Source organism: Lontra canadensis, unplaced genomic scaffold (genome assembly GCF_010015895.1).
Source record: "Lontra canadensis isolate GAN:19392208 unplaced genomic scaffold, GSC_riverotter_1.0 scaffold125, whole genome shotgun sequence".
Classification (NCBI taxonomy): Eukaryota; Metazoa; Chordata; class Mammalia; order Carnivora; family Mustelidae; genus Lontra; species Lontra canadensis.
In genome coordinates this window covers 5,759,746-5,895,765 of record NW_022631119.1, presented here as the reverse complement: position 1 = coordinate 5,895,765, position 136,020 = coordinate 5,759,746, and the positions used below count along the sequence as shown (strand labels likewise).

General features: G+C 53.1%; 10 protein-coding genes and 2 long non-coding RNA genes across 25 annotated transcripts; 5 read left to right on the top strand and 7 right to left on the bottom strand.

Moving 5' to 3' along the window:
- Positions 1–2,167: 2,167 nt before the first annotated feature.
- On the bottom strand, positions 2,168–5,822 carry LOC116857638. Its single transcript, XR_004380780.1, has 3 exons — positions 5,779–5,822; positions 3,735–3,814; positions 2,168–2,209 (listed from the first exon to the last, which is right to left on the bottom strand). It is a non-coding gene; the product is annotated as an uncharacterized LOC116857638 (long non-coding RNA).
- A 9,917-nt stretch (positions 5,823–15,739) lies between these two features.
- Positions 15,740–25,377, top strand: LOC116857636 (cytochrome P450 2F5). Its single transcript, XM_032841902.1, has 10 exons — positions 15,740–15,835; positions 16,859–17,050; positions 17,146–17,308; positions 19,397–19,546; positions 20,422–20,582; positions 20,935–21,111; positions 21,537–21,678; positions 22,549–22,736; positions 23,313–23,454; positions 24,914–25,377. The coding sequence occupies exons 2-10, from the start codon at positions 16,880–16,882 to the stop codon at positions 25,093–25,095; spliced, it is 1,476 nt and encodes a 491-aa protein (XP_032697793.1). The 5' UTR covers positions 15,740–15,835; positions 16,859–16,879; the 3' UTR covers positions 25,096–25,377.
- Positions 19,456–22,523, bottom strand: LOC116857637. Its single transcript, XR_004380779.1, has 3 exons — positions 22,390–22,523; positions 20,528–20,630; positions 19,456–19,530 (listed from the first exon to the last, which is right to left on the bottom strand). It is a non-coding gene; the product is annotated as an uncharacterized LOC116857637 (long non-coding RNA).
- A 3,057-nt stretch (positions 25,378–28,434) lies between the features above and the next one.
- LOC116857601 (cytochrome P450 2F2-like) lies at positions 28,435–32,055 on the top strand. The gene is given in 9 exon segments (XM_032841846.1): positions 28,435–28,617; positions 29,230–29,392; positions 29,805–29,954; positions 30,222–30,382; positions 30,547–30,946; positions 31,042–31,078; positions 31,080–31,227; positions 31,422–31,815; positions 32,045–32,055. Coding segments are annotated over 9 exon segments (1,647 nt in total).
- Positions 32,056–32,198: 143 nt separating this feature from the next.
- On the bottom strand, positions 32,199–40,642 carry EGLN2 (egl-9 family hypoxia inducible factor 2). Of its 3 annotated transcripts, none has more exons than XM_032841738.1 (6): positions 40,552–40,642; positions 38,427–39,499; positions 33,694–33,813; positions 33,152–33,288; positions 32,866–32,933; positions 32,440–32,608 (listed from the first exon to the last, which is right to left on the bottom strand). In XM_032841738.1, exons 2-6 carry the CDS (start codon positions 39,261–39,263, stop codon positions 32,553–32,555), a joined length of 1,218 nt encoding a protein of 405 aa, XP_032697629.1. In that variant the 5' UTR covers positions 39,264–39,499; positions 40,552–40,642; the 3' UTR covers positions 32,440–32,552. The 3 variants fall into 3 exon arrangements, with proteins under 3 accessions (XP_032697631.1, XP_032697629.1, XP_032697630.1); XM_032841739.1 differs by lacking the exon at positions 40,552–40,642 and adding an exon at positions 40,200–40,239; XM_032841740.1 differs by lacking the exons at positions 32,866–32,933; positions 33,152–33,288; positions 33,694–33,813 and having other exon boundaries at positions 32,199–32,608.
- Positions 40,643–42,098: 1,456 nt separating this feature from the next.
- Positions 42,099–50,639, bottom strand: RAB4B (RAB4B, member RAS oncogene family). 4 transcript variants are annotated; one of them, XM_032842186.1, is made up of 8 exons: positions 50,453–50,639; positions 49,193–49,273; positions 48,836–48,950; positions 47,431–47,493; positions 47,190–47,344; positions 46,078–46,173; positions 45,843–45,975; positions 42,099–42,468 (listed from the first exon to the last, which is right to left on the bottom strand). In XM_032842186.1, exons 1-7 carry the CDS (start codon positions 50,466–50,468, stop codon positions 45,860–45,862), a joined length of 642 nt encoding a protein of 213 aa, XP_032698077.1. In that variant the 5' UTR covers positions 50,469–50,639; the 3' UTR covers positions 42,099–42,468; positions 45,843–45,859. The 4 variants fall into 4 exon arrangements, with proteins under 4 accessions (XP_032698077.1, XP_032698075.1, XP_032698074.1 ...); XM_032842184.1 differs by lacking the exon at positions 50,453–50,639 and adding an exon at positions 50,052–50,377 and having other exon boundaries at positions 45,843–45,970; positions 46,073–46,173; XM_032842183.1 differs by lacking the exon at positions 50,453–50,639 and adding an exon at positions 50,052–50,362.
- A 761-nt stretch (positions 50,640–51,400) lies between these two features.
- MIA (MIA SH3 domain containing) lies at positions 51,401–52,943 on the bottom strand. The gene is made up of 4 exons (XM_032842188.1): positions 52,620–52,943; positions 52,409–52,542; positions 51,814–51,924; positions 51,401–51,481 (listed from the first exon to the last, which is right to left on the bottom strand). The coding sequence occupies exons 1-4, from the start codon at positions 52,747–52,749 to the stop codon at positions 51,458–51,460; spliced, it is 399 nt and encodes a 132-aa protein (XP_032698079.1). The 5' UTR covers positions 52,750–52,943; the 3' UTR covers positions 51,401–51,457.
- Positions 52,944–55,536: 2,593 nt separating this feature from the next.
- Positions 55,537–65,933, bottom strand: SNRPA (small nuclear ribonucleoprotein polypeptide A). 2 transcript variants are annotated; one of them, XM_032842181.1, is made up of 7 exons: positions 65,725–65,933; positions 65,172–65,264; positions 62,375–62,547; positions 59,898–60,077; positions 58,065–58,238; positions 57,634–57,722; positions 55,537–55,918 (listed from the first exon to the last, which is right to left on the bottom strand). In XM_032842181.1, the coding sequence occupies exons 2-7, from the start codon at positions 65,242–65,244 to the stop codon at positions 55,759–55,761; spliced, it is 849 nt and encodes a 282-aa protein (XP_032698072.1). In that variant the 5' UTR covers positions 65,245–65,264; positions 65,725–65,933; the 3' UTR covers positions 55,537–55,758. The 2 variants fall into 2 exon arrangements, with proteins under 2 accessions (XP_032698072.1, XP_032698073.1); XM_032842182.1 differs by lacking the exon at positions 65,725–65,933 and adding an exon at positions 65,355–65,452.
- A 207-nt stretch (positions 65,934–66,140) lies between these two features.
- Positions 66,141–71,062, top strand: CUNH19orf54 (chromosome unknown C19orf54 homolog). Of its 5 annotated transcripts, none has more exons than XM_032841990.1 (6): positions 66,149–67,093; positions 68,736–68,804; positions 69,234–69,358; positions 69,669–69,798; positions 69,891–69,961; positions 70,707–71,062. In XM_032841990.1, exons 1-6 carry the CDS (start codon positions 66,780–66,782, stop codon positions 71,042–71,044), a joined length of 1,047 nt encoding a protein of 348 aa, XP_032697881.1. In that variant the 5' UTR covers positions 66,149–66,779; the 3' UTR covers positions 71,045–71,062. The 5 variants fall into 5 exon arrangements, with proteins under 5 accessions (XP_032697885.1, XP_032697882.1, XP_032697881.1 ...); XM_032841992.1 differs by having other exon boundaries at positions 66,151–66,352; XM_032841994.1 differs by lacking the exon at positions 69,669–69,798 and having other exon boundaries at positions 66,141–66,352.
- A 2,165-nt stretch (positions 71,063–73,227) lies between these two features.
- On the bottom strand, positions 73,228–88,056 carry ITPKC (inositol-trisphosphate 3-kinase C). The gene is made up of 7 exons (XM_032841983.1): positions 86,803–88,056; positions 82,932–83,031; positions 79,846–80,059; positions 79,067–79,271; positions 76,096–76,197; positions 75,389–75,460; positions 73,228–73,865 (listed from the first exon to the last, which is right to left on the bottom strand). Exons 1-7 carry the CDS (start codon positions 87,907–87,909, stop codon positions 73,662–73,664), a joined length of 2,004 nt encoding a protein of 667 aa, XP_032697874.1. The 5' UTR covers positions 87,910–88,056; the 3' UTR covers positions 73,228–73,661.
- A 3,457-nt stretch (positions 88,057–91,513) lies between these two features.
- On the top strand, positions 91,514–110,293 carry COQ8B (coenzyme Q8B). The gene is given in 17 exon segments (XM_032841988.1): positions 91,514–91,562; positions 91,980–92,084; positions 92,221–92,340; positions 92,486–92,552; positions 94,430–94,507; positions 97,394–97,476; positions 97,478–97,517; positions 97,666–97,751; positions 98,917–99,057; positions 99,151–99,232; positions 99,970–100,063; positions 102,554–102,695; positions 102,842–102,949; positions 105,805–105,870; positions 108,935–109,021; positions 109,440–109,716; positions 109,719–110,293. Coding segments are annotated over 16 exon segments (1,626 nt in total). The 5' UTR covers positions 91,514–91,562; positions 91,980–91,982; the 3' UTR covers positions 109,772–110,293.
- A 102-nt stretch (positions 110,294–110,395) lies between these two features.
- NUMBL (NUMB like endocytic adaptor protein) lies at positions 110,396–132,603 on the top strand. 4 transcript variants are annotated; one of them, XM_032841985.1, is made up of 10 exons: positions 110,396–110,955; positions 114,919–115,003; positions 116,566–116,705; positions 117,740–117,814; positions 117,916–117,990; positions 118,946–119,086; positions 126,088–126,277; positions 127,841–128,143; positions 130,193–130,315; positions 131,155–132,603. In XM_032841985.1, exons 1-10 carry the CDS (start codon positions 110,842–110,844, stop codon positions 131,787–131,789), a joined length of 1,881 nt encoding a protein of 626 aa, XP_032697876.1. In that variant the 5' UTR covers positions 110,396–110,841; the 3' UTR covers positions 131,790–132,603. The 4 variants fall into 4 exon arrangements, with proteins under 4 accessions (XP_032697876.1, XP_032697875.1, XP_032697878.1 ...); XM_032841984.1 differs by having other exon boundaries at positions 110,692–110,955; positions 127,838–128,143; XM_032841987.1 differs by lacking the exon at positions 110,396–110,955 and adding an exon at positions 111,171–111,406.
- Positions 132,604–136,020: the final 3,417 nt, after the last annotated feature.

Genomic DNA, 136,020 nt, shown 5'->3' with positions numbered 1-136,020 from the left:
GTGGGGCGGATGTTCTGACTGCTAGCTGATTTCAAGCTATCAACTCAACATCCAGTCACCACCCAGTGGAATTGTGAAGAGATGCACAGTGGCTCCCATGAGCTGGTATTGGCCCATTCCAGCACACCACGAGTTCACGCTCATTTTATAAAGAGAAAAGATAAGACTTCAGCAGGTGAAATGATTTGCTTAAACTTGCAGAACAAGTAAATAGTGAATTGTGTATTTGAGCCAAAGCCATCTAGATGCAAAGCCAAGACTCTTTATCACTGTCCTGTACAGTCTCTCTAGGCTGGGCTCTTCCTTGGACCAGAGACAATCCATAAAGTTTATCCACCAGGAGGAATAAGCAGATTTATTCCCTGGAGAAACAGTTGTTCACTTGCTAGTGACCCCTAGCAGAGACTGAAGACCTGATGATGGAACGTTAGTGGAAAATTATAACAACTGCAAAACCAATCAAGCTATTGGAGATTTAGATAATCCAGATACAAAGTTTTGGGTCCCATCACCCGTAAATGACCCAAACCAGCTAAGGTCCTGGTTGAGAGAAAAAGCACCATGAAATTTGGTCGTGGTAGAAAGAAATATACATATGAGGGCTGGGAGGAAATGGTGGCAAGGATGATTTGCCGAGACACCATGGTTTCCATGCATGGGGGAAGGGTTGAATTTTAATAAATTTGGGTGGGATGTTTCTGAGATGGCAGGAGTGCCATACTGGGGAGACCTAGTTGGGATAGCAAAATATATCATGGTGGGACAGGAAATTGATGACTTTAGAGCCCTTGATCCCTAATGACTATTATTCTCATTTTGCTGGTGAGGAAATGGAGTCTGAAGGGATTGAATGACATAGCCACGATGACACAGCTAAAAAGTAGCCATACCCAGACTTGAATCAGATCTTTCTGATGCTTTCTTGCCCTTTCTCATTCTACACACAGGCAACAGAAAAGTCAAGTATGATGTAACTTAACCTCCAGAGCCCTGTGTGTTTCATAATACACCCTAGTTATCCAGTTCCAAACATTTTCAGATTTGTGTGAACAGCTTAGGTTCCATTTTCAGATGCTTTCCATGGGGGAGGGATGGGCGGGTAATGAGGAAACCCCAGATGCACGGTGTCTTGTTTCATAACAAGCACACTAGTAACAATGCCTCTTCAGACTATAACCATCCGCGTGCACCGTCTCTTGGGAAGAAGCTGGGAAACCTGTGACTCACACAATCTTCGAGGTACAGCACAAAGATCCATGAGACCTGGGAACCACAGTCTCAGTACCAGAGACTTGAAAAATTATAATCACTGTACACAGAATCATAGTCCCTTAAAAATAAAAACGTTCTAAGACGAACCTTCAGTAATTTCTCTTGGGGCGCCTGGGTGGCTCAGTGGGTTAAGCCTCTGCCTTCAGCTCAGCTCATGATCTCAGGGTCCTAGGATCGAGTCCCGCATTGGGCTCTCTGCTCAGTGGGGAGCCTGCTTCCCGCTCTCTCTCTGCCTTCCTCTCTGCCTACTTGTGATTTCTGTCAAATAAATAAAATCTTAAAAAAAAAAATTTCTCTTAACTACTGTGATTGGAGATTCCAAGATGGGAAACAAATACATTCACACACCCCCTTTATTCAATTTGTTATTCCAGATACCTGCCTATTATTAACTAGAAATTTGGTAGCCCTATCTTGGTAATCCTTAATATCCTCCAAGACAGGCATCCAAACATTTCGGATTATGAATTTAGTCTAAAAAACAACCCTCATTCTCATCCTCTGCTAATGGATTGGTTCAAGCGCTCAGCGTGACTTAACAATATCAGCTAAAATTATAAATATGCATTATCTGACTCAGCAATTCCTTATCTAATAGTTTATCCTACAGGTTTACCCAAATGTGTGCAAAATGACCTATGGGCAGGTTTATGTGTTGCCGCTTTGGGTTACGGTGAAAGATTGGAAATAACTGTGGTCCGATGACCGACCACACAAACTATGGAGCAACCATGCAATGGAGAGCTGTGTTGGGACCCCAGCAGAAAAGGTGAGTCACACACAAATGGATTATTTCAAGTTTAATGAAAGGACTATTTCCAAAACTGAGGGAGAGCCAGCCCAGCGTGGTAGAATACCTGTAAACTAGCTACAATGGGGCTGACCTTCATCATTGCAGGTACAAAGGGAGGGGGCAGTTGCTGGAGCCCAACAAGACCTGTAGGAACAAAGAGGGCCAACAGAGGGGCGCCTGGGTGGCTCAGTGGGTTAAAGCCTCTGCCTTCAGCTCAGGTCATGATCTCAAGATCCTGGAATCGAGTTCCGAGTTGGGCTCTCTGCTCAGCAGGGATCCTGCTTCCCCCCTCCCTCTGTCTGCCTCTCTGCCTACTTGTGATCTCTGTCTGTCAAATAAATAAATAAAATATTTTTTAAAAAAGAGGGCCAACAGGAGGCATGGCCAAAGCGAGTTACATGACCAAGCGTGCCAGTGGGGACAGGAATGTATAATATCCTAAGGAAACAACCAGTGGGAGGGAAGAAGTCATTTCAAAAATAGAGCAATCCACCACAAAGTAAGTCTCAGACTTCCAGTAGCTCTCCTCCCATCACCAGGATAATGCCTCTCAGACAGTAAAGTCAGAGAGAGGCAGGGTACCTGGGTGATGAGTTCAAGCCCCACACTGGGCTCCCTGCTGGGTGTGGAGCCTACTTAATAAAAGTAACTTGATAGATAGACAGATGGACAGGGAGACCAAGGAGTGCAAAGAGATTGAGAAAACCAGAGTCCTTCGAGACATCATATAAAGCCTGAATCCAGCCTATCTGCCTCTTCTTGGTTTGCCCCATAGCTCCCCAAAATAGATGCCCATTTTTGTTTAAACTAGTTTGAGTTAGATTTCTGCCACTTGTAACAGAAGCCCGAATCCCGGATCTTTGGGGGGAAAGATTTTGTCAAGCTGCTATATGCTTCCAGCAGTCTTGAGTGCTAACTCAACCCCCCTTGAAAATCTCAGTTGATGAGGGACACCTGGATGGTTCAGTCAGTTAAGTGTTTACCTTCAGCTCAGGTCCTGATCCCAGTGTCCTGGGATCGAGTCCTGCATCTGTCTCCTTGCTCATTGGAGAGTCTGCTTCTCTCTCTGCCTGCTGGCCCCCAGCTGTGCATGTGCTCTCTCTGATAAATAAATAAAATCTTCAAAAAAAAAAGAGAGAGAGAGAAATCTCAACTCTTCCAAGGGAATCAGCTGTCTCCACTAAGAGACAGAAGTGAATGGCATCATATTCTCCTAACATTTTCCATAGTTTGGAGATATACAGAAAGGTTGAAAGAATCATACAGTGAACCACTACCTAGATGCTATGGTCAGCATTACTCCACTTGCTTTATTACTCCATCTATCCGTCTGTACATTCTCTGATCCTTCCTCCGATTCATCTGGCTTTTGATACATTTCAAAATAGGTGGTAGACATCAGCGCACTTCCACTCATGAACTGTCATCATTTTGTAATTCTTCAAGATGAGACTTCCTTTGACACTTAGAAACAAATTTTAGTACTAGAATAAGCATCTGAGAATCTGACTCCCCAAATCTTAGCATCAGGGACATCCAAAATTCCAGATTCCAAGATTCTTCTTCATTCATCTTTACAGAGGACATCTATAGCTTCTCCTTGGTAGCAAGTCTCTTCTAAGAAAACGAGGTTTCTTTCCAACAGTCATCAGAAATCCTCCCTACTCACCGCTTGTGAGGAAAGGGATGCTTGGAACCAGCTTGGTTTGCTAATGCAGAGCTCTTGCAGAAGGGTTTGAGGCTGGCTGACTGCCACACATAGGGAGAGACAACAGAGAAGAAGGAATGAAGTTTAATCCCCCAAATCCCAAAGCTAACAGAGAACATGGTGTGACTACAAATAGTACCAGAGCAATGACCTCCATCCACCAAATTTCCAGACCTTCCTTGTCTGAACCCAGCCCATCCCTGCTGCACACTTTGGAAGGGCCACTCCCCACATAGCAGATAAACCCAGCTTAGCTCTCCGCTGAAATCCCAGGCATCTCTGGGGTTTAGGGGAGGGAAGAGTCAGGGAAGGCGGAAGTTGTAGGGATCTTTCCCAGGCTTTGCCATAAGTTCCTGTGTAATCTTGGTATGATGATGGCCATCGTTCCCTCCTTTGAAAGTCTTCCATAAAACCCAAAGTATAACCAGATGGCCAAGAACTTGGAAACCGTCAATGGTTCCAGTAATCCTTAAGCATGTGCTCAATGTTCCCTACATGTCAAGCACTGTTCTAACTGCTTTTAAATTTTCAGTTGATTGAATCCTTACAACAACCCCAAGTTAGCTGCTGCTGTTATCTTCATTGTACAGATGAGTAAACAGAGGCACAAAGAAATTCAATAACTCCCCCAAGGTAGCCTGGCTCTAGAGTCCACACTCTCATTCACCACAATGTCCTTGGATAATACTGAGCCAAAGAAATCAGGTATAAGGTACATTCTGCACGAACCCCTTTATAGAAAGAGTAAAAGTCGTGCCTGGGAGGCTCGGTTGGTTAAGCATCTGACACTTGATTTGCGATCAGGTCGTGATCTCAGGATCCTGAGGTTGAACTCCAGGGCAGGCTCCGTGCTCATTGGGGAGTAAACTTGAGAGAGTCTCTCTCCCTCTGCCCCTCCCCCTGCTTACATTCTAAATAAATAAATAAATAAATAGATAAATAAAATCAATCTTTAAAATAAATAAAAGCTAGTATCTTTTAAAAAATAAAAAAATAAGGGGCGCCTGGGTGGCTCAGTGGGTTAAAGCCTCTGCCTTCGGCTCAGGTCATGATCTCAGGATCCTGGGATTGAGCCCCACATAGGGCTCCCTGCTCAGTGGAGAGCCTGCTTCCCCCTCTCTCTCTGCCTGTCTCTCTGCCTACTTGTGATCTCTGTCAAATAAATAAATAAAATCTTTTTTTTAAAAGTTTAAAAAAGTAAATAAAAATAAAAAAATAGATCTCACAGGTCACAGAAGGGATAAATATCAAAGAATGGGAAAAGACATACCAGCCTAACATCCCCTGAAAGAAGCATGGCTATGCTTCTACAGTCTAAAGTTGACATTATGGCAAAAGGAAATGTCAAAAGTGCAGAGATAAAAGAAATAAAACCAATGAATTGTTTAAGTAGCAGTTAGTAGAAATTTATTGTGCACACACCAGAAAGAGTTTGCAAACCAAGCGCATCCAAACTAAAACATAGAATGAGGCTCGGGGGTGTTATTGCTTCTATAAACCAGCTTATATAGTGAGAAAGCAGTGACTGTTTATTCTTCATGGTGATTGGTTATAATATTGGAGATTTCTTAGACGACTGAAAATTTTCTCTTTTTTTAAGATTTTACTCATTTAGGGGCACCTGGGTGGCTCAGTGGGTTAAGCCTCTGCCTTCGGCTCAGCTCATGATCTCAGGGCCCTGGGATCGAGCCCCAAGTCTGGCTCTCTGCTCAGCAGGGAGCCTGCTTCCCTTCCTCTATCTCTGCCTGCCTCTGTGCCTACTTGTGATCTCTGTCTGTCAAATAAATAAATAAAATCTTTTTTTAAAAATATTTTATTTATTTATTTGAGAGGGAAAGAGCACAAGTGGGGGGAGGGACAGAGGGAGAGAGAAAAGCAGAAACCGCACCCCCCACCCTGACTCCCCGAGCAGGGGGCCCGATGTGGGGCTCGATCCCAGAACACTGAGCCAAAGTCAGATGCTCAACTGACTGAACCACCCAGATGCCCATAAAGATTTTCTTACCTTATATCAACCTCAGGAAACAGGTCAAGTTTTGCACATCGTTTCCAGAAGCATAAGCAAGAAATGACCCAGGTCTAGTTAATCTTCCAAAATAAGCTACATGATATTTAGTTTTTAATAACTGCATTGGTTTTGTCTGGTTAGGGTGTTTTCAAGGCTGGTCTCCGTTTGTTTTTATTTTAACAAAGTTATTAGGAACAACAGGAACATTGTGATAAAGGGAACAAGTGACCAAGAAAATACACAAATCCTGACACATGACAATATAGCTCTAAATTACAAGATTTTAACTTACCCCAGCAGTAAGTTTGATAAATCAAACAGATAAAAAATTAATAAAGATATAGAATATTTGAAAAAGATGATAGGTTGATCAAATTAACAACTGAGGATCCCTAAACTCTTCATTTGTGACTCCTCATTCCTTTCAATCCCACGTGAGGTTTTATAAATATTAGCCACAAACCAGGCCAAGGCATAAATGCTGAAAAATGTTGAGGAAATAATATCATAGACAATACAGCCATTCGCAATGCAGAAAGAAAGAGAATGAGAGAGAGAGAGAAATCATCAACAATAAAGAGAAGATCAGGGGTGCCTGGGTGGCTCAATGGGTTAAAGCCTCTGCCTTTAGCTCAGGTCATGATCCTCAGGTCCTGGGATTGAGCCCTGAATCAGGCTCTCTGCTCAGAAGGGAGCTTGCTTCCCCCACCCTTCTCTCTCTGCCTACTTCTCTGTCAAATAAATAAATAAAATATTTTTTAAAAAATCAGCAGCTCTAATACTGACAATCACCCACTAGGTTCTGGCACAGTTGTACCTACTATCAAAGGCTGCTGATCAGTGCTCATGCCAAGCAGTTGCAAAAACTTTTCCCACTGAAACTTTTAGTCCTGTTTTTTACCCCTCCTCTGTCTGCCCTTCAGTCTCCTTTCTCTCCAGTTCATGACTTTGCAAAGTTCACAAGTAGGCAGAAAGGCAGGCAGAGAGAGAGGAGGAAGCAGGCTCCCCGCTGAGCAGAGAGCCCGATGTAGGGCTCCAATCCCAGGACCCTGAGATCATGACCTGAGCAGAAGGCAGAGGCTAAACCCAATGAGCCACCCAGACGCCCCCAGAGCAATGTGTTCTAAAAGGGAAAGGGAAAGAAATAATAAACATAATAACAGCAATGAATGAAGCATTAAAACAACAAGAACTGTAGAGAGAATCTGTGAAATCAAACGTTACCCCTTTAAGAAGAAAAAAATGGTTTAACTTCTTGGAATAAGTGTGGTAAGCAGAATTCTAAAAATGATCCCGCAAGGACCAACACCTTCCTATAATCTCCTTCCCTTGAGTGTGGGTGGGACGTGTGAATAGGATAGAATGTCAATCCCATGACTATGTTACATTATATGACAAAAGGGATTTTCCAGATGTAATTAAAGTACCAAATCCATTGATCTTGAGGTTAATCATAAAGTAAGATTATCCCAGGAGGGCCTGACCCAGCCAGGGGCTGAGACCTCCAAAGGGGCTGGGGCCTTCCCACCAAGAATTAGGGATCAGACTAAACAAACTCTTATAAACCAATTAAAAAATAAAAAGATTCAGAGACCGTCCTCAGCGCAGGAAACTGAATGGCCAACACACATGCTCAACTCAGCATCCAGCCAATTAGAGAAAAGTAAATGAAAGCGAGATAGAATTTCACACTCATTGGATTAGCAAAATGTTATAACTCACGGGATCGGGGATTGAATGACAACACAGGGATCTTTCTTTACATACTGTCGTGAGAGTATAAGCTAATTCAATTTCGCAGTGCCAAGTCCAAGCCAACAACTCCAGCTCTAGCCATCGACCCTAGAGAAATACAGCGGTGCGTGGGAGGTAACCCAGCCAAAATGCTAACTCCGTGAGAGTAGAGTGTGTTCGTCTGCTTTATTCTTTGCTCTATCTCCAGTGCCTAAGCTTAGTTGGTGTTCAATTAATATTTGTTGATTCATTTAATGAATGAACTAAAGACCTGGTGATACTGAGAAAGCTCGCTCTGGCTCCATAGAGAAGGAGAGGACAGATTAGAGGCAGGATGTACAGTAATACAGGTAGAAAGTGACACTGTAATCTATCACGGAGACCAGTTCAGGAGGAGTGACTGTCCCAGTGGTACCACTCAGTTCTTACCTGGTAAGCTCATCTCCTTCCTCCTCTGATCACGGACGGTCTGAGGGTCTCTGCCTCAGCACTCACCCAGGAGGTCCTTAAGCTCCTCTTTAGTAAACCGAGTGAAGCACTGTGTGCAGTGGAACTCATCACTCAGCAACCGTGTTCCAGGACCTAGGAAAAAAAGTCCAAGCTCCTCAGTCTGGCATTCAATGCCCTTTAATATGTACCGTCCCCTACACTCAAATACCGACCACCCCCAGGCCACCAGCAAGAGATTTGGGCTGGGAGGGGACTGGGGGCTGAGAGCGGGTGCCCCCTCTCAGCTGGTTGACAGCCACCAATGGCCCAGCAGACAATAGGACAGTCCTCCCGACCTGCTCTGACTCTCTGCGACTCTCTCCTCTGAGATCTCCCGCCCCTGGGAGTATGTCTTCACCTGCCCCTCCGCACCCCATGCCATGTGAGAACTCCCCTCCCGGCACCTTCCAGCTGTGCCTCTCTGACTCTTGCCCCTTGTTCCCAGCCAGCTCGTCTCTGGAATTCTGGGGCTTGCAGCTTCTCAGTGTTTTCTCCCTATAAAGCCAAGCCCCTCCTCGAAGTCCTTCAAGTGTTTTCCCCCGTGTTAGCTATCCCCTGCAATATCTGTGGTTGTTTGATTCTGCCTGTAACTTTCTTCCACATGCTTCTCCTTGGCTTTTTCTCCCCTAGTTGCTCTTTCTAGGGGAACTGGTTAGTGCTGTGTTCTCGTCTGCATTGATGTGCTTTCGGGAGGACAGAGGGTTCACCCCCTTCTGCTCCACTCAAATCCACAGTTCCTTAAGTCTGTCTTTACTTCCTCAGCTCCCCCATCTCTGCTTCGAACCCCATGTCAACCCCATGTCAACCCCAGGTCAACTCTCCAGGTGTAGGACTGAATAAGGAAGCCACGTTCCCACTGCCTTTTACCCTTTGCTTGCCAGAGGGAGGCTGAAGGGATAATGAAGGGCAGTGTCTGTGAGTCCCCAAGGTTGGAATGCAGAAGGCTCTGGATGGATGTGACTGTTCTTTTCTGCAGGGAGCTCCTTGTGCCCAGGAACAGAGGAGGGGGAGAGGGTACCACCGAGCATTCCACCATGCAGAAGGACAGGAAATAGTCAAGTGAAGGATTTGGGGGAAGTAGGAGCAATTTCCTCTTTTTCTGCAGGAATCCAGATACTCATGTTAATAGAGAGGGCTTGGGATTTTCAGGTTCTAGAATGCAAAGATGCAAACCCCTTCTTAACCTTTCCTGGGATGGCAGTGGGCTCTCAGAGCTGGATTGACCCTTGGTAGAACAGGAGGTTTCATTTTGCTCCGTTGCTTCCCCTGCCCTCCCCTGCCACAAACTCAGGGAAGGGTCAGGACCGGGGCACAACCCAGCTGTAAGCTGACATTGCTGCAAACCACCCCAACCTCTTGTTTGGGATTCTCCCCCCTTCTTCCTTTCATCAGCGCCCCACCTGGGAAGAAGATACCTGTGCACCTTTACCTGGGCTTTGGGAGGTCCAGGAAGGACATTAAGAACAGCTCTCAGATACCAGGTTTTTATACCGTCAGGGGCTCTGCCAAGTATGTGACAAACTTGAGTTCACAGCACTCTCTCAACACCCCGATGGTGCAGAGAGACCCATACCCTCACTTGTTAGAGGAGGTCACTGGGGCTCACGGATCCAGGACCCATGGAAGGGACAAGGCAGAGCCGGGATTTATGCCCAGGTCTATCTGATTCCAGAGTCCATGCCTCTATAACGTCTGTTGGTTCACTAAACATTCCTTGAGCACCTACTATGAGCTAAGCCCCATGGACACAGCAGCAAGCTGACAGCTCAGGTCCTGCTCTCTTGTTACTTTCCAAGAGGGCAGAGGCTGTATACAGGTAAACACACATATATCCTGACATCAGGGAGCAGTGGGCACCTCAAGAAGATACAGCAATTCATGGCCGCAGAGGGATGGAGGTGCCTGTTTCCCATAAGGTGATCAGAAAGGCTTCTGTGAGGAGGAGAATTTGATGAGCAATCTGAACGAAGGAGTGAGCCATGCAGATGAGTTTGAAGAAGGGAGATGGCAGTCTGTGGAGCTAAACCCAGCATGCAGATTATTGTTTTTAATGGAAATATAGTTGGCACACAATGTGACACTAGTTCAGGGGTACCACAGAGTGGTGAACACAGCATGTTTTTATGCTATCGTGACTCCACTGCCCCTGCTGTACCTTTCATCCCCATGACTTATACCTGGAAGGCTGTACCTCCAACTCCCCTTCACCCATTAACCCTTCCCCCTCCCTTCTCTGGGAACAATCCCTTCCCTGTGTTTATGGGTCTGTTTTTGCTTTTGTTTTGTTTTGTGTTTTATTTATTTAAGTAATCTCTACACCCAACATGGGGCTCGAACTCATGACCTTGAGAGGAAGAGTCACATGTTCTTCCAACCGAGCCAGTTGGGCCCCCCGCCGCCGTTGTGGTTTTCATTTTCATTTCCCTGATGATGAGTAACGTTGAGCATCTTTTCATGGGTCTATTGGCCACCTGGATGTCTTCCTTGGAGATATGTCTGTTTTGGTCCTCTGTCCATTTTTTATCAGATTGTTGGCTTTTTTGATGTTCAGTTGTATAAGTACTTTATATGCTTTGGATATTAACCCCTTATCAGATATATAATTTGCAAATATCTTTTCCTATACAGTAGGTTGCCTTTTTGCTTTGTTGATTTTCTTTGTTGTTTTGTTGGTTTTCTTCACTGTGCAAAAGCTTTTTATTTTGGTATAATCTCAATAGTTTATTTTGGCTTTTGTTGCCTTTGTCTTAGGAGATATACCTCGAAAAATATTGCTAAAGCAGATATCAAAGAGATTACTGCCTATGTTTCCTTCTAGGAGTTTTATGAGGAGTCTTAAGTTGGGGTCCTAATCCATTTTGAATTTATTTTTGTGTATGGTTTTGGAAAGTGGCCCAGTTTCATTCTTTTGCATGTAGCTGCCCAGTATTCCCAACACCACTTATGGAAGAGACTGTCTTTTCACCATTGTATATTCTTAGAATGTAAGTTTTTAAAAATCTTGTTTCACCTGACATTAGACAAGTCTTATCTCATAACCACATCCTCCCACCTTCTGATTCCTGTGAAAATCCAGAGCTGTGTCCTTTGGTGTCCCCCATCCTCACTCCCCCAAAAATGGCATCCAGTATGGCTTCTGTGCAGAGCAGCCCACTCAGTTTCCAACACTGAATGGTGCTGTCCAGGTGAGAGGTTCTGAAAAAAAGTCTCATCGACCATCCAGAGGAGCTTGGGGCCTGTAAGGAGTTCCTTTCCACCACAGGATGATGAAGCCTGTGCCGGGACATCTCTCCCCAAACTCTCTCTATTCCTTAACCTCCAAGCTAAAGGTACTTAGAAAGCATGTGACAGGAAACTCATTTCATTCGTTTAATCAATCAGCAGCTCTAGGGATGCCTGGGTGGCTCAGCCTGTTAAGTGTCTGCCTTCAACTCGGGTCATGATCCCAGGATCCTGGGATTGAGCCCCGCATAGGGCTCTCTGCTCATCAGGGAGCCTGCTTCCTCCTCTCTCTCTCTCTCTGCCTGCCTGTCTGCCTACTTGTCTGTCAAATAAATAAATAAAATCTTTTTTTTAAAAATGAGCAGCTCTAACACTTGACAATCACCCACTAGGTTCTGGCACAGTCGTACTACTATCAAAGGCTGCTGATCAGTACCCATGCCAAGCAGTTGCAAAAACTTTTCCTACTGAAACTTTTAGTCCTGTTTTTTACCCTTCCTCTGTCTGCCCTTCAGTCTCCTTTCCCTCTAGTTCATGACTTTGTAGATTTGAGGCTGCCCAACATTTCCCCCAGTTCTTCCTAAAAGAACGGGTGGCACGTTCAGCAAATTAATTGACTGGCACCTTTTTAAAGTTTCAGGGTTCATGAAAAGTTGAGGAATTGACATGAATGCCATTCAATATGTCATCCATACTGAATGCTGTGTGTTACGGAGTGGGGATGGAGGACCCCCAAAGGACACAGCTCTGGATTTTCAAAGGAAGTTGGGAGGATTTAGTTATAAGATAAACACTTGGTTGACTCAAAGCTCTCTTCTAAAACCATGTGAACCAAAAATTTCAACAGGGGCTTGAACCCACAACCTTGAGATCAAGACCTGGGAATAAGAGTTGGACGATTAACAGAAGGAGCCACCCAGGCACCCCAGAACAAAAATCTTTTTTAATCTGCATTCTAAAACTTTCCTGTCTGGCTCAGTCAGGGGAGGGGAGTTGTAGCCTGTGACTCTTGATCTCTGGGTCATGAGTACAAGAGCCCCACATGGGGTATAGAGATTACTTAAATAAATAGATTTTTTTAAAATCCATTCTAGGGGTGCCTGGGTGGCTCAGTGGGTTAAGCCTCTGCCTTTGGCTCAGGTCATGATCTCAGGGTCCTGGGATGGAGCCCCACATTGGGTTTTCTGCTCAGCAGGGAGCCTGCTTCCCCCTCTCTCTCTGCCTGCCTCTTTGCCTACTTGTGATTTCTGCCTGTCAAATAAATAAACAAAATCTTTAAAAAATAAAATAAAATAAAAATTAAAATATCCATTCTAGGAACACCTGGGTGGCTCAGTGGGTTAAAGCCTCTGCCTTCGGCCTGGGTCATGATCTCAGGGTCCTGGGATTGAGCCCCATATCGGGCTCTCTGCACCGCGGGGAGCCTGCTTCCCCCCGCCCCTCTCTGCCTGCCTCTCTGCCTACTTGTGATCTCTGTCTGTAAATAAATAAATAAAATCTTTAAAAAATATATCCATTCTAAGAATACACAGTGGGGAATTTATAGATAATCATAATTTGGAGGAGCCTCAGAAGACACAAATACTAAACACAAATGAGATTCTAGATGGCATCTTGGAATAGAAAAAGGACATTCATAGAAGAACAAATACACCTAAATGAAGTCTCCAGCCCGTAGTGTTGTACCAATGCTGATTTCTTAGTTTGGCTCATCATCCCATGATTTTGCAAGATGTTCTCATGCGAGAAACCTAGGTGAAGGGTAAGCAACTTCTCTGAACTTCTGAACGTATTTCAAAATCTGTAATTTTTTAAAAGACTCTTCAGCTAACCTGCCATTTTTTTTTAAGATTTTATTTATTTATTTGACAGAGATTACAAGTAGGCAGAGAGGTAGACAGAGAGAGAGGGAGGAAGCAGGCTCCCTGCTGAGCAGAGAGCCCAATGCGGGGCTCAATCTTCCTTGGTATCTTTCCACCGCAGGAGAGCTTTTAGTCAGATAATAAAAGGGGCTTCTGAAACTCTTTAACATCATTTCCCTCATTAATTACCCTAAACCACAGCTCTTTGGTGTTGTAATTATGGACCACTCCTTTGTAACCTTGCCCTGAGACCCCTTCATAGTAGAATGGCTTATAGGCAAAAAGCAAGGCCACTCCTGGAACCTCTTAGAACCATCTAGCTTGCATCTAGGTCAAACTCTAATTTCAGTTTAGGCATCAGAGAGAGGGGTAGAGACCAGACATATGACTAAACATCCTACCATGCACAGGATAGCCCCCCCCACACACAAAGAATTATCCAGCCAAGGTTGAGAAACCCTACAACACAGCCCTCTCTACCCCATATTTTCTCTCTAGCAGGAGAGCAAGTCAGACTACAAGAAAAACTCAAAGCCCCTTAAAACCGTTTCTCATGCAGTGCCTGGGTGGCTCAGGGGGTTAAAGCCTCTGCCTTCGGCTCAGGTCATGATCTCAGGGTCCTGGGATGGAGCCTGCTCCTGCCTGCCTCTCTGCCTACTTGTGGTCTCTGTCTGTCAAATAAATAAATAAAATATTTTTTAAAAAATCAAAAATATAGCTTTTCATGAATGCCAGTTTCCCAGTGAGGCAGTCCCATCAGGACCCTCTCAACCCAGTTCTAGGGTCAGGGAAAAGTAACTTACAGGCTTCAGATGGGTTCAGTCCTGCCCCTCCCCCAGAAGTAGGAGTAGATGCCAAGGGAAACTGGAGCTATCTAATCCCATAATCAAGCCTTCACCCCTCTTCCAGGTCCCGCCCTAACCAGTCTCTCTGGGACTTAAACAAGAACTTGGGCCCCACCTCCATCCTATCACGTGCCTGGGACCTGGAGTGTCAAGTTCCCCTGGACCTTCAAGCACTTCCTCCCACACCTCCATGGGAAAGATGGACACGGTGTATACCCACGGACCTGTGGGGGCACCCACGCTTCCACCTAGCTTCCCAGAACCTTGACCTCAGGGGCTCTCTCCCCTACCCTAACTCCTAGGACTGAAGTCCTAGTCTATATCCAGACTTTTACAACCTATCCTTCTGACCTGGCCAGTGTCTGGGGCAGGAACCTGGAGCGGACACAGCTGGTGGTCTGAGCAGAGCAGGGGAAGTCTGTGTAGGCAGAAGGCAGCAGGGGAGTCATTCAGATCTGAGGTCCAGGGGTGCTGGCTGGTTTGATCAGGAAAGCATGAGACTCTTGACTTCAGGGTTATGAGTTCGAGTCCCACATTGAGCATAGAGATGACCTAAAAATAAAATCTTTTGGGGCATCTGGGTAGCTCAGTCACAAAAGCGTCGGACTCTTGATTTTGGCTCAGATCATGATCTCAGCGTCATGAGATCGAGCCCCACATCAGGCTCCACAGTGAGTGTGGAGCCTGCTTGGGATTATTTTTCTCCCTTTCCCTCTGCCCCTCCCTGCCCCACTCACATTCTCTCTGCTCTCTCTCTCTCTCTCTCTAAAATAAAATAAAATCTTAAAAAAAAAAACCCTAATCTGAGGTCCATTCTCCACTTCCCCCAAATCCTCCCTCAGCCTCAGCCCCCTTCAGTCCTACCCACTGTAGTGTGACTCGTGGAGGCGTGCGACATAGAATGAAAGAGAGTCCCAGAGAGCCAAGAAGAGACAGTGTCTGAGAAAGACTTACAGGGAGAGGGAACCAGAAAGAAAGAGAAAAAGCACAGCGATAATTAGAGACAGAACAGAAGTTAGAGACCCAGAAAGGCAGAGGGTGAGAGAACAAGAGAGACAGAGACATAGATACCAAAAGATCCAGAGGCAGAAGCAAAGTGGGACACACAGAATTTCAGAGACAAACCGCAAGAGACAGAGAATGGGAGAACTCCAGCCCAGAACAGAAAGGACCTTGCCTGGGGTCACATGACCCGTCAGGGGCAGAAATGAACTTGAACCCAGAGAAATAGAGCGAGTGCCCCAAACACCGAAAAGACCCTGCCCCAATCCCTGGCTCATTTTGCCGAGCCCCAAAACCCCAGATCAGACCCAAAACCAGACCCAAATGGCAAAAAAAAAAAAAAGGAAAAAATTTGGGGTGCCTGGATGGCTCAGTCAGGCAAGCCTCTAACTCTTGATTTCGGCTCAGGTCATGATCTCAGGGTCATGAGATGGAGGCCAGCATCAAGGTCACGCTGGGGGTGGAACCTGCTCAGATACTCCCTCTCTCTCTCTCTCCCTTTCTCCACGCTCCCACACCACCCCACCCCCGTGAATAAATAAATACAATCTTTAAAGAAAAGAATGGAAAAGATTTTGTCCTACTCCAGGGCAAATGGCCACCATCGACCACAGTAAGGAGAGCTGGGGTCAGCCTCAAAGAGGCCACTGGGGGGCTCCCAAGGGGTAACCACTCCAGGCATCACTCCAGCTGGCTGCGAGCCCTGAGCCACCACCCCGCAAGGTAAAGCAAGCAAATGGAAGGGATTAAAAGTCATTGGGAAAACTCGAGGCGGGGGATGGGGGCAAGGGGTGTGGGCAGAGATGATTTAAGGGCAGCCCCCACCCCCCCAGGCATCCGCAGAGCTGCAGGGCACTGACCTGGAGCAGATCACACTTCTGCTGCCCGGAAGCTCAGCAGGTAAAGGGCCAGGTGCAGGTCACAGAGGAGGATGGCTCTCACGACAGGGCTCATCGGCTTCATCTCCCTTCAGTCTCTAGACTGCCTGGGATCTCCCTTGTCATCTCCTCCGACGGTCCTTGAGGTCCGTGGGCTTGTCTTTCTGGGGCTTTCTCTGTCTCTGTGTTCGTTCATTCACCCAGATTTTAGAGCCCTGAGCGGGGCTGGGCACCGGCTAGTACCAGCGTTTACCCAGCAGGGGGCACCTCTCTCTGCACTGAGCCCCTGGGTTCAGAACCCCTGATTCTTTTCCCTCTGCTTCTGCTTCTGCCCTCTCTCTCTCAGTCTGTCTTGGTCCCTGTCTCTGCGCATCTCTGTGTAATGTTCCATGTGTGTGTCTGTGTGTCTGTCTCTGTGCATCTCTCCTTTGTGTCTGTCACTCTCTCTTTCCCTCAGTCTCTGTTTAGCTCTTTATTTCCTGCCCTTTCTCTTTCAGTGTCTGTCTGTATGTCTCTCAGGAAGCATGTGTCTCTCTGTCTCTCTAACTCTCTCTTCTGCCTTTCTCTAGTTCTCTGTCTTCATTTGTCTGTCTCTGGCCCTGTGTGTCTCTATCTCTGATCACTGTCCCTGTGTGAGATTTAGTCTATGAGAGCTGATGACTGACAGACAGACAGATAGATAGGTGATAGGCGTACATTTATAGATACTTAGATAGCTCGCTTGGTTTTTTCCGTATCCCTCATTATCTCCACGTGTCTCTCTCTCTGTCTCTGTTTGTTGCTGTCTCTCTTACTGTCGATCTCTCTGCATTTTGACTGTCTCTGCCTCTGCTGTCTGCCTCTCTCCGTGTGTGTCCTCTCTCTCTCTCCCTCTCCTCCTCCTCCTTTCTCTTCTCTCATTCTTTGGCCTTCCCCTCGCCCTGTCTCCTCTCTTCTCTTCACCTGCCCTCACTTCTAAGGTCTGGGGAAGGCAAGTCCCAGAAGATGCAGAGTGAAGGGATCCCACTCCATTCCCAGTCCTGCCCTTTCCCACTCTGCCCCCCAGATACCTGCGGCTGCTTTCACCATGGACAGTCTGAGCATAGCCATCTTGCTCGGGCTCCTGGCTCTCACCAGTCTGTTCCTGATCCTCAGTTCAAGGGGCAAGGACCGGTTGCCCCCAGGCCCCAGGCCCCTCCCATTCCTAGGAAACCTGCTGCAGCTTCGCTCCCAAGACATGCTGACCTCTCTCACCAAGGTGCAGGGACCTAGGCTTGGAGGAGGGGGGAAGAACTGGGGGAGGGGGTCTCAGGGCCCCAGATGCCCCTGTGACGTCTGTCTTCCTACCCCCAGCTGAGCAAGGAGTATGGCTGTGTGTACACGGTGCACCTGGGGCCCAGGCGAGTGGTGGTCCTCAGCGGGTACCAAGCTGTGAAGGAGGCCCTTGTTGACCAAGGGGAGGATTTTAGTGGTCGTGGTGACTACCCTGTCTTTTTCAACTTCACTAAGGGCAATGGTAAGCCTGTCCGCCATCTTCTCCATCCCAACACATTCCACACTGAGGGAGGGGATAAGGGTAGGAGACTGTCCTCCCAGTTTTAGTGACACTCAGGGCTGCTGATCTTACCAATGACACTAGGTAGGATGGACCCAGACAGTGTTAGTCTAGGTAGAGTCTGGTCCACCTTCCCCATCCCCACATCCCACCACCATCTTGAAATGCACTTCCACACCAATATCCGCTTCCATCCAATTCCAACCCCATTCTCATCCCAATCCCTACCTCTAGCCTAACCACATCACCAAATTTCCATCTCTGTCAAGTGGCCAAATTATCTGGCCCAGCCCACGTTACCCACCTCAACCTAGTCCTCGTCAACCCTACCTCCGTGTTCCCCATTCCAACCTCAACTTCATCTTTATCTGCAACACTGATTCCTCTCCCTCCCTCCCTCCCTCCCTCCATTCCCATTATGAACCCCCTCCCAGTTCCCACGTTAAAATCTGTTATCAACCTCATCCTAACCCTTCGGTCAAACTGAACTCCACCATCATTCCCCTCCCCTGCCCCCATCTTCCATCTCAATCACCTATTGAGGTCTTCAGTCCCTGGTTCCATTTTCAACCCTAACCATCAACAAAACCAACCTTGACATATATCTACCCAAGCCCAAACTCAACCGTAATCTACCAGTCCTTCCCATTCTACACAATTCCATTCCCATCAGTGACCTCAAACGCAATTTATCATGAGTCCCATAATCCCCCCTCATCCTCTGTCATCATCCCCATCCCAATCCAAACCCAGATCCACCCATCCAGCAACTCACATCAACTCCAAACCTCTTCTGTCTCAATATCCTGTCCCCCTTACAGTTGGAAATCACCTAGTCTTGTGGGTTTTCTTTTTTTTTTTTTAACATTAATCTTTTATTCAAAGGAAGCCATATGACAAGTCTCAGTAAATGACAAAGGAGAGAAAGAGTAAGCTGGCAGAAAGTTGCAGAGATCCTGAAGACTTGCTCCTTGGACTACTCTTCTCCCCCTAAAAAAAGCCCTAGGGTTCTCCCCTGTCCCCTTGATTAGATGGGTCCCAGCTGCTCCAGAATTTGGAAGTAAAGAGCTTTGGCTAAAAGCAAAAACCCACCTATTGTGTATTAAAGATACTTTCCACCTTCATGTCCCCTTCCTGGGCTTGATCTTATGACCTCACCTGTCCAGGTACAGGTGGCTTGGACAAGTGGCTTCCTCTCTCTGACCATGAGTTGGCTAGCATGAGAAAGTTGTTACAAGTCAATGAGATAATGCAGACAATAAAAGGCAATCACTAAGTTTTTTTTTCTTCTTTAGCATCTAGTTCTCTGCTTGCTCCAGGGAAATCAGAGATAAACACACCAGAGACCTTAGCCTACTGTAGTCCCATCAACAGACTATGACCACCTACAGTGGTCAGGGCTGGGTGGGGGATGCTAGGGAAACTGTGGGAGCCCAGAGGAAACACCTGAGGCAGGGAGGGAGGGAGAGCCAGCAAGGGCTTCCTGGAGGAAAGGAGCTCTAAGTTGAGACCTAAAAGATGAAGGTCACCAGTCAGGAGCAGACAGAAGGTGAAGAGTGTTCTGGAAGAAGGACCAGCCTATGCAAAGACACTGAGAACAGGGAAAGAAGAGAACAGAGTCTTGTTCCTGAATGAGGTCCCAATGTCTCAGTGTTTATTTTTCTTGCTTTTCTTCCTTATTTGAGTTTTCATTAATTAATAAGGAATCATCAGCACCTCCCATGGGGTAAGCTCTGTGCTGGACAATGCTAGAACACAATGATGACCAAGATAGCCCCTCCCTCCCTTCCTCCACTCCCACCTTCACAGCCTAACCATCAGGCTATGATAATCCAGAGTGATCAGATCTGTGAGAGGGAAACTGAGGCAGAGTGATCAGGACTATGGTGACAAAGCCCAGGGCCCTGTGGAAGCTCAGAGATGGCACCTGACCCAGCCTGGAGGGTTGGGTAGAACTTCCCAGGAAGGGGAGATTCCAAATTCTCAGTCTCTCTTCCAGCAGTCTTGGGGACAAGTCATCAGTTAAGCTGTCCCCTCCCCTCTCTCCAGGCATCGCCTTCTCCAACGGGGACCGGTGGAAGGTCCTGAGGAGGTTCTCTGTCCAGATTCTGCGGAACTTCGGGATGGGGAAGAGGAGCATTGAGGAGCGGATCCTGGAGGAAGGCAGTTTCCTGCTGGCAGAGCTAAGGAAAACTGAAGGTTGGGGTCCCGGAACGTTAGTTGATACCCCTAACTCACACCCATCCTACCTAGTGGTCAGGACTGCCTTATAGTGTAGACACGAACTCAAAACCCTTGGAGGCTCCCCACTTGGCCCAAAGTGAGAGTGGCGCCCCCTGGAGGTGGATCGGCTTCCCGTGGGCGTTCCTGGAGGTTCGGCGACTGGATAGGGTGCGTGGTGGCCGCTCTCTTGCGCTGTCTCTGTGCGGTATTTTTAAAAAGGATTTATTTATCAGAGAGAGAGAGAGAGAGAGAGTGGGCAGGAAGGGGCAGAAGGAGAAACTCTTCAAGCCGACTCCCTGCTGAGGGCGGGGACCCACATGGGGCTCGATCTCCTAACCCTGAGATCAAGACCTAAGTGGAAACCCAAATTACGTCCATCTAACTCCAGACTCAGTTTCCTGGGCCATGCTGTTGTGGTGGTGGCTAATGTGTTATTTTCTGCCGTCTGTTCGGTCATCGGATCATTGGATATCAGATGTTGTGCTGCGTGCCATTGCTGGGTGAGGTCCTAGTGTTTTCAGGAGCCGATGCGATATCATACTGGGCTGCATATTGTATACATGTTGTTTTGTGTGGTGTGTGCTGTGTGTTGTATCATGAAGAATAGCCTGTTCCGTTGTTGGGTGGTGGTGTTATTGTGCGGAAGGATGTTGTGGGCTCTGTCCTGCCTGGTGTGTTGCCAAGGACTCGCGGGGAGCTACGCTCACTGCAGGTCAGGTGGCCAAGGACATTTCTTCTGTGCTGCGAGTCACCCTGGCATGGTTGGGTTGGATGTTGTGCGCTCTGGCGCCTCTCGGGGTCTGGGGTGTTGCACGATGCACCCCCTGACCCACTCCGCCCCTCATTCTCAGGCAAGCCCTTCGACCCCACGTTTGTGCTCAGCCGCTCCGTGTCCAACATCATCTGCTCTGTGATCTTCGGCAGGCGCTTTGACTACGACGATGAGCGTCTGCTCACCATTATCCGCCTCATCAATGACAACTTCCAAATCATGAGCGGCCCCTGGGGAGAGGTCAGGACGCCGAGATCGGGCGGGACAGCGTGGGGGGTTCTTCCAGTCCTCGGAAAAGGGAAACCGCGGGTGGGAAGAGAAAGGATGTGATGGACTCTGTGTGGTCCCGCCCCTTCCCTCTGGCTCCTCCCCCGCGTCGCACCACGCGGTCCAGCCAAGGTCGATCTCCCCACCTAGTTGCCACCGACACCCAGAGCCCCCGCCCCACCTCGGTCTCTCCAGAACCCAGCTGACCCACAAGACCCCAGCCTACCAGCTCCACCCCGACCTCACTGGCAAACCATCCCCACACACACCCAGACACACATTCTACCTGATCCTCCAAACCCCTCTCGCTCTCCCTCATCCCCAGTTGTACAACATCTTTCCGAGCCTCCTGGACTGGGTACCCGGGCCGCACCAACGCCTTTTCCAGAACTACGGGTGCATGAAGGACCTCATCGCCCGCAGCGTCCGCGACCACCAGGACTCCCTCGACCCCAACTCTCCCCGGGACTTCATTGATTGCTTCCTCAACAAGATGGCACAAGTAAGCCTGGGCTGGAAGTCTCATCTCTGGTCTGACTTGCCGCCCCCGCCGGAAACCAACAAGGATCCCGGTTGCAGCGGGTTTGAGAATGATCTTCCTACAACTGGCGGGTGAAGTTGGAACACCTGGCTCGGCTCGGAACCCAGAGCCACTCGGGACCCACCGCCAATTAACAGCTCGTTAAGAAGCCCTTAAGGATCTGTTAACTGTGGGCGCTGGGCAGAGATTTTCTCTACCCAGTCCTTCCACGCTCCCCAGCTTCCCCGGGGAAAGAAAGTTAAACAGAGGAAGGACTGAACGGACACACCCAGCAGGAGTCGCGCCCATCTGTGGGGAGCGGGTCGCACAGACTCCGAGCCCGTGGTCAGTGTCCGGGCGGGATCTCCCTGCCCCGGGCTCATTTCCCCACCCCTCAACCCCCGCAGGAGAAGCAGGACCCGCACAGCCACTTCCACATGGATACCCTGCTGATGACCACACATAACCTGCTCTTTGGCGGCACCGAGACTGTGGGCACTACGCTGCGCCACGCCTTCCTTGTGCTCATGAAGTATCCAAAAGTGCAAGGTGCGCGCGCCCCAAGCCTGGCCCGGGGATCCTGCACACAGGGCCGCGGGGCACAACCGCTGCGCACTCGTGCCCCACAAGCCTCAACTCGCCTATGTCTCAGCCCCACCCACAACCATGGGCACGGCTCCGCCCAGCATGCCAAATAGCCCAGGCCTGCAGTTTACGCCCGAGACGCCCCACCCTCTAGCCAAGTCCACAAACCCACACTGAGGCCGACGCCATCCCCATGGCTCCCGCGGTCCACCAAGTCCGCCGGAACCTGGACCTCGTCCTCGTGGTCTTGCTTTGCGATCCACCCCAACCCTGACCACATAGCGAGTCCCCATCTCACAGTAGGCTAGAGCCTGGCCCCGAGGCTCACCAGCAGGGCCAGCCAGAAATCACCCGTCTGACCCTCACAGTCTGACCACCCGCCCACACAGCACAGTCTGGGACCCCACCTCTCCAAACCCCGCCTCTGGGCGGATCCCGGAACCCTGGACTCCAAGCACTGCCCCATCCCGTATCTCTCCAGGCTTTCGCACTACCCACCCACTCGACCTAAAACTCCATGCGGCCTAGTCTTCGAACGCCGACCGCAGTCCCATCCGGGGCCTGGATCCCAGGCAGCCCTTAAAGCCCCGCCCGCACAACCCCGCACAACCCCAAAATTTGGTTGCCCCTTACACCAACCAAATTTTTGTCCTCAGCTACGTCTCCCAAACCAACCCTTCCCTTTGAGACTCCTGCTAACCATCACAGTCATCTCTGTAACCGCGTCCCTACTGGGAAACGTTGGTTGGACCCCGCCCACACATGCACACGCCTCTGCCCAGCCCAGTTGAGGCCGCCGGGACCCTTGACTAACGCTTCAGGCCCCACCTCCAGCCCGCGTACAGGAGGAGATCGACCGCGTAGTGGGTCGCGCGCGGCTGCCGGCGCTGGAGGACCGCGCGGCCATGCCTTATACAGATGCGGTGATCCACGAGGTGCAGCGCTTCGCAGACGTCATCCCCATGAACTTGCCGCACCGCGTCACTCGGGACACAGCCTTTCGCGGCTTCCTGATACCCAAGGTGTGCTGGGCACCTGGCAATGGAGGTCTGGCACACTAGGAAGAGGCATCCCCGACTTGCCAATGGCATCCGGGTCTCTAGCGAGGAGGATCCCAGTACCTGGAGCCTTAGTGACTGGCATCCCAAGCCCTAGCAACAGATATCTGAGGCTCTTAAATCCAGAACCTCAGAACCCTTCCCAGGACCCATTCAGTACTATAATGGACTGAACCTCAGACCCTTCCCCATGACAGTTCCCCTTCCTGGGACCCCTGTCCAGCATCCCCAGGGTCTAAGACTTCATCCTAGGGACGCCCTGTGCCTAAGCACGGTTCTGAAAGAACTCTCCCTATTCCTAGAAATCCCATATCTGCTCTGACAAGGGGCGATATCCCCCATCCCTGTCAACACAGATTCCAGCACCCATCACTTGGAACCCCAAATAGTGACACACATTTCCTGAATCCCTGTTGGAGTCCTAGGCTCCACGCCCCTTTGTCAAGTCCCTGGGACCTCCAGTCCTGTGGAGTGGAAATTTCAGCTAAAGAATCTCCCAGATCTTCTACCACCACTGATTCTGCCTCCCCACTCACACAGGGCACAGATATCATCACCCTTCTTAACACAGTCCACTATGACCCCAGCCAGTTCATGACGCCCCAGGAATTCAACCCTGAGCATTTTCTGGATGCCAATCAGTCCTTCAAGAAGAACCCTGCCTTCATGCCTTTCTCAGCAGGTGAGAGCCATGCGGACAAGAGTCAGGGTCTTTGGGGTCCCATATTCCTACCTACCTTCCTCATTGCACTCTTTAAACCCTCTCGTTTCTTCATCCCACCGCATCCTCAACTTTGGGTGTGCGGAGACATTTGTTCTCCCTCCCAGCTCTCTTCCTATGGGCAGATAATGGCTAAAAATCCTTGCGGAGGGAAGTGGGGAGGCAGGATATTACTTCAACTTGGAAGTGGTCACCTTCAGTATCTCCACTGTGTGGCGCAGGCGAGCAGTTCTCCTTTTCTTGGCTTTGGTCTTTATCCTGCTGAAAAAAAATCTTTCCTGTTTAACCCAGTAGCAGAAATAAAAAGGGGGAGGGAGGAATAATAATAAGTCATTTACCATATTGCCTACCGCGTACCAAGCTCTACTCTTAAGAAGACTTATTCGAGTGGTGGCTAAGAGTTTGGTTTTCCAGCCGGACCCCAGATCTGTCATTTCCTAGCTATAACAGTCTTGAATACCTTACTTCACCTCTCTGTGCCTCCACTTCCACATCTATAAAATGGAGAATGGAACATCTATAAAATGGAGAATGATAGAATTCCAAGGCCCGTCTCTTGGAATTGTTAGGATTAAATTATATTATCAGTATAGGGCTTAGAGTAACATTTGACAGGCAATATGAACTACATGGCACTATATTCATATATTTTTTAAAGATTTTATTTATTTGACAGACAGAGATCACAAGTAGGCAGAGAGGCAGGCAGAGAGAGGAGGAAACAGGCTCCCCGCTGAGCAGAGTCAGATGTGGGGCTCGATCCCAGGACTCTGGGATCATAACCTGAGCTGAAGGGAGAGGCTTTAACCCACTGAGCCACCCAGGCGCCCCATATTCTCATTTTTTTACCAGCACGTAGCATTCACAACAATCTAATGAGGCACTACTATCATCCCTACTCTTATTTTATTTTTATTTTATTTTAATCATCCCAATTTTATTTTTTTATTTTTTTAAGATTTTATTTATTTATTTGACACAGAGAGATCACAAGTAGGCAGAGAGGCAGGCAGGGGCCGGGGGGGAGGGGGGAAGCAGGCTCCCCGCCGAGCAGAGAGCCCGATGCCGGGCTTGATCCCAAGATGCTGGGATCATGACCTGAGCCGAAGGCAGAGGCTTAACCCACTGAGCCACCCAGGCGCCCCAATCATCCCCATTTGAAATACCCAGAAACTGACTTGCCCAAGATCGCAGAACTAGTAACAGCAAAGTGGAATTCGAATCCATGAACTTGTCCTTGTATCACCCGATCCTTTTTGGCCTCAGATTTACTTAAAACATTTTTCCCAGACCTTTTGACAGGCAGGCTCTGTGGCGTCTCCAATCATTAGCTTCGTATTGCTTTTATCTGAGAATTTGCGACTGGACCCCCTCACCCCATCTTACCTCAACGCTGCTCCGCATCCTCCCCCCCACGCAGGTCGCCGACTGTGCCTGGGCGAGTCTCTGGCACGCATGGAGCTCTTCCTCTACCTCGCCGCCATCCTGCAGAGCTTCTCGCTGCAGCCGCTGGGGGCGCCCGAGGACATCGACCTGACGCCGCTCAGCTCCGGGCTCGGCAACTTACCGCGGCCTTTCCAGCTGTGCCTGCGCCCGCGCTGACGCCGCGCCCTTGCGGATTTCGCCAGTGAGCCGAGAGGCAGACTTTGGAGCTGGCTCCGTCCCCCTGGTCGTTCCGCTGTGCAGCCCATCCCTCTCGCTCTCATGCTTGCTTCCCCGCACCTGTGCCTGCCGCCTGCCCATCCTCCGGTCCCCATCTTGACCTGGTCTGCGCCCTCAGAGGCAGAGAAACGCAAGGGGAAGGGGAAGAGCTTGCCTCTTCTATTGTGCACCCTTTTGGGGGGCTGTTTTTACCTTTTTCTAATAAAGTATCTTTATAAAAGATTCAAACCTCCCTGGACTGAATTACAGGGAGGAGGGCAGCCCCCTAGGACGGGGAGAAGGAATGTCGGGCTGTAAAGGAGAGACGGAACTGACTAGTTCTACCCTCGCCCTTAGAGTGGCTAGAAGCTGGGAGAAATTATTTCCTGGGGTAAGAGCTGGAGGACAGCTTGACGACAGAGAGGCAGAGAAACCAAGGCAGAGAAAAAGACAGAAAGCCCCAAGGTACACAGAACGAGTCTGCTAGAGATGTGGGTGCTGTACAGAGACGGAGATGGAAGCAGGGAGAACGGGACAGACCGGGAGACAGACAAAGAGACTGAAAAATGACACTGACACACAGTGCTTCCTATTCACTCTAAATGCCCCCATTTAAAACTCCCTATAGGACAAAAAAGCATTATATACTTTTTAAAAAAACATTTTATTTATTGGACAGACAGAGATCACAAGAAGGCAGAGAGGCAGGTGGGAGGGGGCGGGAAGCAGGCTCCCCACTGAGCAGGGAGCCCGATGCGGGGATCCATCCCAGGACCCGGATATCATGACCTGAGCTGAAGGCAGAGGCTTAACCCACTGAACCACCCAGGTGCCCCATTATATACTTTATAAAAAAAAATGTTATCTATTTATTTAAGAGAGAGAGACAGCGAGAGAAAACATGAGCGGGGAAAAGGAGAAGCAGACTCCCCACTGAGCAGGGAGCCCAGCGTGAGGCTCTATCCCAGAACTCTGGGATCATGACCTGAGCAGAAGACAGATGGTCAACGGACTGAGCCACCCAAGCATCCCACATTATACACTTTTAGAGACTTGGAGAGCTGAAATGACTTGGCCAAGATCACACAGTCGGAAGTGGGCAGGGCTGGGAACAGAACTCAGACTCCAACACTGTTCCCTTCCACGTCACAAGTCAGAGACACGGAAGAAAGCAGAGGGTACAGGCATGGAGAAATGGGGAGACAGCAAGAAGAGGAGAGACAAAGAAGGAAACAGAAATGGCCAGAGAAGGCCAGAGAGGAAGAGCAATGAAGAGTATCCCTTTGTCTTGCAGTTCTTCCCTTTGGGGTGGGGATAGCAGTCTGGGGCATGGGGCCTCCCAACCTGGGATTGGCTTTGTCAGCCTGACATCCTGCTGACAGAAGCTTTTCTCAATGAACTGGGCATCTTCAGCTCCATGGAGCCAGGGCCAGAGGCAGGCAGAGCGGTGGTGGCCCCCCAGCCATGGGTGGAGGTGGCCCTGGCGAGCCTACCCTACCCTAAACGGGGTCTCCCCAAGGCCATCCAGAAGCTGGGACATGCTCTGCTGAGAATTATAGGCAGCCCCCACACCAGGCGTCAGCTCCTTAATCCCTAAACTGTTGCCAGCACAAGCCAACCACAGAGTCTGCCCCAAGGGCCCAGGCAGGGATAAGGAGGTGGAGAGAGAGAGGGAGAGACTCCGAGGTCCTAAGAAAGAAATAGCAAAGAGCAAAGAGACATAGCAAAGAAAGAGCAAAGAGACAGCAAAGAGGAACACATGGAAGTACTAAAAAAAGAGATGGAGAGAGATAGGAGAGATGGAGAGATGCAGAGAAACAGATGGGAGAGATCCTGAAAACCAAGACTGGGAGTGAGACAGAGAGACAGGGACGCATTGACAGGAAGGCAGAGACAGCTGCCCGGAGAGAAGGAAGACAAGGAGATTCTAAAGCAGAGCTAGAAATTGAGAGGAACAGAGATGAAGAGAGAAGGAGATCTGAGAATAGAAGGGAAAGGGAGCTAGAGAGACAGGAGCCTTAAAAAATGAGACACAAAGACAGACAAGGAGAGAGACAGTCACAAGGATTCAGCAAAAGAGAGCCGGAGGAAAACAGTCTGAGATAAAGACAGAAACAGAAATCAGGATAAAGAGAGTCATGCATTCGCTCTACAAATGTTTGCTGAGCACCCATTGTGTGCCGAGCACTGTTTTAGTGCTGGGGATACTGAAGCGAGCAGGACAAATGCCAGCTCTTGAAGAGACCCAGAGAGAGCGGCTCATCAGAGAGTCTGACAAAATGGGCTGGGTAGGACCCAGGGAGGGCACCCCCCACCAACCCCCCACTGTCTTGTGGAGTCAGCGCCCTGGAAGCAGGGGCCCTGCCCTGAACCCACTGCCTGTCACCTGGGTTCCCAGACAAAGAAAGCCTAACAGATCCGGAGACCCAGGGCAGAGCCAGAGGGCAGAGCCAGAGGGCAAGGAAACAGGGAAGTGGGAGATGAAGGGAAAGAGAAACTGCGAGGGATACAGAAAAGAACAAAAGCAGGAAGAGTAAAACAGAGGTGGAAAGAGAGAGATGAACAAAGAAACACGGAGGAAGATGCTGAGAGATGAAACAAAGATAAAACAAAGACAGAGACCCTGAGAGACACTCCCAGAAACAAGGTCAGTCCCAAAAGCTGTGCCGCCCCCACGCTCTCCCCAGGTCTGGGCCCTGTGCCAGGCACCTGGCGGAAGGCTGGATCCGGCCAGGCAGGGGTCCATGGGAGGGTGAGCCGCCTTCCTGAACAGTGTACGGGTACAGCATACACCATTTCAAGAGCAAGGGCATGGAAGTGACAAGGGCTCAGGCGCCTGTCCCTGGGAATCACAAGCACAGGGCACAGGAGGGCCAGGCTAATGGGTGTATCACCAGGGGTGTTTTTAGAAGTGTATTTGGAAGTCAGGAATGTATTTAGGAATCCGAAGTTATAGGGTATGGCTTTCAGGGGGTCATGGGCCCCAAGGCGGCCAGGGGATTCAGAAATGCACACCTCTGGGCCAAGGAAGATGGACCCTAAGGGCCCAAGGGCTCAGTAGGGTGCACCTGTCGGGCAGGTGTATTGACGTGGAAACGCTAGTGCAACAAAGCTGCCAAATGGGGCTGGCTGCGCCTGGCACGACAGCGACAGAGCTGGGGGGCTGGGTGGAGACCTTGGGTGGGGGAATCTGCAAAATAAGCGGCCATACCCACTCCTGGTATCCGCCCAGCTCCACCCAAGACCCAAAGGGAATCAAATAAAGGCAAAGGGGGGCAGGCATGGACGATAGAGGGCACGATGGTCACGGGAGTCACAGCGTTGCTGTTGCTGCTGGTCCTGCCGCTGGCCCTAGCCAGGCGGGTTTGGGGTGCCCAGGGCACTCAGACTCGGGGGGCCCTACCCCCGGGGCCAACGCCACTCACACTGCTGGGGAACCTGCTGCAGCTGGAGTCTGGACGCCTGGACGGAGCGCTCATGGAGGTAGCGCCCGACCGTGGGCTCGGGGGCTGGAAGTCCTGGTGCTCTGATTGAAGACAGCCGCGGGCTCCGACCCCTGAGTCCTGAGGAGGGTTGAGGGACCTGGAGCCCTGTGTTCCAGGAAAGGAGGAGACTACGGGGAAGCTGGGAGCCTGGATATCTGCTTGAGAGAGGAGAGGGCCAATGGGCCTGACTTCCTGGCAGAGTCGACCGGGATCCCTCCCTCCCCACCCCACCCCTACTCCCCCCAGTCTGGGGTCCTCAGGGAGGAGGAGCCTAGAGTGAGAAGTTAGGTCGCGGGCAGCGGGGAAGGGGTGCCGAGAGGTCTGCTCTCCGGGTTCAAGGTGGGGAGGAGACCACCGACGGTCCAGACGCCTACTTCTGTGGGTGCAGAGGGCTCGGGCCCTGGTCTTGCAGATCCCGAAGGAAGAGGAAGGTGGGGGGCTGGACTCCTGCGGAGGAAGGAGGTGGGGATCTGAACTCCTCCGTCAGTAATGAGGGGATGACATGGGGACTCTGGGTCGGAAAGAAGAGGGAGCTGGGGGCGGGGGCTCTAGGGTGGAGGAGGGGGTCAGGAGCCCCGACCAGGACCCGCTGAGCACCCGCTCCGCGTAGCTCTCTGGCCGCTGGGGCCCAGTGTTCACAGTGCGGCTGGGCCGGCGTCCTGCAGTGGTGCTGTGCGGCTACTCAGCGCTGCGGGACGCATTAGTGCTGCAGGCGGATGCCTTCTCCGGCCGCGGGGCCATGGCTGTTTTCCAGCGCTTCACTCGCGGAAACCGTGAGTCCCAGGCGGCGGAAGTGCTGGCCGGACCACCCAGTTTGAGCGATAAGGGGCGGGGTCGGGAGGTGGGGCGGGGCCGAACGAGAAGGCCAGTGAAGGCAAAGAGCGAGAAGGTAGGGCGGAGCTAAAACGTAGAGGCCGAATTGGAGGGGCTGGTTCCTGGTGCAGCCAATAGAAGGAAGAGAAGAGCCCAAGAGCTCAAGCCAAAGCGAGCAAGCACTGGTCAGGGATGGAGACCAGCAGTGGTGGGGCCAACGCGTGGATAGGGCCGAGAAGGCTGGGGTTGCAGCCAAGAGCAACAGAAAGCAGCAGAATTGAAAGGTTGCGAGGAAGCCAGCTCCAAAACCCGACAGGGCCGGGATGGGGCGTGGCCAACTCCCCGGCCCGCCCCTTCTCTGCTCTCCCCTAGGCATCGTGTTTTCCAACGGGCCGCGCTGGTGGACGCTGCGCAATTTTGCATTGGGAACACTGAAGGAGTTCGGGCTGGGAACGCGGACCATTGAGGAGCGCATCCTGGAGGAGGCAGCTTGTCTGCTTGGCAAATTTCAAGCCACCATTGGTGCGGCCTGGGAAAGGAGAGGGGCTTCTTGCGGCTGTGGCCAAAGATCAAGAAGGGGCAGGGCAGGGCGCCTGGCTAGCTCAGTAGGCAGAGCCAGCGACTGTCCATCGGGGTTGTAGGTTCCAGCCCCAGGTTTGGTGTAGAGATAACTTAAAAATAAAATATTTAAAAAGCGGGGTGGGGGGGGGGGTTGGAAGGCATTTGTAGTGGAAAGAAGCCAGTAGGCCTAGCCACCACGAAAAGACCCCGTCCCGTTCCCCCTCCCAGGAGCGCCGTTCGACCCCCGACGGCTACTGGATAATGCTGTATCTAACGTTATTTGTTCGGTGGTCTTCGGGAACCGCTATGGCTATGAGGACCCAGAGTTCCTGAGGCTCCTGGACCTCTTCCATGACAACTTCCGCATCATAAGTTCCAGATGGGGCGAGGTGAGAGGGCCAGACTCAGTCCCTCCCTCCTATGCCAAACCTAGAGTACACAGACCTACCAACCTTGGATCAGTCTTGGAAGGAAAGAGTTCTAGAACTTAGAACATCAAAGTCCTGGTGCGGTCTCCCTGCACCAAGGTCCTGCTGCGGTCTTGTCCCCTTAGATGTACATTTTCCTCTCCCTCCTCGACTGGCTCCCAGGCCCGCACCACCGAATCTTTCGAAACTTCACGAAGCTTCGGGTCTTCATCTCTGAGCAAATCAAGCGGCACGAGCAGACGCGGCAGCCTGGGGAGCCCCGCGATTTCATCGATTGCTTCCTGGATCAGATGAGTAAGGTGCGAGTCCCTACTACCCTAAACCCCCCCCATGCCACCCACCAGGAGGTGCCAGGCAGCCACAACACCCATCTCTGTCCGCAGGAACAGGAAGACCCAGAGAGCCATTTCCAGGAAGAGACGTTGGTGATGACAACGCACAACCTCTTCTACGGGGGCACTGAGACCACAAGCACCACTCTGCGCTATGGGCTCCTCATTCTGCTTAAGTACCCAGAGGTGGCAGGTCCGGGAGCTGGAAAGCCTGGAATGAGGCAGCTTGGGTGTGGGGATGGCTAGGGGCCTGGGAATGCACAGCTCACGGCCTCTGCCCGCCCCCAGCCAAAGTGCAGGCCGAGGTGGATGCAGTGGTAGGGCGGACGCACCCCAAGGCTGGAGGACTGCGAGCGCCTGCCCTACACCAACGCCATGCTGCACGAGATCCAGCGCTTCATCAGCGTGCTGCCACTGGGGCTTCCCCGTGCCCTCACCCGGGACACCCACCTGCGCAGCTACTTTTTGCCCAAGGTGCCCACGCATGGGGATTCTGTGCAGGCCTGGGAACACCTTCAGCCGAAATCATCAGCCCTGAGCGCGTGCAATGCTGAGTCACACAGCCCTGGGAGTAGGGAAAATAGGCCCACCTTCCCACTGGCTTTTAAATGGGGTCTTGGATGACTAACCAAGTCCACGGGGTAACCCCTGTGCACCCCCACCCCCAGGGTACCTTTGTGATTCCTCTGCTCATGTCTTCACACCGGGACGCCACCCAGTTCAAAGACCCAGAATGCTTCAACCCCACCAACTTCCTGGACGACAAGGGCAAGTTCCAGAGCAACGATGCCTTCACGCCCTTTGCCCCAGGTCTGGGCCAGGAAGGGAGGGGACAAGGCTGGGCAGGCCTGGGAGGGGCGTGGTTCCCACCCTGCATCCCCGTGTCCTCAGGAAAGCGGATGTGTCTGGGTGCAGGCCTGGCGCGATCAGAGATCTTCCTCTTCTTCACCGCCATCCTCCAGCGGTTCTGCCTGCTCCCTGTGGGCAGCCGCACCGACATCAACCTCACCCCGCAGTGCACAGGCCTGAGCAACATCCCCCCCAGCCTTCCAGCTCTGGCTGGTAGCCGGCTGAGTCAGGCTCAGCGGCCCCCTGCTCACTGGCTCCCAGACCTCCCTACCCCCTTTGGTCAATAAAGGCCCCGAACCGCAGACAGACAGGTCTCCTTACCAGTAAGAGGGAGCAGGAGAATCACGTTTGCAGCTCTGAGGTAAACTTTTATTTCTTTCTTGGCTGACAGGACTCTTCACGCCCGTGCTCCCCCCTTGCACCTTTTCTCCTGCCCACGCAGCGGCGGCCTAGTCCACAAGGTGCCACGGCCATAGGGGCTGGGGAGTCACTTCACATTCCAGGCTGGGGAAGTGGGGGGGCTTGGGAATACCATCCCCCCAACAAACCTTTGCCAGTAAGAGGCCATGACATCCCCAACCCTCAATCCTGGATCCTGGTGGGAGGTGGCAATACCTCCTTCCAACTCTCCACGTCTAACAGGAGCACAGCCAGACAGGGTGAGCCACAGGGCCCCAGCTCCAGCGATGGCAGCTCCCGATACTGGCTCCAGCCCAGGTCACAAGCCCAGCCCCCATCCCAGGGCAGCAGACGTCTCTCCTCCTCCTTGGTCCTCAGCGTCAGAGGGAGCCCTCCACACCAGGCAGGACAGAGGCAAAGCTGGAAGCAGCAGCGCTGGCCTAAAGGGCGCAGGCACCGAGGGTGGTGGGCTGCTGGGCCGGCAGCAGGGGGCCGGAGGCTCTCCCGAAGTCAGGGCAAGCTGTCTGTCCATGCAGCTCTGGGACTGGCCACTAGGTGGGCGTGGTTGGCTGTGACACAGGTACTTGGACACCTTTCTGTCCAGATGCTAGGGGTGAGATGAGAGGAGACAGGAGTCATCAGGGAAGGGACCCAGAGGCCAAGAAAAACACGGGAAGGAGGAGGAGAGGACCGCATGCTGGGGGTGCCAAGAGAGAGGACTGTCTAGGGAAGAGGACAGAGGAGAGAAAAAAGGAGTTGCAAAATTTAGGAAGAGACTGAGGTGGGTAAGGGGACTTGAGGCCTTGTAAAGTACATGGAATAGGAAGGGCTCGACAGAGGGGGTGCCATTTGGGAAGCAGGTACCTAGCTGATACTTGTCTTTGGCTGCTGCCCGCTCCTTAGCATCAAAATACCAGACAGTGATGGCGTACCTGGGGACCAGAGCAGCCCCGAAGGGCAGTTAGCGACACTTGTCTTCAATTCCAGCCACCACATCCACAGTGACACCACAGTTCACCCTTCTGAGCCTGGTTCTGTCCCACCTCGGCCCCTCTCAGCGCTTCACTTCCTAGCCACTCCTGGGGTCGGACAAGACTTTGCTGGCACAGAGCAGGAGACCTGAGCTCGTCCCCCCAAATACCGGTCATACCTGGTGGCATAGGCTGGTTTCACCTCGTGGGGGTTCCGCCGATCAGACCAGAAAATGAGCAACCGATCGAAGAGGGGCTCAATGTTGGCAACCACAGGCCGGCCCTCAGGGAAGATCTGCAGCAGGCCGCCATGCACCTGAGGGCAGGCCAGAGGATGAGGCAAAAGATGGCGGATGCAAGGCCTGCAGCCGCTGCCTTGCACCCCCTGCCCCCTGGAGCCTACTCTCTGGCGGCCACACACATCCCTCCCTCCCACCACTCAGGCCCCCCCGAGTGATGACAGCCAGAGTCTGCATCACCATGGAGGCGGGCAGGAAGCTCCTGGAGACAGGAAATGGGATGGGGGGTGCTGCCACCACCAGGTCAGCTGGAGACAAGGTCGTGCCATTGCCCAGGAAGAGGGAGCCAGCCAGCAGGCGGCACTGCACTGCCAGACTGTGGGCCCATATGAGGAACCGGAGAATGCCAGAAGCGCAAAATGGAGTGGATGCAGCCACCTCATCCTCCCTCCCACCCCAACCCTCACTCCCCCACGCCCTACCTTTACGTCCCAGTTCTGATTCAGGTAATAGATACAGGTGACGCAGCGCCCGTCGCCGTGGGGATTGTCGACATGCCTCACGTACCCCAGTCCGTTGCCTGGGTAACACGCCACCATGGCCTGACAGAGACAGACAGGAGGGGACTTAGAGGGCAAGGCAGGGATATTTGGGGAGGCAGCCATTACCTCCTCTTTCTCACCCTCCCAGCCCCTCGTCTTTCCCCAGACTCCTCCAAGGACTCTCGTCCAGACTTCCTTTTTTGTCAGCCAAGGAACCATCTACCAGAAACCTTAGCTCTTGGGGCGCGATAGCCCCCTCCCCACACACGGCCAGAGCCTGGCATCCAGACAACGCTCGATGAGTAACTGAGAGTTTAACTTTTTAAAGATAACCTGACTCCCTGCCCCAACCAGACCTTTCAGAATAAAACCAATTTACATGTTTCTGGTATGGAGGGATGTGGCTGCACAGCCCTGCACCTGGGGTTCTTGACCTTGGCTTCAGCATGGAATCACATGGGATGCTGATGCCCAGGCCGATCTCAACGGTTCAGAAATACTTGGTCTAAGGTGGAGCATGGAATTTTTAGTTTCCCCAAATAACCGTAATATTGAGAACAGCAAAGCTGAGAACTGCTGCCCCTGACTACAAAAAAACCCACTAGATAAATAGTGTTTCCTACACATATAAACAAGTATCAAAACCCCCACTGCGACTAGAATCTGAGCTCAAGGACAACCTGCTGGGTAGCCCCTGACAGTCCCATGACCTGAACGAGCCTCAATGGCCTCACCCGTTCAACAAGCTAATGAACGCCTCCTCTGCTTACAGACCTGGCGACTCCTGAACCCCCTGCAGACCGTGGCTTGTGTGTGTACAGGTCTAGCCCCAGGTTCTCACCTCCTCTCCCTGCTTGACCACGTGGAGGCCTCGGCTGTTTCTCATCAGGGAGCCACCAGAAAAGTGGATGTGGAGGGAGGGAAAGGGCCCACAAATTCCTTCAGACCTAACTCCCAGGTTCAAGGCCCAGTGCTGCCACACCAGCAGTAACCTCGGGTGGGAGACTATGCTTCCTGTCTCAGGTTCCTCATCCGTGAAATGGAGCTGATAAACTACTTCACAGGCAGTTGTGGGAATTCAGTAAGACAAATGTTTGGGAGGACACCAAGCACAGTGCCTGTCACATGATGGAAAGTCAAAGGACAGGCTGAAATGACATTTTAAAAAAGAGTCCCCATCCTACCCTCAGCTACTCAGGAGGGCTGTATAAGGCAAATAGGGGAGTACTGGCGTGCACTCTCTCCAGCGTGTGGACCATTCTGTCTTGACACCTTGGCCCGCACTTATTCCAGGCTCGAAACTGTCACCTGCTGCTCCCCACTAACACTCAGCTACACCTGTGGGCCACAGCCCGGAAAAACAGCCCTAGGATGAACATCCCTGATCAAAAAGATGGGCATCTGCTGCCCAAACAGGAGGCTGGCCTAGCGCTCCCGAGCAGGCCAGGCTGACTCAATCCTCAGCCTTTTTCCAACATGGTACTCCCAAGGCTCTCCCCAGCATGAGCAGTCCACAGCTCTGCATTAAACGTGTGTGGACCCGAAGCACCCCAGCTCCCGCCCTGGGAAAGAGGCCAGGAGGCTTGCAGCTGGGTAAGGCTACCCAGCAGTGGAGAGCCTTGGAGGCACCGGGGCAAGACCTTGGCTCACAACCCCCAGGTTCAGGAGAACCTTCTCTATACTGTTCACTCCCTGCAAATGGGTCAGTGCTCTGAGCAACCACCTCACTGGGAGGGAAAAAAGTAGCCATGCCCAGGGGGCCTGCAGTGACTCACTGCCCTCCCCAGAGAGAATCCAAGCAGAGACTGCTGGGTCTGCACAAGGGTGGGGACAGGGTCCAGGGCTGCAGCCTCTTGCCCACAGTCCACCTCCACACAGCGGCCAGAGACACTTTCCTCCAGCTCTTCACTGCTCAATCCCTTCAAGAACCCCCACCACGTCCCACAGTCTCAGCCTCCAAGGCCACCAATCTCTGCTACCACTGCTTTACTCCGTTATAGCCTCTCAGGCCTCCTAACTGCTCTCTGACCAGGCCACGCTCATCCACAAGGCCTCTGCTCCTGCCTGGGACACACCTCCCCTGGTACTCCTTGTTATTCACATCTCAGATCAAAGGGCACCATGAGTACTTCGGCTGAAGGCATCTCTGCTGATTTTTCCATATCCACGCCCCCCCCCCCTCAGATGTGAGATCAGTCCGGATGCTTGTTTACCTAGTACTGGCCCAACAGGCAGTCCCGTGGAAGCCCCTGGGGCCAGGCGTGTCTCCCTAGTGCCCAGGTAGTAGCTGCTTACAGAAGCACTCTGGGTCTCCGGGCCTCCACTGCGTCCTGCCCTGCACACCCTCACACAGGGTTTCCCACCGTGCAGGCAGGGACAGTGTCTGTATTCTGGTGTGGAAGGGGACTCATGCATGAAGCCTAGGCAGAGAAAGAGGCCCTTTAAACTCCCACCAATCCCTCCACATACACACCTTGGTGGGGAAGGCGGGGTATCCTCTGGCCCCAGAGAAGCACCTACTTCCTACACCCACAAGAGAAAGGGACAACAAGCAGAATGACATAAAAGCCTGCTCCTCACCCTCCCATCTCAGAGAAGGGGCAGCTAGCATCACAGCCAGGAGACTAAAGAATTAAAGGCTATTAGTGACAATGTGCCAAAAGCCCCAACACCCACACCCATACACACACACACACACACACACACACACACACAGTTCAGCAGAACTGGGGACTGAGCCAATGACAGCAGGCCCCACCTCCAAGCTGCTCTTAAAGGGGCAACCAAGCCAGCCAGGCTCTCCCTGTGATCCCCTATGGTTGTCCTTGATGCCAGTGGAGCCAACCCTCTCCCACCTGCAGGTCAGCAAAGCAGAGAGACTAGAGACAGCTGCGAGAACAGAACATAGGAGCTCCATTCCGGAGTGACCAACAGGCAGGTTGTGGCTGACTCCAGCTACACTGGTGATGTGTGCCCCGACCACCTCTGTGACCACCCACCTCGGTACCCCACACTCTTATTTCAGAGCCTGGGGAGGGAGTCCAGAGGTTGCCTGTTGAAGGTGGGGAAGTCTGGAGCAGGTGTCTCATGGGTTTGGTGGGGGTGTCCAAGAGAACTCCAGTGAGTGGGCTGTCTCCCCTGCCAGTCCTGACCTCCCAGGTCAACAGAAGTCACCCAGAGCTAAAGTAGTCCCAACCACCCCCTCCAACCCCCAATCTTAGCCAAGGCCCTGGCCCAAACCACATCCAACGCACCAAGGGGGAAACATCTGCTCAATCTACTTTGCCCTCCCCGCCTAAAACGGCCGAACACTAGCTGGGGACTTAACTGATTTTCCTCTCCTGTGGATAAGCAAACTGAGGCTGAGGAAAGTGTGCCGCCATGGGCCATTCAGCTCTCCCACTCTCCCCTCACACTTCCTTCTGCGAGGATGCGTGACCTGGGGTGAAGATGCTGAGCCCCTTGAGGCCAGGGAGGCTCCCTCTTACCACTCCTGCCTGCACAGGAACAGAGCACAGGGAAGGCCTCCTCTGACTCTCCAGCTATCAAGTAACAGAAGGCAGGGAGAGGTAGGACAAGCCTCACCTGGATGGGGAGGATGCTGGCCTTGGCCTGAGGGAGCGTGGGTCCCTGAGCCAGTTCCAGCCGGAGACAGAAGCTGTACAGAGGCAGAACCCAAGATGGGATCGGAGGGAGGAGGGAGGAGACATCAGGAGCGCAGCCACATGCCCCGAGCGAAGCAAACAGCCCTGCCATCAGCCAGTCACTGGTGTGCAGCAGGCACTCCCTGCGGGGGCCTTGGCCAAATGACACTTGTCCTGGACTCAAGGCCAGAGCCCTTTCACCCCTCTATGAAGAGAATTATTGTGTCAGAAGGCCAAAAAGCCCCAAAAGACCACTGCCTTGTGGAGAGCTCCTGACCTAGGTTCTCGAACGGGCAGCTAAAGGCTCAAGAGACACTGATGATTGCCCATAAACTAGACAAACGAGCATTATTCTTAAAAAAGGATTTGTGGTTTCAGCAAATTCTCAAAAAAGCCCATGTCCCCCCCCCCCACAAAAATTGGTTAACAACTACTGTAAAGCAAGAAAAAAAGAAACCAAGAAGAGACACAAAACAGAGAGAGAACAGGTCAGAATGGACAAAAACGCAGTGACGGACAGACAGGAAGGATACAGGACAAGCATCAGAAGCATACGAAAGATGAAGGACAGGACACCCCCACCCCCAGGGCAGCACACAGGCACCCAGGAAGCTGTCCAGGCCACGGATGTCACAGTATGGCACAGGGCAAAAAGCGGTCCAGCCCCAAGCCCGTGGGCAGCACCTCTTCCCTCAGCCTGGCACAGGTCTCACCACTACCACCCTCCCCACTATGCTTCTCCTGCCTGGGAGACCGAACGGACAGAAGAGAGACAAGCCACTGAAAGGACAAGATGGAGAGATGAAAAGAAAGGCAAATGGGGAAAAAGAAAGCATACAGACCCCCAAAGTGCCCACCGTAAGGGAGAGCCCAAACCCAACTCTAGCACCAATACTTACTCCACCGGTGCTGCCTGCAACTTTCTGTGACCCCACAAGCCTACCTCCAAGGGCACTGATACTCAGAGCACCAGGTACCCCGAAGGCAGGCACTGGGGGGCCCCTTCACTCAAGGCCCTTGCGGCCTTACCTTGGTGCGCCCGTTGATGACGTAGCCACCCAGACGTCCAGCGCAATGGCGGATCACAGCGTCCACGTGGGCCATGAGGACCCCGATGCTTCGGCAGCCAGGCTCATGACCTTCCACCCAGGCAATCTGGTCCCCACGAATGCTGCGCGGCGGGATAGCCCGCTGGCTCACCAGCTGCCCGTCGCGCAGGCGCCCACTCCGCTTCAGGGCCTCCACCTCAGCCAGCACACAGCCACCCAGTGCTGCCCCAAGAAAGCTGTCCTTGACACAGATGCCGTAGTACCGCATGCAGGGCACGATATAGTCCAGGGCCAGGCGCTCGGGTGCAGTGGGAAGCACCTCCTCCCTCGGCCCCACGCTGGCCTCGCTGTTGCCACTGCAGCAGCCCATGCTGCCCTCCCCTTCAGCCTCTGCCTCCTGGTTCTCTTGCCTGGCCCAGGACCGCTTGCTGGGTGCTGGGGCATCCCCACCATCCTCTGCCCACTTCCGTTTGGGGGCCTCCGGCCGGGCCCCCTGGGCCGCCAGTCGCTGGCACCCCTTGGTGACCAGTGCTGCAGCGCCCTCACTCTGCAGCGGGCGCAGTTCACCACCATCCTGCCCGCCGAAGCCCTCACGCAGAGGGCTAGCTGTCGTGGAGGTGGCTGTAGCCCTGGGGGTCCCACTCCCCGCCGAGGCCTCACCAGGTGCTCCTGGACGGTGGTAGGAAGGTAGCAGGGGACAGGGTAGGTAACTCTCCACCCCCATCCTGGCCCGACCAGGCTCCAAGGGCTCTGACGCAGAACCCGGCAACTGAGGGAGAGCCTGACTCAGGGGCTGCGGCTGGCACGGGCTGTCCATGGCAGCAGCGTCTTCATCCCCCGGGCATGGAGGGCACGGCCCGGGCCCATGGTGCCACCCTCCTCCGCCTCTGCCTCCTCCACTTGATGCAGCCCGGGGCCGGGGTGGCTGAGCCTGGCGTAGGGCAGGGTGAGGCAGGGCAGGCAGCAGAGGCTCTTCTCGTGCCCTGGGGGTGCTCACTGGTCCCCAAGTCCTCTGCTGCCCTTAGGGGCTTGGGAAAGGACCCGTCAGGGTGGCTGAAGGGGGAGAGAGGAAAAAAAGGGAAGGTGAGAAGAGCCAGAGGCACTCCGAGTGATGTGGGGTGAGGGGCAGCAGGGCAATAGGGAGGAAGACAGATTTGGCTACACAGTCCCCCAAAACCTGAGGCCACGTTAGGGAGAAGATCATGGGAACTGTGGGGGGGTGGTGCAATCAAGGAGCGAAGAGGCAGCGAGGGAAGCAGCAGTAGGAGTGAAGCTGGGGAGATGACCCAAAGACACAGAAGCGCGGTGGGGGCTGGGGGAGGGCATCCTCAGACAGACACATAGCAAACAGAAAGGACGCAGGAGAACTGAAGTAGGAAAGGAATGCCAGAGCAGTGGGGAGCGGGAGATCTACCTGGGGATTCCAGAGACACACGGCGGGAACGGGGTGCTCCACAGAGCAAACCAGAGAGCCCAGAGACAAAGAGAATGGGGGGGCCCAAAGACGGAAACGCCGACCGGGGAGAAGCTGGGAGGGCGGGCCTGAGACAGCCGGACAGAACGGGGCGGAAGGGTCAACCTAAGCCCAACGGGAGGAAGCCTGCCGGTGGCTGACACACACCCAGACGGAAAGGAGGGCCTAAGACAGACAGACAGACGGAAGGCAGCCGCGGGAGGAGGGTCCACGGCGACGGGGGGAGGGGGGGAGGGGGGAAGGGGGGGAGGGGGGAAGGGCGGGGGAGGGTTCACGCACTCGGGGACAGGACGGGAGAAGGCGGCCCCTCCCAAGCCCCTTGAGTGCGGGCCTCGCCGCTCGCGGCGCTGTAAGCGACGGAGACCGGGCCTACGGACCGCTCGCACCCAGCGCCCCCTTCCTCCCCTCCTCCTCCGCCGGCGCGCGCTCTCCGCCCCCACCCCCCTCAAACGGCCAGCACTCAACGTGCCCGGCGCGTTCCCTCCCCCACGCCCTACCCCCACCCTTCCCTTCCTGGGGTCGCCGCGTTCGGCCACGCCGGCCGGCGCGCGCCCCCATACTACGCCCGGCTCGCGCCGGTGCCCCGGCTCGAGTGCCTTCTTCGCCCCTTTCCTCCCCGAGCTCTCCTCACCGAGCTTTTTCCTCCGGCCTCGCCGCCGCCGTTTGTGCCAGCCGCCCTGCGCCGCACAGCGCGCCATACCCCGCCCCCACCTCCCGCGACGCTCCGCCCCCGCCTCGCCCGGTGGGCACGTGACCGCGCCTGCGGAGGAGACCGTGCGTGCGCAGGCGCGAGGCGCGCGGGGCGGAGCAAGGAAGTTCAGAACATCCCCCCCACCTCCAGATAGAGGAAATGGGTCTGTCATTTGCATACTGCACTCCGCCCCTTATGGGCGAGGGGAAGAAGGGTGTTAGAAAGGGCTGGATCCGGGAAGGGTTGGGGGGGGTAGTTCCGCGGTTAGGCCAAGCGACGTGGGAGGGGTATGCAAATAGGGTTATTTGCATAGGCCGGCCCACCCCATCAGAGTCCGGAGCGCCGGAGAATGACGTGTAGCCGGACCGGACAGTGGCATGCAAATCATGTTATTTACATGGTCAGCCCCTCCTCGCAGCCCCAGAATAGAGCTGTGATAGGCCAATGTCTGCGCAGTTAGTTTAAAAATGTATGTAAATACACATATTAGCAAGTAATTTACGTAAGTACTTCCTATAACGGAGGGAAAAAAGTGCGGAACATCCCTGATAGAGGAAGAGACTGAAAGGGATGCCACAGTATGACCCGTTCCACCCTGTCCTTTCGGGAAAAATTGTGGGAATCTGAATAAAGCAACCTAGGAAAGCCACGCCCGGTAAGCAAAGAAGACTTTTGTCTAACAGCCTCGGGTCTAAAACATTTTGGGCGACCCAGCCTGGAAGAACTATGCAGATGAGGTTATTTAAATGCCGCGCTCCCTCCACCACGGCCAGGTTTGGGGGAGGGGGTCAGGGGCTCAGGCCTACCCTGTGGGTGGGCTAGTGCGGACTTGGGGATGGCAAAGAAGTTGGGGATGTCCTGAAGGGGTTGCACCTGTCCCTGGCAGGGCACTTGCGACTATCAGTTCACCAGGACACAAAGATAGACACTGGTCTGAAGTATGCACAAGTCAGGGTTGCCCAAAGGCCTACCCTACTTAGGGTTCACGGTCACACACAGCTGTATCACGGGGGCCAAATTCACACAAGACAAACACAGACCTCAGGGCATAAACGCACAGTCACACGCAACAATCAGACACAGTCTGGGAACTTCCAGCATCAAACATGCATGGAGATCACCTAGAGGCCTGAATTTCCATTCCCTGGCCTTGGTCCCAAACAACACCAGCCTCATGGATACAGTCACCAAGGGCACAAAGTAGTCATGAGCAACGGTGTCACACACACAATCAGCACATATGCCTACAGACGCTGTCACACACACGTCACAGGACACCAGTGCTACACAGGTGGGCCTCCAGCATGCCTTAGCACAACACGGGCAGTTACAGATTCCCTCCACAGCACCACCTGAGTCACAGTGTCCCAACGCCACATCCAATCCAGAAACATGACCCCCACACACCATGACTCGTGGTTCTTCCATCAGGGATCTCTTCTGTTTCCTCTCCCTCCCCATCACCCCAAAATAAGAGAGGCCAAGACACAGGTGTAAACAATGCTTTATGGGGTGGTGGGGACTGGACAGGCCTCCAGGCAATAAATAACACGTACTCGCAATGGCGGGGAGCTGGGGCCAAATGCCCGGGTCTCAGGCTTTGGGAACTCTTCGAGTATGGTTAGGGGTTCTGGGGGGACGGGGATTAGCCAAGACAGAGGAAGCAGCAGCAGGTACGGATTCCCCCTTCCCCCGTGGCTCAGTCTTGCCCCTCAGCCAGGCCCCACCAGGCCAGGGAAGGGGGACAGGTGGCGGGGCAGCTTCTCTGGGGCCAGGACAGGTGAGGGGCTCGGCCTCCCAGGGCCTGGGTCTGGGCCCCGGCCCGAAGGGCAGGGCTGGTCCTGGAGAACGGATGAGCTGAAAAAAAAGCGTGTGGTGAACTAAAGGGACCCTGGGTCTACCTGGCTAGTGTCTCTGTCTCATTTCTGGGTATCTTCCTGCCTTCCTATCTGTGTCCGTCTGTCCATACCTTTCTCTCTCTTCCAGAGTTTCTGCACTGTCCGATTTTGTGTTTCTCATCTGCTGGTAATTTGGGGCTGTCACTCTGAGGGTACCTGCATCTCCCTGTTTGTCTCAGAGAGCTGACCCCTGGAGTCTGCAGAGGGGTATCTCAGTATCTAAATTTCACGCCCCCCTCCCTTGTATCTCTGTGTCCCTCTGTGTTTCTGGACTGCCTGGCTCATGCCAGTGTCTTCCAAACTGAGCGGACACCTTCGGTTAGTGCTTGCTGCTTCAGCTACAGATAGCATTACCTGGGAGCTTCTAGAAATCCGGAAAGCACTTCAGAATCTCTGGGGTGAGGCCCAGGCATCAGACTTTTTTTAAGCTCTCCAGGTGATTTCAATGTGCAGCACCGCATTAGTGGGCTGGGAAATCAGTGTGATGGGCCTTGGCCAATGTTTCAATGAAACAGAATAAAACAGAAGATATCAGAGGGGCATCATATATAATACTATTTGGTCCCTAGAGACACCAAGCAGTGGTGGGTGTGAGAGGCTGGGGGGAATGCTTAATGAGTACGGGGTTTCCTTAGGGCAACGAAAATGTTTTGGAACGTTTTTTTGGAACGTTTTCATGGCTAACGTATGCCATGTGAATTTCACCTCGACTAAAAACAAAAACAAAGAATATTAGTGCTAGAAAAACATGTTTCAGCTTTGATGTGTGTGGAACTGTATCAGATCAAGACGTCTAAAATGTATCTTCTCTTGCAGAGTGCAGTCAAAAACGTTTGAAAAAGCACGGTCTTATTACATTTGATTCACTGAGAGCAAACCCTTAAAAGCACGCCATTCTGAGCTCGCAGGTGAAGAATACACACCCATCCATTCCTACAAAGCCCCAGCCCTCATTTCTCAAGTCTTTAGGAAGCATCAGGCCCTGTGCTAAGGACTTTACATGAATTGATGTAATTAATCTTCTCAACACCCAAAGGAGGTAGGTACTATTATTAGCGCCATTCTGGGATTGAACCTTGCATCAGGCTCCCTGCTCAGTGGGGAGCCTGCTTCTCCCTCTGCCTGATGCTCTGCTTACTTGTGCTCTCTGTCAAATAAATAAATAAAAATATTTAAATTAAAAATAAATAAATAAATTAATAAAGAATTTGCCCAGAGTTGTGCAGGTAGGAAGCGACAGAGTCAGAGTTGAAAACCCAGGCACCCTGGTCTGGGATCTCTCACCTGTCACCTCCTTCCCTTCTCAGATGGGGAAGACAAACACAATAATGACTGAGTGTTCAGAGCTGAATGCTTTAAAACATAGGGAGCACCTGTGAGACCAGCCAGCTAGAGGTAGTGGCCCTGGGTGGGAAGGTTACAAGGGTCTGGCAAAGACTAGACGACAAGGGGCAGTTGGTGCAAGAAAGGAGGTTGGAGGGGCACCTCCAACTCAGTGGGTTAAAGCCTCTGCCTTCGGCTCAGGTCACAGTCTCAGGGTCCTGGGATCGAGTCCTGCATCGGACTCTCTGTTCAGCGGAGAGCCTGCTTCCTCCTCTCTCCTTGCCTGCCTCTCTGACTACTTGTAATCTCTATCAAATAAATAAATAAAGTCTTTAAGGAAAAAAAAGGAAGAAAAAAGAAAGGAGGTTGGAGGACTGATACGCCCCAGCGGAGCCACAGCGGGTGCAGGGGTGTGGAAGGAAACAGGGCTGCCCAAAACACTCACCCTTGACTTCTCTCTCTCAAATGCCACATCCATTCATCAGGAAATCATGTTGGCTCTGCCTTCAAAGTATATCCAAGGTCTGAGCACTTTTCCCCACAGCCACCCTGGAGCCGCCAATGGCTGGAAGCAGGGGAGGCGGTGGGGGGGAGGGGCTTGGGGGATTGTGAAGCACAGGGCGAATTGGCAGGACATACACACTCTCCAAGAGGTGGGGATGGGACCTTATCCTGTAGGGCCTTGCAAGCCCAGCAAGGAGTGTGGACCAAGCATAGGGGAAGCATGGCTTCCTGGAGGAGGGGAATGAGGGAGGAGGGAAGAGAGGGAAGGAACAGTTTCTGACAGAGGAACAGCATGAACGAAGACCCAGAGAAACGGGAAGAACTTCAGGGTGTCTGCAGCGGCCTGAGCGGTGGGGAGAGGTGTGAGTTGAGGCAGGTGAGGCTGGCAGGGCAAACACCAGGCTATGAGCTTCGGCTCTGTGGACCCTGGGAGCCATGGGTGGTTTTAAACAGGGGAGGGACAGGATCAGATTTGTGCTTTAGAAAGACCCAGTGGCTACATCAAGAGGGGGCAAGACTACAGAGACCAGGGAGGAAACAAACCTAGCCATGTCTCAGTCCCTCCTCTGCCTGTCCCCCCATCCTGTCCACCTCTGTCTCTCAGCTTGACTCTACAGTAGTCTCTCACTGGTCTCTCAGGAACCACTCCTGTCCACCCCCTCCTCTCCTCTATATGTGGCCAGAGGGATCCTGGGAACACCTGAATCAGGTTCTGTCCCTTCTCTGCTCAGAGCCCTCCCATGGCTCCCATCCAGCCCAGGGTACAACCCAGAACCTCCTCATAGACAACAAGGCCCTATCCGATCTGTTTCCCCCTATACCTAACTTCATCTTCTCCCTCCCTCCCCCCCCACCCCAAACACACACACATACTCTGCTCCAGCCACACTGGCCTCCATGGACTTCCTGATCCAGGCCAGGCATGCCCCTACCTCAGGCCCTTTGCAATGGCTGTTCTCTATGCCTAGAACACTCATCCCCCAGGGACCCATATGAACCCCCCCAGCTCCATTCCCCTCCTTAAGGTCTTTGGTCAAATGTCACCTTTTCAGTGAGGGTTTCCCTCATCATGGAATATCTCCACTGCTCACCTCTTACCTACCCTGACTTTCCCTTTATTTTTCTCCACAGCTCTTATCTTCTTACCTACCACGTCATTTTCTCATGTGTCTCGCTTATTGCCTGTCTCCTCCCAAGAGCATGTTGGCTCCACAGGGGCAGGGACTGTCTGTTTGGCCCACTGCTTGAACAGAGCCTGGCACACAGCGGACACTCAATAAATATTTGCTGAATTAGGCATGGGTGGGTCAGAGATCCCAGGCAGAGAGCTGGTGGCAAGATGGAAAGGACATCCCCAAGGCCAGGACAATGGCTCCTTTCACTCTACTGTTTTTGCCTCTTTCTCACTTTCTCTCATGGCCTCTCCTTTTCTGTGTCTCTGTCTCTGTTCAGTATTCCCCCCTGCCAGGACCCTACCCCTGCCGTCCCAGGGCCCCAGGCTCCCACCTGGCTCCGTGCACGTCTCAGCAGCCACATGGCTGAGGGGTGACGGCCTGGGCGCTCCGAGGCTGCCGCAGCTGGCGGAGGGAGGCATCCCCGTACTGAATGCCCGAGCCCATCCTCTCGGGGTCAAGCTCGCCTGGGAGGTGGGGGGCAGGGGAAAGGTCAGGACTGGTCCCCTGGAGACCTCTGGGCCCTGCCTTTCGCTCCCACTCCCACTCTGGGCAGTCAGGGGCCTCACCTGAGTCGATCTTGTTCAGGATGGTACGGGCACACTTCAGGAAAGCCTCTTCCACGTTCTCACCCGTGAGGGCACTAGTCTCCAGGAACATGAGCTCTGGGGGGCAGGGTCTCAGTCAGTCCCCACCCTCCCCTTGACTCTGACTGACCACCTCTCATTCTGCTCCTCAAGCATTCCACCTCTGCCCTCACTCCAGGCCCTTGCTCAGGCTGCTGCCCTGCCATGGAGGGCCCCCCTCCCCAGGTGGTTCCAGCCTACATACCTCCTCCTCCAGAAAGTCCTCCCTGACCTCCCAGCATGATCAGGTGGCCTCCTAGCCCACTGGGCTCCCACAGCCCCCTGTGCCTCCTCTATCCCAGCCCTGACCTCTCTGGAAAGGGTCCTGACTCCCTTCCCGCAAATGCTGGGCCCAGGGTGTCTTTACAGCTATGTTCCCAGCACCGCTAGGACAGGCCCAGGCCCACCATGGTCCACCCTTGAGCCACATGACAAGGCCTCACAGAAAATAAGAGCCAGGACTCCAGCCCACATCTTTCAGATGGCAAAAAACCATCCTCCAAACCTGGAGGTTACCAACTGGAGGGACACGGACAGACCCTGAGTTTAGTAGATGTTTGGCCAACACAGAAGTTTTCAAATGAGTTTACACTCACATACCTTTGGATGTGGCTGTCGGTCCTGTCCATGCCCCTAAGGCTACTGCCTGCTAACCTGGAGTCTACCCTGTCCTCTCTCCCCTACTCACAAAACAGGCCAGTCTCCCCGGGTCGTCGGGAGTTTGCAACCTCCACATTATGCCAACAGCCTGCACTTGTTGATAGCCCTTAACCCAGGGCCCGCTGCCTTATCCAGGCAGTGCTGAGGGCTCCCCAGGGACCAATCCCCTAAACCAGCCTGAGCTATGCGGGCAGAAACACTGTGATTCCCACTCCCCAGGTAAGGAAAGACAGCTGACGTATGGCAACACTCGAATCTGAACCCAGACCTCTCAGTGTCCACACTGCCCTGCTAGGCACAGCCACAGACAGCCGGGAGGCCCACGGGCCCCAGTGGACAGCCCCTGCCTCTCTCCTGAGGCCCCCTCCCCCGCTGGCCCACCACAGGGTCCTCACCGTTCTCCTGGGCAAAGCGAGAGGCCTCCAGGAAAGTGACCTCACGCTCCGGGTCCAGGTCTTTCTTGTTGCCACAGAGGATGACCACGATGTTGGGGCTGGCCAGCGTGCGGGCGTCCGTCAGCCAAGCAGCCAGCGAGTTGTACGTCTCCCGGCTAAGGAGAAGGGAGAGAGGAAGAAGGGAGGCAGGCACAGGCTGGGGGTCCCGCCCGGCCCCGCCCCACCCTCTCCGTGCACCCACCTGGTGATGTCGTACACCAGCAAGGCTCCAGCGGCCCCTCGGTAGTAACTCCGCGTCACCGACCTGTGGGGCCAGGGGGACCCAGTCACCCCCGAGACTGGGGTCTGCCCTGAGATTGCCCCCCTCTGCGGAGAGAGACTGGTGGTTCGGAGACCCCCCTTTACTGCTGGCCCATCCCCCCAAAGCTGGCGATGGTCTGGTCTCAGCACAATTCCCTTCTCTGCTGCTCTCTTTGTCTCCCTTAATCTCTGCCTCTCTTAGTGGTCTGCCTGTCTTCAACTCTCTCTGTGTCTCTGTCTTTCTGTATCTCTTCACTGGTTTGTGTCTTTCTGTCTCTCTTACATGTGTGTCTCTCTCATTCCCGAAGGCTCTCTATCTCTTGTCTGTCGCTCTGGCTCTGGTCCTCTCATCCTCGCTCTTGATTTCTCATGCATTCGCTCATTCCTCATTTCCTGACATCTCCCCTTTGCCCAGTTTGACCAAGTGCTCTGCAAGGACATCTGCTTGTCCCTCTTCTGCCCCGTCTCTGGGAGGCCCCGTTCCCAGGGGGGCCAATGGCCCGCATCTCTGCGTCACCTGTCTGGGTCTCCCTCGAACTTGGGCAATCATTCCATGAGCATTAAGCCCAGCACAAGCCGTATATCCTTGGCCCTCTATCTCTCTCGCTCAGCAAATCAACACACCAATATTAACTTAGCAGCTACTTGGTGCTGGCCTGGGGCCACACCTCTCTCATGTCCCTCCTCTCTCTGTCTCTGTTTCTCCAGCTCGGGGTTTCCAGGCATCGACCACCTTGTCTGCAGACCTTTCCTGAAGACATACTGTGTGCTGAGCCCTACACAGTTCTCTCCCCTCTGCCACACACATCCATATCTCCATCTCTGTGCCTTCACCTGTCCCACCCTCCCTGTCTCTGGCTCTGACCTGTTTCTCTCTGTGTCTCTTTATCACCCTTACCTTGCTCTTCTTCTGGGTCTCAGTCTTTCTCTGTCCCTTTCTGAGTGTACCTCTTTTCCAGTCTCCCTCTCTTTAGTCTCTCCCTTTCCACCTCACCCCATCGCCCCCACCCTGGGCGCCTCTCCCTGGGCACAAGTCTCCAACCCTCCAGCCACATGGGTTGATCAACTGCAGTCTCTCTAGGGTCTGTGGGTCTGTCCCTTCGTTATGCTTCTTTCTCAACATCATTTTCCCGCACTACCCCTGCTCCCTCTCCAAGACTCTTGCTCTCTCTGGCTATAGGTACCTGTACTCAGTCTCCATCTCTCTTCCCCCGCCTTGCCTGCTCTCTCAATGGCTGTGTCCGATCTCCAAGTGACTGTACACACCTCTCTCTCTCCCTGTCTTGCTCTCTCGTTTTCTCTCCTCCCTCCTCTGCCCCCCTCCCTTGGGAGCCCAGCCCACCTACCGAAACCGCTCCTGGCCGGCTGTGTCCCAAATCTGGAGCTTCACAGTTTTTCCACCCACGTTGACCACCCGAGATCCAAACTCCACGCCGATTGTGTGGTTGGAGTCCTGTTTGACTGGGAGTGGGAGGGAGAGAAGAGGCAGTGCAGGGGCTCAAAAGATTCCCTGTCCTCCCTGGCCTCCTCAGCCTGTACCAAACCATTCTCGTTGCTGGGATGACTGAGGCTCAAGGAGGATCTAGCAAAGGCGAGGGCCAGGCAGCCAGCACTGGAATTGTACTTACGGCCAGCCCTGCCCCTGCCCCCGCCATGCCCACACCCATAGTTCAGCGCTCCCAGGACCACTCCCAGAAACTCACACTTATTCTCAATGAACTGATGAAGGAGACATGATTTGCCAGTTCCTGCACTGCCAATCACCAGGAATTTGAAGAGGAAGTCTGAGCAGATGGAGCCAAGATCAGGGAAACCCATATGGAGAGAATGATACAGGGCAAAAAAATGGAAGCCAAGAGACCATCACAGTTACAAGGGGACAAAGAAACACACGCAGCAACAGAGCAACAGTAACAACGGTCACAGACAATTCTTACATAGCGCTTACCACATAACAGGCATGGTTCTAAAGTTCTTCACTACCGCAAGCTCACTTATTCCTCAGAAAAACTCTATGAGGGAGGATACTAAAAAGTATCCCCATCTTCCAGATGAGGAAACTGAGGCCAGAAAGGTTAACTGGCTTCCCCAAGATGCCATAGCTGGGCAGAGCTGGGATCTGAATCCAGGTCTACTGGCTCCAGAGTTCAAAAGTTTGGCTATTACCTAGTTAAAGCCTCTTGAAAGCCATCTTATCGAGGACTATAGGCTTGCCCTTGCCCCTCACGACTTCACCTCCAACCACAGTGGCCTTCAGTCTATTCCCTGAAAATGGCAAGCTGGGTCCCACCTCAGGATCTTTGCACTTGTTCCCTCGACTTTTCCCTGCTTGTTGAAGGATCGTAGCTCCTTCTTACTCGTACTAGAGCTATTTCTACCGCACCCTGTCCTCCCTCCTCCTCTTCATCCATCCATCCATCCATCCATCCTTCCAGATTTTTCAATTCTCATTTCCTCCATCCCTCCCTCTGCCCCCACGCTCAAGTGTAAGCCCCGGCCCTTGCCACGAGTCCCTCCCACCACTTAATTCAAGGACAACTCATCCCCAACCCCACTGCAGACCTCTCCAGCTAGAGCAGTCCCAGGGTCCACAGCATCCCCTCGGGGTTCTCCCAGCCCACCATCCTCCAGCCCTGCCATTCATAAGTCAGCCCCACCCCATCCACTCAGGCTCCGCCCCGACACATTAAGACCTACCCTTTCCCTCAAGGCCTGCGCAGGTCCATCAAGCTGGTTCCCTCAAATCCCGCCCCAGACGCGTTTAACCCACACACCAGCCCCTCAGGCTCCGCCCAAATTGATGGAGCTCAGCCTCGGACCCACTAAACCCCTCCCAGCATCCACTAGGCCCTGCCCAATGCCAGACCCCGCCCCCTGGCACATAAGGCCCCGCCCCACTCCCCAAAGGCCGCATCCTCCCTGGGCCCAGACCCCAGACCCCGACTTCGGCCCACCACCCTCACCGTAGGTCTCGGCCATGACTCGGTCGCGGCCGCTTGGGGCCGCAATATGGCGCCGCGGCCGCGCCTGCTCCTCGGCTGGCAGCCGCTCCACTCCGGCTGCAGCCCCGGCTCCTTCCTACTCCCGGGGCCGGCGCCGCCACTTCCGCCTCCACCTCCCTACGGCGCGACCCGCTAGGGCTGAGGGATACCAGGCCACGCTTCCCAGAGGCAGGGATTGGTGAGCTCGACGGCCGGCAGGCGGGACAAAAGGCGAGGATTGGCGGCGCAGAAGGGAGGGGCCAAAGGGGGAGGGACCAAGACGAGCGATTGGCGGAGCTAGTGGGAAGGGACCGTACAGAGATGCCTTGCCGACCTGAGAAACGGATTTGGTCAGGAGTACGGGTGCAGAGTCGAGACTCCGGATTGGGTAGGAGTGGGCTTGGGGGCGGGGACATGGCTGCAAAGAAGGGGGCATGGACAGGATCGACAGAATAACCCTGAAGAACGGCGGATATTGAGCTGGCGAGCGCTCTTTCTGACCTCAAAGGCAAGAAAGAGGAAAACTCGGGGGTGGGGGAGATACGCGCAGGCTAACCTCCCATCTCCCTTTGCAGATGCCTCTATTCTGTGATTTGTGTCTTCCTCATGGTCCGATTCGCTCATTCCCAATAGTCCAACTCCCTCTCGTTAGTCTAGAGAGGACACTATGACCCGCAACCGAGCTGTTCAGGTTATTCTGTCTTCTCATTTGCTTGTGTGTGATATTTAAGTTTAGGAACCCACCTCCAGTACCCAGCATGGAGCGAAGAGCTTTTAGTCAGTGGAATTCTGCCTAGCGACCACTGACGTTACCACGGTCAGGGGGCTGACTGGCTAAATTCAGGAGCCTGGGGAAACAATTTCTTTGTTACCCCCCCCCCCCCAATTAAGACCACAGAGACCCGCATATTGCACTTGGCTGGTATATTTGCATAAAGCCGGGAAGAAAAAAAAAAAAAAAACAGCAGGGACAGTGGTAGACTGAGCTCACTGGCAGTAGAAATCCCATTTCTGAAAAAGAGAAAGGAAAACAGTGGGGAGAAAACCAGCGGTCACACACACCACAAAGGATCTAGTGGTTTTAGCAAAGGCTGTGGCGGCAGGGGCCAGGTTTGGCCAAACGCGTGCAATGCAAATTAGCCCAGAGCCCCTTAATCTTTTCGCCGCTCAATCTGACAGGGACTTAACAATCACTCCCCATTTTACAGAGAAAACTGAGGCAGGGACTTTGTCCCAGCACACACAGCTACGCTGCCGGGGAGCCAAAGGCAGGAGAATCTTTGCTCATTATCCCAACCCTAGGGTCCTCCCTCTGGATCCCCGCCAGCCCCCAAGACACTCACATCTGTCTTCACATCGATTTTGCCAGGTTTCAGGGTCTGGTCCTCACGTACAACACTACTGGGGAAATAGCCCAGGCGAGCAGCTCTATCTCCATAGTAATCTCCCTGAACCTGGAGAGGAAAAATTCAAAGCCAGGTCTGGGAAGATGGCAAACTCATTCCTACTGCAGACCATAGCACTTTTCTTCTTCCTGATCTCCAGATGGTTGGCTCCATCCCTGTCGCTCAGACCTCAGCTTACAGTCACTGCATGGCAGCCCTCCCCGACCACCCAAAGTAGCCACCCAGTCAATGTGTATTAATTCTCAGAGGAGCACATATTTGCTGATTTTTGGATGGCCTGTCTCCTTCTATTAGAATAAAAGGGGTCATTCACTGTTGTATCTTCAGGGTCGGGAACAGAGCCTGGCACTATAGTGGGTGCCCCATGATTGCTCAACAAGGTAAACACCAAGTAGATCACAATACCCCCTCTCCCCTCACCCCTGCCAAACTACTTCAGTCCACCCCCTCAAATTTTCCCTTTGGGTGGAAAATTAGGTCATACTCCCACCCCACCCCATATCCTTTCCTCTTCTGTTCTCTGAAGACTCACACTGCCTCCCCAGAAGAGCCGCCCTCGGCCCTTCAGCTTGGAGAAGACATACACAACTTGGCCCCTGTGTATGGTCAAGAAACGGCAGTCGGGAGCCACGTAGTCCTGAAGGGCCACAGCCATGGAGATAGGGTCTGGGGAAGGAAGAGAAGGGAATGACAGCACCCTCCACACGGGCTGGCCACCCCAGCCCCCAGTCCCCAGCTCTTACAGCTGCATTCCTCATCAGCACACAGCTTGCGGTCAGCCAGCTTGGGCATGGCGTGGCCCCCGACACTGGGCCCCAGGAAGGCAGACAGCAGAATGATGAAAACGAGGAACACTGGTGACCCAGCCATCATGGGCTCCGAGCAAGAAAGTGATCGAGGGGGAAATGGGATCTCTAATTTCCTTATGCCCTCCCTCTCTCCAGCAACACAAGGAAACCTGTGTTCTCCGTGCTTTCTCTGCCCTTAACTAGTCCCAAATTTCGCCCACAACATGGAGAGGCTGCAACCCAGCCAGAACCATTTCAAGGATAGGGTGAGGGCTGCCTGCCCAGATAGGCCCAAAGCAGCCCAGGCCACTCCAAGTGCCAACCACCCCCCACCCCCTCAACAATACAGGTTGAGATATTCAATTCCATCTTCTCTTAAGGCTGCTTGGGTACCTGGGCCCCTTCCACAAACAGAAACAGGGAGCTAGTACAGAAAACTACCTTGGAATTTCCTGTGCTTGAAGACAGAACAAGGCAGCCTTTTGATCGCCAGAAACAGACCCCACCCTCAAGGACCAAGTATTTTATGCTGGATCTTAAGGCTAGTAATGCCCTCCCATAATCACTATTTATCTTCCCAAGGCACTTCCTGACTGGGTGACCTGGGCTAAGCAATTTTTCTGAGAGCCTCGCCTACTTCTCTGTAAAATGGGGATCAGGAAAGCAAAGTCATTCAGAGTACTCAGCACATAATTTTTATCTTATTAACTCAAATGGACACTCTGCATCACCTTAAGAGGGCTGTTATAACCCCTCGCCATGGAAATGGCAGGGAGAGCCTTCAGAAACTTGCTCAAGGTTAGAGCCAGAAGCAGAAAGGCCAGATCTGGCTCCAGGCCCACACCCGTGAGAGTGTGGAGCTGTGGAGCTGTCTGTTGCCCAAGGTCAAGAGAAAGTGGGGGGAGGGGGATCCGAACTCAAGTCTCAACCTCTAAAACTGTTTCCAATAGATCTCCGTGCCCAGGTCATTCTCCTGGGTGGCATCTCCTGTCCTCGAGCATTCTTACCTTTGGCGTCAAGTCCAAACTTTTGTGAGGGGGAAGTAAATTGGGCTTGGGGGTGGAGCAGAATTCATCAAGGTCAGAGCCTGGACCTCAGCCATCTCTGTGCCCTCCAATACCCAGCACCGCCACCATGGACAGGAGAAACTGCTCTGCTCCAAAGTCACGTCCAATGACCGGCCTTCCTTGATCACCTGGGACTGTTCCCAGCCCTACCACCCCAGCTGTCTTATCAGAACATAGTATTTGCAGTTGGCTTGTGTATTTCATTCACCACTGTGTCCTGTGCCGAGAACGGTAGGTACTCGGCAAGTCTTTGCGGAGTTTATAGTGTTTCCTGAGTGCCTGGCAGCAGTGGGTGTGTGTTTGGGGTAGTGGCGTGTACCGACAGTAAGGACCGAAGTACTAACATACAGGAACTCTTCCCTTACAGGAGAAGAAAATGAAGCTTGGAGTCAGGACATCCACTGTTCCTGGGGAACAGCTAGGGAGTGCACCGGGCAGACAATAAAAACCAGGATCTGTGGTTGCCATAGTGGTGGGCGAGATGTTTCCATTTGCCATCAGCAATAAAGACTTGCCTCTTAGTGGAGAGGATTCCTTATCCCTTCAGTCTTTCAGATCCTAAAGGAGAGAGACTGTATTTGGTGCTGTAAGTCTTTATCACTGCAAATGCTGATGTTCCTCTTTAATAGAAAAGAGCAACAGAACAGAAGCAAGCTTGGGATGAGAGCCTCCACAGACGATGACCAGACAGTACTGAACACTGGCTTCAGATATTCATTTCTATGGTCAATTTTCTACTGGCAAATGATCTCGTTTTTCTATGTGCATGGCGTAAGAGTCTTAAACAACACATGTATTTTTTAGTCCATGAAAAAAATTGCCAGGGGTGTCTCATTAAGCATCTGATTTCATTCAGCTCCTAATCTCAGAACCCTGAGATCGAGCCCCAAGTCGGGCTCCCTACTCAGCTGTAAGTCTGCTTGTCCCTCTCCCTCTGTGCCCTCTCCCCATTCTCTCTCAAAAAAATAAATAAAATCTTTAAAAAAAATTTTTTTCCAGATGAGGTGTGTAAGAGACTGCTGAAGAAGGTCCCTCCTTTGATCTCCCTTCTCACCCATAGCTTCAGCTGGGTTAGGTGACTGTCCAATCAGAAATTCCTTTTCCTAGACTCCCCTGCAGCCATGGCACTGGAGGGCATGGTTCAGCCACCTGGCTGAGGCTCCTGGCTGGGCAGGGAAGATTAGTGCTGTTTGAAGTGGCCACACCCTTTGTGCCTGGTCAGTGGCTTCCCATGTGGGAAGGGCACTTCCACTCCTTCCTGAATGCCGGACTGCACCTCAATCAGAGACCGCAAACCTCAACTCAAGTGTCTCAAGCCCAGGCTACCCCTCCTTCTATTCTTCCAATGAGTTCCTGAGCATCCAGTTCCCTTCCTTTTTTTCCTGAAGTATCCAGCATGGTTTCTGGAGCCTGTCACTATGACAGAGGCATTCTTTCTGAAGATTCAAAAAAGGCATAGAAAAACCTCTTTCTTGACACTCTTATCATGTTAGGAAAAAAACATACGAATCTACAAAATGAATAATGTGCCCTTAAATTTAGGTGGCATCCTTGCATAGTACACGACCTGCCCAACTGTACATGGCATTCGGGGTTTCCATTTCCAGCTCTGAATGCTCAAAGGAGACAAAAGAGGAATTTTTCCAAACCGGTAAAGATGCCTAAAGCTTAGACAAAGTTACTACACTATTCTGTGTTTCCCCAGGGTTGCAAACCCCAACATGCTAAGAGGTCCAAACACCCAGAATATTCTGATGTGTAAGAAAAGAAGGCACAGAGCATAAGAAAATAAAAACGACAAATGGTTGTGAAAAACCAAACCTCAAAAAAACCACTTTAATTCCGGCCTAACAGCGCCAGGTGCAATGTCTGGGGACAGACTCTGGGTACAATGCTGTGTGGCGACCACTCACTCACACACAGCTCTGAGAAGGCCCCCAAGGGGGACTTACCTTCAGGGGGCTGAGCCAAGGGGGGGAAGGGGTGGCCCCAGAACAGGGGGAAGGGGCAGGCAGGGGGAAAAGGTGCTACTTCTTGGCAAAGGAGATCTTCATGGCATTGTTCTGGGTGATCTTGAAACCCTGCAGTGCGTCCCGAGCGGCCCCTGCCTGGACCTCATTGTCAAACTCCACAAAGGCAATGTCGTGCCGCCCAGGGACCAGTCGGACCTCCTTGAAGCCAGGGAACCTGAAAGAAGGGAACAGATCTCAGGGAGCCAGACTCGGCATCTCCCCCGAATGTTCTGGCATTGGGAGTGTAGAGACCAGGGATGCTGCTGAACATCCCACAATGCACCACGGGCGATGATAATCCAGCCCCCAGATGCACACAGTGAGAAGTGGAGGAACCTCAACAGAAACAAGTACACGCAAGACAAACGTGTCATTTAGGGAAATATTTTAACGTGAACACCTATGCCTTTGTAACCTACAACTTAGATCAAGAAACAGGACACATGGGGCACCTGGGGGGCTTAGTCAGTTAAGCATCTGCCTTCAGCTCAGCTCATAATTCCATGGTCCGGGATCGAGCCCCAGATTGGTCTCCCTGCTCAGTGCCTGCTTGGGCTCTCTCTCTCTCTGCCTCAAAGTCTTTTAAAAATAAAAATAAATTTTAAAAAAATTAAGAAAAAGAAACAGGAGGGGTGCCTGGGTGGCTCAGTGGGTTAAGCCTCTGCCTTCGGCTCAGGTCATGATCCCAGGGTCCTGGGATCGAGCCCTGCATAGGGCTCTCTGCTCAGCAGGGAGCCTGCTTCCCTTCCTCTCTCTCTGCCTACTTGTGATCTCTATCAAATAAATAAAATCTTAAAAAAAAAAATAAATAAAATAAAGAAACAGGACACTGCCCCCCCATGTCCTTCCCCAATCATAACCCACCCACCCTGTTCCGGGAATAACACTACCCTTTTTACGATCCACTGTTTCTCTCATTTCCCTGTTTTCTTCCCTAACTTCCTTCCCCATTGGGCAACCATGCTCACGGTTGCTGGGTACACTTTCTTCTGCCGCTGTTCTTACAAAGTACGTATTGTTTTACAGAAGGATATACGTGTGGTACTGTTTTTTTCTGTCTTACGGAATTTCGCAAAATTCTCTGTTCCTCCAGCTTACCCCAGAGCAGACCACAGCCGAGGAGCACGTCTAACCTCTCCCATCTCCCCAATTCCCCAGCAGCCGGAGAAATGAGGTCCATCCCCACCACACCCCTTAGGACTTGTCTTTTTTTTTTTTAAGATTCCATTTATCTATTTGACAGAGAGATTTATTTATTTGACAGGCAGAGAGGCAGGCATGGGGGTGGGAAGCAGGCTCCCCTCCGAGCAGAGAGCCCAATGTGAGGCTCGATCCCAGGACCCCGAGACCACGACCTGAGCTGAAGGCAGAGGCTTGAGCCACCCAGGCGCCCAGAACTTGTCTTAAGAGTATCTTTAGGGGGCACCTGGGGGCTCAGTTGGTTAAGCGTCTGCCTTCGGCTCAGGTCATGATCCTGGAATCCCAGAATCGGGCTCCCTGCTCAGCAGGGAGTCTGCTTCTCCCTCTGACCCTCCCCTGCCTTGTGCTCTGGCTCTCTCTCAAATAAATAAAACCTTCCAACTGCTAGGTACCACCTCACCATTATTTTATATGCACCTAGCAATTTTCTGATTTAAAGACTAGAAAGTGGCGGCCCAGGGCCTCCCCCACCCCTCACGAAGTCAAAGAAGGTCCCACACTGCTATGCCCTAGGCTTGCCACTACTGCACCTCCTTGGCCATGGGCCTGGCCTCAGTTTCCACATTTTAGGCCTCCAGTCACTGTCCTGTCTGCAAATCCCAAGCTGGCTCAGGACGCCACCAGCCTGGACATGGTGCCATCTCCTGGCCATTGCCCTCTGGCCCGTGCCCAGCACCCAGCCCCACTTACTGGTTGAAAAGCATGGACAGCATGAGCTCGTTGGTCTCCTCGGGCAAGTTGGTAAGGAATAGGATGTGATTTGGTGGATTTTCTGAAAGCTGCAAGGGAGTGACAGAGCCATGAGTCTAGTGCGGGACCTACTGCCTTTCTGTTTCCCAGCACCGCCCTGCTTGAATTCTTTCTGGGCCCTTCACCTGACATCCCTGAGATTGCCTGTCTATACCACCTTGCCCCCAGCAGGAAACAAGCCACAAAGAGCACTGCTGTAGCCATCAGCAGGCTCTCTGCAGTTCACTGAGTCTGACTAGGTTCTGGTCGCCCCTCCAGCCTCACCCTGACCACCTGAAGCTCCGCCCCCATAACCGAGCCCCCACCCGTCCCTGTCCTTTCCCTTCGCACGTCCCAGCTATTTATGACACCCAGGAGAAGGAGACACTTACAGGCTGGGCAGGCGGCATCTGGCCCGGCATAAGCTGCTGTGGGGGCAGGGCCCCTGGCGGGATCTGGCCCGGAGCCAGGCCTGGGGGCGGGATCATGCCTGGAGGCGGCATGTAGGGAGGCTGGCCGGGCATGTGGTGCATGATGCGGGGTGCCTGGGTCATCGGGGGCATGCCCTGCAGAGAGAGGACGGCAGGGCTGAGCGGGACAGGTGTGACGTCAGCAGGAGGCAGAGAGGAACAGAGCTCGTCGGGAGACCCAGGGTGTGAAAGCCACCAAGGAGAGAGCCCAAGGCACCCATGGAGACAAAGGTCACTGGAAGGAAAATGGATGGAGCAAAACCTACATGAGCACAGGCTATACTTTTCCTTACAAAAACTCACCTGGGTGGGGGAAGACACTTGCAGAGAGAGGAACAGACAGTGGAAGGCAGAGTGGGAGGGGCTGGGCAGGGCAGATGCCCATTGAGACGGGAGGCGTGGTGGGGAGAAGAGAGCCAGGCCAAGTGAGCACAACTCGGACCCCCAGAGGAGATGGGGCGGCCAGAGCGGGAACCACAGCTGAGGACTCAAAGGTGGACAAAAAGCTGGGTGCAGAAGAGGGGAGTGGGTCAGAGCAGGGATGCAGGGCCGTAACACCAACCCCACTGCTGAGGCCAGACAGAAAGGGAGCCAGCATCGGCGAAAGCCGGACAAATAGCGTGTGACCCAAGCAGCAGAGCCAACGTGGAGACCCCAAAGTAAGGCGAAGTCTTTTCTGAAGTATCTTGTGCTTTTCTCCATTCTGTTTAGAAAACAGGATATTTCTACTTCTTGGGCCCTCACGAAGGTCATGAAGAGATTTTCCTATTTCCTTCTAGAAGCTTTATTGTTTTAGCTGTCACACTAAGGTCTATGATTCATCTCAAATTAACTTTCATAGCTGAGGTAAGACTAATACTTTGCCTCATAAATATGGACCAATTGGTCCAGCACTGTTTATTAAGGGGAAAAAAAAGTCCGTTTACCACTGGACCTTGTTGGAGCCTTTACTGGCTGAGAAAGCCTGTGTGGACCTTTTCTGGACCCTCTTCTGCAACCTGGTCCATCTTCCTCCCCAACATCACATTACCTTGATGACTACAGTGCCCCCCCACCGTTTTATTCTCCTCTCCCGCCTTGCCTTGCCTCTCTGCACACCTGTGGAAATGGACCGCCAATGTCCCCCAAATTCCTGCTGGCGTTTTGACTGGATTTGTGTTGCATGTCAGACCAATCTGGAGGACTGGCATCTTAAGTTTTGAGTCTCCCATCCATTTGCTGAGTTCACCTCCCACTTCTCTCAGTGATATTCTATACTTTTAGTGGGTGGTTTCTGCACACCTTTCGTTACATTTAATCTTGAGGTATTTTCAAATTTGGAGTCTACTTGTTTGTTGCTAGCACAGAGAAATAAAACGGATTTCTTCCACACTGATCTTCTCTCTGGTGAGCCTGCTAAATTAAATTCACTAATTAATCCAAAAAAGTTGGTTCATGGCTTCCTCTCGATTTTCTGCATAGACATTAAGACACAGACAAGATCAAGGTCAAGGGGAGAAAGAAACTAAGGGACAGACACACAAGAGTAAGAAAGCTTCTGCAAAACAGTCAGACAAGCATGGAGGCACTTCCAAGTGCAGACATCACCCAGCTGTGCTATCCCTCAATGAGAGGCGAACAAATTCTAGAAGGAAATGGAAAGGGAGCCAGAACCCCAAGGGGAGCCCTCCCTGCCCCGACTGTGCCCACATGCCAGGCCATAAGGCTAAGGCAGGCCTGATGGAGAGAGGGCAGCATCTCTTGGCCCTGGCTTACCGGAACAGGCCCCTGGACAGCCCCCACCACAGGGGTGGCTGCCCCACCCTGCACAGCCTTCTTGGCTGCTGGGGTTTCCTGGCTCTTGGGCTTCCTCTTCTCCCGCTTGCGGTCCCGCTCCACAAAGGTGCCCTTCATCTTAGCAATGATATCGGAGTCAGTCTTTGCATACTGAATGCGCTGCCAAACAGAGAGCAGAAGGGTGAAGAGCGTCGATCTCAAGGCCTAATTGCCTGGGTGCAAAAGCAGACCTTTACCAGCAGCTCAGTGAGTCCGGTTATGGAAATCGCATGGCCTCAACATCCTCATCTGTAAAATGGGGACTGTGGAGATTTCCCACTTGAAAATATGACCATAAGGCCTGAATGAGTTTCAGTGCTTGGAACAGTAGCTGGCACACAGGAAGTGGGTTGCTGGGATTTTGAAGGGAAGATGGGACAGTACTGAGCATCGGGTCAAAGGCAGAAATCCGAGGAAACAGGGCCAGGATAGGAACATTATGCGGGGAAGGGGTGGTTCCAATCACACAAGAGTTCAGACCTCCAGAGGTGCTTGGGTGACTCAGTTGTTAAGCATCTGCCTTCAGCTTGAGTCATGATCCCAGAGTCCTGGGATCGAGCCCCACATCGGGCTCCCTGCTCGGCGGGAAGCCTGCTTCGCCCTCTCTCACTCCCCCTGCCTGTGTCCCCTCTCTCACTGTGTCTCTCTCTGCCAAATAAATAAAATCTTAAAGAAAAAAAAAGTTTACACCCACAGGCTAAAGCTCATTCTCAGCAGATTATGGAGACCCTCTACTCTGGGGGTACAGCAATGAGCCCATCAGACAAAGTCCCCACTCTCATGCTGTACGGAAAGAGAATGAAGAAAAAGATTAAAAAGTGTCTGGCTCAGAGCATGTGACTCTCAATCTCAGGGTTGTGAGTTCAAGACCCAGGTTGGGCATGGAGCCTACTTAAAAAAAAAAAAAAAAAAAAGATACGAATCTAAAATTTCAGAGTGTGGCTAAGAGAGGCCTCAGTGAAGTGACACTGGTATAGAAAGGGAGGGAGATCCAAGGAGGGAGTGAGCAAATTTCACTGGTGTGCTGGAGGCAGCCCTGGGGCCACATGTGGAGAAGAGCCTGTGCGGAGCAGGGGTCCAAGCAGAGACCAGGAAAGCCATGGGAGAGGAGGAAGAAGCAGGCCGCTGTGAAGGTTCCAAAGGCCAGACCGGCCTGACAGACTCCTGGACAGAACTCTACTGCCAGGGGGCACCTGGGTGGCTCAGTAGGTTAAAGCCTCTGCCTTCAGCTCAGGTCATGATCCCAGGGTCCTGGGATGGAGCCCCAGATGGGGCTCTCTGCTTAGCAGGGAGCCTGCTTCCCCCTCTCTCTGCCTGCCTCTCTGCCTACTTGTGATCTCTCTGTCAAATAAATAAATAAAGTCTTAAAAAAAAAAAAAAGTATCTGAAATGCTCTAAGCAGTGATCTGGGGAACAGGGGAGGAGGACTGACAGTAACATTATGGTCTTTATACTTCAAGAGCGAATTCCCAGCTGCCCCAGAAAAGCCATGTAAGATGCAGCAAATCTGGGCTCACGCCCAGAGGCGACAGCAGGCAAACCAGTGCACCATCCACACAGAGGGGAGAGTTCCAGGCTACCTACGCTCCCGGGGCCCACTGTCTTCCACGGGAGGTGACCTGCCTGGGACCTGGACATACCAGCATTTGCTGTTCCCTCCCCAAGGGAGTTGGTTCAGGGAGGCATGTTCCCATTAGGTGAAACTCAGATGATAGAGGGATAAGGGAAAGGGCCCCAAGAACAAAAGATGGCTGCCAGCGATCCGATAGGAACGCTAGTACAGGGCGGGCACTTTAAGCCATTCTCCACCTTCCAAAATGCAGCCCCCTGGCTGTGCACATGGTCTCTTGAACCCCAATCTACCCGTTTCAACCCATTCACGGCCCCCACCTGGTCGGGGCTGAAGCTCCTGCACATGCAGTCTCCCCTAAACTCCGGCCTCTAACCCATGCTCCCCAACAGCCAGAGGCATCTCCCTAAACACTTCCAAGGCTCCCCAGCACCCCCACTCCATGCTCACCCTTCTCTCCAGCCAAACCAACTTGACCCACTTCCTCGACTGCAGATGCTCTCGGTTATCTAACACCTTCTTCCCCGCCTTCCCTAGCTAGTCCTTCTCCTTTGAGCCTCACATCTAGAAAGCCTTCTCTGGACCCCCAGACTGGGTCAGGTGCGTCCCCTAAGCTCCCCAAGATCTGTGCACTTCCCCTATCCTGCTCCTGACTCCTCTGGGTCGTCCCCACCTGAGGTCTGCAAGGGCAGAGCTGGGGGCTCCCTCAGTCACTGGGTACCCCACCGCTGGCTCCAGCACAAAGAACAGTGAATGCTGACAAACAGCCAGAGAGACTCCCGACTTCAGGGGACCAGACTACGGGTGACAAGAGGTCCAGACCCACCCAGTCTGCCACAGCACTCACCATGGGCTTGTCGTAGAAGGGGAAACCCTGCATGGAGCGCAGAGCGTTGGTGGCACTGCTGACCTCCTTGAAGATGACAAAGGCCTGGCCCCTCATCTTCAGGCTTCGGGAAACTAGGATATCCAGGATCTGGCCAAACTGGGAGAAGATGGCATACAGGGACTTCTTCAGCTCTGCAGGGGGAAAAAGGGAAGGCCCATGGGTGACTGGAAGTCTTGGTACCTGTCCTGGGGGCCGAGATCCTTTTTCAGAGCCAAGTGAGGCCCAGAAGGAAAACCATCAGCCACCTGACACAGTGTCACAGGTCAGGAACCCCTCAAGGGCCAGCAGTACGAGCAGCAGCCAAGAACACTGGGGTGAGTTGTGGGGGCTCCTCTGAGAGCACGGAGGGTACCGGTACCTCCTCCTGCTTGATGAAGAACGGGAGACCCACGTAACAAAGGGCCTATGACAAATGCTCAATAAATGTGAGCATGCTTTTTCTGGTCACTGGCACCTTGACCCAGGTCTGGGTGAGGTAGCCCTGGCCAACTTCTCCAACCTCGTCCCCCCACACTCCACCCCACTCCCCTATTCCCAGTCACGCTGGCCTCACAGCCCTTTCCCAGGCCAGGACACGGATGCTGCCTCAGGACCTTTGCCCAGACTACTGCCTCCACCACAAAAACCTTTCTCCTGTTGTGTCCACAGCTGTCTCCTTCTAGTCAACCAGGTCTCAGTAACAGTATTCCCACTTCAGAGGCTTCCCCCTGACCTGTCTTAATTAAGGTGCCCTGTTGCCACTCTCCCCACTCCTCGTACCCTACTTGCTTTTCCTTTGCAGTCTTGCCCACCTCCTGACCTCAGATGTGCTTACTGGTTTAGTGATCCTTAACCACGAGCCCTCCCACTTGCTTACTGCAATACTCCGCGCAGACTTTAGCGGCCACCCATCTTCAAAAACATTTGCGTGAGTAAAGATACCATTATATGTTTTACGGAAAAAACTTCACCAAATTCTCACAACCACTTCATGAGATAGTGACCGTAACAGTCTTAATTTTACTAAATGGAAACAGATGCTCCGAGGATTATCAGGGGCTCCGGAGTGCCCTGGAGGTACTGGGAAGCTACAGAGCGGCACCCAAGTCCATCTGAACCCCACACCACTGCATCTAACAAACGACCACACTTGACAGGGCGCCTAGCTGGCTCAGCTGGTTGCACGTCTATCTTCGGCTCAAGTCCTGATCCCAGAGTCCTAGGATCGAGCCCAGCATTGAGCTCCCTGCTTGGTGGGGAGCCTGCTTCTCCCTCTCCCACTCCCCTCACTTGTGTTCCCTCTCTCATTGTGTTTCTGTCAAATAAAATCTTAAAAAAAAAAAGTCACTCCCCTGGACTCTGGGCCTCTCTCCCTTCTCCCCTCTTGCCCACTCAAGTTCAGTCTCCATACATCATCCTCACACCAGACTGTGTCCCTCGCCTGGCTCCCAGATGGCCTCAGGACAAAGTCTAACGGCCCACTGCCCACAAGAGGCCAGGAACCTTCAGTGTACTACTCACTGGAGGGTTCTCCCTGGACACAAGCCTCCGTCACACAAAACTAGTTGTTATTTCCAGAATGCCCCAGGGTCTCTTTGGCCGTTAGATATCTGCCCATGTTGGTCCAGGTTCGGAACACTTTTCTCCCTCACCACAACATACACACAGATTCCTCTACCTAGAAGGCTTCTCTGAGAAGGAACAAATGCCTCTGTCCAGGTGCCCCACTGGCTGGGCACCATACTCTAAGAGCACATACAGGGGACTTACATGGCTTGTCTGGTTTTCTTCAACGGTAACTTTATTGGCAACCTCAAACTTAATCCCAGCAAACTCCTTTGGTTCTCCCTGAGAATTTTCTTTTTTATTCGCCCTCCCCCAAGACTTTTCTTAAGGGGATAAGAGACAAATTTTACCCAGCCCTTACTAACGACTGGATACCATATAAAGAAGCACTGCATAGATGATGTTTGGCTCAGGTAATCCATGCAACGTCCATGCAAAGAAAAGTACCAGGACTTTGTTCAATTTTCAGATATAGAAAATGAAATTCAATAAAGGTGATAAAGGAAATGGAAAAAAATACATCGAATGTCAAGAATCGAGTTCTCAAGCGGAATTCCACGCTGGTGGCCTCAACCCCTTTATCTTGCTGTGTGGCCTTGGGCAAGTCACAACATCCCTGAGTCTGGCTCCTAATCTGAGAAAAAGGTGTTATAGCTCCTTCCTGAAGGGCTGTTGGGAGAATTTAAAGTAGTAAAGATGTACATATCAGTACCCCCCCCCCCGATGATGGTGTTAGCAATGTTAATATAATTCCGTCTCCTTTTGGAAATCAGACACCTCCATCGTGGGCTGATCACTGAAAATACCACCGTGACCAAGACCATCCCAGCGCTTACCCTCATGGAGCTCCCAGATCAGTGCAGACAACCCCATAACAGCCCAGAACAATCAGGGCTTGAGAGGGACATGTCCAAGGCCTATGGGAAGTCAGGGGCAGGCACCTGAGCGGTAAGGGGACGCCAAAGGGTTCTTGGAGGAGTCCTGTGAGCTGAGACGTTCAGGGATGAACCACAGTGACCAGGTTAATGGCTAGAGCGTTAAGATGGACTGCAGGAGCGTTAAAGACACAAGAAGCAGCGTGTGCAAAGGCTGAAGGATTAACCGATAGTTTGGCTGGAGAAGGCGAAGGAAGAGACGTGAATGCGGGGGATGGAAGAAGTGGCCGGCTCCTGCGAGGTCACCTGGAGTCTGGACTATCCCCAGAACTCACCATCCTTCTTGATCTTCTCGTTGAGATTGTTGATATAAATAGTGTGGTTGGGGCGGGTCTCGGGAACTGCCATGGAGAGGTGCCGAGATAGAGCTGAAAGAAGGAAAAAAGGTAACTTCAGCCCTGGGTTTCTCCAAATCCTCTGTCCCAAAGCGGGCTTAACGGGCTGCTCAGGGATCTTACTTCCAGGAGAAAGTGAGGAGAGGCGAGAAAGCGGCACAGCTCGGAAAACAAAGCGAAAGCGGGACCCCGCTTCTCCTCCCCGCGTGGTAGAGGGAACCCTCTAGAGGTCTACTACGAGTCCCAAGATGCTCTACGTGACCCAGTAGGCGGGGCGTCCTAAGTGGCGAATCCCATTGGCCTAGGAGCTCAAAGGGCGACCCAAGAGAAAAACCCGGATGTGTAAGAGCCAGTTAAGTAAAGAGACGACTCTGAAGCGCCCTAACTTCGCGCAGCGGGAAGATAGTTTCCCCACACGAGGCGCGAGAAGGCCCAGGAGGCAAACGCTCCCCTGGCCTGGCGTCGATGGCCGCCGTCGCCCAAGATTACTCACCAACAGAGCCGCAGCTCCTGCAAGTGTCGCCGCGTAGGTTTCTGAGCGTCGACTACAAAAGCTTCCTCTCCTGGTCCCGCCTTTGTCTTTCTGCAAGCCAATCCCGCGCAGAAACTCAGTAGCTTGACCAGTCAGAACCAATCTCGCCCCTGGGCCCAAATCTTGCCAATCAAAACGACATTTGGGTTCCCGCCTCGGCAGAAAAACCCCGCCCGACCCGTCCTGAGGGTCTAGGGACCAATCAGCGAAGGCCCACCCCCTCACGCGCTTCTGACCAATGGGGAAGCCGCTCGCCCTTGGGCCGCTTCCGGGGACGGTCCTTTGAAAGTCTCTCCAACAAACCCCCCCCACACGCCCCGCCTTCTCTCGTTACGGGTCGCGAGTCCCGCCACGTGATAAGGGATAATGTGTGCTGCGGCTGCCATTTTGCTGGAAGGGGAGGCGCGTTTACTTTTAGTCTCCGTCACTTATCCCGGCGGTATCGCGGTTCTTAGCGTCCTCTGATCTCTGAGCCTTCCCCAACCTAGAGAGCTTTTCCTTTCGCGCTCTGATTCCAGGACCTTCTCCACGACTAAGCCATCCTCCCTGCCAGGTGTCCTTTTGATGTCTTGACCTCTGTTTTATCAAGGTCAGCTCCAAGGCTCCGAACTCTGGCCTGGGATGTGAGGGGTTACAGAGCCTGAATTCTCTGGTCTTTAGCCCTGGGCTCCAAATTCCCGCCGTTTAGGCGCCCCACCCTAGAGCCAAGCCTTGATTCCCGAGTTTCTAAAACTCGCCTGGGATAACACAGTAACTCTTAATTAAATTCCTCTCCGAGCCTTGCAACCCAGCCCCAAACCACAGATCTAGTTCCGGATAAGGGATCCGCCCTGTTAACCCCTGCTTCCATCGTTCCAAGTGTCCGTCCTTGTCCTTTCAGGCCCACTCTTCACCCAAGTTCTGGAACTCCGCGCTAAAACTTTCAGAACGTCCATTCCTGCAACTAACTCATTTTTAGAGTATCCATCTGGCCCCGATTCTTGATCTTCCAGCACTTGCATGTCATAGACCCCAAAATGATTTCTGGATGTTCTCCCCTGGTAGACCCCCCAGCCCCTCCACAAACCCTTGTTCCCCAAACCCCCATCACTCCACTTCCTCTACCCCCAAATGTCCCCAATTTAGCTTTTCCACCTCCCTCAAGTCTCCAGGCCCCTATCCCCCCACCCCCACCCCCCCTGCCACCTCCACCCGCTGTCAGGAGGCTGGCTCCCCCTCATGTCTTCGGCCTAGAGAAGAGCCAGCTCCTGAAGGAGGCCTTAGAGAAGGCCGGCGCAGTCCCCAGGAGCAGAGATGACGTGAAGAGGCTCCTGAAGCTGCACAAGGACCGGTAGGGTGTCACCGAACCACCTGTCCCCGGGTCATTTCAGCTGTCTTCTCTTGGGGTTTCTTATTTCCTCAAGATCAAAAACCTCAGCTCCCTGCTTAGACCCATGCAGGGCAGCCTTCTGCAAAGAGGAGAAATCTTGCCCCCACAGGCACCTAGTCCAGGGGCAGGGACAGATCGCTCCCTCACCAGTGACAGCCCAAAGTGGTGAGAGCTATAGTAAGGGAGTCCCGGGGGTGGTCCTGGCCAGACCTGGGGGTTAGTGGGGACTGAGAGCTGTCCCAGCTGTGATGAGGAGAATTAATGCCTGTGCAGAGGCACAGGCTGAAATGAAGAGGTGTTCTTTTCCAGGATCTGCAAATATTTCTTCAACTGGATGGGGGAGGTGGAAAACGTGGAGTTCCACAGGTGGACAGGAGCTAGAGCACACAGGGCAGGGGCACCGCGTGGAGGGAGGCAGACGATCCTGAGGGCAGCGGTTGCTGCAGAAGGGCTTTGCACAGAGAGGGAGGCTACCTGTGGGGACTGGAGGTGGTGAGACAGTCAAGGGGTCCAGGAGGAAGCTGGAGCCCCGAGAGATCCAGGTGGGAGAGGGCTAGATCCGGCCTGGGGCTGTGGTGACCTGGTATAACAAGGAGTGAGTTGCCCAGACTCACGGAAGAAACTTCCAGCTTTCTGGACAAGTTTATAATCCGTTTTGTTAGGACGTTTGTCAGACACTATTCTCAGTGTGTTTAAGCATTTATTTCATTGGGTTAGTGATTTTGTAAGATAGGAACTATGGTTATGTCATGTTCCTGATGAGTAAACTGAGGCTTATGAAGGTGGTTACTTCGCCACAGCACTTAGAGGAACCCAATATGCACTCTGGCAGCAGGCCTCGGTGCCTTTAACCACTGTGTTACCATCTTCCATCAGGACAGTGCTCCAAACTGGGAACCGGGAGCTTTGGGGTTACCCCACCCCCACCAGCCTTGCTCTTTCACTGGCCTTGGAACAGAAATACTGGATAAGCATGTTGCCCCAGCCTCTCCTGAGTCCTGGGGCTGCATTGGCTCAAAATCTTACACATGACTTCCCCAAGGGTGGGGCTGGGCAGGCCTGCAAGGGCTCATTATCGGCTGATCTCTTAGGCTTGGAGTGTGGTCTTACGTGGTTCTCCTCAAGGCTCGGTTAAGGGATTTTCATCCTCATTGAACAGGCTTGAGAAGGGGGAAAAAAAAAATCACAGGAAGGGTTTGGGTAAACAGTCACCCGCCTTCAAAAAATTTCCTCTAATAAGTCCATTTTCCTGGCTCCAAGTTGCAAAGATTTTGTACATCTGTTCTTTGCCCCTACAACAACCGAGAGAAGGAGCAGGGAGCAGCAGGTAGGAGGAGGATTCCCACTGAGCAGATGAGGATGCGGAGGCTTGGGAAGGGACAAGTGGCTCATCAGGGGAGAGGGAAGTCAGCATCAGAGCCTCGAGCTGCCTCCGGCCTTAGGACAGCCAGACCTGGGTTTCTCTCCCCATTCCTCAACACTCCACTTCCAATCGCACCTCAAGGCCGGGGGTGGGGAGGTTGGGGGGGTAAATCTAGGAGCTGAGCTGGTTCCTGTGTGACCTGAGCTGGTTCCCATGTGACCTGAGCTCGCTCTGATTCAGTTTCAGAAATGACTTACAATGGATCCTCTTCTGTGCAGACGTGCCGTCCCTCATCCAGGAAGGCCCTCAGTACGTGTGCTCTGATCTGGGACTCCCACCCCACTCTGCCTTTGCTGTGTGCTTCCTGAGGGCCACTCTGTAGGGAGGGAGGCATGGGTTTGTCTCAGGCATCTTGGAAGGAGGTGGAGGGGAGGGAAAGGGAGGCTGGAGGGTGGGGTCCTGGGTGCATATGCAGTGAACTGTTGGAATGAATGGGCAAGCGAGTAAGTAACTGAATAGTCTTTAACTTGGACTCCACTTGGCACCTCCTCCTGGAAGCCCAGGTGACCTCTCTCCCCACCTTCCTGCCCTCCCTGCAGCCCACCAAGCCTGGGAAAAGGGAAACTCCCCCAGCACCAGCACAGCACACCAGTTCCTTACACTCCAGCTTCTGGGGGCAGAGGGGGCTTGGTAAAGACATGACTTAGGGGTGGAGGGACTGGGCCTGTCTCTCCCCAGGTGCGGGCTGGTGGCCTTGTGGATGGCAGGCACACTCCTGGCACCACCCAGCGGTGTTCCCCTGGAGAGACTTGTGGAGATAGCCATGGAGAGAGGCTACACGGCCCAGGGAGAGATGTTCTCTGGTGAGTTGGGGGCACGAGGGTCTTAAGCCAGTCCTGCAAGGGGACCCTGTTCCAATCCTCTGGCCCTTCTCCCCCACCCAGTAGAATATTAGGAGGTGGACCCTGAGGCAGGTTGTCTTCATTCCGAGCCCAGCTCTGCCCCCTCCTGCTGGGTGACAATGGACAAGCAGCTTACCCTCTCTGTGCCTCATTTCCTGCATTTATCCAGAGAGGTGGCAGTTGCAGTGCTCATTAGAGGTGCTGATTCCCAGTTATCCCCTGGCTTGCAGCCAGGCACACAGCGATCCTTCTGTCTCTGTCACCCCTGCAGTGGCCGACATGGGCAAGCTGGCCCAGGAGGCACTGGGCTGCCAGGTGGAGCAGCTCCATGGTGGCCTGGGTGGTCCCAACAGAGCCCGCGTCCTGTGGCACCTTGTCTCTGGGCATCCCCTGCTCATCCCGTATCCCAGGGCCCTGAAGGGAGCTGGGTGGGGAGGGAGAAGGGTGGGTCCCAGGGCCACACTGCAGCTTTGGCCTTAACCCCCTACACCAGCTACGATGAGGATTTCAACCATGAGCCGTGTCATAGGAAGGGCCACAAGGCCCACTGGGCAGTGAGCACAGGTGGGTCTCCCCTCCCATACTCCTGTGTGCTCCCCCTGTTTGTCCCCAGCACCCCCCCAGCACCCCACACTCTCAGCCTGACACCGGCATGTCTCCTGTGCTCAGGGCAGGGACCAGGGCTGGCCTGTCCCCGTCCCCACAGGATACTTAGTTAGGGACCTGGCAGGCAGCAGGTGCCTCAGTATCTGCCAATCAGGGTTTCCACAAACGGAAGCTCAGAGCGCAGACTTTAGGATTTGGGCTCCATAGTGGGTCCAGCCACCTCCTGGCTCTGTGACTCTGGGATTTCCTTCCTCCATCTGAAAATCTGGGCGACGGTAGCAAAGCATATAAAGGTCTGAATGGGGCAGGCACACTGCATGTGTCAGTCAGCGTCAGCCTCGATCGGCTTCAACATCCTCATTACCCCACTTACCCCACCGCCTGCATGTTGGGTGGCCTGGGAGGCTGCCCCATGCCCGGGTCCGTGGCCTTGGCTCCTCTGAGCCTTCCTTTACTAGACAGCAGGAAACCACTGGGTGACGATGCCCACTCTATTGAACGCCCCTTCCCCTCCCTGTGCTACTGGCCTGGGACCAGACACCGTAGGTCCAGTCCCAGCCCAGCTGTGTGCCCGCAGCCCCGCCAGCCGCTCAGGGATGCATGGAGGCAGCACCCACACCTTTCATGAAGGGCAGTGGGGGGGAGCTCGATGAGCCCCGGCATGGAGTCAGCCCCCGCCTCACAACTTCCCCTCTCTTCCCAGGGGTCCTGCTGGGTGTGCGGGCTGTGCCGCACCTCGGCTACTCTGAGGACCCCGAGCTGCCAGGTCTATTTCACCCGGTGCCCACCACGCCCCACCAGCCACCAGCCCTGCCAGAAGAAGGCTCCGCAGGAGCCGTCTACCTTCTCTCCAAGCAGGGCAAGAGTTGGCATTACCAGCTGTGGGACTATGACCAGGTCCAGGACAGCAACCTCCAGCTAACAGACTTCTCGCCCTCAAGGGCCGCCGACGGCCGGGCGTACGTGGTACCTGCTGGCGGGGTGCGGGCCGGCCTCTGTGGCCAGGCCCTGCTGCTCAGACCACGGGACTCCAACCCCTAGCCTGCCGCAGCCCTGAGCCGGGCTGACGGGGTCCCGGCTACAGCTTGGCTTTGTCACCAGGAGAAGAGTGCCCCGGTTTCTCCCTTTGCAAGAGCTCACGGATGTGGGCCATGTTCCCCAGGACCTCCAGCCAGAGACCCTCCACGCAGAGGCCCCCTGCCACCCCAGTCTGTCTGGTCCCAGTCCCCTTCTCTCACGCCCACCCTGCAGTATTGGGCTTCTGATGCATGGCTGGGATCCAAGCCAGGAGCCAGTCAAACAAGCTCCCTCTCCAGGAAAGAGACTCACCGGAGCCGGCCTGCAGGTCCTGCCTGTCTGCCCCACCCCGATGTTGCATCCAGACATTTCTCTCTGGTGACCAGCCTCCTCTCTCTGGACACCTGCAGGAGACTTCTCACCGCACTGCTTGCCGCCCCCCTGCGTCTGTTCCCATAGAGCCTAGGATGCCTTGCCTTTCAAAATATAAACCAGGTCTTACCACCTACCTCGGCAGAAGCTTCCAGCCCCTCCTTGTTGCTCACAGGACAGGGATTAAACCCTCCCAGCCCCAGCTCATCTAGCCACACTGGCCTTCCAGGTCCCCAGAGTGTCCTACTCCCCTGCACCCAATCCTCTGCTAAGGATAACTCCTTAATTCTCTATTTCGGCTCATCTTCCTCTTAATTCTCTATTTTGGCTCATCTTCCTTGGGAAGACTCCCTAGCCTCAGGCATGGCTCCTCCCCCACCTTGCCTTCTGGCTTAGAAACACACAGAAAGTGCTAACATGTGCCAACCCCTTTGCCCATTTTAACTCCTCAGATTCTCCATGTAAGGAAGGGACTAGTTCTTCCTCCATTTTACAGGTAGAGAGACTGAGGCCCAGAGAAGTGTGTGAGGTCTGGCCTGAGGTCACGGCTGGCAAGTGGCAGGGCCAGGATGCAAACTGGTAGTTAGTCATTGTACAGATGTGGGTGGAGAAAGAGGTTCTTGATTGAACAAAGACCCGTTGCTCCCACTCTGAAAGGGGAGGAGCAGGTCTGTCTTGGTCCCATGTACTCAGTGCCGGGCAAAGGGTCTTGTTTAGAGATGCTGTCCATTGCGGTGTTTCTCCCCTGAAGAGAGCACCCCCGCCCTCACGCCTCAGACCCCACAGTTGGCACTGTCCGGTGTGCTGTCCTGGGAGGCCCTGAGGGCGCAGCCGGGAGCTGTCCCACTCATGAGTCTGTTCCCCATGTTGTCCAACACAGAGAGAGGTTAGAAGAGCAGCGGCCAGGTGAACTCAGACTGAATGATCCCAAAGGGCCCATGATCCCATGACCCCACCCAGCACCGACAGTGAAACCGGGAGCCTGGAGCCCACACACCCCAGATGCAAAAGAAAAAAATCCACAAAGCTGATTCTGTGTGATTTATTGGGGCGTCGTCCTGGAGGGGAAAGTACACAAAGTGATTTTGCCTCCTGTTCCCCAACACTGCCCCAGCTAATGACTACCTCCCGTATAAATAAGTATAAAGACGGTCAGTAGAAAAGAAGCACATCTCCTCGGGCCCGGAAGACACATTCAAGCTTCAGCTTAGGGAAGAGGGAGGTGCCTGGTTCCCTGCCTCAGAGGCCAGGAAGCCAAAGGTACAGGTGCAGGAGGAGGGGGATGGGATGGGCGTCACATATGCTTGGTGCTGCCAGGGTCAGTGGGGTGGACTCGGTGGCACACTCCAGGCCACAGCCAGTGGCCCGACCTACCCTGCACCCATGGAGGAAGGCAGTTCCTGCTTTTCCATGGCTGAAAGCCCTTCCTGCCACAGGCCAGCTAGGAGCAAGGGAAAAAGGGTACGGGGTGGGAGGAGGAAGTCCCCAGGCTGAGGCCGGTGCCCAAGGAACAAGGTGGTGCTAGTCACAGTGGAAGCCCGGGAAGTGGCTATGGTCTCAGTTTGCAGGGGGTTGGCAGAGTTCTTTCTGGAGCGGGGAGGATCCCCATGGGGCCAGGAGAGGGCAGGACAGGGTGAACTGGGTCCCACCGGACAGCAGAGCGCTCAGACCAGCCCCATGTGGTGTCACACCCTCCCCAAGGTCTGTGGGTACTGGAGTGGCTCCCGGGGACAAGCAGATGGGGCCGGAACTCTCCTAGGCAGACAGGTGGCTCCTGCCTTTATTTGCAGGTGAAGGCTGGTTCTCCAGCGCACCAGCAATGAAACTGACGGCCTCTGGGAGCCAGCCTATAGCCGGGAGGGGGCTGACAAGGAGGCAGTGATTACACTCATTCCTATGGCGACGGGTACCATGTCACGCCTGTGGCCAGTGGCATCTGAACTGTGTTCTGTCAGGGCTCACGGTTCAGTTATGGTCTCCAGCAGCCCCTCAGAAACTTTCTGGGCTGGGCAGAGGACCCAGTCTGGTTCTGATGCACTGTGGGATACAGCCACCTCACACCCCTGCTCCAGTCTTTAAAACCTCCGAATCATGGGAAGGGCCGGGCACTACCTGGTCTCCAAGGCCCTTTAGACCTTCCATCCGGTCTTGTGCGGTTTCCAATGCCACCTCTCCCATCCCCACGGTCAGTGCCCCCATGGCCAATCTTGGGGCACCACCAGCCAGATAGACACCAGCCAATAAATAAACCTGGCAGCGGGCAGGTGGGTCAACCCTGGGCTAGCCCCCGAAGGAGGCAGATCAAGTTGTCCAAACCCCAGAGGTACCCATCCTCGCGGTTGCCCTCAGCCCAGGGCAGTCGGTGGCTGAGCGTCTGGTGGTCAGGCAGGGCCACTGTTTTGCCGAAGTCAATCATCCAGACCCTGGCCAGGCCAGTGTGGTCATGCACGAAGAGGAGGGAGCTGCCCACCACCTGCAGGGAAAGAGGTCGGAGGTTAGAGGGAGGAGCAGGCACCGGCTTCAGGCCCCCTTCCCAAAAGGCAGCTGTGCAGGGTGCTCGACAGCATGAGCTCCTGAGCTGGGCTATCCGGGTTCAGATCCCGGCTCTGCCGCTGACTGGCTAGGTGGCCTTGGGCAGGCGACCTTAACCTCTGCGTGGTTAAAATTAGAAACAACTTCCATTGCCTTCATGGGACTCTAGGTGTGCAAGGCCCTCTCCTTTTCTAGTCGGGTTTCAAACTGCACCGCTCCCAGAGAACCCAGGTGACTGGGCAGGTGCCACCGCCCCACTCTGTTTGGGTGTTGGCACATGGTGGACAGCCCAGTTGTTGCCACATCTCCCAACGGGCCTGGGAAACTGGCAGTCCCAACTTGGGTGTCAATTCTTGTTTTTTAGATGCTGGCAACTCATTTTTTAAAAGTGGGTGAAAACGAACACAAGCACAGAAGAGATGAGGTCCCCGGGCCTCCTCGCTGGGACTTGCACGTAGAGCCCAAGGCAGTGACGAGGACGATGAGGGTGACATTTGATGATAATGAACATGACAGTCATAGCGGGCACACATTGAGAGTGGACTATGGGTCCTGCTTCCATGCTTAATGGGCCATATCCTCACCCCACCCAGGAGGCAGGGGCTCTGTTAGCCCGTCATGCCTGTCCGGAGACAGGTCCCAGGCACCGGAGGCTGAGGAGTGCAGACTGGGGTTCGAACCTGGAGGCCCAACTCCCAGATCAGGGATCTGCTGGAAGTTGGGGATGCCAAGAAAAAGAAGTGAGGGGGACCTGAGCGGGGGTGGTAGAAGAGCTTGGAGAGAGGAGGGAGAGGACACGCAAATGCAGGGAGGTCATAACTTCCCAGACTTCCTGTGACAGCCCAGAGAAATTGTTTCCAAAGAGACCAGGCTGCACAGGAGAGGGAAGGGGGAGAGCCACCAAACGGGAAGGCAGACACCAATAATTAGAAATAATTATGATAATTAAAATTACAAAGGAATTTTAACAGCAAGAAGTTAGGGCACCTGGGTGGCTCGGTCAGTTAAGTGTCTGCCTTGGGCTCAGGTCATGATCCCAGGGTCCTGGGATCAAGTCCCACATTGGGCTCCTTGCTCAGTGGGGAGCCTGTTTCTCTCTCTCTCCCGCTGCCCTTCCCCCCTGCTCATGCTCCCTCTCTCTCAAATTAAACAAAAAACAAAAAACATTGTTTTCCCCCATGTTAGGAGAAAGCTGAGGCCCTAGAAGGTAAATCGCGTGCCCAGAGTCCAACAGCCTTCACTGCAGACCTCCTGGCTCGAGCCCACATTTCAAACTATCCCATCTCCCTGAAATCCCCTCTGTTGCCTGCCCTGAAGAGCAAACCCCAAAACGCGGGGGTTCCTCTTAATAGCTCTGCCCTGTAAGTCTATTAGTGGTTTCTGTTCGGTGCCACCTGGAGGCTGATGCCCCACCCCCACCCCCCACACAGGGCCTTCTGCTCCCAGGGCAGCTGGGGCTCGCACCTCATGGGTCTTGAAGAAGGGGGAGTTCTCCAGAGCCTCTCGGAGCTCTTCCAGGCGAGCCATGTACTTTCTCTGTGTGTGAGAGAGAGTTTCTTGGTTAGTACAGGGACTCTGGGTCCCCTTCCTACTGCCCCAAGGGAGCAGGCAGAACCTGGCCAGGACGGGATCAGGGGAGCCGCGTGGGGGAAACGGAAGGCAGGCAGAGGCTTGGCCACCCCTGGGTGGCACAGAGCGGAGCGTGGCTGGGAGACTACATGAACACCCACAATTCCCAGCAGCTCCTCCAACCGAGGGGTGGAATCGGAGTCCCTTGAATCTGGGCTTGGTCAGAGGACTTGCTCTGGCCGGTAAATCGGGGCAGAAATGATGGCGGCCACTCCGAGCCCTCGAGACATCTTGCATTTTTGCTGGTTCTCTGGGCCACCTGCTTGCACCCTGAGAACGTGCCCAGGCTCGCCTGCTGGAGCGTGAGAGACAAGTGGCCAAGTCATGAGCCGAGATGGTGAGCCCATCACCAGACACATGAGCAGGGCCCTCCTGGTCCAGCCAGCTCTGGCCAAGCCACCAGCCGACTGCAGATGGTAAGCAAGGCAGGCCAGTGTCGGCGAACCTGGGCCTGGAGCAGACCATTGCCTTAGGAGCAATGATGGCAGCGGTGGTCTGCTTGTCTTAAGCTGCCAAATTCGGGGCATGGGTGTCCCGCTCACCAGAATGCCACGGTTCCCCTCCACGAAGTCCTCCAACACCTTTGTCACCTGCTCCATCTCCTGGGTCTTCTTGAAATTGGTGTTGCAGGTCCCATTGGCCTTCTGCAGGGCGAGGGGTGAAGAAGACACAGTGTCGTAACTTTTCCTTCACGGGCTGACACCAAGCAGCCTCAGGCACCTCCCGGGACCACCTGCCTGTCCCCGGGCTCCTGGCCTCTCAGGAGGAGGAGACCGCTCGCCCACCAGGCCAGTTCCACCAAGGCCCACTCCAGAGCAACCAACCAGTCCTTCCCAGTCTAATACTGAACCCCCTGGTTGACCCAGTCTAGCCAAGTGGACTTTGGAGAGGGCTGGGTCTGTCTTTGAACAGTGCCTCTGCTACTTCCAAGCTGGCGGCCTTCAAACAAGCTGCTTCCCCGGCCTCAGCCTCAGTTCCCACATCTGGAAAATGGGGACTGTATTGGTATTTACCACCTAAAGCCAGTATAAGGATTAGAGGAGACTGGATGGGTACGATGCATGGCACAGTGCCTGGCGCACAGTTAAAGAAGCACTCCGTAAATGAGACTAGTATTATTATTTTTTTTTTTTAATGTCTGAGAGGGGCACAGAGAAGCCACCTGAGTCATCCTGCCCCATTGTGCCAGGTGCTGTGTGGGTGCTGAGAACATGAAGGTAACAGGACAGACACATAGTCGGGTGAAGGAGGCAGGTATGGAATAAGATCATCACAAAGGGAAATAAGAATAATGAAGTAAAGAGAGAGCCTTGATCTGGCATGATAGAAATCAAGGTGGGCTTCCTGGAGGAAGTGAAATTTAAAAGACTGGAGGTGGCTCAGTCTGTTGAGTGTCTGCCTTCAGCTGGATCATGATCCCAGAGTCCTAGGATCCAGCCCCATGTTGGGCTCTCTGCTCAGCGGGGAGTCTGCTTCTTCCTTTACCCCTCTCCCTTGCTCATGATCTCTCTCTCTCAAATAAATAAATAAAATCTTTAAAAATAAAAAACAGGGGTGCCCAGATGGCTCAGTCGTTAAGCATCTGCCTTTGGCTCGGGTCATGATCCAGGGTCCTGGGATTGAGCCCCATATCGGGCTTCCTGCTCAGCTGGAAGCCTGCTTCTCCCTCCCCTACTCCTCCTGCTTGTGTTCCCTCTCTCACTGTGTCTCCCTCTGTCAAATAAATAAATAAAAATAAAAAATAGGGGTGCCTGGGTGGCTCAGATGGTTAAGCATCTGCCTTTGGCTCAGGTCATGATCTCTGGGTCCTGGGATCAAGCCCCATACCAGGCTCCCTGCTCAGCAGGGAAATCTGCTTCTCCCTCTCCCTCTGCCCCTCCCCACCATGTGTGTGCGTGCGCTCTCTCTCTCAAATGAATTTTTAAAATTAAATTAAATTAAAAATAAAATGAGACAGAAAAATGACTGGGAGTCAATCAGGGGGACATGGGGTAAGAGCATGTGCAAAGGTCCTGTGGCAGGAAAGAGCGGGACTCTTTAAAGCAAATGAAACTGCTTTAGTGTGGCCTAAAGATAGATGAAGAGGAAGAGATTGGGGAGAGATGAGGCTAAACCCTAGAGCGCCCTCTAGGCCAGGGAACTTCTCTCGAGGAGACTAGGGAGCCATGGAAGGATTTTGAATAGGAGAATGAGCATCAGATGTACAACTCAGAAAGATGGCTCAGGCAAGGCTGTTGGGAAATGGGTACTCTCATGTGTCATTGGTGGGGTGCGAAATGGTCTTACTCCTGTGAAAGGAGTTTGACAATCTCTAGCCAAATTCCCAATGTACCTCATCTTCGACACTGTGCCCCTGTTTCTGGGACTCTCATCTACAGCTTAACCCACCCACTTGCAAAGTGTCTTGTATATAAAGTGATTCACTGAGGTACTGTTTATAATGGCAAAAAGTGGAAACCCAGGTGGCCATCTGTAGGGGCCTGTATCTCATCCAGAGAGACCTATTACACAGCTGAGAAAGACAGGAAGGGATAAAGGAAAAGAAAGGAAGGCAGGCAGGCAGACTTTCCATGGAATGATATGGAAAATTCTCCAGGGCTACGCTACCTTTTGTGTAAGAGGGGGAGAAGGAAAATTCAGGATATGCAATTGCATTTGTTTGTATTTGCAGGAAGAAACAGAAGAAACCAGAAGGTGGTTCTCCAGGAGCAGGCAGGGGCGGAGGGGCAGAATGGGAAGGAGAGCAGCAGGGTCAGGAAAGAGACGCCCCCCCCATACCCTTTTATATAATTTAGATTTTTAAACTGTGTGAATCCGTCTTCAAACAATTAGGTTTAATTTACAAAAAAGGGAGAGGAAGAATGAAAGCGAGAAAGCAAAAAGGACAATCTTTCCCCATACAGGGGAGTAAGGATCCTTTCAGTGGCCATGTTAGATGCAGATCAGAGGGGGTGAGACAAGGATGCAGGAGCCCAGGTAGCCTAGGGCAGGAGAGACCAGGGAGGTGGGTGGTAGGGTTGTGGGGGAAGACCAGGGAGGCTGGGCAGGGAGAGACCAGGGAGGCTAGTAGGGGAGAGACCAGGGAGGCTGGGGTTGGGGGAGACCAGGGAAGCTGGTGGGGGAGACCAGGGAGGCTGGTGGTGGGGTTGGGGGGTAGACCAGAGAGGCTGGAGGTCGAGGGAGAGAACAGGGAGGCTGGGGTGAGGAGAGACCAGGGAGACTAGGGACACTAGGCGGGAAAGATGGGCGGACTAGGGCAGGGCCATAGGGAGGGGAGCAGAGGGAATCAGGAGCTGCTCAGGGAAACAGGTAAACAAAACTTGGACACTGATAGGGGTGAGAGAAAAGCAGGACCTCCCTGAGCCCCTGTCTACTCATCTTCCACAGTCTCCCACTCTTTCTCCACATCCTGCTTCTCCCCAGCTTTCCCTGACACCCATGTTCCCCATGAGGCCCTGTCTCTGATCCAGCGCTCAGGCCTCTGGTGACAGGCAAGCAGCTCCTGGCCCTCACCTTGATGCCCTCAATCCGGAAGCCCAGAGTGGAGGTCGAGCTCACGGTCTCCCTCCACTGCATGTAGCGGGGCTTGGTGACAGCACCCTGGGCATGTTCCTCAGGGGTGGGGGCCCTGGGGTCCACAGCCACCATCTTCTCATACATGTCCTTCCGAGGCCGGGGCCTTTCTCGGGCCTTCACTAGCTCCTCCTCCAGGTAGGTCCTGGGACACAGAGGACGTGACAAAGAAAACTATGAGGAACAAAGACACAGGACATACTCTCTGATATCAAGACAAGTAATAAACCCACAGCATGGCACAAGAATAGACAACTGGATCGATGGACAGAAACAGAGTCTAAAAACAGATGCACACGTGTATATTCACCTGAACTACAACGAAGAAGGCCCAGCAATTCAGTGGGGAAAAGGAAGTCTTCTCAATAAATGATGCTGGGTCAACAGTTTCGCGATATTGACATGGCGGGGATTTCAATCCCTACCTCACACCATGTATAAAGATTAATACTAGATGGATCACAAAGCTAGATGTGAAAGTTCAAACAATAAAGCTTGTAGGAGAAAACACAGGAGATCACACAATCTTGGAGTAGGCAGATTTCTTAAACACAAAGCTCCTAATCACAATGAAAAATGGCAAACTGGCCTGGATTAAAAGTGCTTCTGTTTATCTAAAGATACAATTAAGAGAGGGAAGTGGGGGACGTCTGAGTCATTCAGTTGGTTGGGCATCCCCCAGCCCTTCACCTCGGCCCCACACCTGCCCCTCAACCTACCTGCTGCCCATCTTGCAGTCCATGATGGAGGGGCCCTCAAAATCCGCCAGGAGATCTTCCATCTGGTTGAAGGCCTGGCCATCCCGCTGCACCACGCCATAGTAGGTGGGCACAAAAGGCCGCAGGGGGTCACTCATCAGCTGCTCCAGGCTGCGCTGCTCACACTGACAGAAACGCTTGAGGATCCGACCGTCCTCTCCTGCCTGGAAGTTCCCTAGGAGCAGCACAGTGGACAAGAAGCTGGATCAGCCCGAGGATCTCCTCATCTCCCGGATGCATTGGATCGTGGCTTCCCTCCTCCTGCCTGACCCTTCTGAAGGGCTTTCTCTTCCTCCCCGTAACTGTCACAGTCTTGGCCTTGATGTAGCAAGGGCAGGACCTGCTGCTCCTTGTTCGGAGTCCTGTTCATAGCACGTTGTGTCCTCTCTTGCTTTGTCATTTTACATGGGGAGCTCGTGATCGGCTGTGGGAATTTTTGTGCGATCCGAGTGGAGGGCATGATGCTCCAGAGCAGATCTGCATTTGCTTTGGGATGCCTGGGTGGCTCAGGCGGTTGAGCATCTGCCTTCAGCTTGGGTCATGATCTCAGGGTCCTGGGATCAAGCCCTGTATCAGGATCCTTGCTCTGCGAGAAGCCTGCTTCTCCCTCTCCTCCCTGCTCCTGTGCTCTCTCACTATCTCTCTCTATCTCCAATAAATTAAAAAATCTTAAAAAAAATTTTGGGGCACCTGGGTGGCTCAGTGGGTTAAGCCTCTGCCTTCGGCTCAGGTCATGATCTCAGGGTCCTCGGATCGAGTCCCGCATCGGGAATCTCTGCTCATCGGGGAGCCTGCTTCCTCCTCTCTCTCTCTCTGCCTGCCTCTCTGCCTACTTGTGATTTCTCTGTGTGTCAAATAAATAAAAACCTTCAAAAAATTTTTAAAAATTTGCATTTGCTTCTGCCTGGAGTTCCACAGTGCTAACACCTGGGGCCAATTTAACTGCAGGGACGCCTGGGCGGCTCAGCTGGTTAAGCATCTGTCTTCAGCTCTGGTCATGATCTCAGGGTCCTGAGATCAAGTCCCTCATCGGGGTCCTTGCTCAGCGGGGAGCCTTCTTCTCCCTCCGCCTGCCGCTCCCCTTGCTTGTGCTCTCTCTCTCTCTCTGACAAATAAATAAATAAAACCTAGAAAAAAAAAAAAGTCTTCAAAAAGTTAAATGACAAATCTGGCATTTCCTGGCCCCTGCAGATTGTGTACACATTAGAACTATGAATTCTTACTGAGGCAAAGTGTATTTTCAGACTATGTTCTCCAAAGATGGCTGCAACAATAGCTCCTGGCCCACAGGTTCTTCTAGAATTTCACCACTCCCCATCAAGAAGTGGAATCTAATTCTTCTTCTCCTCTTGAACCTGGGTGGGATGATGACGGAAGCAACCCTGGGACTTCAGAGTCTAGGTCACAAGAGGAGAAGTGATTTCCACTCTGTGGGCAGAGACGCTTGCCTCTGCCGTCCTAAGCAGCTGGGGAAGAAAGTAGACTAGTCCGAGGCTACCATACTATGAGGAAGCCCAAGCAGCGACACAGAGAAGCTACATGGAGACAGTCTCAGCTGAGAGCTAGCTGACAATCGATCACAAGGCACAGGCATGAATGCATCTCAAAAGTTTCAGCCTTGGAGGCCTGGGTGGCTCGGTCATGAAGTGTCTGCCCTCAGCTCAGGTCATGATCCCAGGGTCCTGGGATCGAGCCCCACATCGGGCTCCCTGCTCAGCAGGAATCCTGCTTCTCCCTCTCCCACTCCCCCTGGTTGTGTTCCCTCTCTCACTAAGTCTCTCCCTGTCAAATAAATAAATAATATCTTTAAAATAAAGTTTCCACCCTGCTGTGTTTGAAAGAGTTGTCCTAGCTGGGTTCCCAGATACCATGATGCAGCAACAGGCCATCCCTGCCATGGTCCGTCTGGACTCCTGACCCCAAACCTGGGAGTGCAATAAAATGGTCCTTTGATTCCATTAAGTCTTCTTTTAAGCACTCACTTCTGAGGTTTTTTGTTTTTTTTTTTTTTTTTGTATTTTAACTCAGCCAGAGTAATGAGAATGCAGAGAGATGGCGGTCCTGTGGCTGGGGGAGCCAACCTTTTCAATGATAGATCTGGCAACGAACCAGGTAGGTAAGTCCCCTTCTTGTCTCCCTTTGCTGGTGGACCCACCCCATTTGTCTAGTTCTCACCACTATTGTTTTTTTGTAAATAAAGTTTTATTGGAACACAGACACGCTCACGTGTTTATGCATTATCTGTAGCTGTGTTCATGCTGGGTAACAACAGTACTGAGTTGTTGTGACTGAGCCTATTTGGCCCACAGAACCTAACACATTTATTATCTTGCTCTTTTCAGAAACTGCTCTGTGCTGGGCATTGGGCTACTATCAGAGACATCATGCCAGGACCTGGGGAAAACCATCAGACCTGCTGTCTACATAGGGCCTACTCTATCTGGCCATGAGGAGAGAACAAGGAAGGATTATTTCCATTTATAAGGGCCCACGTCTCAATCTCCATAGACATTTTGGTTTATCATTTTCTTAAATATCTGACTTTATTTTTATTTTACGCAGGCTCCATGCCTAATGTGGGGCTTGAACTTACAACCCTGAGATTCAGAGTTGCATGCTCTACCGACTGAGCCAACCAGGTGGCCCGTGCATATACATTTTGATCTTAACCCTTTTGTTAAGCCGGCAAGGGAGGTATGGTGATCTCCATATCACAGGTGAGAAAACCAAGGCCTAGTAAGAGAACGTAACTGGCCCAGGGTCTCCCATATATAAAGCTTTGAGCCCAGGACCATTCTTCTCCCAGGGTTAGGATTTGCTCCCCATCCCCCCCGGCACTGAGACAACAGGGAACAGCCTACAGTCCTGATGTACGGATGGCCCGACCCAGGCCTAAGCATGTCCCATACCAGCCTCGTGATGGGGAAACTGTCCTCAAGCCCACATGACAGATGGGGCAAGCTGAGCTATGGAGAATGGCTCTGGAGCTTTCTTCCCCCAGCCCAGGCTTCTCTGCCCCCTGCCAGCGACCACACCCCTGCTCTCACCAGCGTGTCCCGACAGCTGGACCCACGGGTAGTGTTTTCGGAAGGAGACCATGAAGGGCGAGTATTTCAGAACTGTCTTCAGCTTCTTCCACGGTTTGTTCTGTGTGAGGCAGAGCAGGGTAGGGTTAGTGTCAAGGGCAGGGAGGGAAAGGGATAGGGTGCTGCACTGAGGGGAACCAGCTGGACTTTCCAGGGCCAGGGGGCTTCCTGGGATCGCTGCTCCCAAGCTCACAGGGCTGAGCAACACCCACCACTTCAGCCACCTCGAGGTCCCCCAAAGACCTCAGCAAAGGTGGGGAAGAGTCTGTCCATTTTCTTCTGTCCTCAAAGAGTAGAAATAGGCCAGATCTTGCTACAGTAACAAGCAGCCCCCCAAGTCTTCCCCTCCACAGACACACACCAAACACTTGGAAACCTCCCTTCTGTCCCAAAACCAAGTCAGACCTTCTGGAGAAGATGACAGAAGCAGGAGTTGGTGAGTGGAGGCAGAACTGCAGAGAAAAGACAGAAACAGAAGCAGGTGACAAGGTAATGACAGAGCCAGAGAGACAGGCACAGGACCCGGAGACTGGGACAGTCATGAGCACAGCTCACCAAATGGCTCCTGCCTTTCCCTGTTCCAGGGACATCCCTGCCATCCTGACCTTGGGTTTCTGACTTGCTTTGGCCAATGAAATGTGAGCAGAAGCGTGGAAGCCAGTACATGAGTTTCCGTGTCCTTTGCCCTGCTGTACAATGGGGTGGGGAGTGTGGAAAAAGAAACAGAAGCTTCCTCAGTCCTGGCCTTGAGTGAAGACAGCATGGAGCAGAGCTCCCTCACCCACCAGTGGCTCACAGTCCCTGTGCAGTGTGAACAAAAATAATCCCGTGTTGTTCCAGGTCACTAAGTTTGGGGGCTGTTTGTTACTACAGCAAACCCTGACCTAGCCTGACTAAGAGAGAGACAGGGCTGCCAAAAGACAAAGAAAGAAAATACAGAAAGATAGAAAGGGAGACATGGATACAAAGCAATGACCGGAAAGAAAGAGATAAGCAGAAGCAAAGAAAGAGAGAACAAGCAACATAAAACCAGTAAAGCGAACTGAAAACAAAGATTTATTTGTATCGGGTTGACTCAGCCAAGAGGTTCTTGGGACTGGGTCAGTGTCTGGTTCACAAGCATGAGCACGCGTGCACAGACACAAGAACACACTCTTTGCTCCAAGCACATGGCAGGCCCTAAGGCAAATGTTAGGACAAGGGGTCCTTTCCAGAGAAGGAAGCTGTGTGGCCCATCCCCCCACTACCCTGGGGTTAAAGCCATGTTCTCTCCCACCCGCTCAGAGCTCCGCCACCTGGCAGACATCTAACTGATGGTGGGAAGGTCACGCAGAGGCAGGGCACTGGGACTGCAAGATTCAGGAATGGCTGTTCCTTCCACCCTCCAGCTGCCAGCCGTGGAGAGGAGGTGATTAATAAAGGTTCCTGTTTACTAAGCACCTGGAACATTCCAGGCACAATGACAAAGACTCAGTGAGCCATAACCTACTTAATCCTAAAAACACAACTCCAGGAGGATTGTTGTCTCTGTTACAGAGGAAACAGAGGCCCAGAGAGATGAAATCAGTTGCCTCAGTCACACAGCACAGTGCTGGGGTTCTGACTTGGAACCCACCGCCCTGGGCTGACAAGCTAGACCCCTGCTGGACTACGAACTCTGAAGGCAGGGATTGGGGTTCTCATAGTTATACCTATGTCCCCAGCCACAGTCTAGCACAAACAGCCGCTCCAAAAACATCACTTGGACTAAAGAACATTAGTTGTATTAGTTGTTACGATCTTTTTTTTCCCTTCTTTTTTTTTTTTTTTATCATAAGCAGATTCAGTATCTTTTCTCTTTCTTAGACCTGATGGTTAATCCAGGTTTTCTCAGATGGTTTCACGATGGTCTCCTCTTCCACGCCCCCTCTTCCGGGAAGCCCTCTCTGATACCCCAGGTGCGGCCAGTCACACACGCCCCCACCCCGACCACGGTCTTCCACAACACTCGGCTTCCCCTATCCCAGCCCTGACCACTCCGTAGGGTGGTAGGTCTGTCTGGGATTTCAAAATAAACAAGAAGGAAGCCAGGGTTTGTTTTTTGGGCAGTGGGAGCAACGAGGGGGGGCAGGATGGTGTGCCCTTGGGCATCACGGCAGTGGAGGGGGTCAGGAGGGAAGCAAGGAAGCTGAACGTGGGAAGCAGCCTGGAGACAGGAAGCTCTGAACAGAGGACTGAATTTCTGATCACTATCTGGAAGGCCCTGGGGATCCATGGAAGGCACGGAAAGCAGGGAAGTTTCAAAAGTTGACCAAAAGTGGGTCTTGGAGGCAGATTCTGGAAGGATGAAGAAAAAACTGGACACAGGGAGGTCTGGGAGGAAAGCAAGTGAGGGACAGATCGACCCATACGTCCCAGAGGCTGAAGTAACTGGGTTTTAAACTCAGCCAGAACTGAATTAGAATCCTGGCTCCAACCTGGCTTGACCGACCCTAAGCAAGTGGCTGACTTCTTGAAACCAGTGTTCTCATCCATAAAGTGGACATGATAATAATCCCAATCTCAGAGCGCTGTTCTGAGGACCTGGGGTTAACACGTACACGACACACTTTTCTAAGTGCCTGGTATTCCAAGGGTTTGAATCCCAGCTCTGTGTCTTCCAAACTGTGTGACCTTGGACAAGTGTCATGACCGGTCTGGGCCTCAGTTTCCTCATCTATAAAATGGGATTAATAATAGTCTCTACCTCATAGAGCTGCCATGAGGATTCAATGAGTTAATATGAGCAACAAGCTTAGTCCAGAGCTGCACATAAATGAGTGCTAGCTGCTATTATTTTTTTTTCCATTGTCTTCCAGATCAGCTGTCCTGAGATACCAAGAATGTGAGAGAGTAGGTGGAGGGAACAGCGAAGGCATAAAGATCATAGAGTCAGCTCCTTTGCTCTGGGTGCAGGCAGGTCGAGGCAGGTCTGTCTCTACCTGTGGCCACATGTGTGAGCACGTTCCTAAGGAGGGCCTGGGGGGAGAGGGGGCCTCAGGGCAGACTCCAGCCAGAGGCCCCAGGAGAGTGGGAAGACCCAGCAGACCAACCCACTTAAGGCTCTCACACCTGCCTTGGTGCTGACCCTCCCTGAACCTTCCCTGCCCAGCCCTCCTGATTCACCGGGGAAGAACCACACCCAAGCTGAGGATGTAAACAAGAGTCTGCAGGGCCCCCCATGGGGAGCTGGGGGGCAACCGGGAGACCAGAAGCTCCCAGGCTAAGCTGGGCATCCTTAGCATTTGGGGCTCACACAACCCTTCGAGAATCTGATAAAAGCTGGGGGGCTCACTTTTTTATCACTCCCTACAAAAATGTATGGCTAAAGGGTGATGAAGGTTTGGGACCCCTTAAGACAGTCACAGGCCCTAGACTAAAAAATCAGAGGGGGGGAAAAGTGCACCTTTTCTGTCCTTCTATACTAGAGCACTCCAGATTTTGAGGTTACATACTTTCTAGAAAATCCGAAGAAGTCATACACGCTCGATGCAGAAATATGTGTGTACACACACAGACTCGCACGATCACACAATTTCGGGAATTCCTGGGCACCGCTAAGTCAACCAGCAGCTGTCCACTTTAGACACCAGTACCAGAGGCAGTGGGGGGAAGAGAAAGGAAAGGATGAGGAGTGTGCTGGGAGTGGGTTGGTAACCCCAATGGTAGAGGGAGGAGGCTGACAGATGGAAGAGGCAGGTACCTTGAGATGAAATTGTTCGTGGGTACTAGAAAACTTCTCAAAGCAAAGGCAAGGCGATGGGATAAGGGGTCTGGAGAGGTGTGGCTCAAGGGCAGGATGGTTCCCACTCACCCCAGAGCTGTCCTCGGGGTCGCTGGGACCTCCGCCCCCGGCCACCACATCATCCTCAGACTCGTCGAAAGAGGAGGCAGAGGAGAAGCCGCCACTGCCCCCCTCAGCCTGGGAGGGGGGTCCCACTGGCTGAGCCTCAGGCTCAGGTGTTTCAGGAGTGATGATGAGGCGGGGCACAGGGGTCAGGGAGCTACACTCCAGGTGAGAGTATAGGTGAGTCCCCAACTCCCCAGGTTCTGGTTCCTCTAATGGGCCATCCTGCTTGGACTCCCCCAAAAAACAGTCTGTCCCAGGTTCTGTCTGGGGTCCATGAATATCTTGTGTCTGAGCACCATCAGTGCCAGACCGTGTCCAGGAGCCAACAGTATCTTGCTGTGTTGGGAAATCTTCAGTGTCAACCTGCTTCCAGGCTGTTTTAGTATCCTGTTGTATCTGGGAGCCATCAGTGTACACTTCTTTCCAGGAGGCATCAGCACTGGATTCTGTTGAGGGACGGCCCCCTTCTGGTTGAGTCGGGAGGCTGGACCTGTTCTTGTGGGTCTGGACGTTATCAGCCCAGGTCTTGGCCCTCTCTGGTTGCGTCTGTGTCCCATGTATCTCTATCTCTGTCCAGGGCCCATCGACTCTGGGATGCATCCAGAGGCTGGCCCTCTCTGGTTGAGACTGGAGGCCAGACCTGTGTGGACCAGTCCAAAAGCCATCTGTCCCAGTTTCCGTCCAGGGACCGGCTGTCTCCAGCTCTGACCAGTGGCTGCTCCTTTCGGGACACGTCCGGAGGCTGGATACGTCTGGCTCCGTCTTTTGGCCCGGCAGCTCTGTCTCCACTCCCAGGCTAGCTGCTTCGGGCTCAACCTGTCCGTCTGTCCCCGGCTCAGGCCCGAGGCCGACCCTCTCGGGCTCGGTGTGGAGGCTGGGCCCCTCGATCCGGACCCGGGGCCCGCCCCCGTCGGGCCGCCCCGCCGGGCCCCCAGCGCCGGGCCCAGGTCGCTGCTGTCCCGGCTGCCGCCGCCGCCCCCCTCGAGGCGCCTCCAGCCCCATGCGGGCCGCTCCTGGCAGGGCCCCGGCCTCTGCCTCACTCAGGCTCCCCCGGCACGGGCAGCGCCTCATGCCCGCTCCCTAGATTCGGGCTTCGACCCGGCCCGGCCCCTCCTGCCCCTTTAAATCCCGCGAGGGGTGTGGCTGGGGAGCCCCGACTCGCGGGTTCCGGCCCGCGAAGTCCTGCCCGTCCGGCAGCGCAGGGGTTAACCGATACTCTGCCACCCCCCCCCAACCGGGAAAGCCCCGAGGCCCCGCCCCGGACGTGACGCCAGGGGGACGGGCCTTGCCTGGTGCCAAGAGGTTGGAGAGGTTGGTCCTGTTGGAGAGGTTCCTGTCCAAGAGCTCGAAACTGGTCGAGGTTGGGTGTGAGCCCCTGGTGTCCTGGCTGCGGGGCGGTGGGAACCCCTTCCTCGACCCCTGCAACTAATCCGACCTTCCTACACCCTCGAGTGACCAGTTTAGCCTTCCTATAATCCTCGATGACGAGTCCAGCAGCTCTCCCATTCTTCCGATGGGGCAAGGACTGACTTTCCAAAGACTTGGAAATCCTTTGGACCTGGCTTCAAGACCCGCCTCCACCACTGACTAGCCGTGTTACCTGCAGTGTGTGACTTACTTTCCCTCCCTCCTGCCCCAGCCCCAGGCTCAATTTTCTCACCTGTAAAATGAGGATACATAATATTATTTTAGAAAACGTGTGTTCGATGCCACAAGAGGCAGGCATTTTTACCACCAGGGGTATTGAGTTCCAGAGCCATGAAAGAATTTGTCTAAAGGTGAGGTTAGATGAGGGGCAAGCCAGGACCTTAACTCCGAAGCTAGGATGCCTGGCTTCAAATCTCAGCTTTAGCAGTCACTTCTGGGGTGCTCTTTCCTTGCAGACTTGTCTCCTCTGAGCCTGTTTTCTCATCTGTGAAAAAGGGATAGTGGGGGATAATTTCCTCACAGGAGAGTTATGGGAGTTCTATTAATTTACAACATTTACATTTGTTTACTTGCTTTGTGCCAGCTGCTGTACTTAACAGTTTATGCCCCAACTCTTGTGGGGTAGGGATCATCGTCATTCTTTGCACAAACAGGAAAACAAGGCACAGAAAGACAAAGCAGTGAGTCCAAGGTCATAAATCTAAGTTGTGTAGACTTGAACTCAGGCCCATGGTCCCTACAGGGCGATAGAACTTGCTTTTGAGGCTGGGGGTGTGAGAGAAAAAGCCGGAAGTTCAGAGTATTTTCTCTAAATGGGATCATGTCCTCCTCTACTCAGAGCCCTCCATGGTTCCCAATCCACAGAGTAAAAGCCATAGTCTCTCCTGTGACTCACTAACCCGTAAGCGATCTGCCTCTAGTTACATCCCAGACCTCCTCTCTTCTTTCCCCTTCACTAGCTATGCCTATTGGCCTCTTTGCTATTTCTCTGAGATATTTTCCACCACAGGGCCTTTGCACTGGTTGTTCTCTCTGCCTGGAATGTTTTTCCCTCTGATATTCCAATAGCTCCCTCCCTGTCTCTTTCGGGTCTCTGTTCAAATGTTACCTCCTCAGTTATCTCCTCAGTGAGGTCTTCCCTGACCATTCAAAAATCTGTTTAGGGTGCCTGGGTGGCTCAGTGGGTTAGGCCGCTGCCTTCAGCTCAGGTCATGGTCTCAGGGTCCTGGGATCGAGTCCCGCATCGGGCTCTCTGCTCAGCAGGGAGCCTGCTTCCCTCTCTCTCTCTGCCTGCCTTTCTGCCTCCTTGTGATCTCTGTCTGGCAAATAAATAAATAAATAAATCTTAAAAAAAAAAAATCTGTTTAAACTCAGGTTAAAGCCTCTGCCTTCGGCTCAGGTCATGGTCCCCGCGTCCTGGGATCAAGCCCCGCATCGCATCGCATCGGGCTCTCTGCTCAGTGGGGAGCCTGCTTCCTCCTCTCTCTCTCTGCCTGCTTCTCTACCTACTTGTGATCTCTGTCTGTCAAATAAATAAATAAAATCTAAAAAAAAAAAAAGCTCAAAATCTCTCTACTCCTTTCCCCCCTTTCCTGATTTATTTTTCTCTTTAACACATGTCACCTTATTAAATATAGTTATTATTATTATTATTTTTAATTTTGGCCCTCATCAGAATCCAGCACCAAGAGAGCAAATATTTTTGCCTGGATTTTCCTTGCTGTGTCCATTAGAAAAGTACATGCTAAATGCTTACTAGGAAATTTGGAAAGAATGACCTTTCCAAAAGAAATTTCTCTCATGTATATAGCTCTTGTTCTGTACCAGGTCCTGTGAGAAGCTCGTTACAGACACTATTTCACTGCACTTCTAACACTGAGCAAGACGACACAGCCCCATTTTACAGACGGAACACTGAGGCTCAGAAATCTACCAGCCTCTAACCTTTGCTTGTAGCCTTTGATATGACCTCATAAAGGGGAAGCCTTGGCACCAGCCACAGTTCTATAGGGTTAATTATTGACATAGGTGCTTTTTATATATTTTTGCCCCCAAGGGTTTGCTGTCACCCGGCTCCTGAGTCAGACCCTTATGTGTAGAGGGTGACAGGGGGTGTTTTGTCCTGAAATTGAGTCATGGGGGGGGGGGCATTGGGCACAGGCCCAAGGCTCTAAAGTGAGTCATCTCTTCACAGACCAGTGAGGAATCATACAGGAGCCCTCTAACAAGTCACACAGGCTGGGAAGAAGTCCAGAAAGAGTTGGGGATCTTCTCAGGTCACAACACAGAGAGACAGGGAGGTCTGACTTCCAACCAAAAGGGTTAGACAGTTGGGGGTGGGGAAGGTTCTGTGAGGAAAGTGTCCCATCCCTCCTGTCACATCCTTCCTTCTCCCAGAGGTGGGAGAGATGCCCCAGCAAGCTGCTTCTGTTCCAGACTGTGAGGAGGGGTGAGTCAGCCTATTGTTGGGGGAGCAGGCTTTAGGCCCGTCTGCCCTACCCCCGCCCCCCAAACAGACACCCAGATGGGCTGGGAGCTGGTTTTCTGGGATGCCAGGGCTCCTGACTCAGCACTGGGAATCTTGGCTGAGTGTGTTCTGGGAAATGTCAGGCCTACAGGAAACAGAGGGCTCCCACTCACACCATCCCGCAGGTGGGCGGGGAGCGGAGAGAGAGCAGAGTGTATGAGAGAAAGGGGGCCCAGTGTGCAAAGGGCTGAGTGTGAGGAGGTGTATGAGAGGGGGGCAGTTGGCAAGCAAGGCATGGGGGTTTATATGCGCGAGGGAAGAAGATGGGTGCCAGCATGTGGGTGTTTGAAGCAGAGGATTGATGTGCAAAGTGGAGGGGCTCCCGGAGCAAGGGATATGTTTGCTGGGAAGATGTGTGTTCAAAGGAAAGACGTCCAGTCTGTTGGGGATAAAAATAAGAAAGTAGGTTGGCAAGATGTTCGCGCAGAGAAGAGATGCGGAGTTCGTAAGGGATGTTTGCAAAAACGACGCTGTGGGGGGTAAAGAAAGGTCTGCCACGCACAAGGCACTCTGAAATGCGGAGAAAGGCAGAAAACTGCACGCACGTGCGCGGCTCACGGGTTGCCCCAACAATCCCAGCAAGCCCCAACGCCCACCTTCAGGCCACGCCCCTAGTCCCGCCCCTGACGCACAGCGGGGCAAGCTACGCGCCAGTCAGTGAGGTGCTACTCCGCCATTGGCTAGCTCACCGGAGGGGGCGGGTGTGCAGAGACTCCCGGAAGCGCGAGAGGCTCTCGCTTGTAGCGGACCCGGATCCTGGGAACAGTGGGTGCTTAGCAACGGGGGGAGGTGCCCAGTAATGGGCGGCTGGGGTGTGGGGGGTAGGAATTGTGGGTGCCTAGCAACAAAAGGGAAGGCAGTGCCTAGCAACGAGGGGGGCTCAGAGGAGTGGAGAGCTAGCCCTGGAGAATCTGTGGGTGTCTAGCAACGGGGGAGGACCCTAGCAACGGCGGGGAGTGGGACAGGGCGAAAGTGGGTTTTGGGAGGTGCGCAGAAAGAGCTATGGATTCCTAGTAACCAGAGAGGGAACCAGAAGAAACTGGGGGAACTATTAAACGGGAAAGGAAGTCTTTAGTGGCTGGGAATCTTAGGGTGGACACAGAGGAATGTGAGGGCTTAGCAAAGACGAGGGCAAAGCGGAGAAGTCAGTGCCAACCCCTACCCGAGTAATCCCCTTCTCCCCCAGGCGATGTGGCTGGAGGTGGGGGGCTTACTGCGGGGGACCTGTGGACAGCTGGGACGGACTGTCGGTTTGCCTTGTGGGGCCTTGGGGCCTGGGCCCCACTGGTGGGTAAGAGCCTGGAGAGGTGTCTCCAAGGGGGAGAATCTGGGGGAGGTTTTAGGGTGTAAAATGACAGGGAGGGCTCCAAAAGGGCCACGCAGATCCCATGTCCTCCACTCCTTACCAATATCCACTTTTCTTGCAGGGGCCATGTGGGGGTTCTCGGCCCCAAATGTTTCATAAGGATGGGCCTGGCAGAGGCCTGGGTGAGGAGGACATTCGCAGGATACGGGAGGCCCGGATCAGGAAGACACCCCGGCCCCAGGTATCATTGTCTCCCACCCATTCAGCAGCACCCCCTGAAGGCAGCTGGCCTCCCAAGCTTGGGGAAGGGCATGGTGGCAGGTTGGTTGGACTCCCGGGGTGCTATGCTCACCTTCCAACCCTCAGACCTTCTCCCCATTTCCCAGCTGAGCGACCGCTCTCGAGAACGCAAGGTGCCTGCTTCCCGCATCAGCCGCTTGGCCAACTTTGGGGGTAGGTGTGACTGTGGGAGATTGTAACCTAGATCAGAGGAGGCCACGTTTACAGAACGAAGCAAGGGGGAGAGGGTGAATCAGAGACAGGGAGAGGAGTGAGAGACAGAAAGAGAAGGAAGGCAAAGGCTTGCAAAGCCAAGAGAAAGAGAGAGGAAGGTAACATTTATTCGGCACATGGAATGTGCAAGGCCTCATGTACACTCTATCTGTCTGTCCTGAATTTGATGCGTGTTAATTTCCACCATATAGATGAGGAAACGGAGGCAAAGGGAAGTGAAGTGACTTGACCCCAGGTTATGCAGCAGGAGTTTTCAAACGTGAGGTCACAGTCTGCATGAAATAATTCAGGGGGTTGCAGCCAGCATTAAAAAAGAATAGAATGGGGCATCTGGGTGGCTCAGGGGGTTAAGCATCTGACTTTGGCTCAGGTGATGATCCCAGGGTCCTCGGATGGAGCCCCAGGCTCGGCTGGGAGTCACCTTCTCTGTCTTCCTCTACCCCTCCGCCTGCTTGGGCTCTGTCTCTCTAAAAGAAATAAATAAAGTCTTAAAAAAAAAAAATAGAAGGGAAAACATGGGTACACATGTAGAATAAAGGAAGTTCTTATTTCATGAAATATATGTATATATACTGTTACAATGCATATGTTTTCTTTAGTGTGGATCATGGTTCAAATTTTAAAGATACTGATTCACAGTATAAAGAGGGAGTTAAATGCAGTGGGCAGAGCTTTGATATCAGGCTGTCCAGGGTTCCAGGGGTGATTCTGCTGCACTCTTGCTTTGTGACTCTGGACAAGTTACTTAAATTCTCTGAGCCTCGGTTTCCTTTTTGCTTCTGCAAGGATAAAATGAGTTTATGCATCTAAGGCACCAGGGATGGTTCCCGGTGTGTAGCAAGCACCCAGAAAATGCTGCTATGATGATTTGCAGAGATGGTGACAGTGAAAGAGGCAGAGACTCAAGATGTCTTTAGTGACAAAGAGACAGAGGAGGCAGAGGAAATCAAAGCCAGAGAGATAACATCAAAAGGACAAAGAGAGGAGGGCTGAACTGATATGCCAGGTGGAGGGAAGCAGAGAGACGGAGAAAACCCAACTTAGACAAGGAGAGGTGAGCATGAAGAAAAGTGTGAACAGGGGCACCTGGGTGGCTCAGTGGGTTAAGCCGCTGCCTTCCGCTCAGGTCATGATCTCAGGGTCCTGGGATCGAGTCCCGCATCGGGCTCTCTGCTCGGCTGGGAGCCTGCTTCCCTCTCTCTCTCTCTCTCTGCCTGCCTCTCTGCCTACTCGTGATCTCTCTCTGTCAAATAAATAAATAAAATCTTTAAAAAAAAAAAAAAAGAAAAAGAAAAGTGTGAACAGAGAAATGGGAGTCATAGGAAGACAGAGACCCAGGGAGATCATTTCGGGGCTTTCTTACCCTTAGCTGCATGCTAGAATCATCCAGGATGCTTAAAAAAAATTATATATATATATACATATATATATGTATATATATATGTATGTATATATATATACATATATATAAATTCAAATTCTAAGGCTCATTTCAGACCATAGAACCTCAGCCTCCTATTTACCTGGGTGGGCCTTGTAGCTCCTCACATGACTCAGATGTACAGCCATGGGTGAGAACCGCTGACCCAGGAGACAGACGTGGACAGAGTGATGGAGGAAGAGGTAGTCGCACCTTGAAGGGAACCCCAAGTGGGGAGAGAGTAAGTAAGAGACTGAGTTGGGGACAGAGAGAACCAGAGAGTTGCCAGCAAAGAGCTGGGAGACAGGTTGCTTAGGAAGAGGCTGAGAGCAGGCGGGGGTCAGGTGACAAGGCCCCGGGGGCAGGCAGGCACCCAGACTCCTCTCTCACTCCCCAGGACTGGCTGTGGGCTTGGGGCTGGGAGCATTGGCAGAGGTGGCCAAGAAGTCTCTGCTGGGAGGACGTCTACCATCAGGTGAGTGAGTGAGCCACACTACTTGGGTTCAGATCCTGGCTTTGCTACGTGACCTGGGCTGAATGGCTTCACCTCTCCAAGCCCAGTTTTCTCATCTGGAAAATGGATGATCATGTACCCCCGTCTCAGGGTCATCATGAAGCTGCTGTCAGGGTCATGAGGAGCAGAAGCCTATTGTGTGTGAAAAAGAATTGGGAGTTGAGCTCCTAAAACTCAGAGCAGGAGAGGAAAGCTGAGAATAGGAGTGTCCAGGGTGGGCAGTGTCTGTGGACAACAGAAACGGAAAGACATGAGTGGAGATTAGCACTGGTGGCTAAGATTTCCTAATAAGCCCACGTCCGGAAGCAAAAATGGGGTTGGATGTTTCGGATGAAAAAGAGACTAAGGCCATAGGAACTGACAAATGAAATGTGTGACCCATGATAGAATGGCAGCCTGAGAAAAAATGACTATCAAAGACTTTTGGGGACAACCAGGAACATCTGAATTTGGACTGAAGAGCAGATAGGAGAGAATTCGTGTTCATTTTTATAGGCACAGTGATGGCACTGTGATTGAGTAGGGGAATATCCTTATTTTTAGCACAGGTTGTATGCAACTGCATGTAAGTGGGCCCGTGAAAAATAAGGGCGAGTGTTTGGGCACATACACACAGATAAATTATGCAGGTGAGGCTGAAGGTGAACAGTTTGAATCGGGGGAAAAAAAACAAAAAAGTTTGAACTGGATACGTGGGTGTCCGTGATACTGGGCGTGTGACTTTTCTGTTCATTTTGGATTTTTATTCTCTCCAAAATATAAATGTGGGTGGAAGGTGGAGGATTAGGCTTGAGGTAAGCCCAAACCAAGTCTGCCCCCTGCTCTGCCACCTCTGTGCTGTGTGACCCCCAGCCAGGCTCTGTCCCTCTCTGAATGTCTTGCTTCCTCACCTTGAAAACTGAGGCATTGGTAGTTCTTACTTTTGGGCTCCTTGTGGGGATTCAGCCAGAGAAGCCACAGAGACACTTGGAATTCTGCTTTGCACAGAGTGAGCCCTAGCTAGATAAAGGGCAGTAATTTTTTTATCAAATAAATAAAAGCTTAATAAATGCTTTATTGAATAATCCTATAATCTGCATGTAGAGCCAGGCACATCTCCTAAGCATATAGCTCGGTTCATTTTCACCAAGTGGATACATCTGTGTGCCCAGATCAGGAAACCTTGAGACAGCAGTTCGAAAACTTGGCCATCTCAGGATCCCTGCATACCCTTAAAACGTAGAAATAGATGAACAAAATATCTTATAGTCACACAGTGGGATACTGTTCAGCTAGAAAAGGGGCGCCTGGGTGGCTCAGTGGGTTAAGGCCTCTGCCTTCGGCTCAGGTCATGATCCCAGAGTCCTGGGATCGAGCCCCACATCAGGCTCTCTGCTCGGCAGGGAGCCTGCTTCCTCCTCTCTCTCTGCCTACTTGTGATCTCTGTCTGTCAAATAAATAAGTAAAAATCTTTAAAAAAAAAAAAAAGAAAGAAAGAAAGAAAAGGAAATGAAGTGCTGATCCCTCCTACAATGTGGATGAATCTTGAAAACTATCCTAAGTGAAAGAAGCCAGACACAGTGGGACACATACCATATGATTCCATTCAGAGGAAATGTTCAGAACAAGTATATTCATAGAGAGTTCAGATTAATGGTTCCTGGGGATGCCGGAGCAGGTGGTTGGGAGAAATGGGGGGGGGGTGGTGACTGGTAATAGATATGGGGTTTCTGTTGGGGCTGGAAAATGTTCCAAAATCGCTTGTGGTGATAGTTGTACAACTCTGAATGTCCTAGAAGCCATTGAACTGTATGCCTTAAATTGGTGAGTTACACGGTTTGTGAATTACATGGCCATAAAAAATAGAATGAGGACCCCAAAGAACCTGGTTGTAGATTATATTTTGGGGTTATATTTATGGATATTTAGTGCATTAGAGGTTAAAACAATTTTTTTTTCTGTTTCAAGTTTTATTTAAATTTTAATTAGTTAACCTATAGTATAATATTAGTTTCAGGGGAAAAGATATTTTTAGAACGCAAGAATACGCACACACATGCATTCCATCAGCCGCCAGAGCAATGGCATCATCCCAGGTCATGGAGTTTCTGGAAAACTCCACTGAGCATTTATGGGAGAATGAGAGTAAAAACAGGCAAATAACATTCATATGATTATAAGAATAGTTTTGATCTCACAGAGCCTCCTGAAGGGTCTCGGGGACTCTCAGGGTTCCCGGAACCACACTTTGAGAATCACTGTCTCCTCCAGAAGCTCCTCTCTGCCTTGTCTTGGCTACTCATCCCCACCAAGGGAAACCACTCTCTGGACTTCTGACCTCCAAGATTAATTTTGACTGGTTTTGCTCTTTATACCAGTGTAATCAGAGAGCATGTCCTCATACCTGTCTGGCTGCATTTGCTCCACATTCTGTTGGAGGGATGCCTCCGTATGGCTGTGGTTAGAGGGAGGTGGTTTATTCGGTGCTGTAGGAGACACTCTGTGACTCTCCCAGCATGCCTTTGTTCATTCTGTTGACAGTCATCGGGCTATTTCCAGCTGGGGACCATTATGAATAGTGCTGCTGTGAACCATCTTGGGATAACTGTCAGTGGACACACATCCGCCTTTTCCTGGTTACATACCTAGGAGAGAAATGACATTGGCCATAGGCATGTGCTGTACTGGAAACTTCCCAAAGGATTTGAGCCACGATGCTCATCAGCATTATGGGTGTTTAGGCTGCCCCACATCCTTGCTAACACTTGGTATTGTCGGTTTCATTTTAGCCATCCTGGGGTTTTTGCAGTGATGCTATAATGACTTTTTCTGTGGGCGTAATACCAGTGATTATTCTCTCCACCCCAGAGAGCAGGTCCCGGCCAGGCTCCAGCCCTTTCCTGTCAGAGGCCAATGCCGAGCGGATTGTGCAGACCTTGTGTACAGTGCGGGGGGGCCGCCCTCAAGGTCGGCCAAATGCTCAGCATCCAGGGTACGCCATGACCCTCGACCCCTGACTCTTGACCTCACTCCTTCAGCACCCCCACCCACCTACAAGTTTTGACTTCAGATACCCCCGCAGGGGCCCCTCCCTCCCTACTCCCTCACTGCTTCCCTCATTCCACCCCCCATCTCCCCAGATAACAGCTTCATCAGTCCTCAGCTGCAACGCATCTTCGAGCGCGTCCGCCAGAGCGCCGACTTCATGCCCCGCTGGCAGATGCTGGTGAGTGCCAAGTCAGGGAAGCCTGGTGAGGGAGGTGGGCTCCACCAGCCTGCCCCCCCCCCAACCCCTGGCTTCCTTGCTGAACCCTCAGTTTCCCCAGCTGTAAAATGGGCATCACTAAAGCACACATCTCAGAGAGTTGTTGAGTTGATGACATGAGAGAATGACGTGGAGTGCTTCGTGCAGTCCCGGGCAGGCTCAGGGCTCCATCACGGCTGCCAAAGAGGCAGGGGGTGCAGTGGTTAGGGGCCCGGACTTTGTGCATTCAAATCCTGGTTCTGCCGGGTCTTGCCTGCATAATCTCAGACATGTGGCCTGACCTCTCTGTGCCTCAGTTACCTCATCTGTAACTGGCCATAGTGATAGGAACCCCTGCATTGTAGGGTTACATAAGTGAGTATTTGTAAAGCACTTGGAAAGGGCCCCTGACACACCACAAGTGACAGGCAAGTTCTGACTGTTATTAGTACTAGTTTTTTTTTTATTTTTTTAAGATTTTATTTATTTATTTGACAGAGAGAGAGACAGAGAGAGAGGGAACACAAGCAGGAGGAGCAGAAGAGGGAGAAGTGGGCTGCCCGCCAAGCGGGGAGCCCGATGTGGGACTTAATTCCAGGACCCTGGGATCATGACCTGAGCCAAAAAGAGCCACTTAACAACTGAGCCACCCAGGCGCCCCTATTACTAGTTATTTAGAAACATTTATTTACTTAAGAGAGAGCACACATGCGAGTGGGGCCAGTGGGGGAGGGGCGGAGGAGAGACAACCTCAAGCGGACTCTGCACTGAGCGCAGAGCCCGATGAGGGGCTCGATCTCATAGCCTGAGATTGTGACTTGAGCCGAAATCAAGAGTCAGACACTTCACTGACTGAGCAACCCAGGTACCCTAGTACTAGTTTTCTTAATTAAAAGCAATTGTGTCTGTAAGTAGGTTGGCACAGTCCCCGGCCCCAAGTAAGTGCCCAAGACACAAACTGTTCTAGTGACTGGGTGAGGGAGCAGAATCCTGATCGAGCTTCCTGCCTGCCTTCTGATCTCTCTGCTCACTGGCCCTGTGACCCTGGGTCATGACTGCCCCTCCCAGAGCCACTGTAGACAGGTTCTGGCCCATAAATCTCCCTGTTCTTAACTGCAACGATGATTGTTTCAACCACTGTCTGCAGAAAGTTCTCGAAGAGGAGCTTGGCAAGGACTGGCAGGCCAAGGTAGCCTCTTTAGAGGAGGTGCCCTTTGCTGCAGCCTCGATCGGGCAGGTGCACCAGGGCACACTGAGGGATGGGACGGAGGTGGCCGTGAAGATCCAGGTGAGTGGGGGAGGGGGGAGTGGCAGGGGTGGGAGAGGGCACCCTGGGGTCCTAGAGGCCTGACTTCTGCCCTCCGTCCCTCCCTGCTCACAGTACCCAGGCGTGGCCCAGAGCATCCAGAGTGATGTCCAGAACCTGCTGGCGGTGCTCAAGATGAGTGTGGCCCTGCCCGAGGGTGAGAGGCACTCCACCCCTGACTGCGGGGAGGGACCCCCTGCAGGGAGAAAGTGGGGCTGGATGAGGGGGGAAGAGGCCAGCTGGGGGCAGGGTGTGCCCTCAGGTGTGAGCGCGGGTGAATGTGCAAGTCCATGAGTGTGAGACAGAAAGAAGGGACACCCAGGCAGGGAGAGCCCAGACAGTCTGAATGTATGAGAAAAAGACAAACAGACATTCTGACAGACCCAGAGACAGAAGCCTACACTGAAATTCAGAAACAGACACACAGGGTGCCCAGAGAGGGCCTGGAGGTCTGGAAAAGAGCCACAGAAGCAGGAAGGGCATGTAAGCGGGACCTTGTGTGTGTGTGTTGGGGAGGAGGGGAACCTCCATGGAAGTAAGATTTTGAGGCCCTGAGAACAGTATGAGAAATTATGAAAAAGAGGGTCAATGGCATGTGGGACTGTGAAAGAGATGCCTGGGGCCTGGCACGGGTGCCTGAGAAAGAGACCCCAGGGGGAAGACTGCAGGAGAGGCCGCAGCTGTGTGAGGGACGGAGTGGAGGTGAGTGTGGGCAGATGATGTGGTAAAAGGCCTGGGGCAGAAGGCGTGAGGGACGTGAGGGACGGTGACAGACAGCGAGAGACATGAATGGCAAGAGAAGACATCCCTGAATGGAAACGCCGGGGGGTGGGGGGAGGCTGTCATGATGGGGACAGGCTGTGGCCTTCCTGCCTGACACGGCTATCCCCTCAGGCCTGTTCGCTGAGCAGAGCCTGCGGGCCTTGCAGCAGGAGCTGGCTTGGGAGTGTGACTACCGTCGTGAAGCGGCTTGTGCCCAGAGCTTCAGGTGAGCTGGGCCCCCTGAGGGCCGCCCAGGACCCCTAGCTCCCCTCCCGGGATGAGTGGAAAGTGGATCCTTCCACGGCCACTGGCAGCTGGAGGCCTGGGGTAGAGCCAGCACACTCCTGTGTCTCTTCATTTGCTCATCCCTCCTCCCTCCATTCACTTCTGACTTGATTTATCCCCTGTGTCCTCTGTGAGCTTGGGCACATCACTTCTTCTCTCTCGTCAGTTTTCTCATCTGTCAAATGGGATGCATGACCACTATAGCCTGGTGGGGGAGATGGATTTGTCAGCAGGCATGAGATACCCTCACACCGATGGACGGACAAAGCATTAACAGTCCGACAGTGTCACCGGTGGGAGAGAACGGGGCTCCAGGTCATTTCTTAACTGCTGTGGGAAGGAGGAGGTTTTGCCATCAGCATTTTGGAGAACAGTCTGGCCTCATTAAGGCCCAGCATCCACATGCAACCCTGTAAACGCCCTCCTTGCTAAACAGATGTTGTAGGGACACTTAGGCTGGTGTACACCATCAGCCTTTTCCAGAACGCTCCGAGCAGCAGTCGCCCCAAACTAGACCCAACTCAAATCTATTGAATTCAGCAAGGTAGATAATAAATGACGGTCCGCTCACCAGCGGAATGTCATATAGCAGCGAAAATGAATGAACTCCATTATAGGGGAACAAAGCGGTTGTATCTTCGAAGCTTTGTGGTGTCCAGCAGTTAATTGCACTCCAGGAGGTCCTCTGCTGCATGGCCCGTGGGTGCCCTGAGCCAAGGACTGTAGATACAGAGCGACAGAAGGGACAGCAGAGGGCGGTGATTCCAGGCATCGGCCCTGGACCCAGAAGTGGGATCCAGTCCCAGGTCAGCCCTTAACTGGCTGGGTGGCCTGAATCTGCACCCTCAGGAGAGCAGCATCCTCATAGAAGAGTGAGAGGGGGAAAGGGGATTGTGTTAATTAAATGCTTGGCTCAGGGCCTGGCCTAGGATGAGCAGTTTGAACATCAGAGATTTTACAAACAAGGACAAAAATACAAGCCCCGCAGTGGGACCCTGAAGAGAAGAGGATTAAGTGGGCTGGGCCAGGGCAGTCCTGTGGGGGATCTGGTAGCCCCGTTCCCTCCAGGATTTCCCAGTGCCCTTAGAATAAAACTTGGATCATTCCCCTGGCCCTCCCCAACCCCCTGCCCCCAGCCCCAGCCATCCCACAGGTCTCAGCCATGGATCTTGCTCATATTCTTTGCCTCCCAAATCTTAGTGACACACTGAACTCAGTCCATTGTTGGTCTCTGTGTGTTTTTGTTAGAGTGTGGTCTCTGGTGTCTGGAGGGCAGGCCCAGAACTCACTCACTGCTCTGTCACCCCGCATTGTCCCATGCAGGGACAGACACAAATGAGGAGTCAGTATTTTTTTCTTTTTAATTTATTTGACAGACAGGGATCACAAGTAGGCAGAGAGGCAGGCAGAGAGAGAGGGGCAAGCAGGCTCCCTGCTGAGCAGAGAGCCCAATGCGGGGCTCGATCCCAGGACCCTGGGATCATGACCTGAGCCGAAGGCAGACGCTTAACCCACTGACCAACCCAGGCGCCCCAGTATTTTTCTTTTTTCAAGATTTTATTTATTTATTTATTTATTTATTTATTTATCGGGGGGAGAGAGAGAGAAAGAGAGCATGCACAAGCAGGGGGAGCAGCAGGTGGAGGGAGAAGCAGGCTCCCTTGGCAGGGAGACTGATGCGGGACCTGATCTCGGGACCCTGGGATCATGACCTGAGTCGAAGGCAGACACTTAGCCAACTGAGATACCCAGGTGTCCCAAGAAGGAGTCAGTATTAACCAGTATTCAGAGTAATGCCTCCAAGGAGTGGCCAATGAATATTACTATGGACTTGGCAATCGGTATATCAGCAATTCTTTTTTGGGTTGGATTAATTAATAAGTTGATCAAAAAGTAATGTTCAGGGGCGCCTGGGTGGCCCAGTGGGTTAAGGCCTCTGCCTTTGGCTCAGGTCGTGATCCCAGGGTCCTGGGATCTCTGCTTAGCAGGGAGCCTGCTTCCCCCTCTCTCTCTCTCTGCCTGCCTCTCTGCCTACTTGTGATCTCTGTCTGTCAAATAAATAAATAAAATCTTAAAAAAAAAAAAAAAAAGTTCGTCAAGCTTAATACATTGAGCTCTCTACTGGGGCAACCAGAAGTCATGGAAGTGTTCCCAGTAGGGAAATGGTAACTGGGGCTCCGGCGGCAGCCAGCTTAGGGGTAGGCACAGAGCAGCACTATGGAGATACTGTGGCGAACGAGTGAATGAAGTGTCTGAATGAATGTCAGTCTGGCCAGCTATTGGCCATCACTCAAGCTAGACAGGTGTGAGGAGGGAAGGCAAGACAGAGACTGTCTGGGAGCACTTCTCAGAGGAATAGGAGGAGGCCTCAAGGTGGGCCACAGGGCCCTGAAGCATGAAGTCCTGTCCCTTCCCCTCCTTTCTGCCCCAGGCAGTTGTTGGCCGATGACCCTTTCTTCCGGGTACCAGCTGTGATTAAGGAGCTGTGCACAACACGGGTGCTGGGCATGGAGCTGGCCGGAGGGATGCCCCTGGACCAGTGCCAGAGCTTGAGCCAGGACATCCGGAACCAGGTACAGGGGCTCGAGGGACAGTAGGGAGGGCGCTGCCCCTGGGCAGGGCTGGTAGGGCTGGCCAGGCCCACAGTCCGCCTCCCGGCCAGAGAGAACTCTAGAGGGGCCGATGGGTCTGAGATGTCTGTTACTCCTCCCCACTGCAGATCTGCTTCCAGCTCCTGAGGCTCTGTCTGCGGGAGCTGTTCGAGTTCCGATTCATGCAGACAGACCCCAACTGGGCCAACTTCCTCTATGATGCCTCCAGCCACCAGGTCAGTTCCCTATGATGTGACTCACGGTACATTAGCTGCTTTAAGAGACAGTTTCCTGTATTTCTGTAGCTCAGCCCAACAGTAGTTATGACCCACATGACAGGCTGGAGTGGCCCTCTTCCACATGGTGACTCAGGGACCCAGGCTCCTTCCCTTCTGTGATGGCACCATCCCCTAGGCCTTGAAATGCTCTCCTTCCAGTGAAGGGGGAAAGAGAGGTTAAGAGGGCAGCACCCTGCCTAATTGCTTTTGCCAGCAGTGACACATTGTCTCCCCCGCCGCCCCCTCCCGTACCATTCCGTTGGTAAAAACTGGTCACACGGCCTGGCTAGGTGCAAGGGACGCTGGGGAAATGGAATCTCCGCTAGGCAATGGTTCCCTAGCGGCAACAGCTTTAGGAAGGCAGTTAGTCATTGCTACCACACCCGTCATTCATTTAACACACCAAGCATCTACTGCCTCTAGACAGTGATGCCAAGACATCCCTGATCATCACCTTCTCAGAGTTCCCAATCCCCATGGAGGGACCTGTGACCAGACAGTGATGACCGAGTAGTTAGTACCATGATGGGGAAGCACAGGTCGGAGTGGTCAGTGACAGGGGAGGCACAGGGGACTGCGGGGAGCCAGGGAAATGGCTGACCTGGCACAGGGTAGGTGAGGTCAAGTAAGGCTTCTCGAAGGAAGTGCCATTAAAGTTGAAACGAGGGGCACCTGGGTGGCTTAGTGGGTTGAGTCTCTGCCTTCAGCTCAGGTGGTGATCTCAGGGTCCTGGGATTGAGCCTGGCATCGGGCTCTCTGCTCAGCAGGGAGCCTGCTTCCCTTCCTCTCTCTCTCTCTGCCTGCCTCTCTGCCTACTTGTGATCTCTGTCTGTGAAATAAATAAATAAAATCTTTATTAAAAAAAAAAAAGTGGAAACCAGAAAGATGAGAAGGGGACGGCCACCTGAAGAAAAGGGAAGAGTGTTCCCGGCAGAGGACACAGGGTAGCCGAAGGCCTGGGGTAAGAGTTTGGATTGAAAGACTCAGTGAGCATGACTGCCAGATGGCTCTCTTAACGTGGTCTGTATGCATCCCATCCCCGGAGGGATCTTTTGAAAACACAAACCTGGCTGAACTATCCCTTTCATAGCTCCGTGGCCACCTCAGGATCAAGTCTGAGCACTTTGTTGAGTGTGATGTGGCCCCACTGAGTCCCCAGCCTCAGTCCCTTGTCACCCCCTCCTTGCCAAGTGCACAGATAGTGTGTCCCTGCAAGGCTCACACCACAAGGAAATATTTTTGTAACTTGGGATGAGAGGGGCAGTGATACGAGTCCTGACATCAGTTTATTGTGTCTCAATAGGATCTTTTGTTTTAAAACCATAGAATAGAAGATACCAGTGTGTCACAGATGGGAGGGATCCATATTATTTTGGGATGCTATTGTTTGACCTTGTATTTGGGTGTGCCTGGGTACTGGTGCCCAAAAACAATGTGTATTTCTTTTTTTTTCTTAAGATTTTATTTCTTGGGGCGCCTGGGTGGCTCAGTGGGTTAAGCCGCTGCCTTAGGCTCGGGTCATGATCTCGGAGTCCTGGGATCGAGCCCCGCATTGGGCTCTCTGCTCAGCGGGGAGCCTGCTTCCTCCTCTCTCTCTGCCTGCCTCTCTGCCTGCTTGTGATCTCTCTGTCAAATAAATAAATAAAATCTTTAAAAAAAAAAAAGATTTTATTTCTTTAACTGACAGAGACAGTGAGAGAGGGAACACAAATGGGGCATGCGAGAGGGACAAGCAGGCTTCCGGCTGAGCAGGGAGCCCGATGTGGGACTTGATCCCAGGACCCTGGAATCATGACTTGAGCCAAAGGCAGACGCTTTATGACTGAGCCACCCAGGCACCCCTATAAGGTGTATTTCTTGCTGTGGGTTGTGATCAATAATGTGAACTCCACTGCCCTAGAGAAACTCTTATACATGCACCTATCGGGCACTGTTTCTAATAGCAGAACCCAGAAACAACTACAGTGTCCACTGGCCAGATAAATATACTTTGATATGTTTACACGATGAAGTCCTTACACAGCAAGGAAAAAATGAATGCGCCAGGGCTGCACACAGCAACGGGGATAAGTTGCAAAACCATGTTGGGCACAAATAAGCCGCAGGGTAACTATCATAAATCTGGTTATATGAAGTTTTAAAACACACATAGCATGCCTCCTTATTGTTCACAGGTGCACACACACGTAGAGAATGTAGACATGCACACATGGGAATTTCAGAAAATAATAGTTTAGTAATGATAATCTTGGGAAAGTGGTGACCCTGGAAGAGAGGATGGGGGAGGTCGGAGCAGGCCAGGGTCCATGGGAGGCTCCACCTGGTTTGGTAATATTGAACATTTTAAGTGGGCCGCTGGGATTTTTGGGTGTTCATTTTTTTCCCCACATATTTTATTATTCTTTTAAAAAAGATTTTATTTATTTATTTGACAGAGGGATTACAAGTAGGCAGAGAGGCAGGCAGAGGGAGTGGGGAAGCAGGCTCCCTGATGAGCAGAGAGCCTGATGCAGGGCTTAACCTACTGAGCCACCCAGGCGCCCCATATTTTATTATTCTTTAGATTTTTTTTTCTATGCCTAAAACATATTATTATAAAGATAGGATCAACAATATAAAAGCCAGGTCCCTTCAGTTTCATATAGGGGTGGATAAGAAGTGTGGAGATGGGAGGCCAGGAATCCAGGGGGTCAGCAGGGCGGGGACTCTGATGAGGGGCACAGTGTGGGAATGGACCTGGGGCCCCCCCCAACCTCAGTCAGTGGGGAGTGGTGGTGGACTCCCAGCATCCCTCTCACCATCCCTTGTCCCAGGTGACCCTGTTGGACTTCGGTGCAAGCCGGGAATTTGGGACTGAATTCACAGACCATTATATCGAGGTGAGTCCCCCCAACCCTGAGGTCTTTGAAGGGCCTCAAGCCCAATACTGAGGCGAGGGTGAGAAGGAGAAATACGGTATCTGGAATTAAGAAATCATATATAATAGTAATAGTAATAACAAATAAATAAAAAGCCCTTAATATAATGTCAGGTACTGTTTGAGGTGCTGTCCATGTGGTAACTGATTTAAACCACAGAGTAACTGTATGGGGTCAGGGCCATTTTTAAGCATTTTTTAAAATGTATTTATTTTGGGGCACCTGGGTGGCTCAGTGGGTTAAAGCCTCTGCCTTCGGCTCAGGTCATGATCCCAGGGTCCTGGGATCGAGCCCCGCATCAGGCTCTCTGCTCAGCGGGGAGCCTGCTTCCCTCTCTCTGCCTGCCTCTCTGCCTACTTGTGATCTCTGCCAAATAAATAAATAAAATCTTTAAAAAATATATTTATTTAAAAAAAATTATTTGAGAGAGAGAGAGCACACGCGGACAGGTGCACAAGTTGGGGTAGGGGCAGAGGGAGACGTAGACTCCCCGCTGAGCAGAGAGCCTGACACAGGGCTCAATCCCAGGACCCTGAGATTATGAGCTGAGCTGAAGGCAGAGGCTTAAACTGACTGAGCTGCCCAAGTGCCTTGGGTTAAGACCATTTTTAGTCCCGCTTTACAGATGAAGTTACTAGAGCTCAGAGAGGTGAAATCACTTGCCCTAGGTGACAACAGACCTGGGATTCAGACTCTGGGAGCCTGGGCCCAGAGCCCGTGTTCCCGAACCCTGACTAGCCCCTGATGGCCCACAGTGGCCATCCTGCCACCTCCCCACACCCCAGACGTCCCAGGCCTTCAGCCTCACACTCACATATCTCTCTGGCCGGCTGCTCCCTTAGGGGCAGCTTTCTCCTCAGGAACATCTGCTGCCTGTCCTTCCCACCCACCTAGCTAAGGCATCTCATTAATTTGTTGAGATGGACTAGTTGACGGGGGCCTGCTACTCGTTTACTCATCAGTTCCAGCATTCTCTGACACCCCCTTGTGCCCAGCCCTGTTCTGGGCAATACCAACCGGGTGACTAACCCAGCCTGGTCTCCGCCTTCACGGAGCTCACAGCCCAGGACAGGGAGAGACAGTAAGAACCCAGAGTGGCCAGGGCTGGAATGGGGGAGCACAGGAGACGGTGGGAGCCCAGAGGGGGAGCCTGGGCTAGCCTTGGGGGTCAGGGAGAGCTTCCTGGAGGAAGAGGCACAAGGAGACCAATCAGGAAGAGGCAAGGAGGGTATCCCCCACTGATAAACATACAAGAGCCAAGAGGAGAGAAGGGATATTCCCATTAGAGCAGCGCTTCTCAAACTTCAGTGTCCGTGAGACACCCACCGGCCCCCCATGCCTGTTCAGTGCAGATCGTGCTCTGGAGTCCGGCCTAAGATGCTGCATTTCTAACACACTCCCAGCTGATGCCAGAGCGACTGGTACAGGGACCACACTTTGAATAGTCAGTCCTCGAGGACCAAAAGGAAGTTCATTTCTGACTGGGCCAGCAGGTGCGGGGTGGAGCAGGAGCCAGCGACAAGGCTGGAGCCAAATCACTCTTGAGTCTAAAAGCCATGCTGGGCACCTTGTACTTTATCCAGGTGCTGGGGGGACTCCCAGAAGGGATTTGAGCAGGGGAGGGACAGAATTAGAAAACTTCCTGAGACTGGGGGGCTGGGAGCCCAGGGAAGGGAGGAGAGGACAAGGCCCAGGGCTCTGGCTTGGGGACTCAGGGTATGGTGGGGCCACCCCTGACATAGGGACAGGAAAGAGGAGCTGGCAGTCCCTACCCCCAACGTGTGCATACACACATGTGCATATACATATGTATATGTGTGCATATATGTGCATACACCTGTGTATATACACGTGCACACATACACACCCTTTGGGCTCCTTGGGCCCTTTCTCCCGGCCCCTTGAGGCACAGAGCCAAGGTCTTTCTCTCTGGGTGGGTGGGACATCTTGTGTGTCCCCCCCAACCCCGCCCCCAAGCCTATTTGGCTCTCCTCTGGTCTCCCCAGCCTTTTCCAGTTTAAAAAAGCCCTGTCACATCAGTCCCCAAGGACCACAGGCCTGACAGATGGCCAGACAGGCTCGGGCAGGGGGAGCTGAGACAGACTGGAACTGTCAGATTGAATCCTGTATTCCCCTTCCTCCTGAGAAAGTGGTTAACGTTTTCCCTCCCGGCCTTGCTATTCCGTGAAGTAGGGACCTTACCATCCATCTGCTGATAGCGGTGGCTCCTCACGGTCATGGCTCCTCACGGTCATGGTGGACCCTACATGCAGGCACAGCCCTCCACACGCCGCAGACACCTCTTTCTGCCTCCCGACAGCCCCCCATGAGGACGATCCTCTCATCGTCCCAGCTCCAAAGATGAGGAAGTCGAGGGCCAAGGCTGAGTGCCTTGCCCCGAATCTCTCAGCCAGCAAGTGGCAGAGCTGGGATGGACCCCCGGCAGGCTGGCTCTCACTTCTGTCTGTCCGCACCCTCAGTTCAACTCCTGCTCTCCCCACACGCCCCCATGACTGGTGCTCCACGTGCTTCTTTGCCAAACAGGTTCACCAAGGGCCACCTGAATGCCAGGCCTTGTGCTACAAGTCTGGCATCTCTGGGGTGCAAAGCCCAGCAGGAGACAGACATCAATCAGGCTGTTACAGAGATGGCCCAGTGGCCACCTCAGATGGAGTTCTGGGTCATGGTCACATCCTTGTCTAGTTGAGTGTTTGGACCACGAATAGCAGTTGACATTTATTTTCCTCCAGCTGTTTCACTGTGGTAGTTTCCAGGCAGGCTCTACATTCTAGGCCAAGTGGGAAAATCCCCTGACCACACCCCTTACCCCCTTTCCATCCCTGCCAGGCTCTGGAACAGGCCCAAGGGAGGAGATACAGATAGGGGCAAGGTGAGGAGGGAGCGGCTTCTAGGGGATAGGGCTTAAATAGACCAGAATGTAGGGAGGGTCAGGCCAGTTTTCCAGAGCCCTCCTTGAACCCCACTCCCTTGGTCTTTGACCTCTACCAAACACCCATTTCCCCAGGTGGTGATGGCAGCAGCCAATGGAGACAGAGACCGGGTCCTGCAGAAATCCCGAGACCTCAGATTCCTCACAGGCTTTGAAACCAAGGTTGGAAACACTGGAGAGGGGTTGGGGACTGCTTATCTCTACTGGGGGGCTCTGGGGAGGAGTGGGGGGAATGAAGGCTGCTTCGCTACTCAGAAACCGGAAGGAAATGGGCCCCATTTATTCTAGAGGGAGGGAGTGGGGGGCTGCTGGTGGGTACTGGGGGTGGGGAAGTGGAGCTGTTTGTTCTAGAGAGATAGAGGGCTGCTTGTCTACTGAGGCTCTGAGAGGACGTAAAGAGCCACTCTGGGGAGGCCTAGGGGCTCTAGAAGGAGGGGAGGCTGCTTACGACTTATCAGGGAGTGGGGGGGCTCGTGTTTATAGTTGAGAGTACAAGGGAGACCAGGGGGTTTGTCCCTTGTGGGTTGAGAGGAGGCCCGTCCCTCCACCCTGTGTGCCTCTTGCTCTCCCCTATGCACAGGCATTCTCGGAGGCCCACGTGGAGGCAGTGATGATCCTGGGGGAACCCTTCGCCACCCCCGGCCCCTATGACTTTGGGGCTGGTGACACTGCCCGCCGAGTGCAGGGCCTCATCCCTGTGTTGCTGCAGCACCGGCTGCGCCCACCACCTGAGGAGACCTACGCCCTGCACCGCAAGCTGGCAGGGGCTTTCCTGGCCTGCGCCCGCCTCCGCGCCCACATCGCCTGCCGGGATCTCTTCCAGGACACCTACCACCGCTACTGGGCCAGTCGCCAGGCATAGCCGCTGGCTGCGGCCTCCTGACCAAAGGGGATGCCTGGTCAGACCCTTAGACAGCCTCCATCCAGGGATTCTGGCCCCAAAGCAGGCCATGGAGGGGAGGTGGTGCTGTGATGCCTCCTTTCCATTCTCCTGCAGGTCGGGAGACCACCCCCTCCAGCTTCCCTGTCTTGCCTCACTCCTTTCCTGGGAGCTGGGGAACCCTTGGGCTAGGGAACTCCCAGCTTCACACCCCCATCTCCTGCTCTCCCTACTCCAAAGTTGGCATCCAGGAAATCTGCGCCAGGAATTAACTTATTTTTGTCCACATTTAAGAGCCTCAGGCCCCCTGCGCGCAGGCATGCAGATCCAGACTCCTGTAGATGGGGAGCCCCTCACCTCTGCCTCAGGTCTCCCACCGATCTGGCCAATGAAAGGGGAAGGGGGTTAGTGGAGGCAGCCCTCACCTTTGCTGCCCTCACCCCTCCACCAGCTGCATTCTCCCCCTTCTTCCCGGCTCCCTCTTTTCTATGTGTTGGGGAGGGGGTAGGGGAGGGTGTTTGAAACTTCAGACGGAATAAAAGCGGCTCCCCTTCCCGGCTCTTTTCTCTGCGCTGGGAGAGGTGGGGGTGGAGGAGCTCTCAGCCTGCCTCCAGGTGCAGATGGCCAGCCCCCTCCCATCCTCTGGTCTGAAAGCCGCAGCCCAGCCTGGGCCATCTGTTGCCGGGATCCTCCTTCTACCCTTTCCCTCCCACCCGCCCCTCCTCCAGCCCCTCCCACACGTGCTGACCACCTGCTCTAAAGGCCGCGGCAGCTGAGAAGGCCTGCCCCCGCCCCACACACCTCCCGGGCTCCGCTCTCCCTCGCCTCGGCTCCCGGCAACCTCGCCTTTGCTAATGGACCGTAATGCCCCTGCCAGCTGCTTTCCAAACCCATAGGACTGAGTGGGAACGGGGGTGCAGTGATGGCCAGAACACCCTGGTCCCAGCCCGGCACCCCCACCCCCGAAGCCGAACCGCTCGCACACTAGGACGCCAGGGTCTCTTCGTTCCCTCTCCCCTTCCTTGCAAAAAGTGCCTCGTCACCGCTTCTGCCCGCCCCCGCTGGGCTGGGAGAACCGTGGGGTTAGCTGGAAGATTTGGGTATGTGGGGCGGCAAAGAGCTTCCCGAAGCAACTCTTTCACGGACGTGGAACAGAAGGGGACCTGAGGTCAAGGTTCACGGAGGCGAAGAGAGCCCACGCCTGGTTAGGCCTAGGGTTAAGGACTCAACGAGGCTCACATGCTGGCTCAGTCCGGGACTGGCCAATGGGCGTGGCGGGGCGGTGGCCGCACCAGAGGAGGCGGGGTCATATCTGCGTATAGGCGTGGCCTGCAGGCCAGGGGGTGGGGCTTGAGCCGGCCGGGCGCCGGGCCGGGGCGGGGTTTTCTTGCATATCCCGAAGGCGGCGGGCCAATGGGCGGGGCTGGGGCGGGGAGCCGAGGCAGGAGGGGCGCTCCCCCGCCCCCGGAACGGAATCCTCCCGGGTGCGGAGCAGGCTCGCGCGCGTGCATCCCGCACCATCCCCCGGTCCCCGGCCCCGGCCCGCGTCAGACCGAGCTGCCGCCGCCGCCACAGCAGCAGCAGCACGCTCGGGGATCCGGGCCCAGCTGGGGCCACGGGAGGCGGGGGCGCCCGGGCCCTGGATGTCCCGCAGCGCGGCGGCCAGCGTGAGAAGGGCGGGAGAGGGGGACTCGGGTGGGGGGGCGGCGCCGCTGCTGATGTGGCGAAGGGTGGGAGGCGGCCGCGGCGCCCGGATGGAGAGAGGGTGCCAAGGGTGGGGAGGGTGGGCCTGGGTGGGGGTCCGGAACAGGCACCCTCTAAGCCAAAGCTTGAGAGACAGGGGTCGGGGCACAGGCCCTCTTTTGCCAAGGCCCTGGAGATAGAGATCTTGGACACAGACCTGCCCCTCAAAAGAAAAAAAAAAAAAAAATCAAGGGCAGGGGGACAAATTCTAGGTACAACTCCCTGGGCAAGGCTTTAGGGTTGGGGTCCAGGACACAACCCCCACATTAGGCCAAGGCCTCCAGGAGGCCATTCCAGAGCAGACGCAATCCCTACTCCTCCCTGCCTAAGGTGGTCTCTGAGCACAACAACCCTCTAGGCAAGGTCTTGAGGATGGGGGTCCCTGGGCACAGCTCCCCCACCAAGCCAAGGCCTGGGGGGGTCGGATTCCAGGCACAGTCTGTACTCAGGCCTCAGAGACGTCCTGAGCACAGCATCCCCCCACCAATCTTTGGGCGGTGTCCCAGGAACAGCCCCTTCTCAAAACAAGCTCCCTGTTCCCCGGACTCCACCCCCCACCCAGCCTGAATAAAATAGGGAAATTTCAGGCAACCCCCAAAGGCTTGGTCAAGGATCCCTGGGGCTGCCCAGCTGTCTGGGAGCAGCCCCACCCGCAGACAATGCACCGCCTCCCTCTCCAGGGTATGGCCCCCCAGGCTCCAAGGTTCAGGCTGGGAGTGGGGGGCGGCTCCCCAGGGACCAAGCACAGCCCTATCTGTCTGCAGCGACTGCGGGTGACAGCGGCTTTGTGTGTGGTACCTGGGGGGAAGGGGGAAAGCAAGGGATAGGGAGGTGGCTAAGAGTGTGACCCGGTGTTTGTGTGACTGTGGCTGTGGGTGTGCACGCGTGTGTGCTAGAGCTGGGGACCAAAGAATCCTGTGCATGTGTCTGTGTTTTGTGCTTGTGGTTGTGTCTGGTAATGTGTGTCATGGTGTCTGTGACCCCGGCATTGGTGTGACTGTGTGTGTGTGTGTGTGTGTGAGAGAGAGAGACAGCTGCTCCTTATGCTGAACCCTGTACTTTTTAGTCTGTTTGAGTGTGCGTGTGCATGGTTGTAACTATGTGGTTGGGTCTGTGATTACATCTTTTGTGACCCTAGGCGTGTGCTTTGGTAAATATCACTGGGTTGTGACAGTGTGTGTGTTGGGTCTGGGGTTGGGCGAATGTGTGGCCGACTAGCCCTGGGTGGAGTTGGGACAGTGGTACGGGGAATTGTGTCTGTGACTCTGGCCATGTGCTGCTCTCCCACTGACTTGCGAATGTTTGTGGTTGCGTCTACAACTGATCGTATATGTGGGTCACACATACGTCTACATGACACACAACTGTCCCTGCAACTCTGGGTGTGTAACTGCCATCGTATACGAAGACACCCCATGCCTGGTTGTGTGATGGCCCTGTGACATGTAGGACAGCGATTGTGTGTCCATGGCCACATCTATGTATGTGACTTGGGTTGTAGAAAGGTCTCCATCTAGCTCTGTCGATACGAAGTGTGCGCATTTATAGTTGTGTCTGCGTGTGATCTGGGTGACAGATTGGAGTAGGGGTCTGAACCCCTGACTGATTATTAATAGAGGGTTATTTTATCACGTGTGACTCAAGCTCTACTTATGGCTGTGTGTGGTGGCACCAGGGAACTGTGTGTGTGTGGGGGGGCGGATAGAGGTGATGGTGGCTTCTAGATTTGTGTCGGACCTGCACATCTGCAATGATTATATGGATGATTATATGTCATGGCCTATGGGAGTGAGCATGTCTATAGCCGTGTGGCTGGTGTGAGTGTCCCTGTCTATGTGTGCGTGCTGGACTGTGTTTGCGTGCTGGACTGTGTTTCCATCTGGGTGGTTTGGTGACTGGGTGACTCTCCTGACTGCGTACATGGCTCTGTCAGGAACCGTGTCTTTTGGGTGGACGCAGCTATAAGCGCCATGTCCAGGTCACCGCATTTCTGAGTTCTGTCTCATCATCACTGTGTGCTTATGACATGTGACACAGAAATTGCATGCCGATGTCTCCCTGTGTGAGAAGCTGTGTGTCTGTCCACAAGACACTGTGATTGTATGTGGCCACAGGCTTCTTCTTCATGTGTTTGCATGAAGAGAAGCCATGTGTTGGTGAGGGGGTGACGCAGGGCATGTGGCTGGGTACTGGGACACCGATGCTGTGTGGCTTGGCACACACAGCCATTTCTGAAATGCATATGGCTGGGACTCTGAGCCAGCATCCATCTGGCCATACCTGAGCCTGGCCATCCTGAGGGACAGTCGTCTCTGGGTGGTTCTGTGCATGTCTTCAGTGTGCGTGCCTGGTCCTCAACCAGGGACAGACCGTGGCCATCCGTGTCTCTGTCTGTGATTGGTCAGGGAGGGCTCTCCATGTAAGGGTGGCTGATACGGTGACCACATGTGTGTCCCTGTGACTGGGTGTGTGTGTGACTGTGATAGCACGTGACCCAAACAACATGTTGATGTGGCTGCTGCAGTTGGGGTCAGGAACCTGTGGGCTGCCGTGTGCCTGGACACAAGGAGGCACCCGTGGCCGTGGCTGAGGCTGGTAGTGTGGGACCGAATGTGTGGCCGTGTGTCTGCATGCCCCCGTGACCACATGTCCTCGCACAGCAGCAGAGCCTCATGTGACAGGTGTGTGTGATGGGGACCCTGTCTGTGCTAGTGGGCGACCTCTGACCGGTGTGACTCCAGGGGCAGCGACGCAAGTGTGTCAGGCGGGGGCCTGAGGAGATCTCACTGGGAGTGAGCGCTGCTCCGGTGGGGGTGCCTAGGCCTGGCTGTCCGTACGTGGCCGAGAAAACAAGGAAGGACCAAACATCCAGTAGCTGGTGTGACCGGGTGTTTATGGCCGTGCCTGGGCAGGCTGGGACTTGCTACTCACGTGGACAGATGTCTGTGTCTGTGAACATGGATAGGATACCAGCTGGTGATAGTGGCTGCCGCCACTTTTGTGTGTCTGTGGGACCCGGTGTGTGTCCCTGCTGTGGTGTCTGCACAGACACATGTGTGGAGCTGTGCCCAGGTGCTGGGGACAGCTGGAGACCTGAGTTGTGTGTGTGCATGCATGTGACCGTATGTTTATGTGCAGCCTGGACAGGTGTCTAGAGGTCAAGGCCACTCCCTCCTCACACCATCCCCTTGGGTACTGAGGGCCTCCTGAGGCCAGGACATCCCCAGCACATGCCCCCGGAAATGCACCAACTCATTCCTGGGCTCTTGCTACCAGGTGGCTGGTGTCCTTAGTAACAGTTGCTATGACAACTGGGGCTCTCATCAGGGAGCCTGAAATGGGGGGGGGGTTGGCTGTTGTCCAAAGAGGGAGTGAGGTAGGGGACTGAGCCCCACCCCAAGCCAGTTTCTCACCTTCTCCTCCCTTCCTTGGGCAGGGCGGACCCAGGAGGCCTGAGCAGCATCTGCCCCCAGCCCCCTCTGGGGCCCCGGGGCCCCCTGAAACCTCCAGGACGGAGCCAGGTGAGTGACCAGCTGGGGCCAGGGCAAGGGCTGAGTGTGTGCTTGGGTTTGGCTTTCACGGCGGGAGGAACTGTCCCTGTGCTCACACGGGCTTCATCACACTCAGGAGTGGGCGCCCTCGAATGTCTTCCCTGCACACTCAGTGACCATCAGGCCCACCCTCGCAAATAACACGAATACACTCTCACAGACAATAACCTTGTGCTATCCCACATCTACCTAGATACTTGGTTGCATAGACACAGCCTCAGCACAACACTCATGAGCCCACAGTCTCTGCAACAGCCACACTCTCTGACACACACACACATATCCTCCCAGACAAAAGCCACAGACACACAACTTCACCACCGACAGCACTCTGGGCCAGAGACAAAGACTCTGATAAGTCACAGGAACACACCGTCAGAGGCGACAGCCATCAAAGGCAGTAGCCACACTCTCACATGGACACACAGCTTCTAAGACAACAGTCAGGGACACACCCTTTCGAAGCCAAGAGCTTCATGCTCAGACACATCCCCACAGGCAGCATTCCCGACACACATTCCACAACCATCTCACACTTAGATAGCCTTCAGCAACAACCTTCCAGGACCTTCACTTACGGACAACAACCGCACTCTTGGACACTGACCCCCTCAAAGACTGCACTCCCAGACACACACTTTCTCAGACAACCATTCTCAGACCTGTGGCCTTCTGTACACACAGTCTTCAGAAATACACACACTCACAATGGTTGCATGTTCAGATCTAGACACTGGGAATACACCAATTGCACACCTGCATGCGCACACACACACAGTCCCCATCTGCTGCTGGTGCTCTGTCCTAGTTGGCCCTCACGCTCCTGGGATTGTCAGGATGGCTTCTCAGTCGGTGAAGACTGTCCCACCTCCACTCTCGCTCCTTCATCTGATGGTTGCAGGTGCACACCGCCCCAGGGTCTCCTGTCTTCGACTAGACACAGTTGACAGAGGGGCAGATCTGAGGGGCACAGAGATGAGCCCCCAGCCCCCACACCCTCTGGCTTGGGCTCTGGACCTCAATCCCTGGATGTTCTGAGTCCCCCCCACACCGAACCCAGGCAACTCAGAACTCTTGTGCTCTCTGACCATCTCATCCCCTGGCTTCCTACCCCTAAAACCCCTGGCCTCATGACCCGTGCCGTTATGCCTTCTAAGCCCTGTGCCCTCCAGTGTCTAGACTCCCTTTTAGTTTGGATCCTCATACCTCTTGACTGTCACCTCCCTAATCTCCAGACTGCTAAAAGCTGTGATTCATGACCCTCCCCATCCCTGACCTCCATGTACCTTGGCCCCAAGTTTTTCTTCTGAAACCCCACTGCTTACTCTGGCATTACCCTGCCTTCCTGGTGTCCCCTGACTGCTGCTGATGCACGTTCCCTGAATGCCATACCTCTGACCCAGTGACGCCCCCTACTGTAACCCAGATCCCATGTTATCTGACCCCATGTTCTCTGAGCACTCTATCCATCCTGCTGGAGCCCATGCCTCCAGCCACCGCCCTTGACCCGTGCCCCCGTCCTGTGTCACCAGAAGGGGCGGGCACCATGAATAAGTTACGGCAGAGCCTGAGACGGCGGAAACCAGCCTACGTGCCCGAGGCATCGCGCCCCCACCAGTGGCAAGCGGATGAGGACGCTGTTCGCAAGGGCACGTGCAGCTTCCCAGTCCGGGTGAGTGGGCGGGCCCATGGGCGGGCGCTGTGAGCTTCCGGGTCCCTGGTGTTGGGTGAGAGGGCTGAGGGCCTGTCCTGTACAGAGGGATGGCTGAAGGTTAGTCCTGCTAGAGCAGGACCCCACGGCCTGGGCCTGGGCCCTTCAAAGGCGGGATCAAAACCCCAACACATTCTCTTGTACCAGGAAGTTATTACCTGGGGAGTGAGGGGGTTACCTTCTTCCTATTAGTCACCCTATGCTGTGGGAGCTCAGAATTTCCAAAAGGCACTGGACAACTTTTCACAACACATACTGCACCTCTGTGAGGGAGACCGCAGGATTCAGGTTCAAATCCCACTCAGTCCCTTCCTGGTGGGGTGACCACAGCCGATGGTCACAAACCCTCCATTTTCTTTTCCCTTCTCCCAGAAGCAGACATGGAGTGTGAGGGGTCCATCTGGTGGTGTGGGAAACGTTGCGGGGCCGAGGAAGGGTAGGCGGCCAGTAAAGGGTGTTTCACTAACCTGCAGCTGTGGGCCTTCAGGGCGGCCACCTGGACCTGGCCCAGGGTCCTGAGTACTCGTCGCCCGAACCCTGCAAGAAAGCCCTCTAAGAGGCATGCACACTCGAGGCCAATGCCTCCCTCCCGCTACTCAGCCCTGACTTCATGCTGCTCGGGAAAATGCTGGGAAATAGAGCCATCCTAGCCACGGGGTGAGGGAGCTGGGGCGAGTGTACCCCAGCTCCCATCAGTTCATCAGTGGGCCAGTCCTGGGGCTCACAGACACTGGGGCCCAAAGGGAAGAGGGTAACATGTTAAGGCCCAAGAATAGAGGCAAGATGGGAATCGGTACTACCCGCCTGCTTCAGCATCCTGTCTGTATGCCTGGGATGGGAGCAGAGTAGCCACCTCACAGGGCCGAGGTGCAGAGTGGATTAATATGTACGATGGGCTAGGAGCATTGCAGGAGGGGTCGCAGCTGCTCAGGGCACACTGGGAAGGTACTGATTACTGTGCTGATTTCCTGTCCTCCCGTTTCCTCTCCCTCAAGTACCTGGGCCACGTGGAGGTGGAGGAGTCCCGGGGGATGCATGTGTGTGAAGATGCCGTGAAGAAGCTGAAGGCGGTGAGTGAGGCTGGAGCCGGGAAGGCACCCCCCCGACACACCGGGCTCAGACCCCAGGAGGCAACCCTGACCAAGCCCTTTGTCCTCCTCCCCTACCCCAGATGGGCCGGAAGTCCGTGAAGTCTGTCCTTTGGGTGTCAGCCGACGGACTCCGAGTGGTGGATGACAAGACCAAGGTAGGAGGCCTGTGGGGGTAGGAGGGGGCACCGGTGGGCCCCTCACCCCCCAACCCTACCGGCTTGAATCAGGACTTAGGACGCCTTCCCACCCACCTCCAGGATGTCCCTCCCTCCCGGGCCTTCCTAGACCATGTGCTCCCGCAACATCTTGGCACACCTCATAGTCCTAATTCAGGGCTGAGTCCTGCAGTTATCATGAGCTGGCACAGATGGTGGGTGTGAGCACAGGCTGCGGAACAGAGCCTTAGCTCAGATCCCAGCTCCCCCACACATCTGCTGGGTGACCCCGAGTATGAGATTTAACCCCTCGAGCCTCAGTTGCCTCATCTGTGAAATGTGGATAAACACGGACCCTGCCCTTAAATGAGAGGGTAGGCGCATGCCATGTAAAACGGTGCCTGGGGCAGCATACTTGCACAGATCAGTGGATGTTAGCTGTTCTGGGTTTATTGTCATTGTTCCCGGCCAGAGGGGAGCCTCACGCGGCCTGGATCAGAGCATCTGTTTGCTCACCATTGACTTCCCTGCCCAAGGAGGCAGCAGCACATGACAAGGGTTAGGTTAACGACTAAGCAGGATTGACATCTTTGCAGAGGCAGTTCCCTTGCCCCAAAAGACTATTCCCTGCCTTTTTGCCTAGTTAATACCTCTTCCAGGAAGCTTTTGATGTCTCCTGATCAAGTGGAATTGGGCACCTCCTTGTGGCTCCCATGGGTCCATGTGTCTCCCTCAATCCTGGCCCTGACCACTCGCCTGTGTCTTTCTCTGGTGATGGGCCTTGAGTGCCTCGTTAACTGGGGAGCCCCATGGGAGCTGGGCCCACCTCTGTTTCAATCAGTGCGGGGTCCCTGCCCATTCAGGACAAGACAGAAAACAGACAATAAGGGAGCACTGAATGAATACAGGAAAGACCGTTCAAGTTCCTCTCTCGGTTTCCCCGGCCATCTTCCAGGACCTGCTGGTAGACCAGACCATCGAAAAGGTCTCCTTTTGTGCTCCTGACCGCAACCTGGACAAAGCTTTCTCCTACATCTGCCGGGATGGGACCACCCGCCGCTGGATCTGCCACTGTTTCCTGGCGCTCAAGGACTCTGTGAGTATCACCAGAGCTGGGAGGAAGCTGGCTGGTTGCTCTTCGGCGGGCTCAGGCCAGACCCTCACCTTTCTTCTCCGTTCCCCGTGTCCTTTGCAGCTCCTAACTTAGAGGAGTACAGGGAGGCTGGAGAGGATTAATACAAAGTGTCTGGAACGGTGCCTGGCACATCAGAAGTGCTCAGGGACACATTAATTATCATCCTCATTGTCCGTAGTTGTGCATGTTTCTCTTATTTTTCTTTTTTATGAGGGTTGCACGCATGTAAGTAACATGCACAGGTGTCCAGGGCACAACTCCGTAAACTCTCGCTTACATAAAAACCCCAGCTGTTTCCTCGGGCCCTCCTCCGTGATACCCCCAGGGTACACTTTTCAATCTCCATTCAATTTGTCTGTGGTTCTTCATATATTTGGGACATCAGGGTCCCCTCTGAGAATCTGACGGAAGCCACAAATGGTCTGTCTTCTCAGAAACATTCTCATAGTTAGGATTCTGAAGCTGTGACAGAAAATCCCCAGCTGCCAGTCAGTTCAGGGAGATAGAAATTTGTTCCTGGCTTGTGTGAAAGATATCCAGAGGTAGGCAGTGCAGGATTGGGGTGGCTCTTCTCTCCCATCAAGGGCTGCAGCTCCTTGATTTTGTCGTGGCACTGGAGTGTGGCCTCCACTCCATGACCCAAAATGGGTGCACATGCTCCAACTCTTGCATCTTCATTCCAGCTACCTAAAGGAGGGAAGCATGCAGAGGGGCAAACCCTCTCCTTTTGGGGAGCTATGTAACAATTATATCCCATTGGTCAGCATGTAGTCACGTGGACATCCCTTGCCACAAAAGATAATGGAAAATTTCCTCTTTATTCTGCCCTATCCCCTGAACCCTGACCTTAGACCACACCTAACCTGGTAGGAAGGCATGGTCTCAGCTCCCTGCATTAGCCAGTGTTTTTTGGTGGCTGGCTGCAGAAACCAATCTGGCTGATTTAACTCCAAAATGTTATAATGGGGGGAAATCTTACAAAAAATCAAAGGGCAATCAGAGCATTAAGCATCAGGATAGTCAGGGAGCTGAGCAGCCTGAGGGCACCACAGAGGGGACAGTTCCTTCCACTGCACTGCTGCAGAAATGAATCCAGCCTCTTTTTTTTTTTTTTTTAAGATTTATTTATTTATTTGACACACACACACACGCGCCCACACAGAGATCACAAGTAGGCAGAGAGGCAGGCAGAGAGACAGTGGGAGAAGCAGACTCCCTGCTGAGCAGAGAGCCCAATTCGGGGCTCGATCCCAGGACTCTGAGACCATGACCTGAGCCCAAGGCGGAGGCTTAATACTGAGTCACCCAGGCGCCCCGGGGGTTAAAATTCTAACAAGAAGGCATGGGATTGGCCTGTCTTGGGTAAGACCTCCCCTTGGTCAGGGGAGGGTGGAGCACAAAGATTGACTTATCCAACATGCACGAGGAGCTCCCCAAAGGGAACTTGGGGTGCTGTTATCAAAAGCAAGGGGAATAGATACTGGGCAAGTAAAATAACACACATCCCTCTGAGATTTTCCCGGGATTCCTTCGTATTTCAGAAATCCCCACCCCGGGTGCCTGGGTGGCTCAGTTGGTTAAGCAACTGCCTTCAGGTCAGGTCACGGTCCCAGAGTCCTGAGATCAAGTCCCACATCAGGCTCGCAGCTCCACAGGGAGTCTGCTTCTCTCTCTCTGACCTTCTCCCCTCTCATGCTTTCTCTGTCTCTCTCTCAAATAAATAAATAAAATCTTTTAAAAAAGAGAGAGAGAAAGAAATCCCCACCCCAAGGACTCTGGACTCCCAAAACTGCTCAGCACCCCCAACCTCCTCTGTCATATACACAATCTCAGACGTCAAACCGGGGGTGGAAAACTAGAGTGAGAGTATCAGGTTGGATTAGTCAGGATGGGTGAGTGCCTGCCAGGGGCTAGTATGGAGATATCAGAAACCAAGGGCCCTGAGCAACTGCAGATTTCCTGAGCAGAGCAAGCTAAGTTGTATCAGCTATCTGTTGCTGTGGAACAAATTGCCCCAACGTTTAGTGACTTAAAATGACCATCATTTACTATCTCTCGGGTTTTGTAGGTCAGGAATTTGGACGAGGCTCAGATGGGTGGGGCTGGCTACAGGGTCTCCTGTGCTGTTACAGCGCGATGGTATTTGGAACTGTGACCCCAGAAGCCTGGCCGGATAGCCCCACTTTTCACGGATCTCAGGACCTCTTCACAAGGGCTGTCTGGCAGGGGGGTTCAGGAGAGCTGGACTTCTTCCGTGGTAGCGCTGGGCTCCAGTGTGAGTTCGAGAGAGGCAGAGCTCACACCTGCTTGGTCTTGGTCTTGGAAACCACACAGCCTTGCTTCTGTGGGATTGTGTCTGTCCAGGTGGTCGTAGAGGTATTCCCAGGCTAAGGGGAGAGAACACAGACTCCACCTCTGATAGGGGAGTGACAAAGTTCTAGAGGAGTGGGCAGGTGCCAGAAATTTGCTGTGGCTATTTAGGGAAAACGCGGCTACATGGTTAGTGTGGGTTCAGTGTTATAACAACATAGCTGTGGGACATGAGGCCTGGGTGACTTTCCTCTTGGGGACTCAGTCTCCTCTTCCATGAAATGGAGGTGTTAGCAGTGGCTGCTCCCAGGTGTGTTGGGGAAGCATTTGTTAGGATCACACCCAGAAAGTTCTGAACAGAGCTGCATAACACTGGTTCAGTCACTAGAAACAGTTGCTATCACTTGAAAAGTACTTGGGTGGGGGGTGGTGCCTGGGTGGCTCAGTCAGTTCAGCTTCTGTCTTCAGCTCAGGTCATGATCCCAAGGTGCTGGGTTCGAGTCCCACAGGGGCTCCTAACTCAGTGGGGAGTCTGCTTCGCCCTCTCCCTTTGCCCCTCCCCTTCCTTGTGTGCTCGCTCTCTGTCTCTCAAGTAAAATCTTGAAAAGTACTTGGGGGTGAGAATCAAAGCAAGAAAAGAGCAAGGCCATCTCTTCTGTGTAGAGAGCGTGACCTTCTCTGCTTTCCCTTCCACTTCTGAGCCACAGGTTTGAAGCATTAAGTGGTAGAACTCCCAGGATTCCCCAAGCATAACTTCACTTTTTGAGGTGCAATTCACATGAAATTGATCATATGAAAGCCCACACTGCAGTGGCATTTAGTAGGCTCTTAACCTTGTTCCTTCATCACCTCTCTCTAGTTGCCAATATCCTCATCACTCCTAAAAGGGAGCTCAGACCCATTAAGCCGTCATTCCCTGTGCCACACACCTTCCTCCCTGACGGCTAGTGGCTTTCTGTCTCTGTGGAGTTACCTCTCCTAGACAGTTCATATAAATTGAACCGTACGGTATGCGGTCTTTTACAGCTGGCTTCTTTCACTTAGCATCATGTTTTCAAGGCTCATCCTTGTAGCGCGAGTCCTTACTGTTTTATAGCTGAGTAATACTCCGCTATATGGATATATTACATGTTTATCTTTTCATCCTTTGACGGACATTCGGGTGGTTTCTACTTTTTGGATATTGTGAATAATGCTGTTATGGACATTGGTGTGCAAGTATTTGTTTGAATACCTGTTTCTAATACTTTGGGGTCCATACCTAGGAGCTGGATTGCTAAATCATATAGTAAATCTATGTTTAAAGTTTTGAGGAATTGCCATTTCCCACAGAGGCTGCACCATTTTATATTCCCACTAGCAAAGTACAAGGGTTCCAGTTTCTCCACATCCTGGCTAGCACTTAATACTTTCCTTTTTTTTTTTTTTAATTATAGCCATCCTAGTAGGTGTGAAATGGTACCTGACTGTATTTTTTTTTTTTAAGATTTTATTTATTTATTTGACAGAGAGATCACAAGTAGGCAGAGGGGCAGGCAGAGAGAAGGGGGAAAGCAGGCTCCCCACCGAGCAGAGAGCCCGATGTGGGGCTCGATCCCAGGACCCTGGAATCATGACCTGAGCTGAAGGGAAAGGCTTTAACCCACTGAGTCACCCAGGCACCCTCTGACTGTAGTTTTGATTTGTATATCCCTACTGACTAAGGAGATTGAGACTCTTTTTATATGTTTATTGGCCATTTGTGTATCTTTGGAGAAATGTCTGTTTAAATTCTGTATCCATTTTTTTAAAAAATTGGGTTGTCTTTTTATTGTTGAGTTTTAAGAACTTTTTATATATTCTGGATACTAGACACTTACCAGTTGTATGATTTGCAAAAATTTCCCCCCGTTGTCTTTTCACTTTCTTAGTAGTGTCCTTTGAGGTACAAATGTTTTTAATTTTGATGAAGTTCAGTTTATTTTTTTCTTTTGTCGTTCATGCATTTGGTGTCACATCTAAGAATCCATTGCCAAATCTAAGATCATGAAGATTTACTCCATGTTTTATTCTAAGAGTTTTATAGTTTTAGCTCTTACATTTAGGACTTTAATCCATTTTGAGTTAATTTTTGTAAATGGTGTGAAGTAGGGGTCCAGCTTTATTTTTTCCATGTGGCTATTGTCCAAGCACCATTTGTTAACAGGACTGTTCTTTCCCCCATTGAAGTCTTGGTACCCTTACTGAAAATCAATTGACCATAGAGGTGTGGGTCAATATCGGGCTCTCAATTCTGTGTCATTGATCTATATGTTATCCTTACGGCAGTATCACATTATTCTGATTGCGGTAGCTTTGGAGTACTATTTAAATCAGAAAGTGTGAGTTCTTTTATGTTGTTCTTTTTCAAAATTACTTTGGCTCTTCTGGGTCCTTTGCAATTCCATGTGAATTTTAGGGTCAGCTTTTCTATTTCTGCAAGAATCTATTGGGATTTTTGTGAGGATTGCATTGAATCTGTAGACCACTTTGGAATAATTGCTGTCATTAACAGTATTAAATATCGCAATCCATGAGCATGGGATGCATTTCCATTTATTTGGGTCTTCTTTACAGTGTGTGGTAGTTTTCAGCATACAGGTCTTTGACTTCCTTGGTTAAATTTATTCATAACCATTATTTTATTTTGTTTCTGGGTTTGTTTTTTTTTTTTTGAGAGAGAGAGAGCATAAACATGAACATGAATGGGGGGGAGACAGGAGGGACAGAGGGAGAGAGGGGGAGAGAGAGAGAGAATATCATAAGCAGGCTACACACCCAGCACAGAGCCTAACACGGGGCTCCATGTCACGGCCCTGAGATCATGATCTGAGCCGAAATCAAGAGTGGGATGCTTAACCGACTGAGCCACCCAGGCGTCCCATTTTATTTTAAATGCTATTGTAGTGGGATTGTTGTAACTTCATTTTTGGATTGTTCACTGTTAGCGTAGGTAGGTATAACTGATTTTTGTGTGTTGATCTTGTATCCTGCAACTTTGCCAAATTCGTTTATTATCACTAATAGTTCTTCTGTGGATTCTCTATGATTTTCTATATATAAGGTTATGGCATTTGTAAACAGAGGTAATGTTACTTTCCCCTTTCCAATTTGGATGCCTTTCTTCTTGTCCAATTACTCTAGAACTTCCAGCACAGTGTTGAATAGAGTGATGAAAATAGGCATCCTTGTCTTGTTCCTGTTCTTAGGGAAAAGCTTTCACTCTTTCAGCATTGAGTATGATGTTAGCTGTGACTTTTTATCAGGTTGAGGAAATTCCCTTCTATTCGAAGTTTGTTGATTTTTTTTTTTTAAATCATGAAATGGGGCTGGATTTTGTTAAATACTTTTTCAGCATTCATGGGGATGACCGTGTGGCTTTTTTCCATCCTTCTGTTAATGTGGTGTGTTACACTGATTGATTTTCGCAAGTTGAACCAAGCTTGCATTCCTGGGATAAATTCACTGGATCATGGTGTGTAACCCTTTTCCTGTGCTGGTATTTTGTGGATGATTTCTGTCCCGCAGTTTAACAGGTGGCTGAGCATCTTAGTTAAGAAACAGAAGTTAGATCGATCTCATGCTCATGCTAACTTTGCCACTCGCTTATTGTTATGGGCGTGTTGACTAAGGCTGTTTCTTTGTCTGTAAAAATGGGTTTGTAAGCACAGCCACCTCCTGGCATGATCGGGAGAGTCCCGCATGGACAGATATACTGAGACACCTGTGTGGTGTTTCCCTGTGCCTGGCTCTTGGGCTGGCTCCCTCTGCTGTATGCCTTGCATATTAGTTCATAGATAAATCTTGCAACAATCCGGTTCAGTGAGTGCTGTTAGGGCCCCCATTTTATAGACCAGGAGGCTTGGGCACTAAGAGGTGATGTGGATTTCTCGAGAAACACAGCTGAAAAGCAGGAAGCCAGCATCATCGTGGCCTTGCAGCCTCCCAAGTAGGCACTCAACAGCATTTTATGACAAAATGCTTTCAAGCACGCAGGGAAGCCAAAAGACTTGTATAACCAGTCACCTGGACACCCACCACCCAGATCTCGCCGTTAGGTGTGTCTGCACTTACTCTGTTGCTCATTTGTCCCATTTTTGATGCATTTCAAAGTTGCAGACATCAGAATGCTTCCCCTGGACACTTCAGCTTGCCGGCCCCGCAGTAGAATGCATTCGTTTCCAGCTCCTTTTTTTTTTTTTTGAAGTCAAATGCTTGCTGTGCACAGACCAGGGGTGTTACCTGTACATACTCATGCAACCCAAGCCGCCATCAAGACCTAGAACATTCCTCTACCCCAGCCAACGTCTCCTGCCCCTTCCCAGTGAGTTCTCACCCCCACCCCCTAAGGAACAGCCAGGCTTCCAGCTTTTTTCACCACAGATTAGTTTTACTGGTTCTCGAACTTCCTATCAAGGGAGCCATACGGCACTGCACTCTTGTTTCTGGCTTTTTTTTCTCTCCGAGCTGTCCTATTTCCCTCTGGGTGCAGATGCATTCTGAGGCTCCGAGCAGGCACGGATGCAGGGGACTGGTCCAGGATCACCTGACACTGAGCTGGTGGCACCGGGGCTTCTGCCTCCAGCCGGCACAATGCCACCTCTTCAAGCCCGGCCTGACCCCTCTTCCCACAGGGGGAGAGGCTGAGCCATGCCGTGGGCTGTGCCTTCGCCGCCTGCCTGGAGCGGAAACAGCGGCGGGAGAAGGAATGTGGGGTCACGGCCGCCTTCGATGCCAGCCGCACAAGCTTCGCCCGCGAGGGCTCCTTCCGCCTGTCAGGTGGTGGGCGGCCCACTGAGCGAGAGGCCCCTGAAAAAAAGAAAGGTGGGTGCTGCGGGCAGGGCCTGGGGATCCATTCTGGGCGGGGGGCAGGGGAAAGCGACAGAGGCTGAGGGACCCCGCGATTTACAGAGCAGGGCACCAGCCACAAGGTTTGGCTACAGTTTACAGAGCTCACTTGTTTGGGCCATATTCGGCTGGCCACAGATCCCAGCAAAACTGGGTTATCTGCTAACCCAGGGAGGTTCAGAAGCATTTCAAATAGTGGCTCAAGGCCAGTTACTGGGTTGTGAAGTCAGCGCGGTGGATTGTGGCCGGCACTGAAAAGAACTGAAATAGAAAAGAATAGAAATATCAGATTAGCTGAAAGTAGTAAGGGGAAGTGTAGTTTAATGATAATTTTAGTCCAGGCTGTGTATTTGCGTGCATGTGTCGTGGGGGACAGGTTACCGTGCAAAAGGTTTTGCTTACCCTGGGTTGCCGTCAACAAAAATATCGGTGGTCTCTAACGTTACAGGTAAGTGGCAGGTACTTTGTAAATTCTAAAACAATGTGGCTTATTTATTTATCTATTTATTTATTTAGAGAGAAAGCGTAAGTGGGGGTATACTGAGGAAGAGATAGAATCCCAAGGAGGGGCGCCTCGGTGGCTCATTTGGGATCGAGCCCCACAACCGGATCCCTGCTCATTAGGGAATCTGCTTCTCCCTCTCCCTCTGCCTCTCACCCCACTCGTGCTTGCCTGGGCGCGCTCGCTCGCTCGCTCTCTCCCAAATAATTTTTTTTTTTAAAGATTTTATTTATTTGAGAGAGAACACAAGTGGGGGTTGGGGGAGAAGCAGACTCTCTATGGAGCAGGGAGTCCAATAAGGGGCTTGATTCCAGGACCCTGAGATCATGACCTGAGGTGAAAGCAGATGTTTAATCTACTGAGCCACCCCGGTACCCCTCTCTGAAATAAAACCTTAAAAAGAAGAACCCCAAGCAGACTCCACTGGGCTTGATCTCACAACCCAGAGATCATGACCTGAGCCAAAATCAAGAGTCAGGTACTTAACCGACTGAACCATTCAGGCACCCCTAAGACAGGTTTTTTTAAATATAAATGTATTGTGTTCTAAGTCACAGTATTCTTTTTTTTTTTTTCTTTTTTACTGTGGATTCTAGTTTTTAAGTTTTTGGAAAACACTGCTTAGAATTTACAAAGAACTAACTGTGGGAAGCTGCTTCTCCCTCTGCCCCTCGCCCCCCCGCTCCTGCTTGCTCACTCTCTCATAAATAAATAAATCTAAAAAAGTTGATCAGAAAGGGAAATAGAAGGTCTCAGAAGGGAAAACAGCAGAAGCAGTGAAGAAAGCTAGATTGGGGACAGAAAACTAGAGAGACCCAAAAGGTCAGGTTGGAGGAGGAATCCCCGGGGGCCCCCTGGGGCAGGTGGTACTGGTGTGGTGACAGTGAGACATTTCAGGGCTCTGACCAGCCTGTCCTGGGGACAGGACAGAGTGGGTGAAGGCAGCAGCACTGGAAGATGATCAAGGGGGCTTGCTGGGAGAGGAGCAAATGCCTAGGCGTGGTATCTGACCGCCTGTCTCCCCGTGTCTCCAGCAGAGGCAGCAGCTGCCCCAACTGCAGCTCCTGGCCCTGCGCAGCCTGGGCACGTGTCCCCAACACCGGCCACCACATCTCCCGGTGAGAAGGGTGAGGCGGGCACCCCAGTGGCTGCAGGAACCAGTGCGGCCGCCATCCCCCGACGCCACGCCCCGCTGGAACAGCTGGTTCGCCAGGGCTCCTTCCGCGGGTTCCCGGCACTCAGCCAGAAGAACTCACCTTTCAAACGGCAGCTGAGCCTAAGGCTGAACGAGCTGCCATCCACACTGCAGCGGCGCACAGACTTCCAGGTGAAGGGCACAGGTGAGCCCGGGGCTCAGCGGGAGGGAACATCGGGATCAGTACCATCCCTAGTAAGCACCAGAGACAGAAGAAGGGGTATGAGCCTTGATCGGTTAGCACTGTCTGCCATGGGAAAGAGGTGTGGAACATATTATGGTCGATTAGCAGCGTCTGCCGCCAACAAGGGGGGAGAGAGAGAGATTGATGAGCAATGTCTACTACTGGCAAGGAAAAGCAGAAGGGTGGCACAAGCCACAATCAATTAGTAATGTCTGCTGTGGTTAGGGAAAGGGGAGAGGTGGCTTGTATCACAATCGATGAGCAAAGTGTGCCAGTGGTTTGGGAGAGGGGAGAAGCTGCCTAGATGCCACTGTTTGCTGAGGAGGAGGCTGAAACTCCCAAGCATTTATTGGCCACTGGAGCCATGAGATCTGGCTGGGTGAAGGATACGGGCTCAGGGGAAGGAGGATTGTGATGGATTAAGAATGTCTGCCTGGGGCGCCTGGGTGGCTCAGGGGGTTAAGCCGCTGCCTTCAGCTCAGGTCATGATCTCAGGGTCCTGGGATCGAGCCCCACATCAAGCTTTCTGCTCAGCAGGAAGCCTGCTTCCCTTCCTCTCTCTCTGCCTGCCTCTCTGCCTACTTGTGACCTGTCTGTCAAATAAATAAATAAAATCTTAAAAAAAAAAAAAAGTCTGCCTGGGACAGGGAGAATAGAATGATGGCATATGGCACGGTCTCCTGACAGGGTCTGCCATGAGAAAGAAAAAGGAGCGAGGTGGCTACCATATGATTAATTAGTGAGGGTTGCCATGGATAAGGGAGAAGAGAGAACAGCAGAAGTTATGTTAGCTCAAGGAGAGGCTCCCAGAATTTGGCCAGTGGAGACAATAGGTGAAGAGCACACATGAGGTCAAGGATCAGGGAGCATAGTGACGGGTTTGCAGTGTCGCTGGCAGGCAAAGATCAGGCAGAGGCAGCACCCATCGTCGCTGACCGCCACGTCTTCCAGGGACAGTGCTGAGGAAAGAAGCAACACATCCTCCTTGATTAGTAATGTCTGCCCTGGTGCTGATAGGAGAGAGTGTGGCTGTTCTGTTTTTCTTAGAGGGGAGATGGAATTGCAAGGACCAGTACTCTCTCCTAGCCATAGGGTCTGACCGGGTGAGGCCGGAAGGTGAGCAAAGAGTCCAGTGGCAGGGGCGGTGGGAGGAGAGAAGCATCGTGTTTGATTACTCCTATCTGCCATGGGCCAGAGAGAAGAGAGAGGTGGCAAAAGTCATGATCTAAAAAGCCAGGTCTGTGTGGGAAGAGAGGGAAGAGAGGTGGCCCAGTACTGTGTTCTGTCTGAGGGAGACAGGCAAGCGGGCTGCCTTTCCTCCCAGCTGTCTGTAAGTCACGTGGTCCTGTTTCCATTTGCCAAATCAGAGACACCCATCTCTTATGGCCTTGGGGATTGGCATGGAGGTGTTGCTCTGTGTCCTGAAGGCTGGGCTGCTCCCAAAGGTGACTGCTGGGCAGATGCCAGTGCTGGCTGAGAGTGATACACACATATCATACCACAGCCATCACCCACCCCAGGGCTGGCACACACACACTCCTTGGCTCCCCTTGATTTGGAAGCTTCGTGTGCCCGGAGGCAGAGGCGCGCTTGCTTGGGTGTGACCTGCCCCCCCTCCCGAACTTTCAGCTCCATAGGAGTCACAGGGGCCACACACAGAAGTCACACACATTGGGAAGTCACAGAAGTCGGTGTTTCCATTAACATGCCCTTGGGCACGTACCCAGCTAACCCATGCAGACGTACACACACTCAAGCCACACGCCCAGGATCACGCAGACTTGGAGGTCACAGCTCAGATTCACACTCACTTGTGAAAACACTCGTGGGTCACATGTGGGTATTGCATTGGCTCATGCTTGGTAATCACAAGACACCACATGCCTAGATCCATTTGGTCACTGCAGAGTGGACCCATGACCCACACCCCATGACCCCAGAGGTCGTCAGAGGGGGCCACCTGAGGGCCTGGGCCCCTTGGCTGATCTCCACCCTTCCCTGACTTCCCAGTGCCCGAGATGGAGCCTCCCGGTGCCAGTGACAGCGACAGCATCAACGCTCTGTGCACACAGATCAGCTCGTCCTTTGCCAGCGCTGGAGCCCCAGCACCTGGGCCGCCACCAGCCGCAGCAGGTAAGCCCAGCCTGTCCCCTGTAGCAGCCACCCCGCAGCGCCCTCCCCACAGCGCCCCGCCTGCAGGCCCATGCTCCATCCAGGGTTACCTCCCAGACGCCGGGAACCTAGGAATCCCATGAGCTTAGAACCTTGGGTCATCTAAGGGCTAGGGGACCATCCCAGCTCCATAGAATAAATTTTGAGCCTTGGATCATCTTAGAATCCCAGGGTGATCTCAGAGCCATAGGTTCATCCTAGAACCACGGGGTCAACTTAGAACCACGGGATCCGTTTTAAACCTTCCTGTCTCAGAACCATAAAATTGAGAAACCCCCAGTCTTAGGATCACAGGATATTAGAACCTCCAGATTCATAGCCATGAAGCCTTGGAATCACCTTAGAGCCATGAGCTTATCCTAGAACCACAGAAGCTCTCGGAAGTGCAGTATAAATTTAGAACTCTAGAATCTTCGAAAGCACAACCTTAAAACCAGTGAACCTCGCTATGTTGGAAACGTATGGGACCCCTCGACAAAGACTTACACCATCTTAGAATTTTAGCCTCCCAAAACAATACATTGTCAAAATAATCAGAACTAAGGGTGCTATCAAAAATATTTAGGAACAGGTTTGGCCCTGACCCATCAGAAGGGAAGCTGGGCTGGTGACGGTCAGTCTCGCCTGTACTTTTCCATCTTAGGACCTGAGACTCTCAGAACTGTATTTTCTGAGCGCTCGGAACCATCCCGTGGTCCAGGATGGTTAAGCCGTTTGCCCCGAAGTCAACACAGGTAGTGAGCGGCAGGGCCCAACCCCCAGCCTAGGGTTCTCTCAACTGTCCCCTCTCCTCTCTCTAGGGACTTCTGCCTGGGGTGAGTCCTCCGTGCCCCCCACAACTGCCTTCCAGCCTGGGCACAAGCGGACCCCTTCGGAGGCTGAGAGGTGGCTGGAGGAGGTGTCCCAAGTGGCCAAGGCGCAGCAGCAGCAGCAGCAGCAGCAGCAGCAGCAAGCGGCCTCCGTGCCCCCTGTGGCCCCCGCTCTGCAGCCCTTCCCTGGCCCCGTGGGGCCTTTCGATGCAGCACCCGCCCAGGTGGCCGTGTTCCTGCCACCCCCACACATGCAGCCCCCATTTGTGCCCGCCTACCCGGGCTTGGGCTACCCGCCCGTGCCCCGCGTGCCCGTGGTGGGCATCACCCCCTCACAGATGGTGGCCAACGCCTTCTGCTCCGCCGCCCAGCTCCAGCCCCAGCCCGCCACCCTGCTCGGGAAGGCTGGAGCCTTCCCACCCCCAGCCATGGCCACTGCCCCCGGGGGCCAGGCCCGCCCACGTCCCAATGGGGCACCGTGGCCCCCAGAGCCGGCCCCTGCCCCGGCCCCTGAGTTGGACCCCTTTGAGGCCCAGTGGGCAGCATTAGAAGGCAAACCGGCTGTTGAAAAACCTTCCAACCCCTTCTCCGGCGACCTGCAGAAGACCTTCGAGATTGAACTGTAGCTCGAGCCACCCTGCCCGTCCCAGCATCTCCGGGTGCCCCACATCTGGGCATGGAGGCCCAACCTCTCTCCCTAGTCTCACACCCTGGGGCTGCGCCCCCCAACATCCCCTCCAGCCCCTTGATCACCCCCCACAACCACTACAGAACTGACATTGTACGCCCAGATTGCGACAGGATGGAATTCAGGGATGGACCCGGCCTGGCTAAGGGACCCATTTCACTGCCAGACTTAGGTTGGCAATGCCCTCCCCCACCCCCACCCCTAAACACAGTGGGATGGCCACAGTCCCACTGAGTGCCCTCGGTTCAAGCGACATTTCCCAGTTTCTGTTGTTGATCTTCCACCTTCCAGTGTCGGGTGGGATGGAAAAGGGACGCCTGCCTCGGGGCTCTTCTGGGCCCACTAGGGCCCACCCCAAGTCTGGTCATCCCCTCCCATACACAGCACAAGCAAAGGGCTTCCCTCTGCCCACCTGCTGCGTTCACTGCCAATGCTGTGCTCACCCCGATCACCCCTCTCCCCCACTTGGGGGGGCCCACATCTTCCCTGGGCCAAGATCTCATGGGGGTGGGGGACAAGTTGGGGGTCCAGGAGGCGGGATAGGGGAAGGAGATGCTCAGTTACCTCACGTTAGTGCCCGCTGGGGAGGGGTCCGGGACGAGGAGGAGGGGGCGCCTGGTGGGTACTTTTCTATCTTTTATTTCCAGATTTTTTTGTATCTAAACTTACAGATTTGTATTATACAAGGACAGCCAATAAAGGAAGAATATAATGACGCCCCTAGGGACAGCGGGGGTGTGTCGGGGCGGGGATGGTGCAGTGGCAGAGCCTTTTCTCCTGAGTCCTCTCCTAAAACGAGAGGGACCATAATCTCTGAGTCATAACATGGTAGGAGGGAATGCTGGCCCAGCATTTGAGAGGTTGGGTATTAAAAGGGACCCAAAATTAATCACCCCGATTTCTAATTCTTAACAGAGTCTGAACCAAAGAATTCAAAATATTATAATCTGCTTCTAATCAGTTCAGTATTGAAATGTCATTTTTGTATTTCTTAGTTGAGTATGGAAATTCTCAATAACCAGCTTTGGAACAGTAGATCTTTGAGCTAGAAAATTGGTCAATTCGCATTTTCTGTAACTTAGGCCAAAGTGTCATCTGACACAGCAGCACGTTTTTTTGTCTCTCTCTTGCTTTTTGGGTCCCACACCCCATGGAGACTGGTTCTTCAGGGTGCTTCTCCCTTCACAGAGACCACAGATCTGGGGGTAACCCACTCACTTCCCCCCCCAAGCTTGGGCTCTCAGATCTAACACCCCTGCCCTATCTGGGAACCTCCTCCCACCTAACCCGCGTGGGGCATCCCAACCCCACTGCCACCAAGGTCACTTCGCTGGGACCACCCAGCCCAGGCTGGTTCAGTGCCCCTTTTCCAGTCCTGTCTGGGAAGCTCTGCCCACCCTCACAGCGGCTCCCCGCGCCACCCCCCTCAAGGAACAGGCCACGTGAGCCCCTCCTCGTGCTTTCTGGAGGGTTCTGCCCCTCGCGATGCCCTCTCTCCAGGCACCAGGGAGGCCGCAAGGGCTCTTTTGGAACGTCCCACCGAAGGGCTAGTGCTTAGTGCCCCCCTGCTCTTGGGAAAGCTCCACAGGGCGCCGCAGCCCAGGGGTACCCCGCCCCCGAGCCGGGGGAACAGACCCCACCGCGCTGGCGCCCTGCGGCTCCCCGGGCCCCCGTGCCTCTCACCGCCCCTGCGCCGGGTCTCTGCGGAAAGGTACCCCACCGACAAACAGCCCCCGCCAGACCTCCGGCTCCGGCAAGGCTGCGGGGATCAGCGCGAACGCGGGAGAGCAGCGCCCCCTTGTGGTCCTGTCCTCGGGAAGCCGGACCAGGGCTCGGAAGGAGAGACCCGCAGGACCGACGTTAAGGCCGAAAAAGTGTTCAAGCACATACATACACGCATGCGTGGATAAAAACAAAATTGGCGGCGCAGTCATGAACAACATTGTTCAGGCTCTGGTTCAGCCGTTTGCTCCTTCAGTAAATGCTCCCTGACTCCTCCCATCCCCCACGCCTCCCGCTCCTCCCTGAGCACCCTGCCCGGCGCCTCCCAGGTCTGGCCCCCTATCACAAGGACGGAACGAAGGCGCACGCACCAGTTGGGGCTTTCCACGACGTCGCCTCTTTTCAATCACGAAGGAAAGTTAAATCACAACTCTAAAGCAGGTTCAGGATTCCAAGCTCAAGGACACCTCACCATGTGATTAAACATGGCTTCTTACCCAGCGCACAGAGCCGGACAGAAGACAAGCCACACGACAAACAAGAGGACAGAAGGGGTCAGAAAGTGAATGGACCAAAAGCACGGTCGGGGTCAACTCTTTGCACCTACTGGGGCCTTTTTTTTTTTTGATACTATCTATTTGAGAGAAAGTGAGAGAGATCATGAGAGGGGAGAGGGTCGGGGGAGAAGCAGACTCCCTGCATGGGCAGCCTCCATCCCAGGACTCCGGAATCATGACCTGAGCCAAAGACAGATGCTTAACCAACTGAGCCCACAGGCGGCGGCACCTACTGCTTCTGATGTTCAAGCACAGGAGGGTCTCGGTTCTGTTCGGAGAGCAATTGGGAGAGTCTTTGGGAGGAGCTGCCTTTTTTTTTTTTTTCTTTTAAAGATTTTATTTATTTAACAGACAGAGAGAGCACAAGTAGGCAGAGAGACAGAGGAAGGGAAGCAGGCTCCCCGCTGAGCAGAGAGCCCAATGTGGGGCTCGATCCCAGGACCCTGGGATCATGACCTGAGCTGAAGGCAGAGGCTTTAAACCACTGAGCCACCCAGGCGCCCCTGCAGCTGCCTTTTTTAAGTGTCAAGACAGAGAGGAGTCAGGTCTGAAGAGTCTCAACAGTTTGCTGCCAAAATCCTATCTCTTTTAAAGGGATTTAATCAGTTTGGGGTCTCTGCTGACTTCCTCCGGTTCTGCTCGTTATCAAGTCTGGGTGTCAGCAGACGCTGGTCCCGGTGATATGTCCTAGCTGCGGTACTTTAACTGCTTGCGTCATTCCTTGACACAGGCTCCTGCTTGACATGAGAGACTCCATATTGCTCTCTACACCCCCACCCCCTGGGCTGTCACTGTTGGCCTATGAAGGCAAGGGACAAAGGCCATCTGGGTCACCACTGTAACTCCACAATCAGGGACACAGAGTAAGGCTCAGATGACCAGCAAGGCACCCTCAACATTCTCCCTCAACACACATTTTGCTTTGTTTAATAGTTTTTTTTTAAGATTTTATTTTTTCGGGGCACCTGGGTGGCTCAGTGGTTAAAGCCTCTACCTTCGGCTCAGGTCATGATCTCAGGGTCCTGGGATTGAGTCCCGCATCGGGCTCTCTGCTCAGCAGGGAGCCTGCCTCCTCCTCCTGTCTCTCTCTGCCTGCCTCTCTGCCTGCTTGTGATCTGTCTGTCAAATAAATTAAAAAAAAAAATTAAAAAAAAAGATTTTATTTTTTCATTTGACAGAGAGAGAGAGCAAGCATAAGCAAGAGGAGCAGCAGCAGGAGAGGGAGAAGCAGGCTCTCCTCTAAGCAGGAAGCCCCAAGTGGGGCTCGATCCCAAGACCCCAGGACCATAACCGGAGTCGAAGGAAGACATTTAACCATCTAAGCCATCCAGGCACACCTACCCTAAAAAGATTTCTTGGGCCCCTTTGCAGCCACTCCCCATTCCCACAACCAGCCCCAGGCAGCCATTCATCTACTTTCCCTCACGTATATATTCTTTTCTCCCTTTTACATACATTTGCTGGATACCTGCTTCCATCAGATATTACGTGCTGAGAATACACAAAGACACACACAGGCTCTGGCCTCAGGGAAGTCGAAGTCTGGCTGGGGCAATGGCTAATGGGAAAATATGTCCATTTGCTCATTCATTCATTCAAAACTATTTAATGTTTACTGAGTACCTTCCATGTGCCTAACCCTAGGATCTAGGGATAGAGCAGTGGTGGGAGGCGGGACAAAAATCCTGTTCTGCTGGAGGATATTTTAATGAGAGGCTAAAAATAAAGAAATCACCAAGTAGATGTATGATACAATGCCTGGTTGAGTGTTATGAAGTTTTATGAAGAGAAATAAGCCAGTGGAAGGGAGAGAAAATGATGGGGTGAGGGGCGCCTGGGTGGCTCAGTCAGTTAAGCATTGGAATCTGGGTTGTGGCTCAGGTTGTGAAC

Bases quoted from the DNA above. Each gene is read 5' to 3' on its own strand.
- LOC116857636 (XM_032841902.1), top strand. From the start codon at position 16,880: ATGGACAGTCTGAGCATAGCCATCTTGCTCGGGCTCCTGGCTCTCACC. The intron at 21,112-21,536 runs GTAAGCCTGGGC...CAACCCCCGCAG, and splicing joins TCCTCAACAAGATGGCACAA to GAGAAGCAGGACCCGCACAG. The intron at 23,455-24,913 runs GTGAGAGCCATG...CCCCCCACGCAG, and splicing joins CTTCATGCCTTTCTCAGCAG to GTCGCCGACTGTGCCTGGGC.
- EGLN2 (XM_032841738.1), bottom strand. From the start codon at position 39,263: ATGGACAGCCCGTGCCAGCCGCAGCCCCTGAGTCAGGCTCTCCCTCAG. The intron at 33,814-38,426 runs GTAAGGCCGCAA...TGTCTCTGTCAG, and splicing joins TCATCAACGGGCGCACCAAG to GCCATGGTGGCGTGTTACCC. The intron at 32,934-33,151 runs GTATGACCGGTA...TCTGGTCCCCAG, and splicing joins AAACCAGCCTATGCCACCAG to GTACGCCATCACTGTCTGGT.
- RAB4B (XM_032842184.1), bottom strand. From the start codon at position 50,133: ATGAATGGCAGGGCTGGAGGATGGTGGGCTGGGAGAACCCCGAGGGGA. The intron at 48,951-49,192 runs GTGAGTTTCTGG...TCCCACTCCCAG, and splicing joins TCAGTTCATTGAGAATAAGT to TCAAACAGGACTCCAACCAC. The intron at 45,971-46,072 runs GCCCCTGACTGC...CTCCCAGGCGAG, and splicing joins ACAAGATCGACTCAGGTGAG to CTTGACCCCGAGAGGATGGG.
- MIA (XM_032842188.1), bottom strand. From the start codon at position 52,749: ATGATGGCTGGGTCACCAGTGTTCCTCGTTTTCATCATTCTGCTGTCT. The intron at 51,925-52,408 runs GTGAGTCTTCAG...TTTCCTCTCCAG, and splicing joins GGCTCTTCTGGGGAGGCAGT to GTTCAGGGAGATTACTATGG. The intron at 51,482-51,813 runs GTGAGTGTCTTG...TCTCTTTTTCAG, and splicing joins AAATCGATGTGAAGACAGAT to AAATGGGATTTCTACTGCCA.
- SNRPA (XM_032842181.1), bottom strand. From the start codon at position 65,244: ATGGCAGTTCCCGAGACCCGCCCCAACCACACTATTTATATCAACAAT. The intron at 62,548-65,171 runs GTGAGTTCTGGG...TTCCCCCTGCAG, and splicing joins CGAGAAGATCAAGAAGGATG to AGCTGAAGAAGTCCCTGTAT. The intron at 58,239-59,897 runs GTAAGCCAGGGC...CTCTCTCTGCAG, and splicing joins CTGTCCAGGGGCCTGTTCCG to GGCATGCCCCCGATGACCCA.
- CUNH19orf54 (XM_032841990.1), top strand. From the start codon at position 66,780: ATGATTTCTGGATGTTCTCCCCTGGTAGACCCCCCAGCCCCTCCACAA. The intron at 68,805-69,233 runs GTACGTGTGCTC...GTCTCTCCCCAG, and splicing joins CTCATCCAGGAAGGCCCTCA to GTGCGGGCTGGTGGCCTTGT. The intron at 69,962-70,706 runs GTGGGTCTCCCC...CTCTCTTCCCAG, and splicing joins CCACTGGGCAGTGAGCACAG to GGGTCCTGCTGGGTGTGCGG.
- ITPKC (XM_032841983.1), bottom strand. From the start codon at position 87,909: ATGAGGCGCTGCCCGTGCCGGGGGAGCCTGAGTGAGGCAGAGGCCGGG. The intron at 79,272-79,845 runs GTAGGTTGAGGG...TCTGTGTCCCAG, and splicing joins GACTGCAAGATGGGCAGCAG to GACCTACCTGGAGGAGGAGC. The intron at 73,866-75,388 runs GTGCGAGCCCCA...CTTTCCCTGCAG, and splicing joins CCTTCTTCAAGACCCATGAG to GTGGTGGGCAGCTCCCTCCT.
- NUMBL (XM_032841984.1), top strand. From the start codon at position 110,842: ATGTGGGGCGGCAAAGAGCTTCCCGAAGCAACTCTTTCACGGACGTGG. The intron at 110,956-114,918 runs GTTAAGGACTCA...TTCCTTGGGCAG, and splicing joins CACGCCTGGTTAGGCCTAGG to GGCGGACCCAGGAGGCCTGA. The intron at 130,316-131,154 runs GTAAGCCCAGCC...TCCTCTCTCTAG, and splicing joins GCCGCCACCAGCCGCAGCAG to GGACTTCTGCCTGGGGTGAG.